This window comes from Amaranthus tricolor, chromosome 3, assembly GCF_026212465.1.
Source record: "Amaranthus tricolor cultivar Red isolate AtriRed21 chromosome 3, ASM2621246v1, whole genome shotgun sequence".
Classification (NCBI taxonomy): Eukaryota; Viridiplantae; Streptophyta; class Magnoliopsida; order Caryophyllales; family Amaranthaceae; genus Amaranthus; species Amaranthus tricolor.
Genome location: NC_080049.1, coordinates 1,263,385 through 1,397,621, shown reverse-complemented (window position 1 = coordinate 1,397,621; position 134,237 = coordinate 1,263,385). Strand labels below are relative to the sequence as shown.

At 32.7% G+C, this 134,237-nt stretch overlaps 15 protein-coding genes across 20 annotated transcripts; 7 read left to right on the top strand and 8 right to left on the bottom strand.

Moving 5' to 3' along the window:
* Positions 1-3,731: 3,731 nt before the first annotated feature.
* On the top strand, positions 3,732-7,590 carry LOC130808033 (heat shock cognate protein 80-like). Its single transcript, XM_057673470.1, has 3 exons — positions 3,732-4,032; positions 5,287-5,428; positions 5,519-7,590. Exons 1-3 carry the CDS (start codon positions 3,910-3,912, stop codon positions 7,345-7,347), a joined length of 2,094 nt encoding a protein of 697 aa, XP_057529453.1. The 5' UTR covers positions 3,732-3,909; the 3' UTR covers positions 7,348-7,590.
* A 2,986-nt stretch (positions 7,591-10,576) lies between these two features.
* LOC130808031 (heat shock cognate protein 80) lies at positions 10,577-13,978 on the top strand. The gene is made up of 3 exons (XM_057673468.1): positions 10,577-10,963; positions 11,793-11,934; positions 12,025-13,978. The coding sequence occupies exons 1-3, from the start codon at positions 10,841-10,843 to the stop codon at positions 13,851-13,853; spliced, it is 2,094 nt and encodes a 697-aa protein (XP_057529451.1). The 5' UTR covers positions 10,577-10,840; the 3' UTR covers positions 13,854-13,978.
* A 1,458-nt stretch (positions 13,979-15,436) lies between these two features.
* Positions 15,437-24,211, bottom strand: LOC130808032 (calcineurin B-like protein 2). The gene is made up of 10 exons (XM_057673469.1): positions 23,959-24,211; positions 21,697-21,769; positions 21,448-21,602; positions 21,111-21,193; positions 20,738-20,797; positions 20,473-20,581; positions 20,011-20,063; positions 16,930-17,010; positions 15,872-15,984; positions 15,437-15,740 (listed from the first exon to the last, which is right to left on the bottom strand). The coding sequence occupies exons 3-10, from the start codon at positions 21,569-21,571 to the stop codon at positions 15,683-15,685; spliced, it is 681 nt and encodes a 226-aa protein (XP_057529452.1). The 5' UTR covers positions 21,572-21,602; positions 21,697-21,769; positions 23,959-24,211; the 3' UTR covers positions 15,437-15,682.
* Positions 24,212-29,554: 5,343 nt separating this feature from the next.
* LOC130808030 (uncharacterized) lies at positions 29,555-37,104 on the top strand. Of its 3 annotated transcripts, XM_057673467.1 has the most exons (11): positions 29,933-29,965; positions 30,811-30,903; positions 31,029-31,168; positions 31,422-31,525; positions 32,312-33,105; positions 33,210-34,501; positions 35,360-35,439; positions 35,525-35,620; positions 35,704-35,777; positions 36,257-36,386; positions 36,776-37,104. In XM_057673467.1, the coding sequence occupies exons 3-11, from the start codon at positions 31,138-31,140 to the stop codon at positions 36,857-36,859; spliced, it is 2,685 nt and encodes an 894-aa protein (XP_057529450.1). In that variant the 5' UTR covers positions 29,933-29,965; positions 30,811-30,903; positions 31,029-31,137; the 3' UTR covers positions 36,860-37,104. The 3 variants fall into 3 exon arrangements, with proteins under 3 accessions (XP_057529448.1, XP_057529449.1, XP_057529450.1); XM_057673465.1 differs by lacking the exon at positions 31,029-31,168 and having other exon boundaries at positions 29,555-29,965; XM_057673466.1 differs by having other exon boundaries at positions 29,910-29,965; positions 30,811-31,168.
* A 1,964-nt stretch (positions 37,105-39,068) lies between these two features.
* Positions 39,069-39,425, bottom strand: LOC130807685 (uncharacterized). Its single transcript, XM_057672987.1, has one exon. It carries the CDS (start codon positions 39,423-39,425, stop codon positions 39,069-39,071), a length of 357 nt encoding a protein of 118 aa, XP_057528970.1.
* A 3,441-nt stretch (positions 39,426-42,866) lies between these two features.
* LOC130808029 (farnesyl pyrophosphate synthase 1-like) lies at positions 42,867-48,713 on the bottom strand. Its single transcript, XM_057673464.1, has 12 exons — positions 48,315-48,713; positions 46,974-46,998; positions 45,805-45,920; positions 45,619-45,705; positions 45,401-45,517; positions 45,209-45,297; positions 45,051-45,102; positions 44,360-44,455; positions 43,579-43,623; positions 43,395-43,484; positions 43,248-43,319; positions 42,867-43,150 (listed from the first exon to the last, which is right to left on the bottom strand). Exons 1-12 carry the CDS (start codon positions 48,423-48,425, stop codon positions 43,022-43,024), a joined length of 1,029 nt encoding a protein of 342 aa, XP_057529447.1. The 5' UTR covers positions 48,426-48,713; the 3' UTR covers positions 42,867-43,021.
* Positions 48,714-52,167: 3,454 nt separating this feature from the next.
* LOC130808028 (poly(A)-specific ribonuclease PARN) lies at positions 52,168-57,823 on the top strand. Of its 2 annotated transcripts, none has more exons than XM_057673462.1 (7): positions 52,168-52,585; positions 54,180-54,310; positions 54,477-54,793; positions 55,574-55,687; positions 55,828-55,954; positions 56,175-56,442; positions 56,875-57,823. In XM_057673462.1, the coding sequence occupies exons 1-7, from the start codon at positions 52,236-52,238 to the stop codon at positions 57,668-57,670; spliced, it is 2,103 nt and encodes a 700-aa protein (XP_057529445.1). In that variant the 5' UTR covers positions 52,168-52,235; the 3' UTR covers positions 57,671-57,823. The 2 variants fall into 2 exon arrangements, with proteins under 2 accessions (XP_057529445.1, XP_057529446.1); XM_057673463.1 differs by having other exon boundaries at positions 52,449-52,585; positions 54,180-54,315; positions 54,496-54,793.
* Positions 57,824-58,420: 597 nt separating this feature from the next.
* On the bottom strand, positions 58,421-59,873 carry LOC130808027 (early nodulin-like protein 21). The gene is made up of 2 exons (XM_057673461.1): positions 59,644-59,873; positions 58,421-58,821 (listed from the first exon to the last, which is right to left on the bottom strand). The coding sequence occupies exons 1-2, from the start codon at positions 59,834-59,836 to the stop codon at positions 58,421-58,423; spliced, it is 594 nt and encodes a 197-aa protein (XP_057529444.1). The 5' UTR covers positions 59,837-59,873.
* Positions 59,874-61,151: 1,278 nt separating this feature from the next.
* On the bottom strand, positions 61,152-71,974 carry LOC130808026 (uncharacterized). 2 transcript variants are annotated; one of them, XM_057673459.1, is made up of 9 exons: positions 71,611-71,974; positions 68,587-70,598; positions 65,893-67,579; positions 65,266-65,603; positions 65,073-65,189; positions 64,609-64,787; positions 62,792-62,883; positions 62,621-62,719; positions 61,152-61,780 (listed from the first exon to the last, which is right to left on the bottom strand). In XM_057673459.1, exons 1-8 carry the CDS (start codon positions 71,792-71,794, stop codon positions 62,688-62,690), a joined length of 4,641 nt encoding a protein of 1,546 aa, XP_057529442.1. In that variant the 5' UTR covers positions 71,795-71,974; the 3' UTR covers positions 61,152-61,780; positions 62,621-62,687. The 2 variants fall into 2 exon arrangements, with proteins under 2 accessions (XP_057529442.1, XP_057529443.1); XM_057673460.1 differs by having other exon boundaries at positions 61,152-61,777.
* Positions 71,975-74,212: 2,238 nt separating this feature from the next.
* On the bottom strand, positions 74,213-87,762 carry LOC130808025 (NAD-dependent protein deacetylase SRT1). The gene is made up of 14 exons (XM_057673458.1): positions 87,404-87,762; positions 85,384-85,413; positions 85,199-85,291; positions 84,040-84,159; positions 82,656-82,756; positions 82,383-82,491; positions 81,589-81,668; positions 80,919-80,997; positions 78,758-78,811; positions 78,576-78,672; positions 78,296-78,378; positions 77,526-77,593; positions 75,684-75,789; positions 74,213-74,885 (listed from the first exon to the last, which is right to left on the bottom strand). The coding sequence occupies exons 1-14, from the start codon at positions 87,500-87,502 to the stop codon at positions 74,514-74,516; spliced, it is 1,491 nt and encodes a 496-aa protein (XP_057529441.1). The 5' UTR covers positions 87,503-87,762; the 3' UTR covers positions 74,213-74,513.
* Positions 87,763-99,417: 11,655 nt separating this feature from the next.
* LOC130808023 (nudix hydrolase 10-like) lies at positions 99,418-106,119 on the top strand. Of its 2 annotated transcripts, none has more exons than XM_057673455.1 (9): positions 99,418-99,679; positions 102,232-102,362; positions 102,468-102,533; positions 102,707-102,844; positions 103,351-103,428; positions 103,515-103,565; positions 103,645-103,679; positions 104,730-104,838; positions 105,461-106,119. In XM_057673455.1, the coding sequence occupies exons 1-9, from the start codon at positions 99,460-99,462 to the stop codon at positions 105,674-105,676; spliced, it is 1,044 nt and encodes a 347-aa protein (XP_057529438.1). In that variant the 5' UTR covers positions 99,418-99,459; the 3' UTR covers positions 105,677-106,119. The 2 variants fall into 2 exon arrangements, with proteins under 2 accessions (XP_057529438.1, XP_057529439.1); XM_057673456.1 differs by having other exon boundaries at positions 103,655-103,679; positions 105,461-105,659.
* Positions 106,120-107,052: 933 nt separating this feature from the next.
* Positions 107,053-108,154, bottom strand: LOC130808024 (protein TIC 20-v, chloroplastic-like). The gene has a single exon (XM_057673457.1). The coding sequence runs from the start codon at positions 108,018-108,020 to the stop codon at positions 107,379-107,381; it is 642 nt and encodes a 213-aa protein (XP_057529440.1). The 5' UTR covers positions 108,021-108,154; the 3' UTR covers positions 107,053-107,378.
* A 10,704-nt stretch (positions 108,155-118,858) lies between these two features.
* LOC130808022 (transcription factor TCP4-like) lies at positions 118,859-121,656 on the top strand. The gene is made up of 2 exons (XM_057673454.1): positions 118,859-121,292; positions 121,379-121,656. The coding sequence occupies exon 1, from the start codon at positions 120,279-120,281 to the stop codon at positions 121,242-121,244; it is 966 nt and encodes a 321-aa protein (XP_057529437.1). The 5' UTR covers positions 118,859-120,278; the 3' UTR covers positions 121,245-121,292; positions 121,379-121,656.
* On the top strand, positions 119,422-120,277 carry LOC130807684 (transcription factor TCP18-like). Its single transcript, XM_057672986.1, has 3 exons — positions 119,422-119,564; positions 119,720-120,203; positions 120,269-120,277. The coding sequence occupies exons 1-3, from the start codon at positions 119,422-119,424 to the stop codon at positions 120,275-120,277; spliced, it is 636 nt and encodes a 211-aa protein (XP_057528969.1).
* A 10,831-nt stretch (positions 121,657-132,487) lies between the features above and the next one.
* On the bottom strand, positions 132,488-133,545 carry LOC130808021 (arabinogalactan protein 1-like). The gene has a single exon (XM_057673453.1). It carries the CDS (start codon positions 133,230-133,232, stop codon positions 132,639-132,641), a length of 594 nt encoding a protein of 197 aa, XP_057529436.1. The 5' UTR covers positions 133,233-133,545; the 3' UTR covers positions 132,488-132,638.
* Positions 133,546-134,237: the final 692 nt, after the last annotated feature.

The window sequence follows — 134,237 nt, the reverse complement described above, 5'->3', positions numbered from 1 at the left end:
AATACTGCAAAATTCTAATACGCCATCAATAAATTCCGACGATTCAATGCTTCCATACATCCAAAAACGATCTTTTGTCATCCTAATTAGTGTGATTAATTGATTCAAAACAAAATTAATACACAACTTTTAAACATATATACTTAATAAACTCTAACTAACCACAAAATTAAGTAATAATCATTCATTTAACCCTAATTAACCCAAATAATAAAACAATGTTTTTTAAACTTTCCAAATGATGTTTATTGTACTAACCATAATTAATATTCATATATATTAACAACATATAAAACAATAAAAATAAAATCACATTCTTAAACTTAGATATATCAACAACTTAACATTCATATCAAAAACTCATTCATTTAACCATAAACAAACCTAATTAAACCTAATGTACAAACTATAAAAAAAATTATGATAAATTTAAAACTTAAAAACCACAACTACATACACATTCATAAATAAAATGATATATATCATAAATTTAAAACTTAAAAACAACAACAACATACACATTCATATATAAAGTATGACAAATTTAAACCTACTTTAAAAAATCAAAATGGAAAAAATACCTTGAATTTTCGTGGGTTTTTCGTGGGTTTAAGAAGTGCAAACCACAATGTGCAACGTAACAGTATGTTTAAGAAGAAATTACAGTATGTATGTTTCGTGGGTTTAAGAAGAGCAGTTTCAAGAGAAGTAGATGATGAAGAAGAGCAAGAATGATGAAGAAGAACACGAACAAAGATGATGATGAAGTAGATCATGAACAATGATGAAGAGCAATAACCGCAGTATGTTAGTTTCTGTTTGAAAGAGAAGTGCAACAGTCGTATATTATGAAATGAAGAAATTCAGAATGTATTATATTATATTGTATATGTTTTAATTTCTTAACGTTATTGATTATTGGCGGTTTGAGAGGAGGCAAATGCTGTGGGCAAGGAAGACAACCGCAGCAATTGAGTGAAGAAGTGTATTATTTGCTGCGGGTGGAAGAAGAACTGGAGCAATTAGATGAACTATTTGTTGCGGGCATGGAAAGAACCGTAGCAATTGAAGCTGCACATGAGTATTTGCTGCGGTCATGGCCTAAAACCGCAACAATTAATTTTTTTTTTATCTTATTCTTTTTCCTATTTATTGCTGCGTATATACGAAAACCGCAGCAAATGATAAGCAGCAAATACGTTTTTTTCCACTAGTGAGAGGAGGTTAGTAATATATTGGATGAGTGGAGAGAAGCTTTAGAAGGTAAAAGGTTGCGCATTAGTAGTACGAAGACCGAGTATTTGCGCTGTGACTTTAGTGGGACATCACCGGTAGGTGAACCAGAGGTGTCCATTGATGAAGCAGTTGTTAAGAGTACGACCAAGTATAAGTATTTGGGATCGATCATTCAAAGGGATGGGGAGATTGACGAGGTGTAAATCATCATATACAAGCGGGTTGGCTCAAGTAGCGAGCAGCCACCGCGGTGCTATGTGATAGGAAATTCCCAAGGAAGTTAAAAGGAAAATTCTATCGGGCGGCAATCAGACCTGCTCTGCTATATGGGACTGAATGTTGGCCTGTAAAGAAGATTTTTGAACATCAGATGGAAGTTACAGAAATGCGTATGTTGAGATGGATGTGTGGGCACACATTGATGGATCGAATTAGAAACCAAGAATTTAGGGACAAACTAGGGGTAGCCCCTATTTCTGGAAAAATGCGCGAAAATAGATTGAGGTGGTTTGGACATGTGCAGAGAAAGACTTTTGACGCCCCTGTGAGGAGGGCAGAAAGCATTATCGTAGAGGGTAAGAGGAGTTGAGGAAGAGACAGGAAAACTTGGGATGAGCAAATAAAAGTTAACTTGCATGAGTTAAACCTCTCTGAGTGCCTGACTAGGGATAGGGGTAGTTTGAGGCGTCATATCCATGTTTTAGATTACTGATGTCCTCTTTGATTACCTTTTGGTGTTCTTGCCCTCTTACTTCTCTCGTTTCCTTATTACTAGTTTTTATTTTATTTATAGGCAACTAAATTATCTTTTCCGTGTAGCTACGTCTCCTTATCTTTCTCCAACCGGAGGACTCTTTTGGCCGCGCTCTCCCTTTATGAATATGAGTTGCCACCGTCCTTCCCTCCCCAGACCCTGTCCATAGTTTTTCTATGAGCGGGATACACTGGGTAGGATGATGATGATGATGATGATGATGATGATGATGGTATTAAAAAAATAAAGCCAGATATATTATGCAGTAAAAACACTCAATTTTACAGTTATATATTTAAATTAAATTTGTAATTTAAAAATTGTCAACAATATATGATGCAATATATATATATATATATATATATATATATATATATATATATATATATATATATATATATATATATATATATATATATATATATATATATATATATATATATATATATATATCCTAATTTACTCAATTTAACTATAACTAAATGCTAGTCAAAAATAATTTAATGATAGAGATATTGGTCAAGATCAAATGCAATGTCATATTTCTTTAGCCAATAAATGTGTTGCATTTGACAAATTCTCTTTAGTTGTGACATTAGAAAATTTTCAAGCTTTTTAGTACTCCTTCCTATTTTACACATTAGTCCCATTTAATTTTTGTCGCTATTCATTTATCATTTTTAATTTGTATTTTATTCTTAATCTGTAAGTTAAACCATAATCATGTGGAATTTTGTTTGATTCGTCACAATGCATGGATTAATAATATCAACTTTCTATAATTTTTGATTACAATTAATTAGAGATATTAAGAGTTAAAATGTTGCATTAGCAAGCGTAAAAAACTAAATAGGACTAATAAGTTGAATAAGAGATAGTATAATGTATGATAGGTGAATTTATTTTAGTTTAATAAAATAACATCAAGTTTATCTTATTTAGTTTAATAAATATAGCAATTAGTTAATTTGATTATTACATGTGGCAAATTATTGTGAGAATGCCACATAGAATTTTGCAGTTCTTTTAATTAATAATATGATATGTGGATTTATTTTAATTTAATAAAATAAATTCAACTTTTCTTATTTAGTTTAACAAATACAACAATTAATTAATTTGATTATTCCATGTGACAAATTATTGTGAGGATGTCACATAGAATTTCGCAGTTCTTTTAATTAATGATATGATATGTGGATTTATTTTAATTAGATAAAATAAATTCAACTTTACCTTATTTAGTTAATAAATATAGCAATTAATTAGTTTGATTATTCCATATGGCAAATCATTTTGAGGATATCACATGAAATTTTCTAATTATTTTAATTAATAGTATGATATTTTTTCGACATTTACCATTTAAAATGCTCTAAGTGGAAAATTTTGGGATTTCCTCACAAGGGCCCCAACGTCTAAAATAAACTTTAAATAAAAAACAAGAGTGTAAAAAGAAGATGTAGAGTAAAAAAAGGTAGGAGTCAGAAAGTAGTGAGAAAATTCTTTTATTTTCTTATTGATGGGATAAGTGAGATTAACACAAAATTAAATATAGTAAAAAGGAAAAGTATAGAGAAATTGGCCAAGAAATTTTTTTAGTGATCATATAAAACAATGACCCGCGTTGGTCTACACATTATCCAATCCTCACATCCCACGTCACTGTATTACATCATTCAAACAGTTTTTCCTTTATTTTTTGAATACGATAAATAATGGCCCTCTAAATTCAAAAATAACTTTAGAAGGATCTAGAAACCCTAAGTCTCTAACAACAAACTACCCCTATATAATTCACTCTTCTCCATTTCCAGTTGCGCCTCATATTTTCTCTTAACCCTTACCCCTCTCTTCTCTCTACCTTTAGAAATCAATCGTTTTCGCTGAAATCTTTTTAGAGGAAGGAATCGCTAACAATGGCGGAATGTGAAACGTTTGCTTTCCAAGCTGAGATCAATCAACTTCTCAGTCTTATCATCAACACTTTTTACAGTAACAAAGAGATCTTTCTTCGTGAAATCATCAGTAACTCTTCTGATGTGAGTTATTTTGTTCAATCCTTTATTCTTTATCTACTGTGGTTGTTTGAGGTTTTTAATGCATGATCTAATGGTAGTTTTGTTATATGATTTGTAATTCTTTGGTTTCATGATTAGTTGTATAAATGATGATTATGTGCCGTTTGTTTAATTGATTCCTATTTTTTTGTAATGTGTAGATTATGTTCATTTGATATTAAAGTTCTCGTTTCATCTACTGTTGTTTGTTTGCGGTTTTCGTTGTGTAATTTATTGTTCATTTTGTTATTGATGATTTGCGATTCATGACATCGGTGTTTATGAATTTGTGTTTAAATGCTGATTTTATGCTGTTTCTCAAATTGATTCGGATTTTTTAGATTCTAATCGTTTAGAGTCTAAGTTAATTACGATGTTCGCCCTTTGATGTTATTGTAAAAGTTTATTTTTTCGTTATTATTGGTCTATTTGAAGTGTGAAATTGACTTGCGATTAATAGTGTTTGATTATTCATTTTAGTTAATTTTTTTTTGTGATTTGCTAAAGCGGATAAAATTCAGGATCTTGTTCTTAATTTTTTAACAAATTCTTGATTACTGATGTATTATGTGTTTGATTATAGTATTTGTTTGCCATACATAGCTAATTTCGACATTCTATACCATACCAATATTTTTAATTTCAATTGATATGTTTTTGTTAGGATGTAATCAATTTATTCGTTTTAAATCCAAGTTTAGTAACTGTTTAAGCTAAAACTTCTAGGCCCATGGATATTTTGGCAAAAAGAATTTAATTAATCAATTATATAGTCTACTTTTTCAAAAGTATGTTAATTCAATAAAATTGTTTTAGAATTCGTAATACAGAAATGTAGTCATTGTGCTAGCTTCAACTTCCGTTGTACAATGATGTTAATTGAATAAACTGGTGTTATAGTGCGTCATTGAGGAATGTTGAATGGTTGCAGTTTAATCAATTTTTGAAGCATAGTTGTAGTTAGCTTTCAGTTTATAAATAGTTGATTTTAGTTTAACCATAGTTGTAGTTTGAAGGGTAGCTGTAATTTTCTTTCAGATTGTTAGTAATCTCGAAGTTGTCTGTTGTAATCTTGATGAATGATAATTCATCAGTCAATTCACTGCCATTATTGGCTATTGTATTATGAGCACGGTCTGGCTATACCTATGTGAACTTTTTTATTTAGTTTTCTAATAAGAATCGTGGGTACTATGTTCGTTTGGGGTATTCATTTCTGATCTTTGTACGCATCAGGCTTTGGATAAAATTCGCTTTGAGAGTTTGACAGACAAGAGTAAGCTCGATGGTCAACCAGAACTCTTTATCCATATTGTTCCTGACAAGACCAACAACACCCTGACTATTATTGACAGTGGTATTGGAATGACTAAGGCTGGTGAGTTGTTTGTGTTTAAATTTTCTATTGCATAATTATCTGGCTGATTTCTTGTGATAGTGTTCTTAACATGTGACATTTGTTTTGCAGATTTGGTGAACAACCTGGGTACTATTGCGAGGTCTGGAACTAAAGAATTCATGGAAGCTTTGGCTGCTGGAGCTGATGTGAGCATGATTGGTCAGTTTGGTGTTGGTTTCTACTCTGCCTACCTTGTTGCAGAGAAAGTTATTGTGACAACAAAGCACAACGATGATGAGCAGTATGTTTGGGAATCTCAAGCTGGTGGTTCCTTCACCGTGACCAGGGATACCACTGGTGAGCCTCTTGGAAGGGGAACTAAGATCACCCTCCATCTTAAGGAGGATCAACTTGAGTATCTTGAGGAACGTCGCCTCAAAGATCTTATCAAGAAGCACTCCGAGTTCATCAGTTACCCTATTTCTCTCTGGGTTGAGAAGACAATTGAGAAGGAGATCTCAGATGATGAAGATGAAGAGGAGAAGAAAGAGGAGGAGGGTAAAGTAGAGGATGTCGATGAGGAAAAGGAGAAGGAAGAGAAGAAGAAAAAGAAGATCAAGGAGGTTTCTAATGAGTGGTCGTTGGTGAACAAGCAAAAGCCAATCTGGATGAGAAAGCCGGAGGAAATCACTAAAGAAGAGTATGCTGCTTTCTACAAGAGTCTCACTAATGATTGGGAAGAGCACTTGGCTGTGAAGCACTTCTCTGTTGAGGGTCAATTGGAATTCAAGGCTGTCCTCTTTGTTCCCAAGAGAGCACCCTTTGATCTCTTTGACACAAAGAAGAAGCCAAACAACATCAAGCTTTATGTCCGTCGTGTCTTCATTATGGACAATTGTGAGGAATTGATCCCCGAGTACCTGAGCTTTGTTAAGGGTATTGTTGATTCTGAGGATCTTCCTCTTAACATTTCCAGAGAGATGTTGCAGCAAAACAAGATCTTGAAGGTCATCAGGAAGAACCTTGTTAAGAAGTGTATTGATCTGTTCTTTGAGATTGCTGAGAACAAGGAGGACTACAACAAGTTCTATGAAGCTTTCTCTAAGAACTTGAAGTTGGGTATCCATGAGGACTCCCAGAACAGGAACAAAATCGCAGAGTTGTTGAGGTACCACTCTACCAAGAGTGGCGATGAGTTGACGAGCCTTAAGGATTACGTGACCAGAATGAAGGATGGTCAGAATGACATCTTCTACATTACAGGTGAGAGCAAGAAGGCTGTCGAGAACTCTCCATTCCTTGAGAAGCTGAAGAAGAAGGGATATGAAGTCCTTTACATGGTTGATGCCATTGATGAGTATGCAATTGGTCAGCTCAAGGAGTTTGAGGGCAAGAAGCTTGTTTCAGCAACCAAGGAGGGTCTTAAGCTAGATGAGAGTGAGGATGAGAAGAAAAAGAGTGAGGAGATGAAGGAGAAGTTTGATGGTTTGTGCAAGGTTATCAAGGATGTTCTCGGTGACAAGGTTGAGAAGGTTGTTGTCTCTGACCGTGTTGTCGACTCTCCCTGCTGTTTGGTCACAGGTGAGTATGGGTGGACTGCCAACATGGAGAGAATCATGAAGGCACAAGCATTGAGGGACTCCAGCATGGCTGGTTACATGTCCTCCAAGAAGACCATGGAGATCAACCCCGAAAACCCAATCATGGAAGAGCTAAGGAAGAGAGCTGATGCTGACAAGAACGACAAGTCTGTTAAGGACTTAGTTCTCCTCTTGTTCGAGACTGCATTGTTGACTTCTGGGTTCAGCCTCGATGACCCCAACACCTTTGGCAACCGTATCCACAGAATGCTCAAGCTTGGTCTAAGCATCGATGAAGATGCCGGAGAGGCTGATGTTGACATGCCCGCACTTGAGGAAGCTGACACCGAGGGTTCCAAGATGGAGGAAGTCGACTAAGCTTGCTGTTTCTATCCATAGTCTGAATTTACGTAACTAGTAGTCGTCATTCTAGTTCTACAATTTGTCTCCCTTTATACTCTGCTAATCTTTCTTTGTCTCGTTTCAAAGTTATTTGTGATTTTCAACAATGGAATATTTTTGTGGAGTGCCCTGCTTTCTAGGGCCAATTTCTTAGGTTTTGTACCTAAAGACAAGTTAGTGCAGTTTAATGGAATCTATAGTTGCTTAATTTTGTGCTTATATTATGTGTTTGGGGATCTTTGTTGGCTCTGTCAATATAAAGTTTTTGCTATTTTACAGCCTGGAAGTATCATGATTTTTCTCTGAGAAATATTAACTTTACTTGTTTTAATTGAATCGGTCCATTATATATTTTTTAGAATATTATAGGTAGGCACTAAAAATGATGTACATAGACATTTACTATATTAAATGTAGGCATTAAGAATATGATAAAAAACATTAAGAATAAGTATATATTAATTTTTAATGGATTGAGTTTGAGATATATCTCTCAGAGAGACAGTCTCTTAAGCTAGACCTTGAATTGAATTTTATGTTAAGTCTCGTTTATTGTCGTATTCCATCCTGATGAATGAATCTAGTTTTAGGAATGGAGTACCTATTCCAAACTAGGTTTCTCCATTAAACTATGATATCCTAATTCAAAACACTCAAGTAAACCTCCTTGATAGAGTATTGATCCTGATCAATATACTGCCATTATAAGTCTGTAACTGAATAGATTTTCTTGATTGCCCAGCTTGCTGTTGGTGGAGCATTGAAGATCCCCCAGTTACCTCCTTTTTGTATAAATCTCATGCACCTAACGAACCCAAAGAGAATCTTTCATGAAAGATATATGCCATGCAATTTTGCCAATTGCTACTTGATTCCACACCGGCAAGTTACAAAGGCCAAAGCCACCAAATATCTTAAGTTTACAAACATCCATCCATTTGACCTTTTCCGGTTTCTGAGGTTTAGGTTTACCAAACCACAAGAAAGATCTACATATAAGATTGATTATACGAATGACTTTTTTAAGAATGATGAAAATTTGGCACCAATAGGATAAGATACCAATTAACACCGAATTTATGAGTTGAATGGATAGATTATTTGATTGCCAACTTTTAATTCTGTTAGCATTCCATCCGCCAATTGTTCACAATCAGCTACTGCTAGCCATTTGGAGGTAAGGGTAACTCCAAGATACTTGAAAGGGAGAGAACTAGAAGTGAACTGGGTTATGCTTCTAATAATCTCCTTTATCTCAAGTTGAACTCCTGTTGTGTAGACAAATGACTTGTTAAATTTAGCTTTCAAGCCTGATGTCTTTGAAAATGTCTGGATACAACTGCATACAACCCTAATTGAAGTAATAACACATTTGCAAAATATCATTAAATCATCTGCAAAACACAAATGAGATAGCTTGATTCATTTGCATCTAAGGTGATAACCATATGAGCTTTCAATGCTCTTCAAAATGCAAAATAAGTATTCCATTCCTATGAGTTTATGACAAAAATCAGGGGAGATAAAAGGGTCACCTTGTCTCAATCCACATTTTGAATTAAAGGTTTTAGAGGGTGTGTCATTTATCATCAATGCATAGCTTATAGAGGAAATGCAAGTCATGATAATCTTAATAAATTTTTGGGGGAAATTCATAGCAATTAACATTTCTTTAAGGAAACTCCAATCTATAGTATCATAAGATTTGCCAAGATCAACTTTCATGAGGCAACTAGGTGCACAATTTTGCCTAGCATATTATTTAATCAGGTCTAGGCAAAGAAGTATATTGTGCATGATATTCCTCCTAGCAACAAAAGCTTCTTGAGCTTGATCAATCAAGTATCCAATTGTACAAGCTTTAATCTTAAACAGATGAATTTGAAAATGCATTTATATAGAACATGACAACAAGAGATTAGGCGATAATCACCTAGGTGAGATGGACATTCACATTGGAATGAGAGTGATGGTAGTCGTGTTCCAACTCTGAAGCATTTTCCCATTCTCAAAGAACTGAAAAATAGCATGAACAATGTCTTCACCCACAATTGGCCATGTTGTTTTATAAAATTTGTTGTTGTATCCATCTAAAATAGTATTCTTAATCTCATCAGTTATAAAGGATAAATTCAGCAAGCTTCTATGATGATCAGTGAGGATTGGGCCATGTTGACCAATATTTAGGTTACTTTTGCTTCTATTGAGTATTTTCATAGTAGAACCTATAGTACTCCCCCTCAATATGAGAAGGGTTAGTAATTTCAGCCCCATTCATGTGAAAATCAACCACTTTTTTTTTATCTCATTCATACGTTCTACCTTCTTTAATTTTATCCACACAATTCATTCTCTTTTTATTCATTATTAAATATCTATATTCTTAAAAGCAACTCAGAGTGTATGACAAACGATTGATAGTTGATAGTTGGTAGCTGATTATAATAGCTAATTTGACCAACTGATTTTATTTATTAGTTTGACCAATTGATTTTGAATTTGCTAATATGAGGAGTTTATTCAAAAACAATTTATACATAACATAAAGTTGTTTCAACAAGCTAATTTGACAAATATTAGCATTGGATGGTTTGCTCTCTATTTGTATCGAAATAAATTAAAATTACCCAATAAGCTATTTTGCCATACAATTCCGCTATCTTTACTAGTATTGTAGTGGATAAAAGATATGTACCAACTGCTCCTTCCGTTTCTAAAAGAAGTTATCATTTGTCATTTTAGCGTTTCATACTTTCATTTGTTGTTTTCATAAAAAATCTTTCTATTTATATGGAGTATAAAATTTGGACAAAAATAATCTTATTTAATATTTTAATAATATTTATGGTCCCCATATATACTCCACTAGCTTTATTTAAACATTTTTATATTCTTTATGGTTCCCAATAACATAAAAAAAATATTATTAGTGGTCTCCATATATTTTTAACTAACTTTCTTTTAATGTTCTTTTGGTCCTATTTTTCTCCATTAAATTAATTATTTAATAAAATAACATACCCATCACTTAAAAAAATTTATTTTTTTTAATTCCCGTAAATATTTATTGCAGAAAGCTCATTAGAGAAACGAGTGAATACCAATTAGGAATATAATATTTCGAAAAACATATTGTTAAACGACATTGTCCGTTGATCTACGAGGCTTATTGTACTTATCACGCTGTTCATACACATGTTCCCGTCAATGCATTACATCCTTGAAACTTTTCTTTTGATTTTTTCTTTTAAGTATGACAAATAATGGCCTTTATGTTCAAAAATCAATTTAGAAGGATCTAGAAACCCTAAGCTCTAACTAACTACCCCTATATAATTCACTCTTCTCCATTTCAATTTCCGCCTCATATATTCCCAAAACCCTAATTCCGTCTTCTCTCTTTCTCTCTCTATCTCTCTACAAATCAATCGTTTTCGCTAAAATCATTGAGAGGAAGGAATCGCTAACAATGGCGGAGTGTGAAACGTTTGCTTTCCAAGCTGAGATCAATCAACTTCTCAGTCTTATCATCAACACTTTTTACAGTAACAAAGAGATCTTTCTTCGTGAACTTATCAGTAACTCTTCTGATGTGAGTTTCCTCTCTTCGATCCTTTATTCTTTTATCTACTACTGGTTATTTGAGCTTTTTTAATCCTGATTAATTGTTAATTTTGTTGATTATGATTTGCAATTCTTAGGTCTACATGAATTAGTGATATTCCAATTTTTAAAAAAATTTCTTTGTAAATTTGTTCATTTGGAGTTAACTTCTTGTTTCATCTACTGTTGTTTGCTTACGATTTCTATTCGTGATACATTGTAAATTTATTGATTATGAGTTGCGGTTTATGAAGTATCTTCGGTATTTTGGACGGGTGCTATAAATGCTGATTTTGTGACGTTGAAGTGATTTGGATTTTTTATAGTATTTAATTGATCGGAGTTTAAGCTGTCGTTTAGATTTTCATTTTCGCTCTTTGTTGATCTTTTGTATTTTTGGAAAATGGAAGCGATTAGCGTTTATCATTCGTAAAATAGAGTTCGATTGTTCATTTCCATCCGTGACTTGTGACTTACTGTTGTAAACTGTTTGCAATTCCTGATCTCATGTTAAGACATTGTAATTTAACGTTAGATCGATGTAATATGTGTTGATCATGATATTTGTTCGTAATTCTATGCTAGCGGCGACATACTATTTCATGCAATTTTATTTGATTGAGCATATTGGCACGATAGTCGATCAATTGTTATACAATGTAATTATTTATTCCCTTGAATCATTGTTTGAGCTATAATCTCCACTTTACAATGATACTGTATCCAATAGAGTTGTTTTAAACTGTGTGATGTAGGAATTTTATTTGAACACAGTTACACAGAATAATCATTGATTTTGTTATCCTTTTTTGCTTCAGGCTCTGGATAAAATTCGCTTTGAGAGTTTGACAGACAAGAGTAAGCTTGATGGTCAACCAGAACTCTTTATCCATATTGTTCCTGACAAGACCAACAACACCCTGACTATAATTGACAGTGGTATTGGAATGACTAAGGCTGGTGAGTTGTTTGTGTTCAAATTTTCTATTGCATAGTTATCTGGCTGATTTCTTGTGATAGTGTTCTTAACATGTGACATTTGTTTTGCAGATTTGGTGAACAACCTGGGTACTATTGCGAGGTCTGGAACTAAAGAATTCATGGAAGCTTTGGCTGCTGGAGCTGATGTGAGCATGATTGGTCAGTTTGGTGTTGGTTTCTACTCTGCCTACCTTGTTGCAGAGAAAGTTATTGTGACAACAAAGCACAACGATGATGAGCAGTATGTTTGGGAATCTCAAGCTGGTGGTTCCTTCACCGTGACCAGGGATACCACTGGTGAGCCTCTTGGAAGGGGAACTAAGATCACCCTCCATCTTAAGGAGGATCAACTTGAGTATCTTGAGGAACGTCGCCTCAAAGATCTTATCAAGAAGCACTCCGAGTTCATCAGTTACCCTATTTCTCTCTGGGTTGAGAAGACAATTGAGAAGGAGATCTCAGATGATGAAGATGAAGAGGAGAAGAAAGAGGAGGAGGGTAAAGTAGAGGATGTCGATGAGGAAAAGGAGAAGGAAGAGAAGAAGAAAAAGAAGATCAAGGAGGTTTCTAACGAGTGGTCTTTGGTGAACAAGCAAAAGCCAATCTGGATGAGAAAGCCGGAGGAAATCACTAAAGAGGAGTATGCTGCTTTCTACAAGAGTCTCACTAATGATTGGGAAGAGCACTTGGCTGTGAAGCACTTCTCTGTTGAGGGTCAATTGGAGTTCAAGGCTGTCCTCTTTGTGCCCAAGAGAGCACCCTTTGATCTCTTTGACACAAAGAAGAAGCCAAACAACATCAAGCTTTATGTCCGTCGTGTCTTCATTATGGACAATTGTGAGGAATTGATCCCCGAGTACCTGAGCTTTGTTAAGGGTATTGTTGATTCTGAGGATCTTCCTCTTAACATTTCCAGAGAGATGTTGCAGCAAAACAAGATCTTGAAGGTCATCAGGAAGAACCTTGTTAAGAAGTGTATTGATCTGTTCTTTGAGATTGCTGAGAACAAGGAGGACTACAACAAGTTCTATGAAGCTTTCTCTAAGAACTTGAAGTTGGGTATCCATGAGGACTCCCAGAACAGGAACAAAATCGCGGAGTTGTTGAGGTACCACTCTACCAAGAGTGGCGATGAGTTGACGAGCCTTAAGGATTACGTGACCAGAATGAAGGATGGTCAGAATGACATCTTCTACATTACAGGTGAGAGCAAGAAGGCTGTCGAGAACTCTCCATTCCTTGAGAAGCTGAAGAAGAAGGGATATGAAGTCCTTTACATGGTTGATGCCATTGATGAGTATGCAATTGGTCAGCTCAAGGAGTTTGAGGGCAAGAAGCTTGTTTCAGCAACCAAGGAGGGTCTTAAGCTAGATGAGAGTGAGGATGAGAAGAAAAAGAGTGAGGAGATGAAGGAGAAGTTTGATGGTTTGTGCAAGGTTATCAAGGATGTTCTCGGTGACAAGGTTGAGAAGGTTGTTGTCTCTGACCGTGTTGTCGACTCTCCCTGCTGTTTGGTCACAGGTGAGTATGGGTGGACTGCCAACATGGAGAGAATCATGAAGGCACAAGCATTGAGGGACTCTAGCATGGCTGGTTACATGTCCTCCAAGAAGACCATGGAGATCAACCCTGAAAACCCAATCATGGAAGAGCTAAGGAAGAGAGCTGATGCTGACAAGAACGACAAGTCTGTTAAGGACTTGGTTCTCCTCTTGTTCGAGACTGCTTTGTTGACTTCTGGGTTCAGCCTCGATGACCCCAACACCTTTGGCAACCGTATTCACAGAATGCTCAAGCTTGGTTTAAGCATTGACGAAGATGCCGGAGAAGCTGATGTTGACATGCCCGCACTTGAGGAAGCCGACACTGAGGGTTCCAAGATGGAGGAAGTTGATTAAGCTTGCTTTTTCTATCCTTTATCATCGTAATTTTAGTGTTGCAGTTTGTTTCTCTAAATACTGGTTTATTTTTTTTGCCTTGGTTTTAAAGTGACTCGTATTGGAACAACGGAATATTTTGAGGAGTGCCTTGTTTTTCTGGGTCAATTTTCTTAGGTTCTTACCTAAAAGATGAGGTAGCGCAGTTTAATGAAATCTTTATAGCTACTTTTTTTTGTGTTTAAAATCTGTGTTTGCCCTGCTTTTCTTTCTCTGTGATTCCGAAACCTGAAGTTTTTGCTAGCCTTGTCTGTTTGCTGGAAAGATGCACTACAGCCTGGAGTATCATTCTTTTTGCTACGTGTAAGCTCCAAGTATATGGAATATTAGCTTTACTTGATTGAGTCGTAGAACGTTGAACTAGTTTTTAATACAGGTAGTAAAATTCTAATTATTGACTTGTCAATTTGGACAAGTTTTTAATTATATCAATAAGTGGCAATCTTACCTTTGGTTAATAATGAAGTTAATGTGAAAGGATGGTTAGACAATTTAAAAGTAAAAATTAAGTTTGGATGACTCGAGTTATTTTGTGACATATTTGTGCAATTGTATGTATTTTTACCTCATTTATTTTGATTTGTGTTTTCTTAATGAAGATAAAGATTGCGCACTTTTGAGTAGGAGCGATCACATGAACTTTTCAGAAGCTGTGTTAAAAAAATTAGTGTTGTTTTTCTTAAATTTAAATTTCACTATATTATAAATTAAACAATTGCAAGGTTATAAATTAAACTTCACTGGTTTTTAAGTTACTTAAATTATACCTTTTTATGTGGATAATCAGTGAAAAGTTATAAGGTTTTAAGATTAAACGTGAAAGAAAATGAGAGAAGATATATTGATGAGAATTAAAGAAAATGGTGAGAACACACCTTCATATGAAAATGTCACAAAGTTAAAAAGGTTGAATAATTTAAAATTTTTCAAAATGTCCATCCTTTTAACTTTGGGACATTTTTATATGAAGGAGTGTACTCATCACTTTTTTTAATTCTCATCTACATATCTTCTCTCATTTTCTTTCATGTTTAATCTTACTCATCTAATTTAATTGTCCTTACTAATTTCATAATACATGTGTCAATTACTGATTTGCAATCTCTTAAAGATGAAAATAGTTCTTGACTTGCATTAATCGTGAATTATACAACTTTTTGTTAATTTTCCTATAATATACTAATTATTGATTAACCATAAATAATATAAACTTTGAGGGGTTTTTCTTAGAATAACATCAACTTTAATATATTAACTTATTTACCAATTTTTTTGTCTTATAAATCACCTATAGCTTGATTTTTAACAATGTTAAAAATTTTCTACGAAAACCCCCATTTTAGTTGGTATTATTCATGATTAATCAAAAGTTGGTATTTTATAGGAAAATAAACAAAAGACTATATTATTCCTGGTAATTTTTCCTTAAATTATCCACTCTACATTAATAAGTACCTCACCACTCATCACATTCAATCAATTATTAAAAACTAGGAAAAAATGATCAAATCTTACCTTGAAGGCTAAAAAGTAGACTTGCAATGTATATCAGAAAATGATCTCACAAAACGATTTGAAAGATGAAGATTGTCTCCTCATAATATGTCACTTAGGAAAGAAAAGCATGCAAATGCAAGCAATTACATTATTAGAAAGCTTTTTTCAAACCTCTATACAAAAGGATTCCTTCAAAGGAAAACAACCATTCTGAACAATTCTTGTTTGATAAAACCAAAACCAATCAATAAATTAACAGATAAATCGATCTAAGATCAAAACTTGAATGGAACTTAGGTATCATCAACTTGAGAATGGAACACAAAGCTCGGAAATGTGATTGTAATTTCCCTGTCAAAACACAAATGTAAACACGCTTAGAAAACTCAACATCACAATACATCGAAACGCGTCTTCGAGTTTTCACGTTTTTGTTATGGAACTTGTATGATAATTGCGAAATCTAAATTGCACGAACTTACTGCAAATATTGTAGGGTCATGTTTTTCAGCAGCGATGGATGTCGGTAGACAAGGTTTCTCCATTCTTCCTTGTCAATCTTACCGTCTTGTTTAGTATCGGTTTCAGCAAAGGTCTGCACAGAGGATTGTGAAAAAAAATGAACTAGAGCTCGATAAAAGGTGAAGGATTGTCCACAAGAACTTTACTAAGTAATCTAACAAAGTAGCAACCTCAGGCAGATGTTGAGCAACTTCCGTGACACGATCAACTTAATATGAAATTAGATGATTAAAATTAAGGAAATATTGATATTAATAATCCAACCTTTCACCCATCTGTTGTGAATAATCTTACCGTTATCATAATCTCACAATCTAACCTTCGTCATACATTTGCCCACAACATACCATATCACTAATAAAATATAATAACAAGGTATGCTGCCAGCAAACTAGGATAAATGTTGGATTATTTACAGAGAACTAAGGGAAAATGTTGAATTATTAGATAACAATCTAAAGGTGAGATTATTGACAGTGGACAAGCAAAAAGTTGGATTTTTAATGTCAATTTTTCCTACAATAAATTAGATAACAAATGTGTTTTGGTGAATTGGTAGGAATAAAAATGATCTCCAAAAAACCGAGTTCTCCCATTTTCTTCCATTATGTTGTAGGGGCAAAAAAAAAAAACATAGGTTAATCCTTGAATGAGTTGAAAGAATTTTCTTCCGTTGAAAAAGGTGCTTTAGGTTTCCTCCCTATTCTTCACGTTCCAGAGTTCCCACCTTCTCCCCTCCCTTCCTACCCTTCCGTAACCCTGATTCTTTTTCTGTTAGCTATTCCATCAAGGATAACAAACATCGAGAAGTATGAAACCTTAAAAAATGTAAAAACAAATTTTAGATAAAATTGTTGTCGATTGAACCAAACTACAGAACTCACACTCAAAGGAAAACGAACCAATGTTTGTAAGATATCGGTAAAAACAATTATTGAAGAGGATTAAAAGTAAGCGACTATAGTGCTTCGACAAAATTAACTCATTAAAGTAATCAAGGGAGGAGTGAGTGTAGAACCTTAGTAATAATTTCTTCTATGACATGGTCCGCAAGATTCATGCCAGTTTCAGCTAATGTGGCCACGACCATTTGTTTCACCTACAAAATATGCAAGTAAAATTAAAAAAAAAAAAAAAACTATTAACTAAAGGTAAATTCGAAGATTGACAGCAGCTCATGGGTAAAAGGTCGAGTCTTTCCTCACCACCCAACCATACAATATAACTATACAAGACATGGAGATGGTTTATGATCGATTATTCTATTTTTCCATCATGATGTACATTTGAGCAATGCATATTCTAATACTTAGTTGAGTAGTCCATTTATTAAACGTAACAAATGTCTTTTTGACCCCAAAGATAGTTTACGGCATTGCATCACATTGGTCACGTTTTTAAGGTTTTCAAAACAAACGAACCAAAATTTCCAGCATTGTAAAGGTGTTAAAAAAACCACATTTTGGGCTGTATCAAGAGATATCTTATGATTCAACCGAGATTTAGGCGTAACAATAACCGCATCGCCGTTCCGTTGCAGCAATCACGACCATTACCACATTTTTACACTATGCCAAAGATACAATCCTCGATTGTATTTACGGTGGATTTGAAGCAAGAGAATTTGGTATTTCTCCTATCCTAAATCTCTTTACCAAACACTAATTGGAGGATTTCATGGGTAAAACCGTTTAAGTGGTTCTAGTCGTCTAAATTTGGCTCAATCCTCTTATAGCCAAACAAGGCTGAAATACACTCTTGACAACAGTAGTTTAAAAATTATTTCAGTGGATACAATCTTCTTATTTCCAAAATTAAGTCTATTCAGTGTTTATTCACTATTTTGGTGTATGGACATACCCAGCATTGTGTAAAGTTCTCCTCCTCGACATTTTAAAATGACTTATTCTTAATTTTCCAAGGCTTGGTTGGCAACAAGACACGAGCCTTGTTATTTGCATCTATCCTTTGACCCAAGCTTGTATATTTTTATCCTCAAACCTAGAGATTAACTACCAAAATCGACTAAAATAGTACAACTGTCTACTTGCTTTTTGCAAGCACATGATGTCGGGAGCCTTCATCACATGTGAAGTCGGAATTATACGGACCTGCTTTCACCTCTGGAGGGTAGAGAGAAACAAGTTATCATGTGACATGAAGAACAAGGTGTAATCTATCTATACGTTGTTTTAAGCTACAGGAGTCGGGGGGCCTGCTTTATCTTTATTCTGTTAATTACATCATACTCATTTTACTCTATCCAAAAACAACAAATTATGAGCTCTCTGAAAAAGGCGTCCAAGTCTAGAGGCGGATCTATGATTTTCTAATAGGGTATGCACCATACAATTCAATACTAATCTAATAATTGAGTGTGTCCTAAAAGGTAGAAGCCACCTCGTCAATACTCTTCCCAAGCATCATCTTCGTTTTCACTGAATATTAGTTTCTATTAAAAAAAAAGAAAAGAAATTGATCGTACACCCACACTTGGGCAAGTGTTGTCCTTACTATAGAAATATTATTGGCAACCACGTAATCTTGAATATGTAATTGTGTTATTCCAAAAAAGAAAAAAGGAGAGTGCGAAAAATAACATGCTAAAGAAGATGGAGATCCAAACCCAATGTGGGAAGTCAACAGAATGAAAATAACATCAAAGCCAAGTCAAAGAAAAAAAAACTAGAGGCGAGTATTTTACGATGACAATGAAGGAATCATAAAAGGATAAAAGAGGGACATATATGGTATTATTCGAAACTGGTCGGGGGGGAAGGGGGAAGAAGAAATGAAAACAAAAATAACAGTCAAAATGCATGGAACATAATACATTCAAAATGCAAGAAACATAAAAAGTCAAAATGTATGAAACAGGAAAAAAAAGTGGATGTTGCAGTAAGTGGAACACACTTTCTAACCCATAATTAAATTAATGTGGCATTTTAATTCACCCGAATTTAAGAGGTCATGGTTATTCGACTAGTAATAAATAATTTTGTGTGGCTTTAGGGTATTGCTAGATGTGCACTAGAACTGAAGACCGGTCTAGGCAAGTATACAAGCTTCAAACAACTCAAACTAAAGTATGGTTTCACATCCCTGACACAACTAAACAATGAATGTGAAAGACCTTCAGACAAGAAAAGGAGAGATTCTACATCCTAACTTGAATATTCGACATTTCTATTTAAATCAAAGATTTTTTAAACTAAAAACCCTTATAATTTGGATAAACTGCCACACTCATCACCTTCATTAAATATTCAACGGCATTTGCTGCTAAATGCAAATTTAACTTCTAATAGACAACATTAACACAATAAAGTCACAAACACACATATACTCCTCCATCCCGAGAGTGGGTGACATGTGCGGAGAAATGTAACTTACAGAGGGAGTACATAGGAAGATAATTACGTGAAAACAATTTCAGTGTGGAAACCAAGGTATACATAGGAACAATAAAGAGGTACTCGAGTCTTTATTGATGACAATAATATAGACAAAACAGTAACTTTCGCTACCTTCAATGCCCATAGGCACCTGTTTATAGGAGTACTATATACATAGATTCCTGACCATCCAAAACTAGCAATCATTCAACGCAAGTTCCTCCTTTCCGCTTCCTTTACCCATCCCCATAAAATAGTAACCAAAAGCTACATTACAACCCTTAGTAGATTTATTAGGTTAAAAATTTAGCTGGTCACAACCTAGAAAGAGCGAAATTACAGGAGAGAGGAAGTAAATGATGATTTTGAAAAGCGTTATATGCATATTAGAAAGAAAGGAGGTAGAGTGACTCACTACCAGATACTATTTATTTGCACAAAACACATCAATTTAGATATAAATATTCACCGTTATAGAAAAAGAGTAATGCAATGCCAAAAAGGAATGTTCATTAAGTACGATTATTGTGAAGAATTTTAAATGGCAGGCGTGCAACTGAACACTAAATAGAATTGTCACAAGTAAGAGAATACCATAAATGCTTTCCTGCAGAACTAAAATTTCACATTTTAAAATTATTGGAGAACGTCATGCTTAATAGTTTCAAACAAATAATGACATGACAAATGAAATAATGACTGACCTGCTCCCTCTCAATATAACCTTGCTGCTTGAGATCATACAGCTTAAAGGAAACTGAAAAAACGAAACAATTAACTTTCAGTTGTTACATTCACGCTCAAAAAACCCGTTGTCATTTAAAAATGCACATTCCGAGAGACTAGCCTTAGTTTCCATAGTACTTGTCATGAATGATCTTTTGCCTTTTGCAATAAGTGAGTTAAGGCAATATAACAGAAAGTAGAGCATTTACATAACTACGTAGAGTAGCATGAATTATTAACATTTAATACCAAATCGTCCAATGGCAAGACAAGACTTATGCTATTTGAGTTGGTCTTTTGTTTTTTAGAAAGACAGATTTTACTGAGTTTTGATCTTTAATGCTCTTTCCCTGGTTTACAATCTCAATCTTCTCAAATTTGAATAGCACAAAATAAAAGAAAAAACATTATAGTGACATTATAAACAGCCAGGGATATACAATCAATTTTTTGCTCAGTCGGAGCTTGTGGATGGAAGACGGATAGTCCACGAGCGAACTCTTCAAAACCTAAAACTCCATTATGCTTTGTATCAAACAAGTCAAACACCTACAAAAATCAAAAAATAGTTACAACGTTGAAGCGTAAACAAATAAACACATTTAGATAGAAAAGAGTATCCAACAGTCATTGCACAATAAACGCTTAGATTTATGCAACTAACAATATAAAAGTAGGTTTCATTATTATACCAAGAGAACTTACCCTATCAGCAAACAAGCTTTCTCTTCTGTTAGTCCTAAACAAGGCCAACTGAAATTCTTCCTGCAAAAAAAAAAATGTCATCTAAATGTTTATTATTTATCACATCAAGTTCAAGGTTCATTAACTGAAATTCACAGTGAATTACGGAGATAAAGTGCGTTTAAGTTACAAGTGATAATTTGCACACATTTTTTATTGTATCAGAACTCGGGACTTTCTAAATACGAGAAACCATATCCTAAAGTTTGCATAGGCATGAATTCAAGAACATTTACACAAAAACACAAAAAAAAAAAAAAAAAAAAGAAAAAGAAAACATAAAGAATTAAAATGGGATTGTTAAGAAAAGCCTCTATTAAAATTTTTCGGATACCTTTTGGATGAGACCGTCATCAATCACAGCGCTGCTGATTTTTTTAAATAGCTCATAAAGAGCTTCTATTTCACTCACACTAACTGCATAGAAAAAAAATATAAAAAATGTTATTATATTACAGATCATAAAATACACATCACGATAGTTTAGTATACCGTACAAAAGTAAAAAAAATATAAAGATTGTTTTGTACTTACTTTTCTTAAATTCCCATAACTGTTCATTTTTCTAATACTTAAATAGAAAAAGTATAATTGCAAAGGTTATAATATGCTTATAAATTTCAAAATTAATAGTGATTTAAAAAAGACTTTCAATGATATATGTAACTTACAGACAGTCTCCCTCGCTAAGCGTTCAGGATCTTCAAGACCTCGTGGTGGTTTTGTAATTTCAAGGTCACAACATCGCATAAGAGAAAGAAATAAATGCTGGATACCATCTACACACTGCACCATGATATTCGCTGCACGTTAATAGACTCCATACCTGTTGAATTTCAAGCGAAGATCATTAAATTCAAGATGTTTGATTGAATTGCTATCAAAATTCTATAAGAAATATGCTAAACTAAAACAATCACCTGTTGACCATTTCTTAATATTGTTGGGAATTCAGTTGTTTAAAAAATTATACTTCAAAGCTCTCCAACTGATCTGCTCCAAAAGTCAAAACAATTTGTTTACACATTAATCAACCATGACACTCACTAAAGAGGATGCTCAAAGAAATTACTAATAATATTTATATTTTTATGATTTCATTGCGAACGCAAGCTTTTAAGTTGCCCTTTTAACCGGACTATCTGTTTTTTAAAAACCATTTTATTGATTCCTTCTCTTCTCAGGATGATTTCTATGGCACTCGCTTTTATGCTCAATAAAAGCAGAAATCTTTTGTTAACTCCATATCCCAACAGGTTTTTATGCAGGCGGTCTTGGTCTCTTCTATTACAGTGTTTTATCTTTCTAGTCTGAATCTATTCAGTCTAAATTTTTTTATAAAAAAATCTGTATCCCAACAACACTTAATGACCACATTAATATCCCTTCTTGGGTACAGAATATGTCACAAAAATGTACATCTCGGAGATTAAATAGTAAAAATAACATTTCATTTAGTGATATAATCCGCCAATCCATTACCTAATCAACACCATCCTTCTCTCTCTTCTATCTCCGGCATACTCTTCTTACCTAACGGAAACTAGATTATTTTCTCCTTTTCTCTACTCAGCCTCATTTATGACTATTTCCTCTTCTCCCTCAAGGTCAATGCAGGTGACTAATTCATAGTATACACCAACTCCAAAAGCAACAAATGAAAATTTCATTGCCATATACGACAAACAAAGGAAAATATTCAATTATAGGATTTCAATTCTATTAATTCACATTTAAAAAAACATATCAAATCTTTGGACATAAATGCAATCTACGACAATCCCGGAACCTCTTTTTGATGTACTGACATAATCTTTTCTGTGATCTAACTAATTTCACTCCAAAACAAAAAAACAATTACCATAACGGAGCATAGGTGGACACCCAATGCCCTACACTTTACTTCGTGCAAAAAACATCAAACATTTAAGGCGCAATTCACAAACCCTCAAACCAAAACTCTTAACAAAGAATGATCTCCTACAACTCTTCCTCCACTCCCCAAATTTCAGATGATTCCTCACAATCATGATTTTATGTTCAATTGCAAACATTTCTCTCTCGCTGCATTGTATCATCATCAATGCCCTACCTCCAACAAAATCACTATCCAAGGCCCTACACATATAATTCACGCAAAAAGCTTCAAACTTTAGAGGCTCCATTCACCAAGCCTCAATCCATACCGCATAATCTTCAACTCAAATCCTCACAGTCACGATTTAATGTACTATTGCAAACCCATCTTCCTCATTGCATTTATCATCATCATTGCCCCACCTCCAACCAAATCACAATCCGAGGCCCTACACAAATAATGCACGCAAAAAGCTTCAAACTTTAAAGGCTCCATTCACAAACCCTTGATCCATACCTCCTAGTAAAGCATAATCTTCTTCAACTCAAATCCTCAATCATGATTTTATGTACGATTGCAAACCCATCTCCCTCATTAGATTGAATCATCATCAATGCCCCACTTCCAACCAAACCACAATCCAAGGCCCTAGTGTTTTTTATAATTTAGGCAAAACGTTTCAACTTTAAAGGCGCCATTCACAAACCCTCAAACCAAAATTCCTAGTAAAGCATATTCTTCAACGATTCCTTACCAACATAACTTTATGCACATTTGTAAACCCGATTCCCTCATTGCATTGTATCATCATCAATGTCTCACCTCTAACTAAATCACAATCTAAACAATTACATGGACTGAATAAACCCTAATCCCCCTCCCTTTTTCATCCAAAAATAAAATTAAAAAAAAAATCCAACAAAATTTTGCAACATATCTTTTATTCAAAAACAAAATACAAAAACCTGAATGTCTTACAAATCACAGCAACAAAAATTAATTCTCTATTACTGACACCCAAGAAAAAACACCCACTTTCATAAACATACAATTGATCAAAAACAAAAGCAGAATCAAAAAAAAAAAACCTTAAAAACCATTCAATAACAACATCAAGATCTGAATTTTGTTGTTTTATAAGAGAAATTTACCAACTTATTAGAGGAATTTAAAATTGAAAGAATCCATCAAATTAACAATTCTCAAAAAAACAAAACCCAACAATTCTGATCTTACAAAACAATCCCAAAACTTAAAACAAATTCTCCAATAAAATCTCATTCGAAAACCCAAAAAACACATCAATTGAGAGATGAAAATTCACCTTCCGATGAAGCAGAAAACTGTTTACAGCGGATAGGACAAAGAGATGGAGAAGGACAACAACAGACAGCTAAGTAGAGAATTTTTCGGTTTTTTAATGTAAATAATAAATAAAATAAAAGGGTAATGTTCAAGCTTGACCTTGTAAACTACTCCTATATATTTATATTGATTTTTGATTTAGGGGAATGGTTGTTGTGGGAACTGGGAAGGGGATTCTTGGCTAACGCTATTTATCCTTCTTTTTACGAGGAAAGGCCGGCAATGGTATGTTTGTATGAGTGATATTCGGTTCGGATTATTCACTTTTCGATATTACTTCAGATAAAATTCGAAATTTTTTCGATTTATCTTCACTCGGAGTTGGTTAAGCATATTTCAACTTTACTTTGACTCGAATTTTAAAGGAGTTTGGATTATTATCAAATTTTATTCTTATCGATATCATATTAATAATTAGAGTCATATTTTAAATACAACTTAACAAAGAAAATATGTTCTTTCAATTCAACTAAAAATGAAAAATAGTCCTATGATTAAAATTAAATGAAAGAGTTCTTCAAAACAACTTAGCAAAGAAAAAACTCTAAAACTCTATTAACAAACATAAAAATTACATAAATGATCAAGTATTCAATTTTTCATTTTCAACATCATAGAATTCATTCATAGTTCCCAACTCAAAAATTTATATATTTTATTATATATTTTATTCATAATTTATCAGTTAAAACATAGTCAAGTAGTATTTATTATTTTATTTTACTTGTCTCAATGTATTAAACAATATTAATATCAACTTTTAGATTTAACTAAAAAATTAAGGAAAATTATCAATCTTACCCCTGAGTCTAACCCTAATTTTTTTTTTATTATCAATGGTATCCTTGTATTATTGAGTGTCTTACAATCATAACATTTTTTTACTTTTTCCGTCCAAAACCGTCAACTTTTTTTCTTTTATTTTTCAATTTAAAACTTAAAAAAGTTAAAAGTTTTGGACGATTTTGGACAAAAAAGTTAAAAAAAGGTTATAATTCTAAAATGCTCAATAATATGAGGGTACTATTGATAATAAAAAAAACTTAGAGATATCATTGATAAAGCACCAAAACTCAGGAGTATTGTTGATAAACTTTTACTTGAATTTAACATTTTATCTATGACTTAAACGTCAACTTCACAAACTTGATTTGATAAAACATATTTTCATTTTATTTTAATATGAAGTTCAAATTTGTCCAAATTTTAAAAATGGCTTACATTCAAAATTGAAGTCGGATGTCGGATTGAGTCAGAATTGAATCGAGTCGGAATCGAAGTACGTTTGAAGTCAGAGTTAGAGTCGGAGTATCAGAATTTTTATGAGGTCCAACTCCAATATGTCTATGAATCGGACTCGAACAATATAATAGGATTTCGAGTTGAATATTTTTTTTCTCAGAGTGAATTTGGGTTGAATTATCATCCCTCTAGGTTAGTGTTGGAATGGAATATGGAAAACAAGAAATTGACAAGTTTTTGAAAATATATCTTTTATCCTATTTTATAAAGGAAAAATTATTTAGAATAATCCGACTTTTTGACAATATACCGTGAATAACTCCTAGGTATTGATTATTTTCAAATAATCCAACCTTTGTTTGAGTATTGATGCTAGCACCCTCAACAAATTTGAAATCGGCTACGGTAAGTCATTTATAGCTGTTGCATCATCCTTCTTCCTTTTTATACTTATGTCTTCTTCCTCATAACAACATTTCCTCATTTTTTTACCTACAAAATAGGAGAAAGAAAATTTTATTCCTACTTTTAATACTTTAAATCTTTACTTTATTTTGGAGAAAATGAACTCTTATTGTTCTTTAACATACAGTAGATTGTCAAATTCGAACCATTTTGTGAAATGTGAGCATGGATTTTATTGCGAAATTGCAAGTGGTGAAGAGGGGTACGCGGTTTGGGGAAAAGTTCTATTCATGTCCCAAATAGTCTGTAAGTAGTTGCTTATGGATCCATATAATTTTTTCTGTTCATTTTTAAAAATTTCTCACATATTAATCACTTTATTTATGAATTTGTGAGATGTCAATTATAGGATTCCACTTGAAACATTTTTAAGTGGGAAAAGTGATGTAATTGCCATTGAAAATAATTTTAGGGTCCGTTTGGTTCAGTGAGCAGGATTGGAATGGTATGGAACCCCATACCAGGATGGTATGGATTCAGAACCCCATACCAGACTAAAACTGTTTGGTTCAATCCTGTAATAGATATTCAATCCATTCACACTGTTTGGTTCAATTATGGAATGGATTAAAGTAGTACATACTATCTTTATTTTCATCTCTAATACAAAATCTAACTTATTCATATTCAATTCACCATTCTAACACTTATCCATACCAATATCAAGATTTAAATTATATTAAACTAAAATTTATGTATTTATCTAAAACTTAATTATTAAAGCATTAATTTAACAAGGAGGAGCTCATACAAATGGGGAAAAGATAGAAGAGGCGCGCGTAGAGAGGCCCCTGCGGCTGCTGGGCACTGCTGCTGCCTGCGGTGGAGGGGTAGCGGTATGCTGAGTTGGCTGGTGGCGTTCAGCTGGTGGTCGGCAGCCGCGGTTGACTATGGTGGCTGGTTCTTTGTGTGGGTGGAAGGAAAGATGAAGAGAGCAAGAGGGGGTTTAACCGTTTAATGAAGAAGGAAAAACAAACAAAGGGAAAGCGAAGAACAGCGGGAGCAGGAGGCCACCGGTGAGAACAGAGAACCGAAGAACCGAAGGTTGAAGGAGAAGTGAATTTCAGAGGAGGCGGAGGAAGATTGAAGAACAGGGAAGTGAATTTCAGGGATTTTGAATTAGGGTTTGTATATGGGGGGAATGGAGTTTGAAACTTTGGGGGGTAGGAGGGTATGGGATTTTAGGGAATGGAATGGTATGAGAATCCATTTGGGTATGAGATCCCAATGTAAAATTACAAAACCAAACATTGGAATGGGTTGTCATACCATTCCATACCAATAAAAATCACCAACCAAACACACCCTAAACGGTTATATTGGTTAGAAGCTAAAAATAGAATGCAAATATGCAATGTTGATACAGTAACAAATTTAGGGTAATTAGGAGTGATTTGGGAGAGAATCATGCTTAAACTAAATATAAGAAAATAAAATGTTTAGGAATGACCTTTGTAGCCGGTTACCAACTTGTTAGGGGTGATAGCAGCAATACTTAAACAAAGAACGGATTATTTAAAAATAATCAATACTAAGTGATATTCATAGCAGATTTCAAAAGGTCCAATTATTCCGAAAATTTTTTTCTTTTATAAATTATACATTTATTGCATAGGTTTACAACGTTAGGTATAAAATAAATAAATTTGTTTAAATCTAATTTATAAATTCTTTAAACATGGTAAAAGTGATAAATCTTTAGAGAATATTCCAATTACATCATTCCTTAGAAAATTATTTTTTATGATTTGTTTTTCTAGTGACTTTATTTTTATTCCTATTTGATGTTTTCAAAGAAATTGAATAATTTGTGGCCCTTTCAAATACCTAATAACTAATCAAATCCATCTCATTTTCCTTCCACCACATCAACCGAGCCTATTTCCACCAGAATAATTTGTAATGGAACAAATTGGGGCTGTGTAAATCTGAACATCTTATTCTAAACTTGCAATACGATTAAATAAATTAAAATTTTAATATTACCATCTTAGATTTAAATATTCCATATTTAATATATGAAAATTTTAGATTTGATATCTAAATATCTAATATCCGGGTAAGAGTTTAATCAAATATTTGAAATATGATATCTGATATCCTAATCAAGCCGAAATAAGTTTTATTTTAAATATTAAATTTAATGGATATAAAAATGATGTTTGACTTTATCTAAAAATTAGAGTTAATCAGCTATCCAAAATAAGGATGAATAATCGATGTCCAAATTAATATTAGATATTTGTATGTATGACATTTGAATTTTTGGACCAAACGTTAGATCCGAAGTAGATTTTCAAATCGTATATCATCAAATTTAAATCACATACGAATGGAGTCTTCCCGTTAAACAAAGTATCCTTTAGTATACTCCTTCATCCCACTTAATTTGTCATTTCTGTCATTTTAGTTTTTTTTTTTTTTAATTTATCCTATTTATATTTTTAAATATGGTCTAACCATCCACAACTTTTATTCATTACTCAATTCCTAATGACTCATTTGATTGACGTTGAAATTTGATTCCTACAAGATGATATTTTTCCAAGAAAGTCATTTTCTTCGTACAACATCCTAGGAAGTTCACTTTTGTGTTTGGTTAGTTCTAGAGGTGTATAACGGGGTGGGTCGTCAAGGATTGGGTCACATTTTAACGAGTTATTAGAGGGTCGGGTCAATAGCCGGTCGGGCTATTAACAGGCCTTGGTGTAAACAAAGGGTTGGACAGGCTTGGGTCGGATAATTATAGGATTTGGTTGCGAAAAATATTTAACCATTTTTTAAATATTTTTATATGATATTATTATACATATAAGTGAGTTGACTCAACGGCCATAAAGAAGAATAAGAAAACTATATAAACTTTTAAAAAACGGGTCAAAGTGAGTCGAGTTTAAACGGACTTTGACCCGCTATGCCTCATTTAAATTTTACATGATCCCCCACGCCCTGATCCATTACAATGAACACAAGAATTTTCGGATTCCAAGGGGTCTATGGTGTAATATGGTTATTAATAAACTAATTTGCTCTTCGCAAAACTTAGACGAGATGGTCTCATTATGAGATTGTTAATTTGGGTCGACTCAATTCGTGCATGTAACAACATCACACGTTTTCTCTAGTTTTTTTCATTTTCTGGAAATTTATCAATTTTGACTTTAAAGGTATTAATTTTCAGCGTAGATTAAAACTTAAACAGATTAATTAAAATAAAAAATTTCAATTTGGACCTATAAGTGATCAATTTTGACGTTGAATTGATCAATTTCTACCTAAATACAGTTCGATTTTCACAATTTCAGAATTAAGTTTAATAAAATGGTATTATTCTTTCGTTTTGTGAATAAATTTCAAACAACAAATCAATGGTCATTAAAACTATCAATAATAGTGTTAAAACATTGCACAATACAAGTACTCTTATTCAATGCATATACGATGGTTTTAATGGAACATAAGAGTACTTGTACTTTTTAATCATCAATCAATAATAGTAATATTGCTCTTTGTTCAACAATTTTTGTTCATAATGGAGTTAGAAATAAAGTTGTAGGTGTAAAGTTTCATAGAATTATGTTTGGCAATTAATTCAATGAATGCTCTTGAAAATGACCAAAAGTTTAAGGCTTCTTTGTTATAAAAAATTTCAATTTTGATATAGAATAATCAATTTAGACCTTAAAGTGATTAATTTTGATTAGTTATAACTTATAAAAAAAAATTCAATTTTAACCTAAATACATCAATTATAACCTTAAATAGATCAAGTACTAAGCGGCAAACATATATTAAAAAAAAATTATAATTGAGCTATATGGATATTCCATCTCATATTGAGACGGTCTCCTCGAGTACAACAGCTGTTTGCTCTTTACCTATAAATTTACAATTACAAGGAAAATAGAGTCCAATTAAACAACCTCTTGATATTTGTATTAAAGAAAATCTAGGGTTAATTCGGTTCCTGAATTTCTAGGGTTAAATTCGCTCGAGTCAGATAATTGCATCAGTAGCACGAGAGAAATCCCAAATTTTATATCGACAATAAAAATCTAGGGTTAGTTCGTTTCCTGAATTTCTTTGATAATGCTCTGAGAAATTTCTCGAAATCGTTGGGAAATTTTGATTTCTTTTGCGGCAACTTAAGAAGATATCTCTCACTTTGATTGAAATGGGAAAGAGAAAAGAAAGAAGATTAGCTGCGAAGATGGGTGCTGGTCGTAGAGTAAAGCTCGATCTTTTCGCTGAACCCTCTGGTATTTTATTTCTATCTCCTAGGTTTTCAACCCTAAGTTTGATTGTCCTTTTTGTTGTATCGAAAATGTTGTAAAGATTGAAAACTTCTCTTCATTTTGCTTCTCTTTTTTTTTTTTTTTGCTGGGAATTATTGTAAAAATTGAATTTTTACTCTTGCTTTTGTTTTATTCTAGAAATTTTAGGCTTTGTTGATTGATGATTGATATGCAATTGAAGTTTGCATATTTAAAGAGATAGATGAGTTAACGGTTTGTAAATCTTTAATTATGATTTGTCTAGGAAGGGAAGTTTCTAAGTTTAGAATTTAGGCGTAGCAACTTTTGTTTTAAATAAACTTTTTAGGGTTTAATTTAGGTTTTGTGTGTTTGCATAGGACTAGGAGGAAATGGTTCAACAACAAATGATGTAAAAATCGTTAAGGAGACGCAAGAAAGCCAAGTTGTGAACTAACATTTAACATTTATATACTCACAATTCTTGTTATGAGCTTAAAAATCAATACATCTTAATTAATTGTTAACTTTTTGTTCGCATATTAGGTTATTGATTTAGAACTAAAATAAATGATCAATTTTGGCGTAATGTTGCTTGTAGCTAAATTGAAGAAGGTTGATATCTTATTTTTGTGAGTGATTTCTTGTGGTTCAGTGGTTTGTTTTATTTTCATTGTATTGTTAGATCGCCAAATAGAAGACTTTGGATTTTTCAAGCGATAGGGCTGTAGGGGTAGCTTATTTTTGTAAGATACATACACACACACACACATATATATATATATATTTATATTTCTCATAGTCATTGGTAAGATAGATTTTTAATTTGTTCATGGTGTTTAATTGCATAGGAGACGTGGGTGGGTCCCCTGCGAAAGATGACGATTGGAAGGATGAGGACAACAAACTCGATCAGGAGTTGCCAAATTCACCCTCTTCTTCAGGTGGGTTCTGCTGGTTTTCTTCAAAGGATTTTGTAGAGAAGACATGAGTATACGGCATAGTCTTCCTGGAATATGGGTTTTTGATATGTGAAATATTGCTTTTTCTTCCAAGTAATTGTTTTCAGAATGTAGAGTGGCTGTGGTGTTGGGAACATTCACGGTGAGATCAGCCCTGCCACAGTGATATAGAGAATATCTTCCTTGTTTTGCCGTTTCTGGCAGGATCAAAGCGTTATGGTGAATAGCAAGGGCAATATTTTCTTCGGTTCGTATACCTCTCACTTCATTAGCATCACAGCTTGCTGACATTTTCTGATTTGTACCAGGTTGGTGGTGAACAGATTATAAGTGCTCTTATGCCAGTCTGTTTGTTCAGTTGTTTGGACTTCATTCAATCACTTTGGCACTTGAACCTTTTCTTTATCCCTGCTGTTTCCTTATGCTTATATGCATTGTTTGTTGCTTTTAGAGTTATAAAAGCATTTTACAAGTTCTTATTTACTGAAGTCGTGTTTCAGGTCAACCACGAGAGAATCCTCTATCACTGCTTGGTCAATATAGCGATGATGAGGTTGATGATGCATCAAAAGAAGAAGCTACTAACTCCAATGATAACAAACAGGTGACTATTAAGCAAAGGGGCTAGCGTGTTGTGCTTTAACCTTAAGCTTGATCTATAAGATTTTCATTCTTTTTGTTGTTTTCGGGGACGGAGTAAAGATAATGGGCACCTTTTTTTGTAATTTATTTCGAAATAAGACCCTTATGCCGTTTATGAATGATTAAAGAAAATTACATCAACCGTCAATATAATTAACACCAACTTGTATTTTTACATCCTAAAATGAAATATTTTATGCTTGAATAATCGCTCATAAACAACAATAACAAGACAGGATTCATCTATAATCAAATGAATCTATTAAAAGCGAATATTAAGTATGAGCAACAAAACTTGATTTTACATTAAAATGCATCTTAAAAATAATTTGGGGCCCATAATTTTTGAGGGCCCTAAGCGGTCGGGCACCCCAAATTTCTCTAGAAAGCTAGAACTGCCCATGATTGTCATATAACTTTTGGAAAAAAATTTACTTTATATGTTATGATAGATTTGAAGTTATTCGAATTAACCTAACATAACTTGTTATTGCTAGGATAACAGGTTCTGAATGGCATTCTTCTCTTGGATCAGTTATATTAAGATCTGTACTTGGCTGAATTTTTATAATGCTTTTCTTATTCCCAGTTTTACATTTTGGGTGATCGGTATAAATTTCGAGCTAGTATTTAACAGTAAAATGAAGCATTTAAAAGTAGTGTCTGGTAGTTTTTTTTATGGCTTCTAATGATTCTTTTCCTTGGACATGTTGACATTGCCTGTGGATTTATGTCCTATTGTTGACAGGCTAAAAGCTCTGATGGAGAGCCATTTGAAGAGGGGGAAATTATTGACGATGAAGACCATTCTTCTCAAAAGGCTCACACTCCGGATGTAGAAAGAGATACTGCCTCAGGAAATGCTTCACTGATAGCAGATGCTGATGCTGGGGCTAGTGGTATTGTTAGTTTAGACGAGACAGATCATGATGTTAATATGGAGAACAAAGATCATGTCCCTGTGACTTCTAACTCTAAACCTACGGAAGAAATGAGTTCTACATGGAAAATGGTGCTGCATGAAGAGAGTAATCAATACTATTACTGGAACACTGTTACTGGAGAAACTTCATGGGACCTACCTGATAGTTTGACTCAGGAAACTGCAATGACCAATAAACTAGAAACTTCAGGGACAGAAATCAAAGAAACTGCAGCTGGAGATGTGAATGTTCCAGCTACTTTTGGTGTAAATTTGGATGGTTTTCCAGCTAGTCATGATGTAGGGTACACCAGTGAAACTTCAAGTATGAAGGCCATATATGAACTAGGAGCCCATGTAAATCAATCTCAGGAGCAAAATGGACATGTAGGAAGTCAGTCTCTGGGGGGCTTTTCTGTGGTAGGTGCGGTTCCTTATGAGGCTTCTTCTCTTGGAAACTATTCCTTTTCTCTAAGTGCTGGCAGTGAGAACCTAACTTCAATTGGTTATGAGGGTCATGATCAGAGTGCATCAGCAAGAGAACAGGGGACAGCTGAGCTTCCTTCACAACTTGTGAAAAATTGCGAAGCATTGCTGGAAAGACTGAAATTGTTGCAAGGGTAGGGTATATATGTGATTTGTTTTCACCGTATGTTTATATTGTATTCTGTATCTGATGGTTTTTTTCATAAATTAATTGATTTTTAGCCTTGTTATTTTTCAGGTCTGCTGTTGATTCAAATGAAAGTGGTTGGTTATCTAGATTTATGTTGGAGATTGAGATTCGGCTTTCTGATATTAGGTGTCTTATACCCTATGGGTTGTCTCTAGTTCCATTTTGGATGCACTCAGAAAGGCAGCTCAATCAGCTTGAAAATGCTATTAATGCGGAAATTGGGAAACAAAAAAGTGAAGTTAGTGGATTGCATTCATCTTCTGAAGGGAAGGAGGCAAATATGGATGTTGGGGGGGAAGCTAAGGTGCACGCAGATACAAGAAAATTGTCTTCTGATTATTCTGTTGCTACTAAGCTTGATGTGGATCCACCCAAAATGATTCAGGAAGCTGAAGATGATGAGGTTTCTGATGGTGGCATCTCAAATGCTCTGCAAAGTTCTCTACCAAACCCTTCTTTACAATTGCATTTTGCAAATAAAGATGGCCAAGAATTTGCAAAAGGTGCAGTTTATGGAAAAGGTTGTCCAAATCCTGAATCAGAGTCTAGTGAGGATGTAGATATGGAAATTGATATGGAAGTTGAAGAACAAAGTCCTTCGATGAAAACTAATGTTGATAGTGGAGGTCAATTGGTAGTCCCGCCTGGGAAATTAGTTCAGCCTAGTGCTCTAATACCTGCAGCTCTTCCTGTGTCAGATAGTGAACTTGTCATTCCACCTCTTCCCCAGGAGGAGTGGATTCCCCCACCTCCACCTGATGAGGGGATTCCTGACATTCCTCCTCCTCCACCTGATGAGCCTCTCGAGTCTTTATGTCCACCGCCACCTCCATCTGAACCAGTCCCATCCATTTATAGTGAACCCCAAAATATTGCTTATACCTCTGTGGACTATTACGGAAACATAATTTCTAGTTCACTGGGAACCAATTATCAGCATCCTGATGCAGTTCAGCTTATTGGTATCACTCCCTCAGCTTACTATGCTGCCATCTCAAGTGCTCAGCCGACTTCTGTGCTTAATCCTTCTGATTCTACTGCGTATTATTGCATTCAGACTGGTGCATTACCAGTTGTCCCTGTATCCACTTCTATGGAGTCCTCCAACTTCCTTGCTGTCTCTAGCCATCCAAGTTATGATCCTCTTGCCCCTGTTGCTAGGACTGATATTGCCCCCACTCAAGTTTCTTCAACTTTGGAAGCATCTGCTTCAGCAATTGCATCTACAAAAGAAGTTGCATCTGCTTCTTACAGCGCTGCACCAACTTCTGTTATGGTCACTAGTACATCAGTGGCTGTTTCTGAAGCATCTACCACGGTTTCAAAGGTGCAGTCTAAAGGTATTCATTTTTGCAATGACTATTTGAAGGTTTTGGTAGCAGATAGCTACAGATTGCAATTGTTCTTTTTGGTAGCACACTAGCATTTAAACGGAATTAAGCAAGATTTTAGTTAAAGTTATTACAGGACTTGCAATTCCAACTCTGATTCTGTTTTCAGCTACTTAATTGAATCAAAGTAACTTTGTTGATTAAGAAACAAAGGAAGGGTAAAAGGACTGTTAATAGAATGTTTTAATCTGTGGAATTGTAAATAAAGAGAGCATTTGATCTTTTGGAACATACTTATCAGTATCTAACGTTCTTCATGACTTGCTTAGTTTGAGGCTACGGATTTATTAAGGTATGTAGGTTCTAAATGACAATTTCAACTGTAGCATGTTAATCTTGTATTCTTGTGGCCTGTGGGTGCTAGGATAGGTGATACAATGAATCCTTATTTATTATAATGTACTGGGGAAACCTAATTTAGAAAAGCTCTACTTGACATAGTGGAACAGAGGTGTGGATTCTTTGCTACTGTTTGGTACAGTTAATATTTAATTGAGTTAGCATCTCAAGTCAGGGGGTCTGGCTTTCTATTTCTGTCCTTTGGAGATGTAAGACATGGGCCAAATTGCTTTTTTTTTTTTTTTTTTTTTTTTTTTTTTTTTTTTAATTCCCTTTTGTTGCTTCATGTTCTCTTGTGTTTTGTTGCATGCGGGGTCCTTGGAGTATTTCATCATTGGTTTCTGTTTGATAGAAGTGGGCAAGCTTGCTTCTTTCTCTGGAGCTTCCTAGGCTTGTGCCACTGTGAACTTTTGTGATTCATTCTTCATAGTTTAATTTAGCACTCGTTCCTTTTCCCCATTTTTGCAGCTTCACGAACGAAAAAGCCAAAGGTTGCAGTGGCTTCCTCGTTGAGGTCTAACAAGAAAGTGTCTAGCTTGGTGGACAAGGTGAATTGCTGATACAATTCTTTGTTTACATCATCATATTTATGTGTTTAGGAACTGTGAATCATGCCTACATTTTGTTGATCAGTGGAAGGCTGCAAAGGAGGAGTTGGAGGAAGAAGAAGAAGAGGAGCGTGTTACTCCATTGGAAATTTTAGAAAAGAAAAAACAACGAGAAATAGAGGTAAGTATTTTGACCGCTCGCTGATTTTTGTGGCATGATTCGAGAGTTGAGACACAAGCTCAGCTGTAGGTTCTTTTTGGCAGGAATGGCGTGCACAGCAGATTGCAAGTGGGGAGGCTAAAGAAAACGCTAATTTCCAACCACTTGGAGGTGACTGGTAAGGAATCGTATACTTCAAACAATACTTACATTGTTTGACTTTGTTTCTGAACTTCAATTAGTGACATCTTTATTGATATTATTTAAAAATTATCAAAGTCAATATTGGAAAATATCAATCTAGAGGAATGTAATTAAATCTCAATGAATATAAGTTTTTAATATCTATATTAGCAACAATTTGTGTTCAAACTTCGACTAAAGGTAAATTACTGCAAGTATTACGAAGTGAAGTATATTCTAGGAAAGTACTTTTTCGTTGTACATAAGCTACAATTTTTGGTATGTTTTGTTTAGTTTTTAGGAATATTATAGTTTTCCCTTGAAATTGTGAAACTGTTGCATTGACTAATGGTAATCATATATATATATAATTTTATACATTTATTACCTAAATGAGATAAAGGAAAAAGTTGCATGCAGCATGTGCCTATCATGGGAATTTTGATTTGCAATAACGACTTATTTTCTACACAGGCGTGAACGTGTGAAGCGCAAAAGAGCTCAGAAGGAAGTTGCTGCAGGAACTACCTCAAAAGTTGCTGATAATAAAATGAAGCAACCTGATTTAAGTGAGCTATCGAGAGATCTTCCTCGTGGGTGGCAGGTATGTGTTTGATCCAATCTTTGTGGTGGTGTGCAACTCTCAATAATGGGCTCAAATTTACTGTCTTTGCTTCAATCAACTTGGTAGCTGTTGAGAACAATGTTGAGAAAATCTTAGAACGCTGCTTTTGATTTTGGAACGTTACATATTACGACGTTTGAAAACAACTATCTGTACCACTATACGCTACCCAAACAACTACTTTGTCAAACACTTATATTTTCTAAATTAGTTTTTAGCCTCATTTAACTACTAACAATAAATTGCTACGCCGAACATGTTTAAGTCATAAATAGCCAGAAACATATTCGATTTTTGATGTACATACATGAACTGTGTTTTTCTTTATGTTTTCTCCATATATTAATTCCATCGGCAAACTTTCTCAGGCTTACTGGGATGACTCGTCAAAGCAAGTTTACTATGCTAATTCATTCACCGCGGAGACTACATGGACTAGACCAACAAAATAGACTTTCAAGTGCACACCATCTCTACTCTTAGACGTAGTTGCGGCTCCATGTTAGTTTCGAGGTGATGCTCACTGTATATTTAGAGTTTATGCACATTTTTATTCTAGATTATAGTTGAACTTCATAGAACACGTTTAAAGGCGATTTTTCTAAGGCCTACTTTGTAAAAATCATCTTTTGATCAATTTTGTTTCCTTTCAAAATGATTTTATATAGTGGTTGCTAAGAATAGTATTCTTTGCTAATGTCTTGTGAAACAATAGCTCTTGTCTGTACATATTTTCTTCAAACATTTCTACAAGAGGAAAAGGGAGGAACTTAGAGAAACTTTACCTGAACCAACATATCCTTAAGTGGAACAATTCATGTTTTTGATTCATAGAAACATTATTCGTTAGTAAGTTTGCTTTTTGAATTCGCCATTTGTTCAAAATGGTTTCAAAATAGCCTAAAATCAATCATAATTCACTTTTTTAGATTTGAGATTCGCAAGGCAATTTGCGAATCGTGTGACACTAATTTGATAAAAATAGAATTTTGCGAGTCTAAAACATATCTTGTTCAAGCAAAGTTGTGCTCGTAATTAGTTTCACGCTATTTAACAAAAAATTGATGTTATTTTTTGGGCTTAGAAAGAGTATGAATGGAGGAATATACCGCCCTTTATGCATTGGTGAGACTAGACTATGATACATATTGGTTTCAAATTAGTCTTCACAAAATAAGCATTTCATAACAACCATAATTGGTGTTGATTAAGATGTTCCAACAATAATATATTAGTTTGTTTCGCTTAATTTGCAATATTGTTAACTTTTATGTGATAGTAGATTAGGGAAAAATTTCGTTTCTCTACTGATCCTGGGTAAATTATCCACCTAAGGTAGAATTGAGGATACAAAAATTATATGCATTTATTATTCACCAACTGCCTATCAAAAGCACGTTTAATTTGTTTCACATGGATAAATTACCTGATGAATAGATGTTGTTAAACTTTAGCTTTTATGCAACAACGTATAAAAGAAAAAAAAAAAAAGAATAATGAGGAAGAACATAAAATTGCGGGCATGGGCAAAAAATAATATCTATTGACAATCATCAAATCATTGTTGTATGAGTTTAAAATTTATATGAGTAATATAATGAAGATAATTTGCAAGAAAATGTATTTTTTCTCCATCCTTTAAATTTCAATCATATCTCATATTATAAATAATGACTGATTGTGCTAATTAATTAGAGCTAGCAAATTTTTAATTTTGAGGTTTTTTTTATAAAATAATTTAGCATCATTTTTTTTAACTTTCAAACAAATCTAACATGTGAAAAGTTTAAAATTTACATAATGTGATGAAGATAGTTTGCAAAAAAATTAATTTTGTCTCCATCTCTCAAGCTTCATGCATGTCTCATATCTCATAGAAGTATCACAAAATGATCAATATTTTAACTAGTGATTTATTGTGCTAATAAATTAATGCTATAGAATTTTAATTTTGAAGTTTTATTTTTCATAAATAGTTTTGTATATCATTTTTTATCATTCAAAAAACATTGAATGTGTGAAAAGTTCAAAATTTACATAAATTAATGAAGATGATTAGCAAAATAATGTAAAAGTTTCTCCACCCATTCACTCATTATCACAACATGATCAATAACTCAATACTTACTTCTGTTCACTATTATTATCTCATTTGATTTCTTGATGTTAATCATCGTTTACTCTTAATTTGTATCTATTCTTAAATCTATAAGTTAAAAAATAGTCAACTGAAATTTTGTTTAATTCATCTCAATATAATATTTATTAACATTAACATTTTAAAATTTTTCGTTAAACACAATTTGAGATATTTATCTTTAAATACGTTTATTGACAAACGTGCAAAAATCAAATATGACAATAATAGCAAATAGGAGGAAGTATTTTAATTAGTGACTAATTGTGCTAATTAATGAGTGCTAGAAAATTTTAGTTTTGAGGTTTTTTATAGAATAGTTTAGTATATATATTTTTTTTAACATTCAAACAAAATCTAACATGTAAAAATTCAAAATTTACATATATTAATGAAGATAATTTGCGTAAAATTAATTTTTTTCTCCACCCCTCAAATTTGACTCACCTAAAACTTCAAGTCCAAGTAATTACCCTCACAATTGATTAGAGTACATATTAACATCAAATTAAGCCTTTTAAAAGTCAATGCAATTGCAATGAAGAGGTAGATGGGCTTGACTTATGGGCCAACTCGGATAGATCCGACCCAACCGAATGCCCACGCCTGAATCCGGATTTGTTTCCATGTCTATGAAGCCTACACCGAAAAGATCCAACATGTGTAGTTGGGGAACAAAGACAGTTGATCCGACTGCTTGATGACTTTTTTAATGGGCTCATTAGTGATCCAGTTTGGCCCATATTTGCTCGGGCCTCTCCCTCTTTTTGGGCCTCTTCTTTTTTAAGGTTTTGAGTTGAGGCTATGGCCTTTGGAAGCTCCTTTCTTTCATCCATAGATAGCTTAATGCTTTTGGCTCTTAACAATTCAACAAAATACATTTTACATGTTAGATAATACAACACGAGACGGTCTCACCGAATAACGCATTAGATAAACGAGTTAAATAGAATATTTGATACATATTATGAGAATATATGCTCCTTGTTTTAGATAGTACCACCAAGAGACAGTCTCACACAAGAGTAGCTCGTTAGATAAATGCCATGTCCAAATTCTCAAAAACAAATTATTGTATAAGATGGTCTCACCGAGAGACGCTCTTTATACATGAGTTGAATAGCAAGGACAAGCTGTAAATTTTTTAGGACCGAAAAAATATTTTCATATTCAAGTTTAATACTCCCTCCGTTCCTTTTTGTTTGTCCACTTTACTTTTTGCACGCACTTTCTAGTAAATTTTAAGCCTTAATATTTATAAGTACGCATCATAAAAAACTATAAAAATTATATATTAAAAAACTTTACATCAAGACAAATCTAACAGGATTTCATAGAAATATATTTTATCTTCAATACATACTTCAAAAATCTAATTTAAATTTCCCTCTCTTAAAGTAGACAAATTTAAAGTGGACAAACAAAAAAGAACGGACGGAGTATTAACTTAAATTAAATTTAGATATAATTTACATTTTTTATATGTAATATGAGTTATAGAGGTTTTTTATTAAATTAAATACTTAAAACAAAAATAATACAAAATAAAAAGCGTATTATACTTCTATTATTTACTACGCCTTAAATTTTTAATAGTTTTTTTATATATTGCTCTGGAGTCCTAAAATGAACAAAACGATGGATGGTTCTAACTTTATAAAAATAAGTGAAATTAAAATTCTACAAAATTGTTTTAAAATTCAATAGACCATCTTGATTCTTACAAACAGATACACAAGGTTGTGTGATCATTTAACCTTTAGACTTCAATTTACATGTCATTATTAACATTTAGAAAATTAATAATTTTCTATTAAAAACCTAACATATAGAAAATTAACTCCAACTTTCTTGTTTTTTAGTTGCTCTAAAATAAATTTTACACTATTCATCATCTAATATTTATTTTACATATTACGGTTAATATATAAGAAAAAATATCTTTTTTTATTCGTCTAATCTCACATTTTGTAACATTAATGTCCAATCCAATGAAAATTATATTTGTCTAAGGTTTCGTTCCATAAAGAAAGACTATATTTCATTCCATAAAAAACCTAAGTGAACTTTTTTCCAAACATTAAAATTGCTTTACTTAAAAGCTACGTATTTTTGTGAGACACCGTCTCTTAATAAGACAATTTAAAAATAAAGAATACATATGCTAATAATTATATTAATTGAGCTATTTAACTCATATATGAAAAAACATCTTACAATGAAACACAAGAACTTGTGATTCAATTAAAATTGTAAAACTACAAGGGGAGAGGTATTTTGTGCATGAATTGCATTTATTGGTGTTAAATAACTTATATAATACATAAGAAAAAACTTAAACAACTTAGTGGGTGAGTATACAAATTTTCTATCACTAGTCATAGGTTCAACTCTTGGGCAACAAAATCTTGATTAATCCTACCTCTTCTTCAATCAGTTGTTCCATTTTCACTATAATAAATATAATAAATTTAACTTTTTGCGACATTAGAGTTAATGGCATTAAAAAAATACCACTGTAATAATTATTGGTTTTTATTCTATGTTCCACTATAAAGTGATTTAGTGACACTTTATTTGGTTGTTAGTGACATGTAATTGTTATTATAGTCTATAGTGACATTTGTGAAAAATGTCACTAAATCATATGTCGTAAAAAGCTTTAGTATGATATTTTATTGTGCTGCTAAAAGGTATAATAAATGTCACTAAATGCTCCATATATACTATTAGAAATATGAAATAGCGACATTTAAATTAAATATCGCTAAATATATCCCACTAAAAGCAAATTATATTATAGTGTTTTTGTTTTCGCATTATTTAAATACATTATTTTGACTGTTTGCATGGTTTTAAATTCTACTAAATTATATTTTTAATACATAAAGATTAAGAAGTAGACAACCTAGATCGATGAATTATGCATATGATATAAGTGTAACAACTAACTTGAAGAAGAGGTAATAAAAATAAATTATAGTGAAATTGTAATTTCCTCTTGCAATATTTCATTGAAATATTCTAAAATATAGCTAAACTCAATTTAATTAAGAAAAAAAAACTTGAATATTAATAATAGTTTTCATGATGATATTCTTAATTATCTTGGAAGCAAAATAATTGCATAACATTAATTAAATGAGAATTAATTTAAAAATATAGCAAATTCAAAGAAATAAGATAATTAAATCATCAAATACATATAATCAACAAGTAATTATATCAAAAAAGCGAATTAATTAATAAATAAAATATTCTAGATTTTTTTTAATAAAAAATTGGACTACCAACCTGGAAATTTGTATTCTAAATTGATAATGTGAGGAAAATATTGGTGTAGGATGAGAGGGTGAATAAAGGCAAGTTCTTGTGCCTTCTCTTATAATAAAGGATCGATCAGAGATGGTACAGAACCCTAAAAGAGAAAGGCCAAGAGAATAATTATAACAAATAAATAATAAATCAAAAAATGAACCTTATTTTTAAAAAAATTCCTTTACAGCTTATTACTAATATTAACATCATTAATTTGTGGTTTAGGTGTTATTAAACATATGATTAAATTTCCTCCCTTTCTTGAATTTCTAAATTTAGACGTGTGCTCAATTGATGCAGATAGAGATGCTTAATTTGAAATTAAAATTTAAATTTAAGAAAATAAATTATATAAAATTAAATAAAATTGACATAAGCAGTAAGCAAGTATATTAAAAATTTTAAAATTAGTTTATTAAATTCAATAAATTTAAAATCCAAAAAAATCATCATATCTTAACGTTGATCGAACATACGAATAAAACATTAGAAAATGAAAATAGATAAATGGTATTAGACATTTTCTAATCATGTATAGTTTGTTCATATGATTCCTCATTGGTAAAAAAGTTGTTGAATATGAGTGAAACCAATATGAATATATTGGAAATAGACTAATTAAGTTTGTTTTAAAAGACTAAAGATTGAAAAATAAATTAAATTGATCCAAAATTTTCATTAGTAATTGTGCTAGATGAGTTGCACCTTGACATGCAACAAATATACTACGCTAAAAGTTTCAATTCAGTTCAATTTAATTCTACGCGCTATTGCACGTCAATGGCGAAGCCACATGGGGGACCAGCAAGAACCGACCCACACGATTCACCTTCATGGCTTATGTTTTCAATTCATCCCCGACAGATATTTTAATTATATAATGCTATTACTTTCACGAAAGTAGTAAAAAGTTGATGATTAACGGTAAAGAAAACTTTACTATCCCGACTTCTTCTACTTTTATTTTCTGGTTTCGTCCATGCAAGACCTTAAGACACATCAAGAGAGACAAAAACAAAGATATAGAGACAATCTCCTCCAAGCATGGAAAGGATCAATGATACAAATATTTGTTCTTAGAATCAAAACTATCAAAGCCATCTTACAAATCAATCAAAGAGCAAGCAAATATAAAACTAAACGTGAAAACATCAAGGCTTCACTTCAGCCTCTTGTATATTTTAGCCAAGAACGATTTCAAAACAGCTTGCACTGCCGTGCTCGGATGCGCTTCAATAGATTTGATCAGTTTTTCGTAGCTCTGACTCTCGTATTTCTCAAATACACCCTACAAACGATTATTAAAAAGCATCAGAAAATGCAAGGTTGTTCGTAAAAAACATATCGATGAGATTCATCCCGGATAGTTTAGAATAAGAACTAACCTTAAGATCGAGTACGTTATAGAGTTCTTTTACTTTTGCAACACAGTCGGGATCTTCTTTGCCGTAATTGTCCTGAAATATATATAAGCATTAGAAAAGAAACGATTGCATTGGTTCAATGCGTAGGAGAATGACATGTTTACTTACATATAAAACTTTCTTTTGTTTGTCATTACAAAGTTCTAGAGCTTTCACAACCAACCAAGAGCACTTAAAATCTTCAATATCAGTTCCGATCTGAAGACATAATAGGCAGGAAGGTAAGAATTTTGGATGAGCAGATATTTAGTTTGGAAGGTTGTAGATCGTAGATGTTAGATTTTGATCTCACCTTGCCAATGAATTTCGGGTCTCCAAAACAATCGAGATAATCATCCTACAAAACCAAATATTTCAAAAGGAAATTTAGTAAAATAATCGATCCTAAAAACTCACAACACTCTTAATCTATGTTACTAGGACTCGAGGACTCTTGTCCAATATAGGTAATGTGACTACTTGTATGAGTCAGCTTCTCGAAGGCTTTTCATGATTTTCGCCAATACATGATGTTGGAAATATAACCCACATGCGATCCCACATCGAAGAATTAGACAGAGGTTGACTATCATATATACTCCTCCTAAGAACAATTGGTTTTAGAATGGAACCCCATCAAGTATATGTCCAGTCAACTCTCTTCTTTGTTGAAAATACTTCACATTTGAGGAAGGTCTCACATCGCTAAAATATTGGCTTGTAGACTGTATATAAAGCTTGGTGAGTAATACTCCTAATACCATATGGTTTTGGGAAAGAGCGAACCTCATCAAGTGCTATGCAAGTCAACACTCAATATCCATTGGTTTGTGGGCCTAAGTCCACGGGTGCCCCGTGGGTGTATCCACACGAGTAGGCCCATATGGTGATTATGTGAAGAATAATTGTCATGGCCTAACACTCTTGTGTGGGTCTTGTGTACAAGCCCAAATTTATCACATGAAGTGTCAAAAGTTGAATAATCATTTTCAATGATCCAACGAGGTACTTGAGGTGATGTGAAGAGTCTGAGTATCTAGCTCTACGTATGCTATTGCCGATAAATTAGCACAAGCATACACATTTGAACTGACCTGCACTTGGAAATATATTCCCATATCAATCAAAATATTTTTGACATCAATATGATCTTCAAGCTTCTCACCAGACATGAGTAAAGCACAAGCAACCTGCATGAGATGAGAACATAATGCCATAAGATATACTCGCCAACCTTTTCTGGTTTCTATCATGTAGTATCGACAATTAATTACTCATACTCCAAAGCCATTAAGAAAAACTATGATGACGGTCAAATCTCGTCCACCTTTTGTAAATGTATGATCTACCAATCTTTCAGTATTATGTACAGGATAGATTTCCTCACATAGTTTTACAACTTCATACATTTAACAAAAAACGTCTGCTTTTCAAAAATAAAAAATTCACAAAGAGAGTTGCTGTCGACAGAATTTTCCGATGAATTGACAACATTATATCACCCCAATGCCAATAAAGTGGCTCCCACCTAGGCGTGGTAAGGGAGTCAAACATGTGCATCCTTACGCTTGTAATAACAAAGAGGTTGTTTACTGGCTGACCATTTTCTATTGTTTCGCAATTTACATATACAAGAAGCGCAAATGATTCAAGGGGTCCTTCTAATTTACAAATCTTAGGCTCTAAAGAAAATTTAATGAAGTAAACTATTTTATACTTGAGAAACAACAGCCAAGATCCAATAGTGCAGAAAAGAAAATGAGTAGGATCAAGAATCGAACTTACAGATAGATAAAATGAGTAATAAGCAGTTTTGTACTGAACAATGCGACGGTGGCTGCATTGCAAAAGAAACTCTGAATCAACTTACTTAATTAGCGAAATTTCGTTATTACAAAACTTGAATATATTTTTTAGAGAGAAATTTGTCTCGTTTTACTTACAGGTCAACCGAATATTTTGAAAGATCCTTCTCTCCTTCAATAGTGGTGATCAGATCAATCATCTGTCCACTAGCAGTTTGAAATTCTACCTGTTACAACTTACAAGTTGACAAAAATCTAAGCCAATCGGAAGTGATATAAAATTTGATGGTAATTAACACTTTATGATAACATGGTATGAATCATCATTACCTCATTAAACAAATCCATCAAGTCCACATAGTACTTCTTGTCCCTGAAATGTTTCTTGAGAATCCTTGGGATTTGGTTTCGAAGTATTACACCATCATTAACAGCAATCATGCCAACCTGACACACGACGTTTCAATTGTTAATTGATTTCGTGTGCTTACGATAAAAGTTCAATGAGGTATCTTTTTATTGAAACTCCACTGAATAACGATGCTAACCTTCGGAACTCTGAACCAGCAAGGCTGACCGCGCCTTGTATGAGAGTTGTCCATAATGTCATCAAGGACAAGAAAATATGCTTGAAGCTGTTAAGATAGAAGCATAAAAGAGTCATTTGTGGGTCATCCTAAAACACAACGAAGAGATAAATTATTCAACATAAATAGAAAAGTTATTTATCATACCCATTCAATGCACCACCCTAGTGCAGAAGCAAGAAAAATTTCATCCTCAGTAAGCTCTTCTCCGTCTTTCAACAGCTTGTAGCTGTCAATAACAGAAAGCCCCCGATTCAGCTTCCCTATCAGCCACAAAATTCACCATTAGATTGTTTGTTTAAATAAGAATGCAACATCTACGATTTATAAAACTCATAACCCACTAACTCCATAGAACTTCCTTTGTCTTAAATGAATGAGTATCACAGAAAGCATATCCCTAAAACTAGTTGTTTTGTTTAAAAGTTTATCCTTTCCTTAAAGATTATACAAAAACAAATAGTACAGAAAATAAAAAAATATATATTCTCTTTACAATTCCTTGACGTTTTATTTCCCTTAGATGGCACCTTGAACATCAACTGATAAAGCTGCAACCCTTTCTCCCTCATCTATCTACGCACTTCAACTTAATATCTCTCTCTCTCTCTCAAAGTACGGAATATTACATGAATCAAGACTACCATGTGTCCATGTCATCATGTGAAAATTATAAGACAATATGGAACTTATATTATTTGGACAATATCCCGAGTGTCATGATGTAACTTATCTAATCAGGGAACCTAATCTCCCTTCCTTAAATTTACAAAAATAAGAGGACGAAGATGGCAGCCAGTAAACTCAGTGAATTCCTCAACATTTTATTTAACTAATATGAACTCATGATCTGAGGGTTACACCAAATCCATTATCGGCCTTGGTCTTTGGATATAAAAGTTCTTTATGAAAATTGCTAAAACATGTCAAATACACTATGCTGATCTATGAATTCGACCAACATAGCAAAACGATTGTCAATAATTCAATACCACATTTATCTATGCACTTCAAGTTAATCTCTCAAAAGATTATTACATAGTTCAGGATAACCATGCTATTGTGTTGAGAATACATCTATAAGACACTCAAACTATCGTTACATGGAGGAATATATAGTTCGAAGTGTCAATTTGGAAGCCGGTTTACTCATGAACTATAAAGTAATAATGGGTCATTACAAATGTTCTTCCCTCAAATGCAAGACATACAAGACAGAATCAGCAATAACTAAATGATAAAAATCCTTGTATTTTCATATATGGCCCACCATTGATGAAGCAATAAGCAAGTTTGCAAGGATAAAGTTCACTCACCTCCTGGAACATTGTAATCCAGCATCTGAAAGAAACAATAAAACAAGAGCATTTAAGAATCATAAATAGGAGAACATTAAAAAAAACTTTAAACAATAGACCATTAATATTTTTGTACTTTTCTAAATTTCTTCCACATTAGGTGCCACAAATTTAGTACCCACCAATTTTTTTATGAAAAATATACTATCATTCTTGATGACAAGTTTAAGGTTGCTTATATTCGACTTCAAACTCCATCTATATGGAATTCAATTAATGGCATTGAAGGAATGGAAAAAAGTATTCAATTGTAAATCTACAATCTAATTGACAACTTGCCATTAAATTAATGAAGAAGTACACTATAAACATTGGTATTCCAAGATAAATTAATAAAGCTTGCATCTTAACTTTCATAACTCAGATCTAACAATATAACAATTGAATTTGAAGAATTAAGCCCAACTTTCCTTCTTCCAAAAGCAAGATATTGGTGTAATACAATAGATATATTGCTGTTTTTAAGCAGCCATGAACATATTTTGCAATATTAACTTACACCAGGTGTATTCTAAAGGGTAGGCTATGATCTGCGTCATTTGATTAAAACCCTAATGTATAACACATAATATTAACATCCGAATTGGTTCAACATGCATGCATAGATGACTCTTCAACCCACCCTATACTAGTGTCTCAGATTCGCCCTTATTCAATGTCATTTTCACTAAGGGGAGATTTGAGAGATCGGATATAAACAAGTAAACAACCATCTATAAGATTACAAAGAGGTTGTTTACATCATTTCAATAAAAAATGAAGTTGTTTACAACACAAAGCGTGCGCGCATTTCTCATCGCCCTCTCCTTAGAGGGAAAAACAAGGGTATGATCTGTCCGCTACCCTCCTCCCAAAACCCGACTTGTACGAGATACTAGGTTGATGACTCTGATTTGACATCACTCAAAACTTGACATCAATAGTGATAATAAAGCCATTTAATTCAGTTTTATAGCAATTATTACTAGACTTTTTTTGAAATAATTTTTACTACACTTTGTATTATCTAGATATATATTTTCCAGAAAGCTGAAGCTGAGAGTTAATAAATTGAATTGGGTTTATTCATTATTATTTATTAATAGTTTCTTAACTCCTAATAAAAAAAAGTAAATCTTCCACTGATTTGTTTCCTTAAAAACAATTCACATCATATACATTGCATCACACAAACAAATATGAGCAAAAAAAAAGAAAAAATACCATTAATTACAAAAAAAAATAAAAAAATTAAAACCCAATAACAAAAAAGCACAAAAAAGAGAAATTTCAATGGAAAATGAGGGAAATAAAGAATACCCGATCAACCCATTGACGAGAAGTATCGGTCCAATCAAAAGCAGGGTCACTAAGAAGCTCAGATTTAAGAACTTGATAAACTTGCAGAAACTTTGACCTAAGATCCAACATTGTTGTTGCTAAAATTCTTTGAAAATTGACAGTGCAAGATTGGAAGTTTGAAGTAGAAATCAATCAGAGAGTATAGAGAGAGAAAGAAGAGGGAGAAACGAGATGGGATTTGGTGTTGATTGTTGGGTATTTCTATACACTACTCCCCCTAAATCCAAGGTATAAAGAAAGAGGGAAAAAGAGTGAGAATTAGGAAAATTGTTCATGGTTTATGTAAATGGTACGTGCTCCACGGGTTCCTCGCTATCCACCAAACATTTTGTCGTTCAAACGTAGTAGGAGTGATGCTTAACGTTTACAAAATGTTTATCATATGATAATTTATTTATCAGGCCCTCTCTTAAAAGACTGTTTATAGTATAGACGCTTTTTAAGAGCCCAGCTCATATCTTCCTTTTACTTTTTTTTTTTAAAATTGCTGCTTTCTTTGAAAAAAACTGTTGCTTTCTTCCCACGCACGTGTATTATACTTTGGAATATGAAAAGTCTAAACATTAATTGCCTCTTCCCCACGCTAACTTATCCCTTGAAAATGAAGAAATCAATTTTTCATATTACAACGGAAGATTTTGTGCTTGAATTCAATTGTGGGCTTTTTTTAAATAAAGTTTCATCAACAGTGGAAAACAATGATGTTGAAGAGGACAATAATATATACTATTTGGGGAAGGTAATAAAAACCATTATGGTTCTCCTGATTTTTTTTAAAAAAATTAAGGTTCATCAATGGTGAAAAACAGTGATGTTGAAGAAGACAACTATTACTAATTTTTGGAGAATTGTAATAAAAGCATTTGGTTATATATTCATATATTTGGGGATATAACCAAAATATAATTAGTATTATAACTATGAACATTTGACATAGGTTGATGTAGTTGGGAGTAAACATTATGTAGTAAAAATATATTTGGGGTTATAACATAATATATTTGTCGTTATAACATAATATACTTGGGGTTATAACATAGTATATTCGGGGTTATAATAACTTATATTTAGGATTATAACATATAATAATTGGTATTCTAACTGTGAACATTTGACATAGGTGGATGTAGTTGAGAGTATAACATTGTGTAGTCTGGGTTATATCATTTTTAGTTGGTTTTATAACATAATATAGTTGGGAGTACAATATTGTTTAATGGGTGTTATAACATAGTTTAATTCGGATTACAACATAATTTATTAGGGGTGATAACATAGTTTAATTGTGATTATAACATTGTTTAGTTGGAGGTATAACATTATTTAGTTGAGATTATAACATTACTTTATAAATCCAAAATATTATAAACTACGCACAATTATAAACACAAATATAATCTATTAATAAACCCATACATACACTATTATAAATCCAGGTACACACTATTATCCTTCCAATATAATCCAAAATATGAATACATAACTATACGACAAATACCACTATTATAAACCCAAATACACAATATTATAAATTCAAATACATAATATTATAATTTGAGCTACTATAAGCCCTTTGTTTGGGTACTTAATCAGCCACCTTTGATTGTTGAGGGTTGTCATTTTGATCCTTAGAAAGAATCTTTATGATCTTCTTTGTGAATACAGAAGTCAGGACAACACCGTCACTTATCTTTCCCAAAGTTTAAACCCTAAAATTCAAGAACAAGTAAAATCAAAAAACAAACAAATTTAAATTTTTAAAATATTAAACTACAAACTTTAATTAGGTTAAAACACCAACTTACTTTCTTTCTTCAACATCACTATTTCCACCATTGATGAAGCTTAATTTTTTTAAAAAAATAAGAGTATTGTAATTATAACTAATATATAACACAATTAACCCAAAAAAATAAAAATAAAAATGAAAACTTTGAAAACGAAAATGGTGATCAAGATGAAACATAAATGCATACCTTTGATGGTCTTGCAAATGTTGAAGAAGATAAATAGAAAATAAACGACAATGAAATTGAGAGAGAAAGATGAAGATTGAAAACCACAAATGGAGTTTGAGAGAGGATCATGAGTGGTTTATGTCATGAAAGAGTGAAATGAAAAATTGAAAATGAAAGTTAAAAAGTTAAGAGGAGCGTGTGTGTCCTGCACCAAATTCATTCATTTATTTATTTATTTTAATTTATAAATTGGGCCAGCCCAAAACTTGAGACGTCTATTGTGTAGACGGTCTCAAGTAAGAATTTGTGTTTAGTCATTATTCATTATTGTAAGGAGTAGGTAGAAACTTGGATATTATCGATTTAGGAGTTTAAAACACACTCGATATTTATTTGACATTGTAATTGAATTCTATTTTGATTTTATGTAGAAATCAATATGAACACAAGACTCTCAAACTAGGAAAAAAGGTTTAATAACAAGCAATTTCCCAACAAAATAGAGAAAAGGGAACTGGGAGGGGTAGTCAACCACTCACTTGAGATTCATATTGATCAATCGAAAAAGTTAACCATGGTGTTTTGTTATTCAAGCAATGTAAATCTTGACTTCACCTAAAAATCAAAATTTTGAACATAAAGATTAAGATTAAGATTAGAATAAAAAAATTTAAAAATTTTCCACGAGGCACGTGCCCCGGTGGCCCATACTAGATTCGCCCGTGTCGATATTACACCGATCCTTTCAAAACAAAAGCTGAAAAATGATCAATCCTTCTGAAATCATATTTAAGTACACAAGTGAAACTATACTAACCTGACAATCATACATTACATAGAAATAATCAACCAAAACACATGACCCAAGTGATTGCCCTTGTCTAGACTTATTGTTTTACTTTACGAAAAAATGACTTGAAACTGACCTAAAACCAGACTGAAAATAAATGAGACATAACTTTAAAACAGACTGAATTCGATTAGAATATTATTGGGTCATAATTTGAAAATTTTAAACAGTAACCTAATCTGACCTAGAAAATAGAAAAATTAGGTCAAATTCTAGCGTAACTTAAACCCGATCATTTTATTCGTTTTCTCAATTTATCTCACTTTTACGTTTCATGTTATCATCTTGGTGGTGACCTAACATTTTTTCTTGAAAACATTGTTCATTTTAGTGTAAGTTTTTAACAAAAATGTTTTTAAAAACTCTTGGCCTAGTAACTCAAACCTCAATCAACCGAGAACCCTCAAGTCAAAGATTAGCTCAATCCAAAACTAATGAACTCAAAAATAAACTCAAAATAATCCGATCTGATAATGCCACGGTATCCTAACTAGGTGTGTTTGGCAAGAAGGAATTGAAGTTGGGGATTAGGATTTTGAGGTAAGATTATAAAGTTCCTTGTTTATATGAGGAAAATAAAAATTGGTAAAGGTTGAGACTTGAACATGAGTTGAGACTTGGGAATGGGAAAGTCCCACAAAAAAGTCTTGGAGAAGGATATTATTTTGAGTTGAGACTTATGTAAGTTATGAAAAGACATTTTTGCCATTAATAAAAGTACATAAAAATAAAAAATTATAAGGACAATTTTATAAATATAATTATTTTTTATTTAATTACTTATCTATTTTTTATTATTTGTCAAACAAAGACATGAGACATTTATTGTCAAAATTTCATTCCAAGTCTCATCTCAAACCCTTATTCTATGTTTTAACTAATCTCTTAATTTTCTTTCCCACATGCCAAATACCCCTCAAAGTTAAAAGCCTCAAAACCCTTGGACCTGACCCGTCTTTGTATTAAACAGGGCCAAATTTAAAGCTCCGGGCCAGACAAACTTACGACATTTCTAGTTAAATTATTTCGTCCTTCAACAAATCAAACATAGAGAGAGCCTGACGAATAACGATGAAGAATCTTACCAGACTTACACCATTTTCTCTTTCCTCATATCTTCTTCGAACCCTAACTACTTCTAGTTCTTCAATAACAAATTTCTCTTTGAAGAATGTTACTAAATCAAATTTTGATGAAACCCTACTTAATCTCACTACACATGTCAAAGATGCTGATTTCGTCGCCATTGATCTTGAAATGACCGGAGTTACAAGCTCCCCTTGGCGTGAAGCTTTTGAGTTCGATCGTTCCGACATTCAATACCTTAAAGTTAAAGATTCAGCTGAGAAATTCGCCGTTCTTCAATTTGGTGTTTGTCCATTTCGTTTTGATTCATTAAGGAATTCATTCGTTGCTCATCCGTTAGTCTCTCTTTATCTGTCTTTTGCAGCTTCAGTTTATTATGATTGTGATATATTTTGTGATATTAGTATAAAAAAGAACAATGAAAAATGAAACTGACAAACTGTCATTCTTTTTTGACAGTATTTTTAAACAATTAAGCAAACTTATTGAAAGTTCCCAAATGCAATAAAATTTTGGATTTTGAAAATCATTCTATTTTTGAATTGTTAAAAGTTTGATGAAATATTGTGAATTTTTGATTTTGTTAGATTTTATGGTAGGTTAGTATTAGAAAAAAACAATGAAATTTAAAATTGTGTGTATTGTGTGTATTTAATGTGCTGTAATGAAGGATGAAATTTGAGATAATGAAGTAGAATCTTCAGCTTTTGCCAATAACAATATTGATATTGGTTAAAGGCTATGTCAACATAATTGATTTTGTGAAATGCTGTGTGGTTGAGATTAATGTATACTCCCTAGTCCATTTTTTTTTTAAAATAGTCTTATTTGAAGTATAAGCTTTAGGGGCATTCGGGATAAATCGTGACCTTTTTCTGATTTGGTTATGGACCAACATTTTAGGTGTTTGCAACTTGTAAGAGTCGGGTATGCAAGTAGGTTATTTGTTTAAACCTATCAATATTGAATTGTGTTACTTATATAACAATGAAGAATGATAGCCAAGTTTGTTTAGCACATGTGTGAGTGAGTGTTTCGCACACCCTATACTAGTGTCAGCCTATCAGGGTTCACCATTGTGTATATGAGGATGAAAAACGATAAGTTTGAGGGGGTCCAACATGCTATTAGGTGACGTGTCCTATAATGTCCCTAGTATGAGTGTGTTTAGTTATGGGGATGGGATGGGTGTAAGTGAACTACTAGTGAAGTACTTGTGCTAACTGCTAGATATACAAGGGAAAAAAAAAGCGAGTTCATTTGAACGCCCCTTACCTTGGTTAGGTGGAAGCTTTTTGGTAGCCCCGGAGGTTGGAGCAATGTAACATACTATTATGGGATTTCTTAAGAGGACCCTACCGTGCTTAGAAGAGAAAAGCATCTTATAGGATAATTATGTTAAATCCTTAATTATGAGGGATTGGGGAAACTTAACAATTTCATATGGATTTAGGGGTTATGTTTTATCGTTTCTTTAAATTGAACTTTATTTGCACTACCTATGCTTCAGAGTCCGTAAATGTGTTAGTATTGTAATAAATGTAGCTAGGTAGTTTTGCCTTTCGAGAATGGCTGATGAATCTCATATCTCTAGTCTATTTCTGATCTTGGGATCGTTATGATCACATTGGACCTCTAGTTCATGTTTTCTAATGCTCAATTTTACACTTTTGATCTTTGTAAATTTTAAGACAATTTTCATGCTTTCGTTCATGTTTATGTCTGCAATTAGGTGTTAAATGTAGTGCATGTGATGTTATTTGCTATTTATAAGATTGAAGTGAATTGGTAGAAATAGCAAGTGAATACGCAAATATGAAATGTTAAAATGATACAAGTACTAATTGGTTAAACTAAATGTTAAATATCAAGTAATTGAAAAGCACCAAAAGAATTACTCCTAATAATGCTATATTGGTTCATTGTCAGGCATAATTTTTATATATTTCCACGTCAAGAGCTTTCTGCTGATGGCCCAGCATATGAGTTTCTTTGCCAGACAAGTTCTATTGATTTCTTGGCAAAATATCAGTTTGACTTTAATGTTTGCATACGTGAAGGTAAGGTATGATTTCAATGTTGGGTGTATGCAGGTGTGTTTTATTATTAATAATTGTTTTCATAAAAATAAGATTTTATGGTCGTTATTAGAACTCCGTGTTTTTGATGTTGACAATAGCTGTCGATTTTTTTTTTGTGGAAAATTTATGCTTTGCATAATCCCAGGAGTGTCTTATTTATCCAGAAGTCAGGAAGACGAGGCATTGAGTCGATTGAATTCAATATATAACGGGAAATGGCAAAGTACTGGTGAAATTAAAGATGTACCTTTGGGCAATGTAGCTGATATTCTTTTCTCAGAACGAATGAAAAATCACCTCAGTGAGTGGCATGATATGCTGCTGTTGAACAGAAAGGCTGTGCTTCCAACTCTTCCAAGTGCTATTGAATCTAAACAACAATTTGAAACCATATTTTTAAGGATGCGTCCGGCTCTAAGATTGAATGGCTTCACTTCTCATCAACTGAAGTTGATTGAACTGGTAATCTTTTATATAATATCGTTTTCCTAGGCATATTTTCATGTTGGTTCTGCTTTTGGGTTGGATGTTGTAATGTTAGAATGATTAATGTTGATGAAGTTGAACAAATTTCAACTTTTGACTTCTGATATGTCAATGCGGACTGCGACAAGTGCAAAAGCTAAGCCGCATTGTACCGTATCGATCCCGTTGTAAAGATTTTCAAATTATCCAAAATAGTGTTACCAGCATCTTAAAGGTTTAAAAACCGCGTTTTAGGAATATTTCATGGTTTATATTTGATGGTACGACAACCACATCGCCTCTCGTACTGCATCGCCGTGCTGCAATCGCGACTGTTATGGACTGCAGTAGCAACTTTTGACCTATGATATGTCAATGGACTAGCTTAGATCAAAATTTGTGGATCGTGGAGATATGTTAAGCATGGCGTGATTTGAAATATCATTCATAGCACTGCCCTTTGTGGCGTTTGGACACACACATTTAAAGCAATTTAAATGACGACATTTTATTGGGTAATTATTTGATGCATAACTATACCTTGGCTGCCTGATCCATGGAGTCTTGTTTAATCTTTCTGCAAGCAGGGGAGGGGGAAGTTGGAAGATAGAATCCAAATTTTCATGAAGAAAATTATGATTTCTCCCGGAGCATTTTGTTGAATTCTGATGTGTCTTAGGTTTATGCCCTAAGTGTGATCATGTAATGAGCCTGTATCATCTCATATTTTTTTGTATATATCTGGAATTGTTTACTGATGCAACGCTGTAACTGCAGGTCACAAGAAAGCATTTTAAGGATCTCGTTTTCATCTGTGCTTATGATGAAAGTTCCATTTTCCAGAAGCTTGTTGTATATGTAGAGTCTGAAAATGACAAGATCAGGCTTATGGTGAGATAAATGCGCCTTGTACAAATTAGCTGAATGATTATCTCGAGGGTTGAGCTAGTTTTCAGAGTTTGGCACATCAATTTTCTATGTAAAACACTTTCAGATGATCACACTTGTATTATTCCAACTATGTTCTGCAGGAGGAAGTGAAGAATGAGTCTCAGCAGCAAGCGAGGAAAAACTTAAAAGCCGCCGCAGGGTTCCGGCATGTCATTGACCTCCTCTCTGCCGAACAAAAGCTAATTGTGGGTCACAATTGCTTTTTAGGTATGTCTGTCTTGCTTATCACTTTAGAGGAGAAATCATTGCTTGGTCGAGGGACCAATACCATCACGTCTATCATTTATTAAACACCCCTTCATAGCTTGACAACACTCTTTATTGTGATATTGATAGTATTGATCAAATGCAATGCTGCATCCACACCAAATGCTTTCTTAGTATCTTATCTTGTCATCTAAGAGCTTATGCAGTATAATTGTGGCAGATGTGGCGCACATGTACCATAAATTCATCGGTTCTCTTCCGCCTTCTGTTGAAGAATACGTGTCAAGCATTCACAAGTCTTTTCCTCACATAGTTGACACAAAAGTAATGTTGAATGTGGACCCAAGCCTTCAACTCCTTGTGAATAACGCTAGCACATCATTGGCCTCTGCATTTTCTCTGCTGTGTCCTGAAATAGCTTTTGTAGATTTGCCTCATGTGGGCATACATCCATGTGTGAAGGTGGAGGTCCAGGTGGATGACATGAGGTTTGCCATTTGATTGCCTTGTATTTATCTGATTTGTTAGTTTATTGCTTCTTTATCTTGATCTTGAGAGGATCTTGACATTACTGCACATTGGACTGCTATCTGTACTTTCTGTCCCACATAATTTACTTCCACTTGATTGATGTATAGATTTAGAATTGCTAAAGTAAAAGGAAGTGTTAAGAGCAAAGGGAAAAGATTGAATGAACAGTTTGAGTGAGGGAAACAAGGTTTGAAGTTTTTTCTGTCACGCACCAACATGGAGAGTTTGGAGTTAATCTTTGGTATAAAGGGGTTTCTCACATTGAACATTACTCCCTACATTGTTTGAGTCAGTGTTTAATGCAATATTACCTTGTTTTCCCCACAGAGATTTCCCAAATTATTGTTTTTAGGCGTACATACCAATTTTAATCTGAATTCATCTGGTAGGTCCTCAAATTGGAACTCTGGAGCCAGACATGAAGCTGGCTATGATGCGTTCATGACTGGTTGCGTCTTTGCACAAGCGTGCAGCCATCTGGCCGTTGATTTTTCTTCTGAGAAGGTTACGGACTGTGAGAACCTTCAAAAGTACGTCAATCTGCTTTATCTTAGTTGGAATAGCGGAGATGTGATCAATCTAAGCACTGGCAGCATCAATGAAACTCTTGTCTCTTTTGCTAAGAAGAGGCTTCGTAAAATTTTGCATCATAACACAATTTTGATTTGGGGATTCCCTTCAAAACTCAAGGTAGGAGATATTAAACTATGCATCTGTAAAGTGCTCGGCATGCACTCAGTTGCTTGCATCTATAAGTTGGATGAAACTGCAGTATTTGTTCAGTTTAGTACCGCAGACTTGGCCGCTAGTTTCCTTGCCTTGAAGAAAAGATTAGAAACGTGTGATGAATCCATCTCGGTTCTACATCCTTTATCGAAATTGTTGGAAGGAGGAAACACGTGCGCTGCTGGTTATGAAATTTACAAGGATATCTGCAGCTCCTCAATTTCTAAGGTCCTGTTTGCTGAGCAAGTGGAGGCAATCGGAATCGATTGGAAGACCAAACTAATGGATGAATCTGAAGTAGTCGAACAGAGCCTTGATCCAGAACAGTTGATCGTGAAATCTGCAAGGTCAAGCCTATCCGCAATGGATCTTTTGAAATCGAGGAAAATCAAGAATGATGTCCAACATAGTACACCTAATCAAAGTTTATTCGAGAAATTTATTAACTCGATCGTCTGAATCCAAGAGTCGAAGAGATGAAAATAATGAAATTTTGTAATTTATATGTGATTCATTAATTGAAAACATTAGATATTATAATTAGTCTCAAACTCATACTCAAAATATCCCTGTATCATTTTGTAGCACTAGCAATCACAGAAGAAATTTTTTCAAGCGATGGTTCCCGGTGATTGTGTCTATTCTCGAAGTAGCTAAAAGTTTATAATTCTTTTGTTTTAGTATAGTAAAATCACTCCTAAATCATGTAAACCTTTTATTTTCGATAATGTTTGTCATCAAAAACTTAATAGCTTTCGGATGATGTTGTATTGTTATGGTTCGAGTTGATGTATTCTTTCGGATGATGTTATATTGTTGATGGTTCGGGTTGATGTATTCTTTCGTTTATAATTTTCGACTTTCACTTATCAATCTTCTGAAGATATCAGATGGATTGGATGAACTTAGCAACTTATACATGTAAATTTTACATTTTCAGATGGAATTTATTGCTAATTCATTTTGATTACATTAAAATTCGGTCTTTAAATTGAAAAATAAAGGAAACAAATGCGTAAAACACCCTAATAACAGAGAATTGTAACAAAGAAAATTAGCATAAATTTCATAATTAAAATCCAATTATTGATAATCCAAACAACAGACTACATATCTTGGTCAAATAAAATTAATCCTAATGGCCTAAAACAATTAGAACAAACAATATAATAGTAAATTAAAATATAACTGTTATGAACTAAGTATACTCTACTCCATGAACAGATAAAGAACCATCACAACCCCCATGAACAGAGTGATGAAGCAAGATGTAACAGACAGCATATCAGTAGAGTTGATAGCGGGTGGGGCCCACGAGTCGGTGTTCAACCCCTTTCCTCCATCTGGGGCACCAATTGGTCCTTCAACTGAGGGTGCTGGGGCACTGACAGTAGGGTGATGCTCAGCAGATTGCACCATAACCCGAATGATCATCTTTTGACCCGATTCACAATGACCCGGGTTCCCACTTATGAAGTAAACAAAACCCGAATGATCAAACTCGTAGATTGTATTTCCATCATCAAATTTCAATAGTGGATTCTTCACATTACAGTTCATATAATCATCTTTTCCAACCAATAAAACTGAGTCCTTTTTGTACTTGAAATCTATCACCAAAACGAACATAAACAAAAACGTCAAAGCCTTAACTCAAAAGATCGAGTTAGCTGTATGAACTAATAGATCAGTTCTATCACAACCCAAAAAGTTCTTGAAAAAAACATTAAAAGATGCATAAAATTTCCAAGTTAGCAATATAAACTAATAGGCCAATTCTATCAAAATCCGAAATTTTTTTGAAAAAAAGATTAAAAAGTGCATAAATTTTCCAAGTTAGCAATATGAACTAATAGGCGAGTTCTATCAAAACCTGAAAAATTCTTGAAAAAAAGATTAAAAAATGCATAAAATTTCCAAGTTAGCAATATGAACTAATAGGCCAGTTCTATCAAAACCCGAAAAATTCTTGAAACAAAATTTTAAAATGCATAAAATTTCCAAGTTAGCAATATGAACTAATAGGCCAGTTCTATCAAAACCCGAAAAATTCTTAAAATAAAATTTTAAAATGCATAAAATTTCCAAGTTAGCAATATAAACTAATCGGCGAGTTCTATCAAAACCCGAAAAATTCTTGAAAAAGAGATTACAAAATACATAAAATTTCCAAATTAGCAATATGAACTAATAGGCCAGTTCTATCAAAACCCAAAAAAATCTTGAAAAAAAATTAAAAAATGCATAAAATTTTCAAGTTATCAATATGAACTAATAGGCCAGTTCTATCAAAACCCGAAAAATTCTTGAAAAAGAAAATTAAAAATGCATAAAATTTCCACATTAGCGATATGAACTAATAGATTAGTTTTATGAAAACCCGAAAAATTATTTAAAAAAATGAAAAAATGCATAAAATTTCTTAAACTTACTAATGGTATCACCAATGTGAAACCTGTTTTGTTCAGCCCATTCATTGTATGTTTCGGGTTCGCTTCCGTCAGGCTTAATCCAGCCTCTTTTCCCACCAACTTCATATTGAAAACATGAAGCAAGAACAAAAGCAAAAGAGAAGAGTAAAAGGATGCAAATTTGGGAAGTTTTGATTGCTGAAAATGAAGCCATTTTTGTGTTAAAAAGCAGGAAATTAAGCAATGGGAGCAAAGGGAAAATGGTAAGTGTAAGTTGTGTTATGGAGTACTTGGTGTGTATTTATATAGGAGGGGAATGACGGTTAAAGGTAGTTATTTTTGTAGTGGTATAATTTGGTCAACAAGTGGAGGGAAAGTGGGGAAAGATGGAGGGGAAGTTTTAAGGTTAATCCCACGTTTGAACTTTGAACGTGAATTTCGTCCAAAAAAAAAAAAAATTAGTTTTGAAGTTTTTTTAAAATAATAATTATTTTTCACTGTATTTTTTTTGGGGGGGATAACTATATTTGTCATTTTTGGAATTATAAATTTATTATCTTATTACGTTGAAGTAGGGTATCCTAATTCCTAACATGATTTTTTTTAGATAAAAATCATAATTAATGAATAAAATTACATACGCATGTTGCATTATGGACGGATATTGCTTATAATAAAATTATGTTTAGAAACAAGTATTTTATGTTGAATTGTACATTTTAATTCTAACGTCAATTTAAGAATGACAAAGTTTGAAAAATCATTCTCAAATTTCTAATTTTAATTAGCTCATTTAAGTTTGATATTTTATTTTTTTTAGGCAACCACTTAAATCAATTTTAAATTTTCAAATAAAACTATCATATCCAAATTTAACATAACCAAATTGTAAAAGATTTGGCAATTCCAAAAATGGCATGATGGCACATGAGGTCCCAAGACATGACTAACCACTGATATTAACAATATATATTGATTAATTACTTTCTATGTCTCTTTAAGTTCGTACATGACAATTTTTTGAGTCTTTAAAGTGACGTAGGGAGTAAAATCCAATCTCAAAGAGCCTATTATTTTCATTATAAAATTATACAATACTCCCTTCGTTCCTTTTTGTTCTTCTCGTTTACTTTTTGCACAGTTTTTAAAATAAATTTTAAACCGCAATATTTATAAATACGCATAATAAAAAATTATAAAAAATACATAAAAAAAATATATATCAAGATGAATCTAACGAAATCTTACATGGATATATTTTATCTTCTAAATATGTCTCAAAAAAATCAATCAAATATATTTCTCTTTAGTGTAAAATATTGCAAATGAAAAGAACATTAAAAAGCAGAGAGAATAATATTTATGATTAATAATAATCAGATAATGTTCTAACAATAAAATTATTAATCATTTTAAAAAATTAACAAAGTGAGAAAATTTCTATCACTCTTACAAAATTTATTTTAAATTTGTTTGAGGAAACAAAACAAAATCTTTTTAGCATTAAATGGCTAACCAAAATTCGGCAGAGAAAAAACCTAAAGACCAACATAAAGTTCTTTTAGCATGAAATGGCTAAAACTATAACAAATTTCAAAACTAAATCAGCATTTACAAGTTACCAATCGCAATCCACAATATTGCAATGCAATCTGGAGAATACAATATACTACGGTATTGAGTACAAATTTACAAAAAAAAATCCAAAAAAAAAAAAAAAAAAACTAATCAGAGATACATTTTAGTTCTAAGAGAAACAACTCAATGAATTCAAAATGAACTATTCGATCAACTCCATCGAGGCGATCTTCAATTCAACATAATTTTCTCTGATCTAATATAACTAGGAGCCGCTAACTTGACCTCAGTTGCTAGAGTTAATGGCTTCCTTTCGCTGTCCAAAACGTGATGAAATGTTTCTTCAGCTGTTCAGACGGAAACTCCTGAAAGACTTCGGCTGCAATAGGATCCTAAACGTAGGCTAAGCATACTTAATTACTAAGGGTTAATACAAATATAACCAGTCAAGAATCAAACATATGTTATATATACATCTATAGACCGAGTCTCTAAACAAATTTGTGCGCGAGAAGTTGTCATCTGGCTGTCAAAGTTGAAAAGTGGCGTTCATCAGGAAAGCTGCTCTTTCAAAGACCTACTGAACCAACACAATATATTGTAAATGTGCATTAGAGGAACCATAAATTTATGTTTGGTTCAAACATATGCCATTCAAACTGGAAGTATTTTGTATTGCAGAAAATGGAAAACAAACTAGTAATAAGGTGAGGGACTGAGGGAGTACAAGGGAGAAGAGAAGGAAGAATAGAAAGAAAAAATATGGCATTTTCCTACAAACAGAATTTGTTTAAGCCTTCAGCAAACCTGGTTTTAACCTAAGAAAATGTAATTTCTCTAGGAGAAAAAACCAACCATAAAAGTTATGTTCCGACTTCTATAACATAAATCCGGATTGATTCACAAGAAAGAAGCAGTAAGTGAATGGTAATGACAGCAAAAGTAAATCTGAACAGCTCATCAGATTTGACAAATCTCATAAATGATCAATTCACAAAAATTTCCCACAATTCTTTAATTTCAGTTTATATTGAACTTTAGTAAAATGACTCATTAATAATGTGCATTTCTTAGTGAGTGAAGTTGTAGACGTTGATTTTCAACCAAAACAACCTATTTGTTATCACAATGGTGAGCTAGCATACATCCAATCCCCCAAATCTGTCTAGGTGGGACCCACTTTACGACTTTGGGGATTGGGGTAGTTTCAACGGAAGTAATACCAGATTAATAAGATAAATAAGTACTACAATAGGCCCCCTGTACAATATTTAAATTCACCAATCAAGTACAAGAACGATCACAATCAATTCGGTTTCTTCTAATATATCCAAGCTTAAAATATTGATAAAGTTAAGCAGTCAATATATTTTAAAATAGGATCAATTTATCAAGAGGACAAAACTAGAGGAACATTCACCTGCATTTCCAGCCAAATGCACACCGTTTGCCAACAACTGATGGCTTTCTGGTATACAAAAGTGCTATCATTTTTGCTGTAATCTTCTGGGCAAAAGAGCTATAAGAGAAAATTAGATGCTCTTAGTATGTATAATAGCTTGATTTATTGAAGTGAGAAAATAAATCTTACCATCCTCTAAGCTGCAAAAACTTCCAGCAGGAAACACCACATCTGGATCCATGCCTTGCAAAGATGATAGAGCTAACATCACTGCGCTTTTACTGCAGAAAACAAGCAGTAGCCCAGAATTCAATCACTAATAAGTCTTTACAAGATCATACAGTAATAACAGTGTGCAAAGAGTACTACTGCCATCACAATAAACCAAAACAAACAGCAAAGAGAATAAGAAAAATTCAAGCCCCAGCGACCGGTAAACTGCTCAGATCCAACTTGGCCGAAAATTCAGCCTCGCTGAGTTTGAGCTATATATATATATATATATATATATATATATATATATAAGATGTAGTATTAAATAAGAAGGAATTTTTGTTAAGTTACTATAAATACAAAAAAGGATACTATGTTATAAATTAATAACACTCTTCAGATTTATGACATAGCATCTCATCTGTGTAAGATAGTGACTTTTATAATTAAGTGTTTTTGGCTTGATTCTGACCTTAGATTTTTTTATCTTATTCAAATCAAGAGTGTAGAATATTTCTTATCCTTCTCATTTTAAACACCCTTCTTATTGGATCCCTCTCTATCTATCTATCTATCTATCTATATATATATAGATAGATAAGATAGATATAAAAGTATCAAAAACATAACATTTGTAGATGATCTAGGAAAGTTCAGCTATAATTATAAGAAAGATCTTGGACCTCAAATTTCAAATTTTACCTTTACGGTGTGTTTGGATAACATTTTATGAAGGGAAGGAAGGGGAGTGAAGAGCGGAGGGGAGGGAGCGGGAAGGGAGGGAAATTATTAAGTTTCCCTCCAGATCTTTACAATGTTATATGGATTTGGTTAGTAGCATGCAAGGGACTTCATCCTTCCAACTCCCTCCCATTCCATTTTGGTCTCCAAATGAGAAAAATGTCATCCCTCCGCTTCTCGAGTGGCGAAACATAAAGTACGAGTGGGGGAGCCCCACCGGACCTTTTTGCCAATATTATGTATAGATTATGATACCTCAATAAATTCAATAATTATGGTTAGCTTAGTGATAAAACTAGTATTATGATAACAAAGAGGTCACAAAATCAAACCTTAGGTCCTTAATCCCAAGTTTTTATCTAAAATTCATATTGTAAATTTCCGCCCCCTCAATTTTTGGCTCAAATTTCGCCACTGCTTTTCACTCAATTTTCTTCCATCCAAACAACCATTTGTATTTCCCCTTCTTCTCTACCCCAATAAAACAATCATGAAAATGTCTGTAGTTACCATGTTTACTGCTTTTTCAAAAAGAAAAAATGGAAAATTTTCTTCTTTCATGATTCATTGTGTTGTGACCTTATCAACTACTTCTAATTTGTATACTCCTTTCCTTTTTGACTTTCACTGACGGTGTAAGTTTTCCATTTCCAAAAAAAATCTATAGATTAAACGCAAAAATGTTCTCCTACCTCCAAAATTCTCAAAAATGAGATTCTTTAAATCAATGACCTTAATAAACTCCTTTCACTTGCCTCTAAACAGCTAAACTTTAAAATCAGGACTTTGCAAGTGGTGTCCATAATTTTCTTCCCATTAGCCACAGTTTATGATTGAAATATTTCAATATAGACAGATCTTTTGACAAGTTGTTTTGAAAATTGAAAAGAGTCTATTTTTGATCAAAATGTACATGTGGCCCAGAATCAAGGTTTGAACTTTAAACTTGAACTAGGTTAAAGAAAATACAAGACCTTGAACCTCTAATTATGAAAAGCTAACAAAATTACTATGTGGAGCAACGAATTTTGAGACTAGATAGAGCTACAAACCTTGCCCAGCTTGGGACAAACTTCGTATTTGGTATCTCATCCTCTTCTTGTTCTGCTTCATCGTCTGAGCACTGATAAGGTGATATATCATAAGTCTCTTGGACACTTGTTTCATTGATTGGCTTGTCAATTTTATCACAATTGGGTGTTGAGCTCTCGGCCAAATCAATGCTGCCTACCTGTAAAGATCATCACAACTTTTTAAGAAGAAACATTCCAGTACACAACAAGGTATTATCTATGTAGCTAGTTTTTTGGTTCAAGTAGTTACTCTGAAGTCCATTTAAAGATAAACTTTTTAGCGTTTGGTGAGTATGAAATGAGAAAAGAGTTTGCTGTTGTCTTGTTTATCATTCATTTATATACAATATAGATATGCCAATCTTTTGCTACTTCACTTCTTTGTAATAAAAATAAAACCAAAACAGAAAAATACTGCAACAGCCAACATAGCATCCCTTTACCTTTCCATCATTCCCGTCATCAACTGGATTATTCACTTGCGGCTCTCTACCATCTCCTTCATCCACTTTCTTCACTATTTTCTCATCAGACTGCTTTCCTTGACATGCCTGTGTATCCTATAAGAGATCACAAAATATGAACCTGCAGAAACAGCCAGAAGAGTACTTGAATAATAGATTAAAAAGGACATACCACTGCAACAGATCGTGTTTCCTCTCTCCAAAGTTGAAGTTTCTCCTCTGCTTGCTTGTGCTGCAACCGTGCACCTTCAATACGCCTTTTTTTCTTTTCCTTCCTTTCATCTTCTTCTCTCTGTCTTTTCTTAGCTGCATTTTCAGCCTCTCTTTTCTTGCGTTCTTCCTCTTTCAATTTTTTCTTGAGTTCCATTTCTTTTATATTTTCTTGCTCAATTCGTGCTCTTTCGAGCTTCATTGCTTCTTTCTTCTGCTTGCGTTCCATTTCTCTTTTTTCTGCTGCTTGTTTAGCTGCCTCTGCAACTTGGAGGGCCTTGACTTTTACATCTCTCTTTTCTGCACATCAAATAGGTTTATATAGAAAAGAACTAATGAAAAATTACAGAAAACAGAACTTTTATTATTTATTTTGAAAAACTTTGCAAAGATACTGCAACCAATTAGTCTCCAGCTAGGTTGAATAAAATATTCATAAGTGTACAAAAAGTTCACTAAACATTTGACTTCATGAACATTGCTGCTACTACTCCGTTCCAGGATGAAAGAAATTGAACAAGATGTCCATTATATTTGAGATCTTTAATTGTAATTAACACGTTCAAAAAACAATGTATAGAAGTATTACCTGAGATGACGGAAGCTGCTTGTTTTTGTTGAACCAGTGGAACAAATGATTTTATATTGGACACAATGTTATTGTGCTTCTGTTTTTTCTGTGACAAACTTTGCCCTCTACTTCTTAAGCTTGATTTTCCTGATAATTTTGGTTTTCGGAACTGGCTACTGGGTGCATTGGAATGCTTTTTGCTGCTGTTAGTGCCCACTGAAAAACCATTGTTTACCTTCCCCGACCGTGTCATCCTGCTTCTGTGCTCACCCAAGCCACTCTTTTTACCATCATTCTGCATTTCACTAATATCATAGAGTGGTTCCTTAGTGCTTCTGTTTCTTGTACTTGAATAAACTCTCTTAATATCTTGGCTCACAGATTCCATACTACCTCTCCCAATTGCACAATCTAGAACATTATTCTGCACAGAAATCTCAATAAGTGGTCCCCTCTGGGCACTTGACGTTGTTAGCCTGCTTCTGTGCTGATCCAAGCCGTTTTGCTTGCTGGTATTCTGCTTCTCACTGATATCAATAAGAGTATCCTTCTTGCTGCAGCTTCTTGAAATTGAATCGGTTTTCTTGACATTCGTGCTCATAGATTCTAAAATCTCTTTCTCATAAGCACAATCTGGAGCTAAAGAGCTTTTATTTTGCACAGAAACATCATGAACTGGTTCCCTATTAGAGTTATGTATTGATGTTGAAGCAGTTGTTTTAACACTGGCATCATCAGCATCTTCTTCACTGCTTTCAGGGTCCTCCAAAATTGGAAAGCAAGTAAGCTCTGGATTACTGTTACCAAGCTTACCAGAACCACCAGATTTTGATGTGATACCTTCCAAACCCTTCCCGAATGGTGATAAGAAGGGTTTCTTCATATGAAATGAAAATAAATCAGAATGAGACTTCTTAAGAAAAGCACCTGGACTGGAAAGCATATTTCTTTCTCGATCATAGTTCTCCAAAAGCTCATTTGGTACTGAGGAGTATAAACCTGGTGCTAAGTACAAATTGCATGCGGGAAGAAAAGGAGATACAGGGGTGCTTAAGGTTGTAGTGTAACAAAATTTCTCAGGCAAGCTAGTCCTGTCCATTATGTTACTCTTAAAAGGAGTACCTTCATGGGCAAACTCAACACTGGCATTTTCTGAATTATCAGCCTTTTCGTTAATTAAAAAACCTTCAAACTCTGGCATAATTTGATTGGCTTCAGCTACATTCATATACTCCATGAGTGGTGAACCAATGGAAAATTTAACTTCATCCACTTTCTGGGAAGACTTTCGTTGATCAACAGACAATTTAGTATCTGGCAACTTTACCACAATGCTTCCATCCATCAGAGCTTGGTCATCCACCAAGCTATCACACAATTTAGTATCCACCAAGCTATCACACAATTTAGTATCCACCAAGCTATCACACAATTTAGTATCCACCAACTTTATCACACTACCACCATCAACCAGAGCTTTATCATTCACCGAACTATGAGACTCCCTTCCATTGCAACTTGTTGCATTTGTTTTCACATTTCCATCCTCTGGCAAAGAATCTAATGGCTCGGCAATTGCACTTTGGTTCAAATTTGGACTATCAGCGTTAGATGAATTTTGAGGTTCACAAGCAACGGCCTTAACGATACTCCCCAAGCCAATTTCATCATTTCCATAAACAATTCTCCCTAAGCTAATTTCATCCTGTCCGCAAAAACATGAAGAGGTTATTACGCAGGAAAGGTAAAAAAACATTTTACAAAATGACGTCTAGTATGCTAGACACAAGAGGACCACTTAACAGAGACATTAGTCATAATTACCATATACTCTTCTAAAGTACTCTTTCTGGGCTCCGACTCAATTTAGTTGTCCCATTTCATTTTGCACATGTGCCTATGCACCAATTTAAATATATATATATATATATATATATATATATATATATATATATATATATATATATATATATATATATATATATATATAATCTAAAAATGCATAACTAGAAATTATAAAAAGTTCATATTAATAAAATTTACATTAAGACAAATCAAACAAGATCTCACTTAACTATGTTTTAGATTATAAATTAAGAATATAAGTTCAATTAAGAGTGATTAATGAATAAAATATCAACTAAGGGTGATTAATAAATAGTGTCAAAAACAAATGGGACAACTAAATTAGGTTGGAGGGAGTATAGTAGTAAGGCCCTAGCCCTTTTCTTAACTAATCTTAGATCACATCATATTATTTATGGCTCAAAAATTGACACATTATTTGCTATTAGATAAATATACCAGCGCATTTGATCTTGGAGGCCTCCACCTACTCTTTGATTCAATTCACAAACTATTTTATCATATTTTGTTTTTTGATTAAAGAAACTCTAATTCCTTATATTTTGAAATCAACAAACTTTAGATCTTGGTAAAACTAAAATATTGGGAAGATTGATTTAACAAAAAATTAACTTGTTTGTTCATACACATTCGGATCACTGTCCAAAGGTAACAATAACAGCCATTTGATCTGCAAATGTGCAGTCTTAACAAATATTTGGAAAGGAGGAAGTAAGTAATATGACCTTCAACAATAAAAAAGAAAGTGAATAAATGTCAGAACAAGCTGCGTGACAAACATGTGATCAAGCAAAGATATAGTATTATATTCTTTTACAAAACTAGATAACACCAGTAAAAAAATACCTCTGGACACTGCACCTGAAGACTCAACACATGTTCTTTGCTAGAAGATACATTGACAATCCGATCAGTTTCCTTGCCACAAGTTGATAAAGCTGCATTTGAAATATTAGAAATAGACGAATTCTGGGACATAGAAGGAATTCCTTCCTTTTCACATCCAGCAGTTCTATTTGGAATGTTTTCATAATCAACATGGAAGGGATTCAGCTTCATGATTGGGCCGGCAGACATGTTGGCATTCTTATGTTCAATTTTCCTTCGCTTATGACAGGGCCAAGATCCATTCATGGCATGGCTAAAATAAAAGTCAGAAAGCATGTTTGGTTCAACTCCAAGTTCGTGTAGCTTAGAACCACCAGCTTCCTTCCCATGGCTAGAGAAGGTGGAGGCTTGCAAGGCTGCATATTTTGATGGGCTACTCACTTCCATTTTCTCCACTGACTGAACAGATTGAACAGTATCTCCTGTCCCAACAGAAGGAAAATCCGTCACTGGTACCTGTGAAGAAGCTGAAATTTTGGCAGAACTCAACTGACCAATTTCAGTAGCCCCAAAATCCAAAGAAGTGTGTGGCAAGAGCAAAGTCTTTTCAGATCTTTTACACGAAACATGAGCACCTTCACTATCAGGAACCTCCAGAGCTTCACGTGCTGATGATAGAGGATCATCTTTAGGATTTCTTTCCGTAGAGAATGCACAAGGAAGGGAATTAGCATTTTTAATATTATTAGCTTCAATTCTCTTTTCTGGTGTATCTAGAAAAATAGTCCCTGACAAGCAGTTGGCAATATTTCCAAAATCGACTTCATCATCAAAATCAAGTTGTATGGGTTTATAAGACACATCATTCCCTGACCTTCTTCCTTGATTCTTTGTTTCTGCTTCTTCTGCTACCCCAATATTGGATTTTGTGATAATGCCACTGTAACTCTTGCTGTTGGCGATGGAATGAACATCATTATCAGATTGATTACTGTAAGTTGTACATCTTGTATTTTGAAGATTGCCACTTTCTCCCTGCCGTGTATTCCCACTTCTTAGTATCCCGTGTTCTTCAAGGCTTTCCATTTCACTAATTTTAGGTTTTACTTCCTTTACCTTACTGCCTGTAGATTTCACTAACATGTCAACAGAAGCATATGTACTAATCTCCTTGTCTGAACAATTCCCAACTACTGCTGCTTCATTGGAGCAAATTTCAGTTTGCAATCCAGAAGGCTGCAGCAATTTTCGAGATTCACTTGAGAATTCAAAATGATCAATATCATTGTGTTGTTGGCTATAAATTCTATATCCGCTAACTCTTCCACCATCAATGCTGCTGTTTTTTTCCTTCTCACTATCTCCTGATTGAAATGCCTTTTTCTTACTACCTGTAGATTGCGGCAAAGAGTCACCACAAGCATCAGCACTCCTTTCCTTCTCCAAGTTATTTCCAATTGCTATGTCTTTATCGGTGTACATTTCAACAGCTAAAGCAAAAGGCTCAACCAATTCACAAGATTCTCTCAAACCATCAAGGTGTTCAACAGATCTACATGTTTTTCTCCCAGAAGAACAACCAACATCACCCACCCCTAAACGGCTTTTTCCACTTGTTTTTGCGCTATTGCGGAGCTCCAATGCCTTTTGACGAGGTTTGGATCTTTGTATACTTACTAGTGACAGCTCAATGTTATTACAAACACCTGAGAGCCTTGTACCAGTCCGCTCTTCAGGTGACATAGGAACATAACTAGATGTATCCACAAAGCCATCAACATGAGAGGGAGGGGCAATGCCAATGGTGTCTTCGGCGCCATCCACATGACACAACAGCCTAGCAACATGCCCATCTTCATCGTTACCATTGGTAGACGTACAATTTACTGCACAAAGTTCATCAGGTATGCTACTGTTGGCTGCTGTTATAATTGGTTTATCATATAAAAAGCAAGGACCACTAGGATAAGAGACTAATGGTCCAGGTCTTGGAAGCCACAACCCCGAAATAAGCTCTGCCTTGTTAACCTCTGAATAGAAATTAATCAGCGTAAGATAAGCAACTAATAGTTGTCCTAAATTGAAAGCAATTTAGATCCAATACTACATGCACTGCAATAGCAAAACAAGTCAATTATTTGTAATCATTGTCATTCTCAAATCTTATCTACTAGTAGTATTGAATATGAAACCTCCGCAACAAGTCCTGAAGTAGTTATATATAAACGTTTCAACATCCAAAAAAAGTTTCAAACTTACATTACAGATTAAACTGGAGGTAAGGGAACAACAAATTACACGCTCATCTCAAACAATTTGCTTTAGATTCATGTTAAACATATAAGCAACATTAATGCAAAAACCTTGGTAGAAGAACGATTTGCACCATTCTTAATAAGCAATATAGCCTTTAAAATTCATATGCCTCCTCTGTCAATTTCCCAGCTGCAACATTTATACCAAAACTGCATGAATGCTATAAAATGAATGATGCATCTAAAACAACGGAGGAAATTATAGAGTAGACCATTTCACTGGCAGACCAATATTTCCAATTTATTATAATTCTTCAACCTCACCAAAACGTCTAACCACTAATCCTTCAGAATTCTACTTAGGTCTCACAATTAAATTTACCCAAGATCTTGTCAGTTCTCGAGCATGGTCAATTCGAAAAAATCACTAAAAAGTATACTTCCCCTATTTATTAAATTATTTCAATCGCCATGAAATGGAGCATACATATTTGCGTAAACTCAATTCTTAAAACAGACTAAGTACAGAATCCAAAAACCTGACCAATAGTACAAATTTCCCTATCAAAAGACAATAACTGACGATTCTGAAGAAGAAATAGCCAAAATGAGGTTAAAAATTGAACGAGCCAAAACCTAATTTCTAACAACTATAACATCAAAAGGCAATGTAATTACATAATGAAAAATTCTTCAACAGTTTTTACCCTAACAAACGCCTAAATTTGAAAAAATTTAGTCTAAAGATGATGAAAATCGAATAAAAATGACTTAAATAGAAAAATACCAGTGAGATTTGAAGTAGAAGCTTGAAAATCAGAGTTAAGAAGCCAAGGAGGAGGAGAAATTCCTTGAATTATGAGCTTTGATAGAAGATTTTGATCGTAGATTTGTTTCTGGTGCTTCAAATTTTCGATTATTCGCTTCTTTCGCTCGAAAATCTCCACGAAAAGCTTCTCGATCGCTGCCATACTCGGAAAGAATTCTCAGTGATATTCTTCTTCCATGGAAATCAAAAATGAGTTTTGATGTAGATTTTTGAATATTTTAGGGTTCGCTCCCAAGTTGAATGGTTATGGAGGAGAGAGATAAAAACTAGTGAGAGAAAGAAAGCGCCCGTTTGGAATTCAAATTTTTTGAGGAGTAAGAAAGGTAGATATCAAAACGAAGAGTTTCGTCTTTAGTCGTTAAATTTTATTGTCAAATTTGAGATAGATTTGAAGTGTACGAATCTTCAAAATCAGAAATCCGGTCTGGTTCGGTTTTTCAAAAATCTGGATATCCAATGCTTATTAAAATCATTTAAAATTAATTAAATAAATTTTTTAAGTTTCAACTCAAATTCAAAACACATTGATTTAAAATAGGTTAGAATGAAATTTTTTTAGTCGGTTTAATTTAACGCCTAAAAATAATATGATATTCAACTTGAATTTTTAGCATATTATTATATTCATAAATTCTTAAATATAATGGTTTTACGATGAGACTAATTTTATTGGGTTGATCTAATGTACATTTACTATCGAAAAGTGATAGCTTTTAACCTTAGAGTGATCACTTAAAGTTCTAAGCAATCACTTTTTATAGCTTAGAGTGATCACTTATAACATTAACGTGATTACATGCAAGCTTAAATGATTAATTAGAGAAATGAGTTAATTATATGAGTCGTCTCATGGTGAGACGGTCTCATACAGACTTGGTGTAATATATTTATTTATTCAAAAAGATTTGAAAGACAAACAAAATGCCCAATGATTGGAGAAGAAGCACTCTAGTGCTTCATTACAAGAACAAAGGGGATGTTTAATACACCACCATTTTAGAAATCCAGTTTGGATTTATGTCAGAGGTATCTGGAGAAGTACTTTGGTGGGCAATGACAAAGAAGAGCATCCCAAAGAAATACATTAACATAGTGCAAGATATGTATCAAGAAGTAAAGACAAATATATAGACATGTGGAGGGGAAAAAAGGATTTTCCAATCATAATTGGCTTCCATCAAGGCTCAGTCCTAAGCCTCTTTCTTTTCGCAACTGTCCTAGGTGAGATAACTCATAACTCGATTGATACAAGAAGGCATGCCTTGATGCATGTTATTTTCTGATGACATTATTTGGGTAGATAAAACCAAGGAGGGCGTAAATGTTAAGTTAGAACAACAGAGACAAGAGTTAGAGTCACGAATTTTCAATCAAAATTAGAGCAAGACGGAGTACATGGAATGTAATTTTAGAACAAATACGTTAACGAGAGGCTTTTTAAATCTAGAAGAGAAAGAAACAGTTTCAAGTGGATGCTTCAAATACATTGGGTCTATATTTCAGAGTAGTGGGGACATCTAACAAGATGTGACCCATAGAATTAAGTGCGTGTTGCAAAAATGGAGTGTTGCTATACCAAAATATTATATGATTGAAGTTTGCGTTTAAAGTTAAAGGACAAGTTTTATCAAACAACCATTAGAATCGACGATACTATATGGATTATAATGTTGGGATTTTAGAAAAGATCATGCTAGAAAGATGAAAATAGCAGAAACACAAAAGCTTTGATGTATAAGTGGGCATACATTGAGATGTAAAACGAATATATATACATATATATATATATATATATATATATATATATATATATATATATATATATATATATATATATAATATTACAAAAAAGAAGTTTTAAATTCTTCTTATACATATTTAAAAATTACTTATTAGTCATTAATTATAAATCAAAATTCTAATCTCATTCTTTTGGGTCTTAATAACTACACCTGGTCTTGGACGACCTCATAATGAGACCGTCAATTTGGGTCGGCCCAATTCGCACGTGTAACAATATGGGCATTTTTTTTACATATTCTGGGCATTTTTTAATTTTGATCTTAAAGGTATCAATTTTGACCTTAAAGGTATCAGTTTTCAAAATTAATACTTTTAAGATCAAAATTAAAAAATGCCTAGGATATGTAAAAAATGTCCATATTGTTACACGCGCAAATTGGATTGACCCAAATTGACGGTCTCGTCCAAGTTTTTGTGAATAACTAAGTTTGTTCTTACTCAAGACAAAAATAGCTTTTATTTTCTTTTGAATTTACTTGAGACTATAATAGTTGAATGCTACAACTATTTACAATCGGAGGAACTAGGAAGTACTTGAAATGTCAAGTAGCTTTCGTCTCGACCGGGTTTGGGTTAAAAGCACGCAAGCTAACACGTTTTTGATTGATTCTTAATTGCAAACTTCATCTACAACTTCACATATATAAATATGATAACATCCTTCCGCTATAATAAATAGAAATGATCTAACGAGTTAGTTTTCTATAATCATTATAGTTCAAAACCAAAGAACTGTATGATCGAATATAATGATATAATCGCACGAAAGATGATGGGAGTAATATTTTAGCTGTTGAAAGAATGCATTTACAACAGAATCAGAGGCCCTTTCATTCTCTGAATCATGTGAGACTGAGAGTTACATCTAACAAAATTCAATCAGTCCCATGTGTATTAACACTACTGTAGAGTATCCACCATAATAACATATCGCCATTCCGATCATCATCAACATCATCATCATCGTCATCAAAAAACCGATCTGCGCTTTTCTACGAACCGATTGAAAAAAGTTGAAAACAGGTTTTTATGTACAGAATTTCAACAGCATTGTTAATTTACACCCTACTTGTTGGTTGATGAAGTCTCAGATGCTTGTTAGCAGTTTCCGGGCTGCGTTTAAACCTCTTTTTCCTTTTAAGAAATCTGAGCGGCTTATCGTCTGTTTCCGAGCTGTTATTACTCGTTATAGTTTTGATCTTTACTTTCACATCTCCATTATGCGAGACTGCGACTTTTTGATCCGGTAATGATTTATTGTAAGTCGTTATGTTGGTGACGATAGCATAGACGGTAATGTCGTATTTTGGGGATAAATTTGCCCTTCTTTCTATAACTTCATACCGACCACAATGAGAATCTTGTAATCCTGCTTCTCTTAAACTGTGAAATATCGCTTCTTTGTCATATTGGGGACATTGCCTTGAAATCTGCATAAATCACATTTCCCGTAACGAAAGAATTACAAAAATAAAATAAACTTTAATGGCATCACATTAATCGCTCGAGAAACAACTCGATTTCCAAACTTCTACTCCCTTCGCCTGCTTGAGTTTGTGCCATAGTAGAGAGTAGTGCGTAGTGGGTATTGGGTACTGGGTAGTGGGTAGGGAGCCGGTAGTGAGTACATAAAGAGAGTGGTGGTCCCACCTTTCCGTTTTAGACAATGGGGAAAATTCGTAAGTCCAACCCAGGACGGTATTTGGCTATTTGGGGCAAACTCAAGAGGATGGAGGCGGTATAATTCTACTTGAGCTATACGCGGTTCCAAAATGCCAAAATTAAATATCCATTTTGAAAGGAGGTTCACTCCGTCCTTCCTCTCAATCTACCTCGCTTTCTATTTGGGATGTCACACTTATTTTGCATCATTTCCTAATTTAGAAACGGACTAAAAATGGACCCACCACTTTCTTTTAGTCAAATATTCAGATTTATACATTCAACTATCATTTAATTTCATCCACACAATTCAATCTCTCTCTTCACTTATTAACAAATATTCATCTTTCCCTTAAAAACACCATATTTTCTCTTTGATGCTAATTCAAAGAGACAAAGTGGTAAACGTAACTTGAAACCGAATTAAGAAAAACTTTCAGACCAAACACGCAGCTATACAAAGCTGAACGAAGGGTATGTCATATGTGTTGAATAAATACTAAATCTAAAATGACTTCAAGGCTTGAAGCAAAGATGAAAAACCTTGAATAAATACGAAGACTTACTTTGAAATTAACCGGGATTTTTATCTGTGCATAGCGACATCTACAGGCATCAATGAAGTTAATCTTCAATACCATTTCAAATGGCTCCACAATCCGCACTGATCTCCTGTTCAGCAAAGGCAAAAAATAAAACAAAAGGGAAAGAGTTGGTAGTAGTAATTATTAGACAATATTTCTCAATACATGCATATAGACCTCTAAGTGAAAGATTTCGGACATCAACTGACCGAGTTTTCCCCGAAAAAAAAGCCAGGGACAAATTAACTTCTTATGACTGCAGCATAGTGCAAAAACAAGGGTGCATCGCATGGGCTGCATTGTAAAAGTTTTCAAAAGACCGAACCGATATATTCAGTGTTATAAAGGTGAAAATCCGCATATTGGACCCTTCTGAAAGATATTTCATGCTTCAGCCGATATTTGACGTTAAGATAACTGCATCGCCGTGTTCGTTACCATGATTGCGCCCGTTACCGCTTTTTTGCACTAAGGACTAATAGTCTCTTATAATCGATAAACAAACCAGCTATTATACAATAAGGAGTCCAACCACTAACTAGACTTACTTGATGCTGTGACAAAAATTTTGAAAAAAATAAGGATGAAAATGAGCAAACTACAGTAGTAGATATCAGGCTTTCAAACTGATCATATCCATATAATATAGTTCATGTTGAAGTTGATCCCAACTGATAAATTTATAGTTGGACTTGTACATGACAAGACCCGTACAACAGGAGAGCTGATTGCACACAGGCTCGATGAGATTTCATCCTAATACTAAATGGTCTTAGGAGGAGTAGCCAATGAAGCTTACACGTGGGTTATTTTTAGTCAACCTCTCTCTAATCTTCGGTGTGGGAATCACATGTGGGTTATTTTTCCAACACCAACAACACATGATGGTGATTAAGAAACAACCCCGTCAATCCCCTATAGACACAATCTGATTATTTCCTTAAAAAAAAATTTCTCTCTGCCTTTTAATTATTAGCTAGATCCCACCGGCAGCCGCCAACATTTTGTCAATTATTTATCACTTCCTAAATCTCCATGCAAAATAACGATGTCAATTTTATGAGGAATGGAGGAGCAGTTTAACATACTTCTAGCTAATTCGCGCAATAAAATTCATTATTCGCTCAAAGTGACCCAAAATAGCACAAATCCATGATAATTCATTTTTCACATCAATAAGATCATAAGAAGCAAATGCCTCATTAAAGAGAACTCGTAAAGGTTGCCTTACAAGTACTCATGGTATTTCGATGGAGCATGAACTTTACCCATGCTCAACACACACATAAGTATATATGCTAGAAGGATTTAATGATACAGAATGCTTTGATGCCCTATGAACTTCCTTTATATACCCCTTTGAGTAAGAAAAGAAGCTACTCAAAACTGAACCGAAAGTTACAGCAACCACTAAGAAGGATACCCATTTGGCCATAACTTGCACCAAAATGGATTATCGGATGTTATCTTCCAAATCAAGACTACATAATTTAACTTATTGCAACATAGAAACATTTCAAGTTCGGTAAATTTTATACAACATTCCATTACCCCAGCCATTAAGTGGCTCCCACCAAGGCGCAGTTTTGGGTGATTATACACAACCTAACCCTTGTTAGTGAAACCAAAAGGTTTGTTTCCAATTGACCCTTAGTAACAAACATTATCAGCAGCTTCACATAATTCAAAAGTGCAGATGATGTAAAGACTCATTTAAATGTAGGACCAGCACATGATAATTTTTTAAGTCGTGAAAATTCTCAAAGTGTGAAGAACTGTGTGAAGCCTCAAGACAAATTAACAATACATGTAAACAAACACTACCTTTTCAGCCCATATGGCTGCTTGTCCAACACAGCACCTTTCAGATCTTGCCTATCTGTAAAAGATACCTAAGATACAAACACTGAAGCTGTTAGTCCAGAACTAAAACAAGAGAATCCGATATTCAAGAAAAACATCGTATTATTCAATCACATAATTGTAAATTGTATACATTGGTCAGAATTAACGTTCATGGAAATGAGGCCATTCGCTAAATAATGGCTGCTTTGTAACGGATTTTGAGCTTACCATTATGCGAAACCCCATTATGTAACCTGTGATTTAAAATCATGGTGTAACAACCGCTGCTAATCTAAAATATTAGCATTATAATTGTTTTTTTTTTTTTTTAATATTTTTTAGGTTCTAAAATGTGTAGCATAAGCTTTAATTTAAATTTGTGTTGTAGAAAACTTAAAAAACGATGATAAAATGGATATTTTTCAACTTAATTCACAATGTTATGTCCGCGAGACGCGTCATAATATCGCGAGATGCTAACCCCGGCATATTTCCTTTGCTACCGCAATCGAGACGACATTCACGTTTTTTTTCTATACTTCGAAGTCTTAGGCAACGATTTGGGAAGAAGCAAAGCAATGAAGTGATCCTATTTCATAGAAGATGACACCAACTGGCAACTAGCCTTCATAGAAAGAAAAGAGGGGAGGAGGGGATGGAGGAGACATCTCAATCATCTAGAACACTTCCAAAAGTTGACTAAAAATAAGAATTCAACATGATTAAAGGAATTTAGCGACGTTAGTCACCTCAATACTTTTAATAAATGGCAACGGAGCTCTGTGTCCATGTACGCTTTCAACCTTGAGGTTCCAGTTCACGTATCTCTTATCTACCGGAAAGATAACCAATAAGAACATAGAATTTGGAGTCAGCAATAAATAGCACAAACATGTGAACGACAAATGTTATACAGAACTCAACCAATGCATTTGATCAGAACTGTAAGATATCCGCATTTGTTCCATATTCGTAACGAAGAATCAATTTCATTTCAAATATAAAAAAAATAAAAAACTTAAATGATACCTGAACTCAAAGCTTGAGTGAGAGCAACCTGAAAAAGGTCAATCCTAACAAATGGAGGAATTTGTAGATTAAGACTGTCCATAACACCAGCAATAACCTGCATTAAATTATTACGTATCAGAATTCAGCAGAAACAGAAGCTACACTAAATGAAGCCCAAACTAACATGAACAAAACCATACCTTATCAACAAGCCCATGAATCACAAGACTTGCTTTCTTATCCTTAGGAGTTTTCTACGAAAAAGAGAAGTTAGATTGTAGAGAGCATTTAGTTGCGAAGAGTTTTTACGATGAAAGATTTGGATAGTGATCGAGCCTTGGTGTTCAAAATACAACAATGTCCATGATTGGTATACCTAAAGATGTTCGTTCGGGACATCGAGTTGTATTTGGGTTAGATGTTTCGGGTTTGTTTGAAATCGGATTTGCATCCATATTGTTTTTTTCATAAATGTAAATCATTTTTGAAGTCGGGTCAAATCGGGTTTGGTTATACGGTCGGGTAAATTCGGGACATCGGGTTTGCGTCCATATCGTACTTTTTTGATGCAACTTTCTTTAATATTATCATGCAAGGATTACCATAAGAAATGCATTGGCTTAAAAATCAATTACAACAGAAAAACCATCATATTCATGAAAACAGAATAAAAAATATCCTAAAGGTGTTTGTTGTTCAAAGGCCATATTTAATAAAACAATAATGATATAACAACATTAGTGGAGGCTAAATCTGTAGTGGCCACATATGCCCAAGCCAAAAAAGAAAAAATCCCGGTTGTCGATGAGCAACAGATTTCTGCATCATATTTTCATATTAGAGTTCAACTCATAGATACACACAACTCTATTTGAGTGAGACAAAATTCTACAGGTGACTTATTATGCCTCGTGTACGAATATTTTTTTATCCTTGTAAATATCATCTTAAAGCTATTGTACATTGTTCACAAATCACAATATTCAATTGTTAATGTCAGCGACTAAAAACATTTATGGCCAAAATTCCTTTTCAGACCGGACAAGAACGTTTGTTGTGAGTAGTAAGAGATTAAAATATGTTACTGAATCTTTACTTTTTTTTTGTGTTCTAATTTGAAGTTTGTATCTTCCCTTTTTGTAAAGAAAAAAAAAGGAAAAGAAACTAGCAATGTTTTTTCATATGTGCTTACTTTTAAAGTTTATGTGAACACCTTTTTGTAAGACTTACGTGATCACTTCTAAGGCCTATGTGATCACTTTTAAGGCCTATATGATCACTTTGAAAGACTTATGTGCTCATTTTTATTTTACTATGTGATCACTTTTAAAGCTTATGTGAACACTTTAAAGCATATGTTATCACTTTAAGGCTTATGTGATCACTTTTAAAGCTTATGGAGATAGTGTTTTGCGATGGCGGACTATAAAATTAAAAATAATCACATATGCCTTAAAAGTGATCACATAGACCTTAAAAGTGATCACATATGTCTTAAAAGTGATCACATAGGCTTTAAAAGTAATCACTTATAATAGTCAAAGTGATCATACATGCTTTAAAAGTTATCACATAAGCCTTAAAAGTTAAAAGTAATCGCATAAGCTTCAAAAGTGATCACAGAATAAATTAAAAATTGATCACATAGGTCTTAAAAGTGATCATATAGGAATTAAAAGTAATCACATATGCCTTGAAAATGATCACATAGGCTTTAAAAGTAATCATAGTAAAAAGTGATCACATATGCTTGAAAAGTGATCACATAATCCTTAAAAGTGATCACATATGCGTGATCACATAAGCCTTAAAAATAATCACATATGTGTGTGGGTTGGTCCTAATTTTAGGACCGCCGCATATGAGATTGTCTCATTCTTTTTGTTATAAACTTACTCATGGTAAGAAATTTTCAAATCTGAACATGAATATTATATTGAGCCAAGTATTGATTACTAAATGCAAACTATTGTCGATTGTTTGCATGAATTTTAATTTAGATTATAAACCGTGCATTTGCATCTGTCATCAACTACTTTGGTTACTACACTCAAATTCTTGGAGAACCCATAAGTATTTCACATAAAAAAAAATAAAATAAAAACCAAGAATCACCTTGCATGCTTTTCCACCCTTTATTGGGCAGCGCAGGAAATTCACTACTTGGGATTTTCAAAGCACAAAGCTCAATTTCAGCAAAACTAACCACTTTATTTCACTTGTAATATGAAAAGCATTAGCAAAAGTTAATTTTTTTCTTTTGAAGAGATAGAAATTATCTAGTCATAAGTTCACTTCTTTTCAAATATCTTGTTCCCGAGGTAAGCCACATTATAACTACAGAAAGAAGAAATCACATACCTGAAGATTCACAATTACAATTTTTCCCCCTCCACGAAGACATCTAAGAGGCAGGTTGCAAGCAGGAGTAATCTGCAAACTGCATCAAAGATTGACAATGTTGGTCCAACCAAATATACTAATAAAACAATTATGCATAGTCAGAGAATAGACTAAACCTTAATCATCAATAAAGCTGTTAAGACTATCGTTTTTAGCTACATAGTTTCAACAATCACCTTTAAGAAATTCAATAAAATTATTTTGGAGTAAAATCCATTAAAGACCGAATCCACACAGCATAAGTTTGCAATATCTCGATGCTACAGGCTACAAAAGTTGATTTTGCTTTGGCATCTCTCTTAATAGAAAAAAACTATAGAGCTTAAGAAATGAGTCAATTCATGAAAAACCAATTTCGATTCATTAGCCTAAACTCGTGCACTGATCCCAGAGGCGAGCAACAGGGAGACAGCAGAAAGAAAAAAGAAAGGGAATTAAAAGTACATCAGAAGTCTTTTCTCGGACAAGAGTATGGAGAAGCCTACTTATCAAATCAGAAACTCATGTTGAGATATGACAATACTGGGTGACCAATTAATATAACTTGCATTCACAAGTGCACACATTAAAACATCGATAAATCTAGCTGCAAAGATGATATGAAAGTGACAAGAGAATATATGCTTACCTTGTCCCTAAACACAACACAAGATCAGCCATTTTGCAATGCTTTTCAGCTGCATCCATTTCCTTTCGTGGTAATGCATCCTGGAAGATATTGTGATAAGCAATGTTACATGAAGCGAAATTCAATTCAATACGAGAACGAAATGGGAAACAAGAAACATTAAAATAAATGTTTCGAAAACTTACGGAACAAAATTTGATCAAACAGAAGCTAAGATAGGATCATGATTAGTGTTACTGACTTACAGGGATCAAGGAATGGTCTGGGTCGTAGAATGGTTTAGAAATGATATTCACCAATTCTCAAACTTTGAGGTTAGATCAAAAAGATTTTGGGTCGAGTTTTCTAAGGTCGCAGAGCAATCCATTACGGATTGAGGTACGATTTGCGATCGATCACAAAGGAATATCTAGTAAAACCAGTGTCACATGATTCGCTAATCTCCTCGCGAATCGCAAATCAAAAAAAGCAAATTATGATCCATTTTGGGGTATTGTTGGGCAAGTTTGAGCGAATCGCGAATTTAAAAAGCGAATTAGCTAGTGAATTATGTTACACTGAGTAAAACAAGTGAAAATTATTAAAAGGAAAGATGAAAAAGGAAACGAAAGGAAACAGAAAAAGAAAAAAGAATAAGGAAAAAATAAGAAAATGGACAAAAAGAACAGAAATAAATAAAAACCAAAAGAAAAAAAGAACAGAAATTATTTTTAGAACATTTTAATGTTAATAGTAGCAGTAATGGTATAATGGACAAGTCAAAACCAATTAAGTATCAAGAGAAGACAAGTTACCTCCCAATCCAGAACAGTGTCTCTTAATCTTGCCCCACAAGCTGCATCGGAACAACGTCGGGATGTTTCCTTCAGCCCAATCGTTTCTACCTCAAAATCTCGTACATATCTTCCAGTTCACAATATTTGAAATGAACAGAAAACAGACTTGTATAAATATTAGAGTCACCATATAAAAACACAGAACAGCAGATATCAAGAATAAATTCTGAACTCAAGCAGAAAAGGAAAATACAAAAGGAGAACCTAAATAATGTGAAAGCAAGGACTTACTCAACTCCACAAGATGGGCAAATTTCCATGAAAGAGTCCCCATGTAACTCTGCAAGTTTTTCCCGCGGGAGCCCAGACCGAAGATGGAGACCATCAACATTCTAGCAGGTCAAAAATGAAAACCAATTAGTGTAAAGAAAAATACAAGAAACTATTCTTGGTAACAACTAACAGCTCCAATTCTGCAATATTGTTCAAACATTTTACAAAGATAATGATAATGAGAAATAAAGCAGAAGAATAAGAGAACTACAGACTAGGGTTCACTACATCTTTATTGACCTTTTAGCTTTAGGCTGAATTATAGTGATTTATCCCACAGTTCTTACCCAGTTGGAAAAGAGTTATCTTTATTGTTTAATACTGTCGGTCTGAGCAGGCAGTGTCAGCCTTTTGGTAAATAGCGTAAAAGAAAATGAATGTTGATTGTAAGACTCAGAAGTTTGTGAAGGGATCTATTTACATGGACGACAAAAAAAGTGTGAGTGAGAGACCATAGCTTGAATGAGGTTAAATACCCATTTAAGAAACAAAGTTTATTGATGGACAGAATGAGTACACTTTTTGCACCTCAAAGACCAAAATCTTCAAACATGTTCCTAAAATCTTCATGGGATATCCTTTCATTTAGTCAGGGTGTCATCGGAGGCATGATCTTTTATATTTGCTCCCCCCAATCAATAATTGGTTCAAAGAATAAAACAACATACATGTCAGTGAAAGTTGAGTCAGTTATGATATTTATAAGCGTATAAAGCTTATCCATCTAGATAAACACCTTTGAATAAGTATCGTCATCTTGGTTTGACTCCTCTTGGTTTAACTTAACGTAGGTAACCTATCTTAGCTTATGTTTCTTATGACTAGCTTATTTTTCCCATTATGCTCAATCGTATACAGTGCTTCAGTTATGCTTGCAAGCTGCCAAACCGGAACATATGGAGCCATACTTGCGGGCGTTCCTAATGGAATAACCACACCTGATCCGACGAGACTGGATAAAAACAAACTTCCAGCCAACTTTGGACTTTCTTCTTTTGCGAAACCAATATCACTTTCTTTCAGTAATTTATCTTTGTTATAGTCTTGATTTCATACTCAAGCAGCAGAGTGGTTGTGCACGGATAGAGAAAGTCTAGCTCTATTGGAGGTCTAGAGTTTGGAACTCCCAAACAGCATAACTTTAAACAAAAAATTCTTTTTCAATGGGGTTGCACATGCAAACCCATGTTCTATTACAGGTCCACCTATGTATACGCCAATGACTAACAGGCACAACAAGGTGCTCTCCAATCTAGAATAGGCCTCAAGCCTACAACAGTCTCACAACTTCCACAGATGTAAGTCTTCAATACATTGTAAGAGTTCCAAAGAGGAAACAAACCTGACTAATAACAAACTTGAGGATATTAGCTTTCTCTAGCTCAACCAAAGCCATATGGGTAGTACTAGGCATTGCTCGATTGAAAGGTAAAGCTGCTTTCGGCAAGGCCTTGCCTTCACGCTGCCACAAAAAGCCCCCCATAACAAACATCAAAATGGATCAAAATGCAATAATAATGCATGCAGCTCCAGCTGAAAACACCACTTAGGACAATACGTGCTTAAAAGAAATAGGATAAGCAATATAGTAAAAAATTATAAGAAACATGAACCACAGAAACAGCCATATACAGAAGAAAGTAGGGAGGGGAAGTAGATGGAAAGATTTGAAGAGCATTTATGAACTAAAAGTTTAATAAGGTTATCATCGCAAATAAATGGCCATTAATAATGATTTATTTTCCAACTAGTTTTCTGAAAGATAGTCTCAGTGGCAAGTGGCAACTCAAATAGATGAATAAATTTTAGTTGATCCAGCCACAAAGAACAGAATTTTATTACATATAGTTTAGTAAAACCTGAATGTGATCGAGTTTCATAGGACATTTGTTTTAACAATTCACCATGGCAAGTCTATATAACTATTATTAAAATTAAACAAGCTTACATCATCCACCTCAAAAAATGCATAGGTGTCACTTTATCATGAAATTTTTTCCCTCATTATTGACTTTCATAGTACAAAATTAATATATTAATTTATTAAAAATCTAGAAATAGTAGTACATTTAATACATTTTTGAAAACTACAATTTCGTTGTACCTAAGAATTAAAAAAGTACATGATAGACTAACAATTTATTCTAAGAAAATTATTATTTTTTATATAAATGTCAGAAAAAAATAACTAAAGTCGTGCATGGCACGGAAATTACCTAGTTATGATATAAATCGCACTCATATCATGTTTAAAATTTTAAGGTTTTCTTTAAGAAGAGAAGTAACATTTGAACTCCATTGTATGTGGACCAAGAAATTCAATAAGAACATCAACATAAAAAAATTTTGAAGCATCTATTGCAAATTATCAACAGAAAGAGGTGAGACAGATCTATTCAAAAATTTACAAGAGAATTTACAAAAGCAACCATGAGATGAAACTTGTATACAGTGAAAAAAAACTTATAAAAAATCAAGCCGTTGAAAAATAAAAACATTACCTGCAGTGTCCAGATGCCTTTGGGGCCTCGAAAATCAGGGATACCACAAGAAGTAGATATACCAGCACCTGTAAATACCACCATATGCTTACTCTGCAAGAGCGCCAATTTGGCTTAGAAAATTATCATTATAAAAAAAAAATCATGGATCAATCATTCAGCTTCAAGTCAATTGAAGCGCGGACCTTTTGAATAATATTTGCAAGTTGTTCCACCTGTCAGACCCCATGAGAAAAACAATGAAATCAGTGTCACAAGAGATGCACATACTTTCCGCTGATCAATTCGAAAGCATTAGAAACGACCTTTCGTGTCAAACTATGATAAATCACAAACATTGGGGAATGTAAATGAGTATGAAGCTTGAATATAATAAACGCATACACTCTTATTCATATCTAGGTAACATAGCATAACACACGGGAATCTTAAACTATTAACACAGTTCTTTATAAATTCAGGACTGAAGTCAAGTCATTTTAAGGAATCAGAACCGGTCACAAATGTTTATAATGTAAGAAGTTGAATCTTTGTCGAATAAGGACAACCGTTTCTACTTTCTCTATTATTGCAATGGATATACCAACTTAAAGTATCCAACTACCCAAGACAAATACACGTTTTGATCTAATACATATTATGTCAAGCTTTCACAGTTCCACCCTTTTAGGATCACCTGGTAACAAGTAACAAGCACTAAGTTGCTTCGGTATCAAGTAGGATAAATTCAAATAGATATCACAGTAATGGACAGTAAAAACAAATCAATTGTGAACAACGCTTTCCAATGAAGTTAAATAAAAAAAGCTCATCATATCAAAGTTCAATCAGGTTAGCATTATCTTACAAATCCTGAAATAAACAAGTTGTATGCTAACTGAAATATTTCATAATACCAAAATGTCCATAAAAAAATGAAAGATAACCATCTACATTCATAAACATTCACAAAACCCGGGGTTGTTTGGCTAATGGGTTGGTCGTTGGCTGTTTTATGGTTTACTTGTTTGACTAGCTGAGAGTGTTGACGATTTTTGTTGCTTTTAATATGCTTGGCAAATGGGATGGTTCTTGGTTGTTTTATAGTTTACTTGTTTGACTAGCTGAGAGTGTTGATTGTTTATGTTGCTTTTAATATGCTAGATAAGCCAGTTGTTAGAGAGATGTTTGGTAAAATAAGACATATGTTATTGTTTATTAGAGGCAAAGTGGGTCAAAACCAAAAGCCATTCAAAAAAAGTAGCAAAATTATTGGCTCAAAAGCCATCTTATTTGCCCAAACACTTTTTATTCGGCTACTGACCAACAACAAGCCAAAAAGCCAAAACCCAAAACCAAACAAAAAGTAAATCCAAAAGTCATTTATTAAACAACCCCGACCATATGATAGCAAAATTCTTCCTAAATCTAAAGATTATCACCCCACTAATTCAAAGAGTTCAACTAAGTCAAGGGGGTGTTTGGTTCTTAGCTTTTTGCTTAAGCTTTTTAGTTAGCTTTTGGCTTTTGGCTTGTTGGTTGGTCAAATAGCCAAAAAAAATGTTTGGCAAATGCCTATTAAAATAGCTGAAAAGTTTTAAGCCAAAATGAAAAAGTTGTGCAAGCTAGTTGTTTGGTTGGCTTTTGGCTTGTTGGCCCACTTTTTCTCTAATAAGCAGCCAACAGCCAACACTCATATTTACCAAACATATCCACAAACAGCTAGCTTTTTCAGCTACTTAAAACCCAACAAAAACAACCGACATTTTCACTTGTCAGCTGGTCAAACAAGTCAACTAAAAAAGCCAACAGCCAACGGCCAATTGCCAAGCACCCCCAAGATAAACGAATTTCATATAAACCATCAATCACAAATATCAACTTAGATTAAAACCCAAATGAGCAAATCATAAAACTTTATAGACCCACATAACTTCAGCACAAACTCAATGCATAAACCGAATTGTATGACATGGGCATTGGATAAACATTATCAATCACAATATCAAGTTAGAGTAAAATCCAAATGAGCAATTTACAAAACTTCATTAACCCACAAAAATTCTGCACAAACTCAATCCAAAAAGCTAATTGCATTACATGGGCATTGAATATTAGAACAAGTACAAACATACTAGTCAATACCCAAAAAGAAAATGCACAATTTAAACAAATAAAAGGGAAAAGATCAAGACATAGAACCCTAATAAATTCAAAAGTCCTCACCTTTTCTTGCAATTTATGTGATGATTCAAAATATTCAGCCATTCCAACATTACCCACATCTTCAATGTAAGAAAGCTTCTCTGCATAGCCTAAAGACATGTTCTTTTTTGCTTCTGTAAAACCCTTTTTTCTTCTAACACTAAATCTCAAATCCCTCTTTGTAGTTCTGCCTGCTTAAAAGGGTTCAAGATAAACTGTTGGATCAAACAATTGGAATTTAAAAAGGAAGTTTTTATACAGAGTTTTTTGGGTTTGTTCAGAAATTATGTACAAGGAAAAGCCAAGAGCCAAAATGAGTAAAAATTCCCCTGCCGTACTGCAGAAAACATTAATTTTTTATACATAAGTTTCAAATTTACTAGGAAGTCTCCTTTATTATTCCTTTTGCTTTTATCTCTTTCCCGTGTGTTTTTCCAACGGAAATACACAAGTCTTTGTTTTTATTTCGATTAATATAATAGTACGGGTAATTGTTAGTTGTCGTGGTAAATATTGGTAATTGTAGCCGTATAATTTGAGATTTATAGTTATTAGATATTTATTTCTGTCAATTTAACTGTGTAAATAAATAATCTTTTCGATTTAATTTACTAGTCCCATTTCCTTATTAATAAAGTCACTTAAATTGATTCATTTCCTTTTTTGGCGTGGATTTTTTTACCTAATTACCCTCATTTTTCATGTAATATTACTAAAATACCCCCACTTAACTTACTTTATCTATACTAATTAACCCCCAACATAATTAAGCTACTAACTATTCCCTCCATTTTTCCATAAAACCACCCCCTCCCTCACTCTCTGATTAACCCTAACCCTAAAATTGTGTCTTCATCCTTATCTTCATCTTCCTGTGTTGGTTGTTCATGTTTGAAGATGAACATCATCATCTTCATCCTTCGTCTTCTTCATCCTCATCCTTAGTTTCTCTCTCTCTCTCTCTCTCTCTCTCATCTTCAACTTCACTTTTAATTTTTTTCTCTCTCTCCTCACTGATTTAACCTAACCCTAATAAACCCTAAAACTAGATCTGGGTTTGATTCTCTATTTCCTCTGTGTTCTTTCTTCATAGATCTACTTTTTTAAGAGTATGGATTCACCAAATTCGTGTCTTTCATGGGTTACTTCCTCTGAGGAAAATGATTTAGTGTGTCCTTCAAATCCTTGGTTTGACTACTACCAATACGTCTCTTCTTCTCCTACCATTTCTGTGAAAACAGATCCTAATTGGGGAAGAGAGTTGAATTCAGAGGATGAAGAAATAGAGGGTTTATTTGACTTACAACTAGATCTACAAGATCTTTATATTGAGAATCTTTTCCCCTCTTCAGACGAGGAGTCACTTGATGATGCTGATCTGAAGCCTAATTTGGATAATGTTCATAGTCCCCTCTCTTGTTTGTGGATATGCACAACCTTTCTGACTTATGATGATTTCGGTATTTTTTGTTCGTTCTTTGTTTGATATGCATTTTTTGTGGTCTGTGATGAATTTGAGACCCTGTGTTCTTGTGTTTGCCCTATGAATTTTTTTAGGGTATACGTCTGATTTCTAGCTGCAAAAAACCCTAAAAACTTGATTTGCCACCAATCTTGGATTTTGAGGTAATAAGACACCAAACATGATGTTTAGGAAGCTATTCTCTAACCAGATTCAGGAGGCATTATTTAGGGTTAGGGTTCTCTGTGATAAGAACATTTGTTCTCTGAGAGAGACAACAAGTTGATAAACTTTGAGGCCATACAAAATCTATTCTTATTTTTGATTTCATTAAAATGTTTAGTCTTAAACAAATTCATGACATGTCATACATGATGTTTACATTCTAAACATTTTTTTGACCTAATGTTTTCCAAAAGTGAGTATTCACAATTAATCCAAAAGAATACTCATGTATTTTCATATTTGCTTATATGCCCTTGTAATTTCCCAAAAATTCTATTGATTGTTCATTTGTTGTTGTTGATCTATGTTCTATGTGTTCACGTGATTTCTATTGATTTTGCATCCTCATTTGTTGCTTGACTTTGATTCTGTTCTTGTGATGCATTTGCGGGTGCTAGTTCATCATATGTTGTTGTTGTTGTCCCCCTTCCTGATTCATCATTGGTCTGTGATGTCCCTTCTCCATTTTGGTAGAAACTCTATTGATCATTTATGTCTAAGTGGAAAAAGACGATGTCAAACATGTTTTTGTCTACTTTTGTGTCTAAATAACATAAGGAGTCGTAAATGATCTCCCTTCTTAAACTGTTATTTGAGCTCCTCTGAGCTGGAACTTGAGTTGTAAAAGAAAAAATTCCTATCTTTCCATCAAATATTAGTTCACCATTATTTGAAAACAAAGGTTTAGCCACTGCACACATAAACATAATTTTTGGCACATAACTTTTGGATGTGGTTCCTCCCCCAAGTGTGAGATAAAATAGTTTTTCATCTATGTGTACAATGTTTGACATGTCATTGAATCTAAAGTTCAATCCCCTCATCATCTAGAATGCAACTAGAAAGACAAAAGATTGACCTGTCAAGCTTGTTTTTGTCATTTAGGAGTGGTTTAACTGCATTGGTGTGGCTTTCTTATGATCTTCTTTTTCTTCCACCTCCACACTATGCTTTGACTTACACCCATTGCTTTTGCACAACAGCTTAACTTGTTTTTTTGGCCTTTTCTAAGCTCTTGAACTTTGTGTCATCAACGATGATTTGTCCCCTTGATTTCTTCCCCAGCCTTTTGCTATTTACATTTATTGGGAATGAGTTTTGTTGTTGTTGCTGTCTGACTTGGCTCCATATTCTTGAGATGGTTTTTTTGCTAATCTTGTACTTTGTTGACATCTCCCCCATGGTTTCATGTGTTGGCTTGCCTTTATTGTTGACAAATAAAAGCAACTCATGCATAATTTGTTTCCTACTGTAGTTGTTTAATTCCCTCGAGTTTTTCATGTTAATTGAAGTTGAAGCAATAAATGAAGTGAAAACTGTGGTTTTATTAATTGTGGTCGTCCCTTTTATAAGGCTGCTGCTTTTCCTTTGGTTTTTCCATTGTTTCTGGCACCAAAGTGATTTGAATTCAATTTTTGTTGGCTGATTTTTGGGTGTTCCTGGCGCCAACTTCCTCTGAATTTATAGTACTTGGCGTCTCTCTGTTTTGGATGTGTGTTTGATTTCTAATTTGGAGATCAGTGTCTGTCTTGGGTTTCTGTTTTGTGAAATTAACTCTTCATTTGGAAAACATTTTCGGATTTACATGGCTTTACTTAAAAATTGACATGTTGTTGTCTTTGTAGCTAATTAATCTTTGTTTTTTATATCTGAAGTCAATGAGAGATTTAATATCTGCATGCGTATGTGGCGAGAAGGTTGTTCGTTATTGGTTGTCGTACAAAAGACGTTGAAGAAATCAAGGAAGAAACGATTTTTTTTTATTTAAAGTTTTCAATCTGTAATTTAAATTATGTAATTTTAGCTTAAGTACTTTAGAAATTTGTTAATCATAAAATTATGGATTGTAATTATGTAAATAAAAGAATTCTAATGTGCAATTGTATTTTCCCTCCAAATTTGAATTCTACCTACTTTATTAATAAAAAAGGAGGAAATCATTAATAATTAATTTATACTCTTAAAATACCCCAACTGTCTATTTTTAGGTGGTCCCCCCACTACCCTTAATTTGCGTGTCCAATCCAAATAGGACAAGTAAATTGAATTGGAGGGAGTAGTTTATTAAGAAGAATATAGAAAAATAAAATTCAAACCGCTACTTTTGATTTTGAAACGCTACAAATTATAACGTTTTGAAAAAAGATATATGTATCATTAAACAATACTACGTTTTGAAAAAAGATATATATATCATTAAACAATACTAAAAATGTTACTTTACCGAATAATGAGACTTTTTTTTCGTAAAGTGGTGTTTTAGCATCACTAACACTTAAATTGTTACGTAACTCGTAACTACTTACGTTGAACATGTTACATGCCCTTGTTAGTTGTTATCATTTATAACTTCATTTGTTTCAAGAGATTGTTTTATTTTCATTGGGTATTTTATCAAGTATTGTTGGAAGTGAATGATATAAAGGAAGGAATTGTGGATCTATGTCTAAATACGAAAATGTAGTTGCACCGATTAAAGTTAACTTTTATAGCTTGTTTTGGATGAGACCGTCTCAATATGAGACGGATAGTCCAATCAATCTAATTATGATTTTTCACAATATGTGCTCAGTACTTGATCTATTTAATGTGACAATTGATACATTTAAAGTTAAAAAATTGAATTTTTTTATAAGTTATAACCTATCATAATTAAACACTTTAAGGTTTGAATTGATCATTCTTAAATCAAAATTGAAATTTTTTATAACAAAAAAGTCTAGAACTCTTGGTCATTTCCAAGAGGATTCATTGCATCAATTGTCAAACATGATTCGAATCGAAACTTCCTCCACCTTTACATCCAGGGTAAGCAAACATCATCATCATCCTACCCAATATATCCCGCTCTTAGAAAACTAAGGCCAAGGTCTGGGGAGGGAAAGACGGCGGCAACTCATACCCATAAAGGAGAGCGCGACCAAAGGAGTCCCCCGGCTCAAGGAAGATAACGGGACGTGATTACATGTGAAAGATAAATAGAGACCTATAAAAGGAAAACAAAGAATTAATCGAAAAAAAACGATACAAGCAAGAGGTTAAGGATATTAAAAGGTAGACTGAGAGGACATCAGTAATCTAAGACATGGATATAGTGTCTCCAACTGCTCCTATCCAAGGTAAGCAAATATTATACCTACAACTTTATTTCCATGTCCATTATGAACAGAAACTATTGATGAAAGAGTAATATCACTATTATTGATCGATGATCAAAGAGTACAAGTATTTTATGTTCCATAAAAACCATCATGTATGCATTGAATAAGAATACTTGTATTGTGCAATGTTTTAATACTATTATTAATAGTTTGATTGACGATTCATTTGTTATTTGAAATTCATTCATATAATGATAGAATAATACCATTTTATTAAATTTCATTCCTCAAATTGTGAAAAAGAATTATATTTAGTTAGAAATTAATCAATTTAATATCAAATTTGATCATTTATAGGTCCAAATTGAAATTTTTTATTGTAATTGATCTATTTAAGTTTTACTTTACGTGATACCTTTAAGGTTATAATTAATAAATACAAAAAAAAAAACGTGTGATGCTGTTACAGACAAATTGGGTTGCGGGTCGAAGTTTTTGTGTAACTTTTAAGTGGATATGCACTTAATGAGTAGCTTTAACTAATAAGGAGGTGCTACGTACGTGAGAATAAGAAGCCAACACCTTAAAAAGTCCGAATTATGTGTCACGTAATTCTCCTAAATTCTTAGGGTTTCTAACTTTTCTTATAAATGCGTTTCTTTGAGCTGCGAGAAAAGTGATTACACATTCATTATCTCTCATGTGTATGAAAAAAAACCACAATCCTTAAACATTGCCAAAATAATAATAATAATAATAATATTTAAAAAAATAAAAAAAAAAATTTAAGGGGTGAGTCGCACAAAACCCGCGACTCGACCGTGGCTTAATCGCACGTTTTGTGCGACTGAGCAGCGACCGAGTTGCGGGTTTTGTGCCACTCACCCCTTTAAATTTTTTTTAAAAATTTTTTTAAAAATATTATTATTATTATTATTATTGTTATTATTTTTTAAAAATATTATTTTTATTTTATTATTATTATTATTATTATTATTATTATTGTTATTATTATTATTATTATTTTTATCATTATTATTATTATTATTATTATTATTACTATTATTACTTTTATTTTAAGTTTTTTAAATATTGTTATTATTATTATTATTATCATTATTATTGTTATTTTAAGTCCAAGGGTATTTTCGTCATTTCATTAATATAGAGGTGACGATAAAATGAAAAGGGTGGCGATATTTAGCAATACCAAAAAAACAAAAGAGCATTAATTTTGTTCTCTCCTATAAAAAACTTAGAAGCATAGAAATCCTCCAAGATTGACTTAAAGGATCTAATATCCATAAAAGAGATCATGTCATTGTTTTCATGTTTTAGTTGTTTCATATATTTAGTGTGCAACTTCTTATATTAAAACAATCGAATTGGTAGTCAGAACGGGATTTTTGGGATAACACCAAAGCTATATTTGTTTTATCTTGTTTTCCAACATACAATTTGAAACTTAAGTCATTCAACGAGACTTGAAAATCATAGTGAGAAGATATTTTGGTTTATTCTCCAGATTATTTTTTTTTGACCACGTCATCAACCACAAATAGTAGCAAAATCATTAACGCAAACTAAAATGCTAAATGTACTTTCTATACTCATCGTTTGTCTTGTTAGACAATTATATGACAAGGTTTGGAACTTAATGAGTTATTTTGATTTAATGAGTTTTTTTTACCACCTTATCAATACAAAAAGTAGTAAAAATATTTTTTTAATAATACTTGATTTAATGAGTCATACGACATTTACATCAGAGATAAAAATTAACAAATACATAACAACTTTAATTAAATATAATTCAAAATTAACAAAATTAGGATCGTTGTATGAGATTTGACAATTCTGAATATCCTCTTCCATATCGCTGTTTGATATAGCCTCTACGAGGAGTCTTTCGATTTGTTGTAGTTTTGAGATAAAATTGAATTTAATGTAGTTGTTGTTGATTGCAATTTGGTATCTACACCATTATTACATTAATCTCTACTAACAATTTTCCTGTAAGGAGAGGACAAGTATTTATTTTAATCATTCAAAGAGTTTAAAACTGAGAAATTAAAGGCTTATCATCGACCATTTAATGGATGATACGCTAAAACTAACTATGGAGACTAAGATTTCTTTAGAGAGAAAAGGGAGAAAAGAAAGGAGACTAAAGTTCTTGTCGTTGATTAGTATAGAGTAGTAAAACATTAACACAAACTAAAATGGTAAATTTACTAAACTCATACTGACATATAGAAATTATATTTACAGTGATTAAAATTTATAAAACACAAAAATTCAAACAATATCTCTTATTCTCCCTTATGATACCAAAGTTTGAATAAAGAAATTATATTTTGCAATATTAACGAGTCTAAATATTAATAAGGTGTTTATTCAAGACATCAGGTCGATTTTGAGTTATAAGGTGTTCATTCAAAATCGGTATTATTTTCACATTTATTTATATATAATTGTGAATTCATTTTTAATTTATACAAAATCAAATTTGATTATAAGATCAAATAAATTCTGACCATTTGATCTCTTTCAAACCCCTATAAGAAAGTTTAATTCCAAATTATATGGAGAAAATACTGTCATTGATAAAAGTACTTGTAAAGCAATGACATAATGACTAGTGTTATTTTCTCATTGGTCACTACCCTAGTGTGTGTAGGCTTTGTTGACCTCTAATTCAACTTAATTAAAATTTACTAGTATAAAACCTCGTACAATACACCAAATTATTAATATTAGAAATATTGTAATTTTTAAAAAGTATTATTGTTATACAATAAAATTTTCACGTAAGAAATGTTATAAATGATAAAATTATTATTAATATTATCATTGTTATTATTATTTAAAATATAATTATATTATATTAATTTGATGATAAAATATTTTACTCCTTTCTTTCATAAGTATACTAACTTCCTTTGAATTATTCTATGTAATATCTTGTATAGTTTAATTAATATAACAATTAAGCATTTTGATTATCGATATGGCAAATCCAAATCTTTATAAAGAAATTTTTTTTGATAATTATATGATATTAAGTTCAGAAAATACAGCAATTAAACAATTTGATTATTCCATATAGCAAATCTTTGTAAGGATGTGACATGAAAATTTTCAATCCTCTTAGTGAATTGGATAATTTGATGTAGAAATCATTGCAAAGAAACCTTTTTTGATAATTCTATGATATTAAGTTCTTAAAATATAATATAGCAATTTAATAATTTGATTATTCCATGTGGCAAATCGTTATAAATATGACACATGAAATTATATAATCCTTCTACTTAATTATATGAATTTCATGTTTAGATATTAAGCTTAAATTAGACAAGATTTAGAAAGTGTAATTTGAAGTTGATAAAGACCAAGGTGCAAAGTGTGTTAAATGATTCGAATTTCTTATGCCATATTATTGTTTCAAAAAATAATTTAATATGCAAGTTTATGATATGAGTTTTTATTGACTCGTTTTATATTTAGCTTTTTTTATTTAAGAATTAGTGTCATGATATAATACATGTAAAATCTTAATCGTTCATAGTTGTGGATAAGGGATATATAATTATATATATAAACATAATTTTTTTTTATGTTTAATTGATATCTTTAGTATTAATTCATTGTGAAATAAAAAGCTATCACACGTACCTATTATTACTTCATATTTGAAAATATTTTTTTCTAAAGCAATATTTTAAGTTATGTACTTAAAACTTTTTTTATAATAAAAATAATACTCCCTCTCGTTCTTTTTTGTTCTTTCCATTTACTTTTTGCACAATTTTTAAAGTAATTTTTAAACTTTAATATCTCTAAATACGCATTATTAAAAGTTACAAAAAATATGTGATAAAAAAGTATATATTAAGACGAATCTGACGAAATTTCACATGGATATATTTTATCATCTATATATGTCGTTACCATGTTTCATGAATCATAAGTCATGATCACTTAACTATTTTTGACAATTATTATTCACAAATTATTGATTTTGCCAAATTCTTTATTAAAATCGTCTCAACCTGAGACGGTTTAATATAGACTGACTTAATATTTATTTTAAAAAACTAAATAAAAAAATATTTTTAACTTACTTAATCAGTTGTTTTTTAAAGCATCAATTGAGCTGTTTGTATGGACCCGTCTCACGGTGAAACGATCTCATAAAGACTTGTTGGATTTTGTGTTCATGCATGCAAGCTGCAAAGCAATATAACTTGATCAGGTGAATTACCATTCTTTGTCCCTTGAATTTTTACTTACTATATATTTATAAATATAAATATTTTAATTAAATTGTAACATGTTTTAATTTTTTTTAAAAAAAATATCATATTTTTTCGTATAACTATCAACGTAACATTTCTGTATGGATTTCCAACCTAAAAGTAAACAATCAACATTTGAAAAACATTCTTCTCGAAGTGTTAAAAGAGGATGGGAAATTTCTAAGGCCCTCGCTAGAAGTTTAACAACATCTTCAATGAATGTTTGGAAAATAATTTGTTTAGCTTGTGGGAATCTTAGACTTTGTGGAACCCCACTACTTTCAAATTATATTCTTCGTTTTCTTAAAAGAAACAACTTTTTTAAAATTATTTATTTATTTCTGATTTAGGGTAGATTAAAGAATCTTTACAAATAGTTTGATAGAAGGAAAAATATATTATTTCTTTTTGGTAGGTGGTGAAAATCGAAATCTTGTCACAAAAGACACTTGATCAACCCAAATTCTCAAAAATGAACAATTTATTGAATCAATTTATTGCACGTAAACGTAACTCAAACTGAAAGATTATATCTTTTGAGTAAAGAAGCATAAAAAATCAAGTCTAAAGTGTTCTACATAGAGCTTGTTTTTATATAAAACTTTTAGTAGCGAAATTAGCCAAGTTGGGATAGATTTAGAACATTATGAGTATGTCATGAATATTCCTAAACACTACAATGTTGAATTTTTGAAATACTTAAGAAAAAAAAAATTAATTCAATAAACTAAGTTCTAAACTTATTCCAAAAGTAAGCGTAAAAATTTCAAATCTGAAGTTTGGGTATGTTCGCAGTTACTAACTGCGAACAGGTCAAAAAAGACAAAAATAGTTGTTCCCACTTAGTAACTGGGAACAACTATTTTGTCTTGTTGCTGTTCGTAGTTACTCAAAATAGGTAAAATAACTGTTCGCAGTTAGTAAGTGCGAACAGCTATTTTGTCTTTTTTGACCTGTTCGCAGTTAGTAACTGCGAATAGCCCCAAACTTCAGGTTTGAGAATTTCATGCTTACTTTTGGAATAAGTTTAAAACTTAGTTTATTTAATTAATTTTTTTTTTTGCTTAAATATTTCAAATTTTCACAATGTTGTAGGATACTCGATAAAGGGTTCCAAGTGCTTAATGAAACAAGTAACAGTTGTTTTTGTAGGGTTGTGTATTTTCATATGCAAGGGTAATTTCGTACAATTGATAAGTACAAAAAAATTAGATAATTACATATAATAATTTCTCTATAAATAGAGACATGTAATGGGCATTGTGTACACCTCTTAATTACGTCATACGCATGTAACAAATGAGAAACTTTCAATGTCTTAGATAGAATTTTTGATATCATCATCCTTTCAAACAAAAAAAAAAAAAAAAAACATTTGTATTACATTCTAGTATAAGGATGGTGCCAAATTCAACAATGCCTATAATTAAAGTGTTTCTATTGAAATTATAGCATTATTTTATAAATATAAGGCGTTTTCCTGTCAAATATTTTTTAATATTGTATGTTTATAATAAATAGTTAATTAAGGGGTAGATTAAATTCATTTATAATAAAATGGTTAAAAAATTCAAACTTTTACCACCTCAAATTTTAACTATATTTAAAATCAAAACTTTTAGTCCTTCAAAATATTATCATCAAACTTTCACCACATAAAGTTTTATTGTCCATCTTATCATTGCATATTTTCTAATGTCCACGTGCGTTGAAGGGAAAACGAGTGGCGGCATATTTCAATAAGTCAAGGGCCAAGGTAATAGCTCTAGTGCATTGTTCAATACTTCAATTATACTCCCTCCTATTTACCTTAGAAGTCCCATTTGACTTTTCACGGATTTTAAAGAGAGTCAAAAGTGGGACCCTAAGGGTAGGAAAGAGAAAGGTATTATGGGTTTTTTAATGTAAGAGAGGAAAATTAGTATGGGTAATGGAGGGTATAATTGAAAATAGGATAAACGGTATAAAAGTCAAAAACCCATACCAAAAATAGAAATGGAACAATTAAGATGACTTGAACATAAAAGAAAATGAGATATATAAACTGAATAGGAGGAAGTATGTGTTATTTGTAAACTATTTAGATGCTTGGAAGTAAAGTCCATGGACTTCATTATACTAGTAATAATGGATGGAAAGAAAATAGGGTCTATTGAGAAAGTTTATTTTCTCAAACAATCAAAAAGTATTTAGTGAAAAACTTTTAAATCAATTGAAAAATTTATTTTTAATTCACCATAAAAAAACTGTTAATAATAGCTTTTTCATTAGTTTTTAGTTTTTTTATCTATTTTTCTCCGATAAATAGCCAACAATTAACAACTAAATTTATCAAACATATGCATTACAATTGACTTAAACATCTTGCTTAACAACTTACAAATCAACCATTAGTTTGGGCAATGAATTAACTCTACATTTCGTTAAAGTAATGAAGACTGTAGAGGATTTTGTCTTTGAGAGTTGTTCTTGCATGATCTATGTGCACACTGAAATAATATGCACCAATTTTAGACTTGAGCTTGAGCAACGAAACGTGGGTTAGTAGATTGGAAAGTGAGTAGCATTTGTCAGATACAATTGAGTAGCTTTGCACAATAATATTATGCACTAAGTCTATTAAACTTGTTCCCATTTAGAGCCCTAATACTATGTTTGGATAGCAAATTAAGAGAGAAAAAAGTAAATGGTAGGGAAGACATGGAACAGAAATGAAGGGGAGGGGAAGATGCTTTCTTGTTCGTTTAGGAAGGAGGGAAAGAGAGGAAAAATATTCCTTGTTTGTTTAAAAATATAAAGGAGAAAAAAGAAAAAAAAATTATTTTTCTTCTAAATCTTTCCGAAGAAATTTTAATGTTAACAAAATTATGAGATTTTTTTTCATTCAAACAAGGCCTAATAGTTACTCTGATAACTCAGATCTACCTTGCGCGGAATAGACCCCTACTTGTGATACAAACGCGGAGACACAATATTGGTGAGAGTTTGATGAGCAGTATATGGTGTCTTACTGTCTTCCCAACATTACCCGCCAAGCTGCATCTCCATCAGCATCAACCTCCGTATGAAACGGCGACCTTCCCACTTTGGACTACTAACCACAATTCAAAACAATTACCCCTTCCCCCCTCTTTTCCTATTTATAGCCATTCATTCATTTTATTCTTTTTCATTCACAACTTCACGTCTGAATTCTTCTTGTTTACAGGTTCTTATTTTGTTACTCTTCTTGCTTTTTTATGCTCTTATTCTGTTATCATTTTAATGTTGGAATATTACACTTTGTCATGATATTACAAGTTAACTATTGATAGTCTCTTGAATTTTCAATTTGATTTCAAAATTGATTGAAGATTTAAAGTGGGTTTCATTTATTATATGGGAATTTTTGGGTTTTCAGAAAAATGAACATACACCAGATCATTTGATGATATTATGATGAAAGTTGTTGACTTTATTTGATATTATCTTCAAATTGTCATCCCAAATGAATGATTTAGGTTTGGACTTCTAAATTATGCTCATTTTGTTATCTCACCTTGTTGAATATTTCCAAATTTGTTATCTTAATGGAGGTATATTTTTCATCCATTTTGGGGGTGTCATAGTACTCAAAGTCAATTAGTCATAGTCATCAACCCATTATTACCCACAGGTCGGTGTTATAGTCATTTTGGGGGTTTGTTTGCTATAATAATGGTGAAGTTATTAACTTTACTTCATTTGAGCTCCAAAGTCAAACTACCATGGGATTTATTTTTTGGTGAGGAGAGGGATGAAGTAAGAAAATTTGAATTTCTAGTACCTTTCATTCCTAGATGCCAAGTCATGATTTTAAGCGAGGGCCTTAAAATTTTCGTATTAACATCATGGAAAGACTTTATGGTGGGGGTGTCGAAAATTGTTAGGAGATTAGGGTACTTGACCAATTTGTTATGTTGAGAGTGAGACATATGAGTATTGTGACTCAAACGTAGGATTAAAGGCCAAATATCCCATGTATACTGCATATTCAATAATTTTGAGGGTGAGAGTGGTCGACCTTTGCTCACTAGTAGCACTGCAGGTCGTGCCAAGAGATATGATAAAGTTTTACGATCGAATGGAGTAAGAAATATTGAGTAAATGAGGATGTTTAAACTCTAGGAAGAGGAGTAGTGATAGTATAACCATAAAAAATCATCTCATTTCTTGGGCTTATTCAGATATTCTAGATGGTCTATTCAATAAAGTTGGTCTTTGTAATAAAGTATTAGTCTAAGGGAGACTGATTGAGTGACCCTTGTACAAGTGTAGACTAGAGCCATTGCACGACCTTGATGGATAATTACCCTAAGGAAATTATTGGATAATTTCCCACTATTTTATTATTTTTTGGCTTCTTTTCTTCATGATGTTCATGGGTGATCAAATATTTCACTGTTAGACAAATAGTGTCTATATTTTCTATAGGCTTTGTGATGTCAGTGGAGTTGTGGCCTTGTGGGCCTGTGGCTAATTGGAAAATTCTGCTTTGTCAAGCTTTGGAAAATATGGAATTGTTTAAGTGTTGTTACTTTGAAAGGAAACACGATCCCTTTTCTGGAAGCTGTCTATTACATATTGACCAATGATAATATAAACTGTCTAAGAATATTTGGCAGAAGAGCACTTGAAATTGATCAAGCACTTCTTGTTTGGACTTAGGACGCTTGAAGTCATAGAAGCATATAACAGTAATTTTTTCGATTCGGAATAATTCTGTATTTGCTGTTACTGCCTTTTAACTGTTAGTATTCTCTACTCATTGAAGTCTCTTTTTAGCTTTCCGTAACATGTAATTTTGTCAAAGTTACGAAAAAACTTAGCAAATAGATGTAAAGACTCATGGTTCTAAGCATGTTCAACATGTTCGACCGCACAGGGCCCCAAAAATTAGGGGCCTTAATATTGAATTACTTAGTATATGTTAGGTGTTTAAGGATACAAAATTGTTAGAATAATATCATAATTTTTAAAATTGCACAGGTCTTCGTAGAGTATGTCAATTTTTGCTCCGCCCCTGTGTAAAGTTAATAAACGAGATAGAAGATTTCAATGTTTGATGATTATGATTTATAGCTTGACTAAGACTACTTTAAAATTTGTTTGATAAGATTATATTCTAGAGTTCTCCTTCAATGTCGTCTTTTGGCTGGCGACTGGAGGAGGAAGCGTCATTTAGAAGGCTTGCTTAATTCTAAATGAAGTATTTCTTTGTTTGATGAGTAAATTGTACTTACTACTACACCTAGAGTTAAGAGAAGAAATCCTAGTCAGAATGGGAATTTCGAGTTATTGACTTAATGTGCAAAGGAAACTTTGATAAGATTGAGAGTGAGGCATAAGAATATAGAGAACAAAATTTTATAAAAGATTAGGAAACGGTATGAAATGCGCTAAGCCGAGAGATATTCAAAAAATTATTTTTGTTAAGAGGAAAAAGGTAAGGGAAGAAAGCTTGAAAAGTAAATGAACGTACCCAAGAGCATGCTGTTGAAGGACTATCAGGTTTCTATCAAGGACCCAAATGGGGTTTTGAATTTATTCTAGAAACTTAAATGTAGAGAATAGAAAAAAAAAAAAAAAAAACTTTATAGACAGATTGTAAGAATGATTATATCAACATACATCATTCCTTTAATTTCTTCACCTTCAGGTTGTGCTACAGTATAACTATAGCTATTGGACCCATGTCAAATTCTTTGGATTCATCACCACTGACAGTTCGAGTGGATGCAGAAGACAGGATGCGACTGCTTCCTGCAACCAATGATGATCATGGAGGTGTCATTGTGGATATGGAGGAGCCGATGGACTCCAAGGTCTTCCTTGGTGCCCTTAGAGCCTCAATGTCCCAATGGAAGCATGAGGTATCTTTCATCAATTTTATATTGACAAATGAGAACTGTATTGTCACCATATTGCCTTGTTTTTTGTTTCCATTGTTGTTGAATATCCATGCTGCTCTTTGGCAGGGGAAAAGGGGTGTGTGGATAAAATTACCCATTGGATTTGCAAACCTTGTTGAAACCGTCGTCAAGGTATGCTACTTATAGGGGGTCTTTAATAAAACTTTATTGACATCAATTAGTTTTGCAAAGATTGAATGTCAGCGTAATCTTATAGACTGGAGTTTATCGGTTATGCTACAATCTTTCGCTTTTGTTTGTGGAATTGTTGCTTTCGTTCTGTAATTATCTCGTGTTGATTATAGGAAGGCTTTTGGTATCATCATGCAGAACCAAATTATTTAATGCTGGTTTACTGGATTCCTGAAACTATATGTACAATCCCCATCAATGCTACACATCGCATAGGAGTTGGTGCTATTGTCTTAACTGATGAAAAAGAGGTGCGCGACGATTTGTGTTGTTTTGATATTTATACCTGTGAAAATTGAAATTATAACACACTTTTGTTAGCGTAAATCAGTGCCTATATGATACAAAAAATGCTTTGAATAGATCATTAATGTGTCATTCCTGTAGCACGTTTGACAGTCGTGAACTATGGTACTTGGACTCGGGTACTGATGTCGGATACCGGTACGTGTCCAAGTGTCAGATTCGTTTAAATATTCAATTTAACGCCTAAAATGAAGTGTCTAAGTGTCATACCAATGTCCGAGCATCAAGGATCGGACACAGGTACATGAAAAAAAATGAAGAGTCCGAGTAACATAGGTCTAGAGACTGAGAATATGTTTTATACCCACCTGCAAAATTGTCTCGCCATCTTCTAGATGTCTTATTTCATATGATTAATTTAAACAAGCCTATGCTAATATTTTGCTTCTCCCAAACTTCAAACTTCCTACTGAAATTATTTTGACTTAGCATGATCATATTTTGTGTTTAGATTCTTGTAGTGCAGGAAAATAGTGGTAGATTCCGAGGAACTGGTATATGGAAGATCCCTACAGGAGTTGTGGACGAGGTATTTTGCTTAGAGATTTTACTCTAATTCTTGTAGACGATTCCCTTGTGTATGTTGCATAATTTTAAGGTTTCTTGGATGTGTAGGGAGAGGATATATCTGTAGCAGCTGTTAGAGAAGTAAAAGAAGAGACAGGAGTAAGTAGCGTTTTACTATTTTCTATTTCATGCGAGAATGAAGAGGACACCGATATAGCTAATACTATTCTGTGTTTAGATTGATGCAGAATTTATCGAGGTCGTTGCATTCAGGTATGTTTATAAAGTTCTCTTTGGAATTCTTTTACGTTGTAAGTGTTCCTTCTTCCACGCGTTCAAATTTTGTGATACTAATGGAAGTGGCTTGAGGGTACTCGCTAAACTACATTGGGTTCCTTTGGATCTCTGCTTCTATGTAATTTATGATGCTACTTAGCTGTTGAGGGACAGAAAAGGCAAGTATTTGTGTAACAGTGAACTGCCTGAGACATTCACCAATCTGAACCACTACATTTGTGGGGGTTGTTCTAAGGGTATCAATTGTTTAGTTGTCATTTGTCTTTTACGGGCCGTGAGGTTATTTGTGCTAAATCGACGTAATGAATGTGTTATAGTTTAACTTTTTATAAAATATTTTGTGTCATATCCACGCAACGAAGTTCTCATCTTTTTGTTTTTGATTACAGGGTAGACTAAGGGAAGGGGAGGGTTTAGTGAAAATTAAACCTAGGACCTGATTGAAACAAGAGTCGATTCTTGATGGAGCTCTAATCCTTAAACAAATAGTACTTTTCTTCTTAATATCCATTACCACATATTAAAACCTTTTTAGTAATAATGGATAATGGATGAGAATGAATTTTGTGAACAAAAAAGGTGATAAGAGTATTACATCAAAGTTTCATTAGCTTTCCCTCCTACCATGTAAAACCAATAACCAAACAGAGTGTTGAAAGTAAGTGTGCAGTAGCTGTTCAAAACAGACCCAACCTGACATTTACCCAACCTTGTATAACTGTGCAAGAATTTCACCCGACTTTAAAAGTAGATTTACAATGATGCAAAACCAATGTGATTACAAGACCAGATTTTGACCCAACCCGAAACATCAGTGTCCCAAAACTGACCCAATGACCTGAATTAATTTGGACCGTCTGGTGTTTCTGTTGTGCCTTGTTTGCAATGAATTAGTTGAGATGTGGGCTATTAGCTTGCGGCTCCATCGTTTATTATTGTCTATTCTCAAGCATGGGAGTTACTCAGTGGTGAAGCTGTGAAGGTCGAGTAAAACTTGGTTCGTTATTGGATTTCTTCATTTTGTAGGCAAACTCACAAGGCATTCTTCGAAAAATCAGATTTGTTCTTTTTGTGCTTCTTGCAACCTTCATCTTTCAAAATTCAGAAGCAAGATTTGGAGATTGAGGCTGCCCAGGTACTTAATCTCAACCACAAACATATTTGCATTGTTAGGTGTTCTTACTGCTGCACTGCCCCTTAAATTTTTCTTCTTTTCGACGAGATCTAACTGGAGTCATGTCTGCATTGGATTGATCCTCTGCTTCTTTCTTCTAGACTACTTGCAAAAAAGTAGTGTCCGCTGCAAAACTACGAATGCTATGTGCACTTATATTATAAATATAGATGTCTGTTCTAGTTCAACTGCATCCATTGCTCATGGGGAAGGAGCATAGTCACTAGGAGTACCACAGACATGGTCCTTTTCGGTCTTGGTGAGCTACCCCGGGTTGATGATAGGCTATCATATCAACAATGTGTATCTTCTTTTCAAGGGAACCCATTTGTTAAGAACTCCGCAGTTAAACGTGCTTGGTGGGAAGTAAATCTTAAGATGAATAACCTTCTGGAAAATTTTCTCATATGCGCACGAGCAAGGCCAAAGTGCGCTGAAAAGACTTATGTTGGTTTGTGGGGCCAGTCTACAGCCTTTATGGTAGTCACTGTGACTGATGGGGCCGAGGTGTTACACTTGGGTATTGGATATAGTTGTTTATACATATGGAAGATTTTACACATATCTTGCTTTTTATCTGCAGTGGATGCCGATTAGAGACTTTGCTGCTCAACCTATATCTCAGAGGTCCGAGCTCTTCAAGCGCATAATCGATCTATGTCAAGCCAAGTTAGACAAGAATTATACTGGATTTTCCCCGGTATCACTATCATCCTCGTTTGATAGTAAACCACCTTACTTATACATGAACACCAGAGATCTGCATCATACGAATCAAACCATCACTAACCGACTGTGAAACAGTTGAATGTTAGATCGCCTTTTCTTGGTACTCGATCAAACTTTACTATATATGACTTGATCATTGCCGTTTTCTATCCCCTTGCTCGATTCATTTACACTTGCTTTATGTTTGGCCTAGAGTTCTGATGCTTCTTTTATCCCGACAATTTGCTGATTTCGTGATAAATTTGTATCTTAGTATTAATATAGCATCGAAACTGCAGTCTGTCGATATATCGATTTTAGCATAGCTAGGAAGATGAGCTGCAGGATTTGGATTAATAGAACTGTAGGGAACTAAATGCTTGCTATTAGCTAGCTGAGAAAATAGTATGATGAATGTAATTCTTTGAGAACAATTGACGAATGTTATATATTGTAATTGATCATCAAAAGCTTCTTTGCAAATTCTATTTCTTGCATTTTTGTAAAATATTTCTAGTAAAATAAGTATTATGTTTTTTATAGGAAATTTGACTTATGTTAGGCAAATATTTTCTCCTTTTAAGTACTCCTAAAATATATAAAAGCTTAATGTTTTGAGTACTTACTTTCAATATCTTAGATTCTACTTACATCATTCTTAATGCCTACTTACAAGATTTTAAAAATATATAATAGGTCGACCCAATTAGAAATAGTCTCTCAAAGAGACTGCCTCTCACAAGAATTTATGCTCTTATGTTGGCAATGGGCAATGGCAAGTGATTTCTCCCTCTGAGTACTCCAAAAATACTTATAGGTAGAGACGTTTATTTGGATTATCGGATTGAGTTCGAATCAGGTGTTTCAGGTCAGTTTAAAAAGGGTCTTGTGTCCTATAATTAGAGGTGTTCCTTGTAGAAACACGTTACAGCTTAATGCTCAAAGATTACAGATTTAAGACTCCTTTCTGATGTCCATCTTATCCCAAATGACTGGAAGAGGGAGTGGTAAAGTGGTAATGGTCAGAGCTGAAAACCGGTGAACTGAACTAAACTGAACGGAACTTAGCTGAGGCGAATCAAATGAAGCTAATCTAAATCGAACTAAACTGAACTCAAGCATAGTGAAAATGTGAAAGTAAATGTAACGTGTTAAGCTTAAGTGCAAGGACAGAGCTGAAACGAGTCAAACCGCTGTCACATAATTAACTAATAATTCACTAATATCCTTGTGAATCGCGAATCAAAATAAGCAAATTATGGTCGATTTTAGGTTATTTTAAGGTCATTTTGAGCAAAACACGAACTAAAAAGTGAAATAATTGGCGAATTATGTTTCACCGAGTCAAACCGAATCCAACTCAACTGGAATTAAGCTCTAGAATAGGCCCTTTGCATAATTCACTAATCAGTTTATGCCATTTTGGGCTAATTGCAATCCATTCAGCCATTTTGGACAAATTACAAATTCATTCAGCAATTGGGTAACAATGTATTCAACTGTCATTCATTTATACACCAAAAGCACATCAATCTAAAGCAAATAATTAGCTTCTATTAATATATATCTTTATCGGAAAAACACAACAAAATGTTAGTGCACAAAACAATATTTCAGCTCAATAATCCAAAGTATATAATTTGATACAATTTTTGATTTGTCACAAGCACATAAACACATCATAGAATAACCCAAAATTAGCTATAATCGGGAAAAACTATAATTGGGCCGATTGGGCTATTAGTCTCGTATTGAGACAGTCGCTTGCAAGATTAGCTGAGCCTGAAACTAATTTAAAGAACTTGCCTTTCAGCAGCATCAGCAACAATAGGCAATCTAGGAATTTGACCAAGAGCACAAATAGAAGACCCATAAATCAAACAAACCAACAAGAATAAGAACACAGTACTATCCAAACTCATCATCAAATCCAACCCAATACCATCTTTTGGGTTAAATGTCCTTTCCAAAAGATCAGGAAAAATTAGTAGAACATCAAGAACAATTGCTTGCATAGTATTAAATCTCACAAATCTACTAAAATTTGAATTTCTAACAACAACAAAATAAAGGGTGAAAAATACTAAAACCCCATTAAGAGGAAAGCTTTTGTAGACTTTTATAGCAGGAATTAAAGGTTGTAAAAGGACTTGAAGAGGTGTAAATTGAGTAACAACATATTTTCCATATTGAATTCCATCAAAAAAAGGGTAAAAGTAACAAATTGCAGAGATTAATTTATCTGGGGCATCAGGAAGATCATTGTTTTTATTGGATTGACAAAGAATTAACCTTTTTTTAGGGTTTTGGGATGTGGGTGTTTTAGTTAAGGTGATAAAGGAATGACCTTTAAGAGGAAGAAGAGAAGATGAGTAATGGGTTTTGGGCATGTAATTGAATGATGAAGGTAAAGTTAAGAGATAAGTTGTGGCCATGGTAGAAAATTAATGGGTTTTGTTAAGAAATGCAAAGAGATAGGTAGTTTTGCCAATGACCACACTGAGAAGTAAGAATGGAGGATTGAAGGAGAGATGAGACACATCTATGACCTCCAAAACTGTGGGTAAACAAAAGGCCATGTCAACCTTTTGAATTTTTTTGGTTGTACTCCCTCCTTTCCGTTTTAATCGCTACATTTGCATGGGCATGAGAATTAAGAAAAATGATTTTCCTATACTGTAGCTGATTGTTTACTTTATAGAGTATAATATTTTATTATTGTTAATTGAAAAAGAAAAAGGAAAAATAGGTTGTTAAGTTACTTTATAGAGTATAGTATATTATTTTACTCCCTCCTATCGACCTTAAGAGTCTCATTTGACTTTTCACGGATTTTAAGGAGAGTCAAAAGTGGACAGTAGGAAAGAGAGTGGCATTATGGGTTTTTAATGTAAGGGAAGAAAATTAGTATGGATAATGAAGAGTATAATTGAAAATAGGATAAAGTTACTAAGGGCATAAAAGTCAAAAACCCATACCAAAATAGAAATGGAACAATTAAGGTGACTTGACCATAAAAGAAAATGGGACACATAAGCTGAATAGAAGGGAGTATTATAGAGCATAGAGTAGGATAAAAATAGGAGTAGGTAGAACTTTAAATGATTGTTTTATTACTAAAACCGGAAATGTAGCAAGTAATATGAAATTGCTAAAAAAATATAACGAGTATTATAGAACGGAGGAAGTATATATGAAAAGGATGTTTGTCAATTGATTGTTGACGATTTTTTTAATTGATTTGTTTAAATGACTGAAAATATTAGTTGTTTTTTAAGACAATTTTAAATTCATTTTATGTGCCCAACTACATAGACACCTGAAAAAATAAAGCCTTATATATTAATGCATGCTCTAAGTAACAATATATAAACAGTTGACCAACCACACGCGGTGCCCAGATTCAATACTTTTGAAACAAATAAATTTAAAAGTGGGCAATTGCATTCAATTGCCATTTTTGATTTCTTTAATTCTCTTTCTTAAACTTTATTTTGCATCTTTTCCCAAAATAATCTTTTTATCTTCTCTTTCTCAAGTTTTCCTTCTTAAATTATTTCTTCTCAATCCTTTGATATCCCAAAAGTTTTTGTAAGTTAAAACTTTAACAATTTATTTTGTTTTAAGAATTTTTGTAAGTCGAAACTGTTTTTTCTAATTATTTGTGAAGGGTTCTATTTTGATCAAAATTATAAACATAAATACGGCTTCCGTAATCTTTGCTCAGGCCCTATTGTTTTTTTTGGCTTTTAGTTAAAAAAGCAGCTGTTTGTGGAGATGTTTGGTAAATTTGAGTATTGGTTGTTGGTTGTTAGTTAGAGAAAAAGCGGACTAACAAGCCAAAAGTAAACTAAAAAAGCTAGCTAAAACAGCTTTTTTTATTTTGACTTTAATACAAATTTTCAGCTGCTTTAAAAGTCATTTACCAAATAGGAGTACTTTTTTTCTATTTAACCAACTAATAAGTCAAAAGCCAAAAGTCAATTAAAAAGTTAAGCCAAAAGTCATGAACTAAACACCCTGAAATCCTAAATTAATCACAAAGTAAATCCAATTTAGATCACTTTGTATTTATTTTTGTTGAATATTCATATTAATATTTATAATTCTATCCTTTTATTATATTGTATGATGGTATAATATGATAACTTGTTTCATTTTCGTTCTAGACCCCTAATAATCATATTTTTAAATCATTATCATATTATGTTGGTTTAGGAGGAGAGGAATTATATTTGATTACAATAAGTCAACAACATTGATGGAATATGAATGTAATTTGTTATACAAATCATGATTGTATGTATGAACAAGAGCCAACTTGCGTCATGTTGTGGTGTCTTTCTAAAGGAATAATCTATAGCTAAAAGATTTACAGGTTGTTACTTAAGATGGTCTCAGACGATTTAAAATTGGGCTAAATATTAGTTCATCTAAATTAATAAATATATTCACTTTGGTACTTAAATACTCATTTTTAGTTGTTTAATATTTAACACAGTCATTTTAAATATTATAATTTATTAAAAAATAATCTTAAAAATCTAGCAAATGGTAGAAGAACCTATATGGATCCACTATAAATATTGTCTCCCAAAATTTCCATCGTAAACAATTTCAATATGAAAACTTTCACTTTAAGGCCTGTTCATTATCATTTTATTTATTTATTTATTTTTTATTTTCGATTTTCTCTGAAAACTATAACCAAAAATCAAAACCAGGAAAAATGGTCAATAATTTGACAATTTTCTATTGGTTATGCAAGAATTGGTCAGCTAAATTAGTGAAAATTTGAAATACTTAAGAGAAAAATAAAAAAAATAACTATAATCTAGGAATTAAACTTATTCAAAAAGTAAGTGTGAAATTCTCAAACCTGAGGTTTGGGGTTATTCGCAGTTACTAACTGCTAACATGTCAAAAAAGACAAAATAGATGTTCGCAGTTAGTAACTGCGAACAGCTATTTTGACCTGTTTTTGTGCAGCATTCTGTTTGCAGTTAGTAACTGCAAACAGGTCAAATAGTTGTTCACAGTTAGTAACTGCGAACAACTACTTTGCCTTTTTTGACCTGTTCGTAGTTAGTAACCGCGAACAGCCCCAAACCTCAAATTTGGAAATTTCACGCTTACTTTTGGAATAAGTTTGATTTTTTAGATTATTTTGTTAATTTTTTTATTTTTTCAGTTATTGATTTCAAAAAATCTAAATTAGCTACCAAGATGTCCAGAGCCAAGGTGATCTATGAGCTTTATGGGGCTTCTTTTGGGCTTATTGTGGGATCAACACATTTGGGCCTCTTTGGGGAACGATTAGACTTTAGAGAGTTGTAATTTGCGATGGGAACAATTAAAGGTAGGGATACTCTTGTCAATGATTGTTACTCAGTGTGAAATAATCTCAGATAAAAAGTTTATATTCTTATAGTATGTGATAAACAGCCTATTTAATTCATATATAAAATATGTTTCACGATGAGATTGTCTCAAACAACAATTTCTGTTAAAGGTATTTTGCTATAAACATAATCTCTCATAGTTGAGTGATATAATTTTGACTTTGATTATTGATGTAGGCCACAGGGCCCACATCCCACTTGTAATTTACAACAACGTCTATTATACGACTAGATTATAATAAATATATAAATGGCCTACAAGGCATTTCCCTTCATATAAAAAATCAACACTTTTAGCTAAACATGGTCACCAGTCGAGTCTGTATACACACAATCCACTTATAATTGGACATAACGTGATTTACAGATCACTCAGCTTGCCAATAACTATAATAAACTATTAACATGTCATAATCATCATTTTGTGAGATTGACACGACACAACACATAATATTTTTTTAATAATAATCAATAACAATAAGTAACTTGAACTAAAGTTAAACGAACTGAATATTTTTTATCAAAAAGTTAACAATAAATATAAGAGTAAAGGAAATAAATTGAACCAATTAGAAAAGAATAAATTGAACTAAAACAAATTGAAATAAAATTATTGAAATTATTTTGAAAATTACAAATTCTTATAAGGTATACCAAAGATTCATAATATTTCGATTTTGGACTATATGAAAATGATTTATTGAATCATGTGCACTGTGCACCTCTTATTTATATAAAGTTGCGAATGATATTTGCAATTAAAGATTAATCGAAAATAACTTTTTTGTTATTAATAATAAGAGTAAAATTGCGTATACTGACCCATAGATTAACGTCATTTTATAACATTACAAAAATGATTTATTTTAATGAATTGTACCAAAATTGAAGGCAATTGGACAAAAACTTCTCAATTACTTGTAAAAATAGACATTTAGAGCTTTCTTTTATTTTCAATATTAATGTTTGTACTTTTGTAGTGTCACAATCATTTTCCTTGTACAAGATGCTTGCTGTAAAAAGTACTTCTAAAAGATTACTGCAAAATACTTTAACAATGGTCAAACATATCTTTTAATAAAGATGTGAAATATAGGTTGAAATTGAAATGTAAATTTCATTTTTGTTTAAAAAAGGTAATATTTGAAACTAACTAAACTAATTCTTCATTGTATCTCCAAACAAAAATGTATTAGTAATTGCTTATTGTACTTCGAAATAAACTAATAACATAAATTCTCAAATATCACGGTTTCACGGTAAAATAATCTTTATTGGGCTGACTTGATGTACACTTATCATTTTAATGTGATCACTTATAACCTTCAAGTGACTATTAGTAGTTTTAAAGTAATCAATTTTAGTAGATTTATAGTAATAACTTATAACTTTAAAGTAATTACTTATAATCTTAAAATAATTATTAGTATGTGTTTTAACCTCAATCATATTCTTACCCCACCCAAGAAAAGTATAAGTGTGAAAGAAAGAAAAGAAAAGTAATCAATAGATTAAAGAGAAAGAGAAAGGTGGAAAGGGTAAATGAAAAGGATGTTGAGGTTTGTGGGTGAGTCTTAATCTCTTAGATACCTTTGATTTTTCATTTTTGTGGGTTGTATAACTTGTATTAGTATCATGTTCTCCTTGAAGCCTATAACTTCCATTTTCAATTCAATTTGAGCTCTAACAAGTTGAATTCATCCTATTTTGTTTTTTCATACAAAACATCTATTTTATTTAGTTTTGAAGTAACTTGCCAACATCGATATGAGGCTAAGAATTTTGATGAACGATACTAATAATAATGAACTGAATAATGTTTGATAATGTAAAACTTGCAAAGAGACACAAAGATTTAAAGAGGATCGCCCAATGATGGCTATGTCCTCCGTTGTGTGTAGTTTCTGTTTATATTATATCAAAGGAGTATAAAACACTCTTACAAATGAAGTACTACAATTGAGTAAGAGATAAAATCAAAAGGCTATGTATTTGGCTTAGGGGTTGTGTTTGATGTGTTTTTGAGTAAGTATGAGAGCTCTATTTATATTACTAAGTACATTCAATGACAATTGCTCACTTAATACATGCTTAATGTTGAATAATGAATGATATGTAACAACTTCAAGAACTTGAAAGGTCGAAAAATCGCATCCTAGGCATATCAGAAAAACCACTCGACCAGAACAGAAAGCTCGCTCGGTCGAGCGAGCTACACACATCTTTTGGATACATTCTGTTTGTCCGCTCGACCAACCCAAGAGCTTGCTCGGTCGAGCGACCTTCAGACTTTTTCTGTCAGTTTCTGCTTGAGCAAAGTATTTTTCAAGACCCTTTGCACTTCTTCATTAATCACCATTAACACCAATTATTCCCATGAATACTTCACCTTAATAAATCACACTTTAAACACTACAATCATTAAGTTATCAACTTAAACACCCACATTAACATACTCATTGGATTCCATCCCAAGAGTCACACATAAATGCACTCATCAAATATGCATTTAAGTCACACAATTCATGACACTCTTCATAACAAGTTTAATTTAAGTAATTTTATACAATTTATTTCAATTTAAATTATTAATAAAATTATTTTATTTCAGTTATATTTTATATAGTTACTTTATATTTAATATTTACTTATTAATAAACTTGATTTACAAAAGCGAAGAGTTACTCTTACCAACATGGAAAAATTTGCTAAAACAACGTATATATCAGAAAAAAGAAAATAATAAGTGGATAAAATAAGTGAAATGGATAGAGACGAGAAGAAAATTTGATAATAAATGTTTTGTAAAATTAGCGAGACGTCTAAAACTACCAAGTGTTTCATTAGATTTCATTTTATTAATCCAATGTCATTAAATAACTTATATTTAATTATAATTTTGAGGATAATTACATTACATCTATACAATTTTACGCTTGTCAATGATATTATTGTTCTCAATTGACTTGTTGGTAATAAATATGATCAACTTCATTTCTTATAAGATTAGTAAATGTCACAAATTGAAAATCAATGTGCTCTTGCATCCCATAAAATTTGCTAAATTTTTTTTATTTAGATATTTGACTTATTTTTCACCCTATTCATAAATTTTTAAATATTTTTTTCTTGTTACACCTAGCAACAAACAAACAAAATTAATTAAATAAATTTATATACTTATTGCAAATATAATGGAAAATTGTTAAAATTAATGTTGCAATTTACAGAGGTTTGAGTCTTGTATAAATTGTAATATGTACTACCTCTATTCCATATTATTTGTATACTTTTGAACTACACAAGTATTAAAGAAATAATTGATTAGTAATAAAATATCAACATTGAACATAAATAATAACAACAGTGTAAAAGTCAATGAGATATAGAGTAAAAATAAAATAGGAATGAATATGATAAGTTATAAATTAGTTAATGACATATACTTCATATAGTAATATATTTCATCGATTTCATAATATTTGCTAAACTTTCCTTTTTAAGTCTGTTTCACAATACTTACTCAATACTATATAAATATATATTATGTCATAAAACAACTTATAAATTATCCTATTTACCTCTATTTTATTCCTACATCATATTTCATTTACTCATACATTTTTGTCATTTAATTTAAGAACAACAAAATTATTTTACTATTAATTAATTATTCCTTTAATACTTATGTCAAGTCGAAATGGTGCGAGCATTATGGAACAAACGTAATAGCAACTACTGTGAAATAGACAAAAACGAAAAGCAAGTTATTAGTCGGTTGAAGCAATTTAAATCAGTCCGAAGATCAGACATGTCTCAACAGCATGGAAACCTCCGAATGTAATAAGTCACATTAGATCATGAATGACTTAATTATCTAATGCTTCTTGGAAAACATTCATTACTTGGTGAAGGCAAAACTAGAGTAATTCTTGTATATGTAAAGTATAAGTCATAAGTAATTTTGGTAGAAAATTATCTTGGAAGTCTTTTTTAAGGTTAATCTGGAGAAAAATAATAAGATTAGGGGAAATTTTTGGGAACAACTATCTGGAAAGATTGAAGAAGACATGAATATGCATTAAGAATGTTAGTGCATGAGAAAGTCACGTACGATTATGAGGACAATTATCCACTGTTGAAAATTATTATAAGATAATGGGACACGTGTTAATAAAAGAAGCAAAGAGCGCCATTTAAACTAGAGGAAAAACCACCAAAGTAAAGGAAAAATCAACACGTCAAAGACAGCAACAATGGCATGCAAGAGAATTTCGGAAATTGATGAAATAACAAAAGGAACATTCTACATGCACAATGATGGACTATAAATACAAATTCATGGGGCACATAAATGAGGTAACTAAAATTCTACTGTTAAGAGAGATACAAAGAACTCTAAGTAATTTATTGCTAAAGAGTTATTTTAACTGAATTTCAAGGACCCACGTTGATTTTCAGAAAAACATTAAAAACATAATCATAAATACAAGAGAGTTATTACAAGTGTTCTAATTAATCTTCAATAGAACATTTGTCAGATACTAGGAATATTTTCTAGAAATCATCTTCTTCATAAAGACCTCACATCAAAATAAGTCATAAGTAGTAATCCACCTTGTAGCCACTATGCTCCTGAAAGGACCTATTAGACAACTTGAATTAGACAGATACTAACTTGGGCGTTGAAGTGGGTCCCCCGAAAAACATTTCGGGCCCTGCTAACCCCTTGTTGCATTTTACAGGAACATGAATCTTCTTCGGTGATCTTACTGCATAGCTTGGCTAGATAGCAAAGACAAGCTTATACATCACCAGCATTAACTTCTGATTATTCCTAAAACAGAGGATTAAATTCGTAATTAATTGTTCCACAAAAGCAAACATGAACAATTCTAAAGTTGTTTAGGTGCAAACAGTGTAAAAGTCAATGAGATATTGAGTAAAAATAAAATAGGAATGAATATGATAATTTGTAAATTACTTAATGACATATACTTTACATAGTAATATATTTCATCCATTCCATAATATTTGCTACAAAATTTTCTTTTTAAGTCTGTTTCACAATACTTGCTCAATACTATATAAGCATATATTATGTCATAAAACAACTCTTAAATTATCCTATTTACCCCTTTTTTATTCCTACATCATATTTCGTTTACCTCTTACACTTTTGTCATTTAATTTAAGAACAACAATGCTATTTTGTTATCAATCAATTATTTCTTTAATACTTATGCCAAGTTGAAATGGTGATAGTATTATGGAACAAAGGTAGTAGCACCTATTGTGAAATAGACAAAAAAAATCAGCTAGTCTCTTGAGAGACCGTCTCTTTGAGAGACGTATCTCAAGCCCAACCCATTACAGATTAATGCCTATTTACATTATCCTTAATCTTGGGACTAAGTTATACCCCCATCTCTCAAGATAAATATTACCAAAGCCAAGCAACTTGAAAATTCCACAAACCATGACACAATGGTCATATGGAAATATCGTCCTGAGATATAACACCCTGAAAACCTCATACTAGATGGTAAAAAAAAAAAAGAGAAACAAAAATACATGTAGAACCCACCCTGAAGAAGCAAACCTGAGACATATATGAGCAAGCATAGTCCATGTCCTTTAGCATATCTGCTAAAACACATGGACTAAGGGGCATGTATAGGGATAGTGCTATCACACACCTCATAAAGAACGAGTAAAGAAATGGAAATTTTCTTTCAAAATCCTGCAGAAATAGACACCCCAACTCTGAAGAGCACCCAAAAGAAGAACATAAACCAGAATCAGACCAGTTGACTCATTCAACCATGACTCAATAGACATGAGGGACAAAGTGTATGTGCTGGAACTTGACCCTTAGCCCCCAAGACTCTAAAAGAGGAGAAACCCTAATCACCACCATGAACGGAAGGCAGAACGAAACAACCAGGGTCCCTTCAGAGGTCCCAACTCCCTGAGAAAGACAACTTAACTCCCTGGAGGACCATGCTTAGACGACAGGACTCACAAAAGCAACAGGGTCATACCAAAAGGACCCTAACAGAGAGGGAAGAACCTTAATACCTGCAGGATAATTGTAACGGAAACGATGACGTATCAAGAGACAACTGCAGTCATACGTAAAAAGCTGCCAATGCTTGTATAAGGCAAGACACTACACCTACCTCGTACCCTACTTATGTAGGTACACTAAAAGACAAGGAGGGGGGATCGTGGTGTAAGAATCAACAAATCACCAAACCCCACGTAGACTTGAGGAATATCCCATTTTCCTTTTTACTTGTCCCAAGAAAGATTCTCTCAAGGTAAAAGCCTAAAATGCCATTAGGATTTTAGGAGACCTCTCCTCATACCCACTATAAATATACGATGCCATGCATCACCAAAGGCAGGACAACTTTTTACACTGAATACCAAGCATTCTTCTCTCAGAAAAAGATAACTCTAAATCTCTAAAAGCTATATCAGTAATTCTTTCATAATCCCTACTAAATTTATCATCGGAGGAGGACCTCTGAAGGACCCCTCTCCAGCCCTCGTTTGCTACCTCGTGCAGGATACAGAGTGAAACAGCCGGAAAAGCAACTCAGATCTCCCCAGTTGTTCATACAATTGGGAACCCTAAAAGGCATTCTCTTCAACTTTGTTGAGAGTGTTAATTGTTCTCTTCATAGCCAGAACTCTTATCTACTATATCCTTAATGTCTATTTTCAATATCATAAATGTCTACTTACATTATTCTTAATGCCTACTTACTATATTTTAAAAAAGAGAAATTCCACATGGTAGCATCGAGTTTTCATGAAACACTAGTGGTAGCACTTTTGTAAGATTTTTCCACGTGGTAGCATCCAGTTTATGCACTATCTAACTGTCGTAGCATTTTCCGTTAAATTCTTGTTAATTTCCGTTTAATTTATCATTTTGTAAGATTTTTCCACATGGTAGCATGCAGTTTTTGCTCTCAAATATTTGATTCACCATTTTAACGTTTAATTCACCGATTAATTTATCAACGCCCTTAAATATTATAACGATTAAGTAGATATGTATTAGTGCTTGGAATGCACCTTTTGAACTTCCTTTTGAATTATTTATTAATGTTTGTAATGCACCTTTTGAACTTTATAATGCCAATAATTTGAATGAAAATAAAATTATTACAACATTTAAGAGCGTTGATAAATTATCGGTGAATTAAACGTTAAAATGGTGAATTAAACATTTGAGAGCAAAAATTAAATGCTACCATTTAGAAAAATCTTACAAAATAATGAATTAAACAGAAATTAACAAGAATTTAACGGAAAATGCTACGGCAGTTAGATGGTGCATAAACTGGATGCTACCATGTGGAAAAATAATACAAAAGTGCTATCATTGGCGTTTCATGAAAACTAGATGCTACTATGTAGAATTTCCTTTAAAACATATATAATGGGCCAGGTGCCGACCCAAGAATTTGTGAAAAAAAAAATAGCAAGTATTATGGAACAAAAGAAGTATCACTTTCCTCAAATAAGGTATTAAGTTCGATTCTTGTTACCCATCCACCTCACCTAGAGGTGTTCATTTAGAGGTGTTCATTTGGGTCATCCGATCTATTTCATGTTAGATGTTTCAGGTCAATTCAAAATTGAATCTTATATCCATATTGATTTTTACATAATTATTAATAAATTTTTTTATCTCGGATCAAATCGAATACAATTAAATAATCAAATAAATATCAAATCATTGAATTTTTTTTAATACTTATAAATCCTACTCTTATCCTCTACTTAAAATAAAAAAAACAAATATTGTAATTTGCAACATTGCAACTTGCAAGTGATGAAATGAAGGATTTTAAATTCAATTTCTTGAAAATAAAAATTTTGAAAAATAAAAAGAAAAAATTCTGACAGCATACTGTCTGAGACCTTTACTAGCAGTGGCATCAAAGGCCCCCCTTTGTTGTGTGTTATGCATAGATAACAGGCTACACACCAAATTACTGCCCTTTTTCTCTTTCCTATAATTTTACTGTTCCATTACATTACTATGTCATTACACTCAGTACATCTCCCCATGATCTTCTTTCTTTGCTCTTCTTCCAAAACACTATACCAATATTGCAACCCAAATTGGTAACACCTTTCATTCTAACCAAGATTTACTCTTTTTTTATTTCCTCATCTCAAGAGAATTTCTACCCATTTCCCTTTTCTTTTTCTTTTTTTTTTCAACCATTAAGCTTTGATAGTACAAATTCAGTACTATTTCTGAAGTTGTCATCAGAAAGTTTGTATTTTTCTTCTTAATTGTTGTCAAGAAATGGGTTAGAGAGCACAAAAATGAGTAATTTTTTGTGGGTATTGTGTGAATTTGTTGGGAATTATAAGTAAGTGGTGAAAGATTTAAGCTTTAATGGAAATGGTAGAGTTGAATGGCAGGGGGTTTCAAGTTTTTGAAGTGTTGCAAACTGAGAAGCAACAAGAAGAACAGAATCAGCAGCAGGATAGGAAGATTATTGAAGAACAAAGAGAAATTCAGCATCAAGGAAAAGAATTTTACTTGTTTTTTCATCATTTTTAGTGTTAGTAATAACAAAAATAAGAATTACCCAAAATCCAAAACTGGAAGAACCAAAAGATTACAAGGGTTTGAGTCTGGATCCTCAAAGGATTCAATTCCACCAAAATCACCTCTTTTTTCATAATCAAAACCCCAGAAATGTAGATGAAGAAGAGAATGAAAGGCAACCATTTCCACCATTACAATTGCAAGAACAATCACCATTCAATCATCATCAGTTTTACCTTCATCAATCTCAATCTGGGCAGCAATATAGAGACCTTTATAATCAACTAGAATCTCAAAATTTAGTACCCATTTCAGAATCTGAACAACCCATTAAGAAAAGGGCTTACTTTCCTTCATCTTCTTCTTCCATTCCTGCAGGCACAGAACAGGTTCAACAGCAACAGAAGAAACAATCAGGTTCTTCTAGAACATCCTTAAGAAAAGCTGGAATTGGTGAAATAGTTGAAGTTCAAGGGGGTCATATTGTTAGAGCCACAGGTAGAAAGGACAGGCATAGTAAGGTCTGTACTGCTAAAGGACCAAGAGATAGGAGGGTTCGGCTTTCGGCTCATACAGCTATACAATTCTATGATGTACAAGATCGTCTTGGGTATGATCGTCCTAGTAAAGCTGTAGATTGGTTGATTAAGAAGGCTAAGAATGCCATTGATGAGCTTGAACAATTGCCTGCTTGGAGTCCTTCTAGTATGAATATGTCGACCTCGAACAGGAGGCGAAAGAAGAACGATGTGAAAGACGATATGCAGGAGGAAAAGGGAGGTGGGAGTGGTGGTAGTGGTGGAAGTGGTGAAAGGTTATATGGTGGTGAGGATCAACAACAGTTGTATAATAGTTCTAATGTTAATAATAATTCAGGGTCTAGTTTATTACCACCTTCATTGGATTCTGATGTTATTGCTGATACTATGAAGTCCTTTTTTCCTATGGGTGGTGGAGGTAATGTAGGACCCACTAGTAATAGTTCAGCTTCTGAATTTCAAGACTATTTTCATGCTGGATTGTTGCAAAGAAGTGGTGGTAATGGTAGGCAGAATCAAGATTTGAAGCTGTCATTACAGTCATTCCAGGATCCAATCCTGATGCACTCACATTCACATCATGGTGGTAGTGCTGCACATAATGAGCAGCAACACGCATTGTTTCCAGGAGCCGTCCCAATTGGGTTTGAGAACCCACATACGGACTGGGGTGATAGCCAGCATCATCCCAGTCCGGAATTGGGACGGCTCCATAGGCTTGTAGTTGGCTGGAACACCGAACAAACTGGTACCGAACACCACAGTGTTGGTACCGGGAGTGGCAGCAGCAATGGTGGTGGCAGTGGATATGTTTTCAATCAGCCTTCGCCGTTGCTGCAACCACTGTTCGGTGGTGGCCAACACAGCCAGTTTTTATCACAGAGGGGACCCCTTCAGTCCAGTAACACACCCTCTATCCGAGCATGGATTAGTGACCCTTCCTTTTCGATTTCTAGCTCGAGTGAACATCATAATCATCAAGCTATTCAAGTCCATCCACATGCCTTATCAGGCCTTGGTTTCGTTTCGGGTGGATTCTCAGGGTTCCATATACCTGCTAGGATACAGGGCGAGGAGGAGCAGAACGGCGATCTTAATAGGCCATCTTCTGCTTCCTCCGGTTCTCGCCATTGATACGAGTGACTCTGAAGACTCACCCTCTATTGGGATTAGTCTCTAAAGGTGATACTTTATGGCTCAGTACTGTTTGTGTTGCTGCAATTGTCTTCCAGGCTATCAGTTCTAACTTCTATGGTTTGGTGTGACAGGAAATCTTTAATGAAACAATGGAGTTTTCAGTTCCTATGAATCAATGGCATAAAATATGCAGGAAGAAAAAATCTGACAGGATATAATTTCAGGTTATATTTCCTGCAAAATTTAATTATCTTATCAGTTGGTTACTTATTTCTGTAGTAGATTTTCTTTATTCATATGTTTGAGCTATCATGTATGTTTTGATGAGCTTGTTATGGTCATCATTGTTGTATTTGCTACTAGTTTATTATCCTTATCCATCTATAATATCATGATGCTTTTCCATTTAGTTCATGTCTACAATATTAGTATAGCTTACTTAATTTCATCACTATTTTTGCCTTTTGGGATATTTGTGTTATGAGCAATGTGCAATAATGTGTTTCTGAATAGGCTATTCTCTGTTTTTTTTTATCTTGTTTGGTACACAATCTGAGATGTTGCTTTCTCAAATTCCATTGAGAAAGGCATATACAATGGTATGGGCCTTTGGAGGTGTCACATGTTAAGCCAACTATTAAGGAAATGTTTTGTAATTGTTAGCTGTTTATTAGAAAATAAGTAGGCTAAAAAAGCCAAAATCTAACGAAAAGCTACATAGAGTAGTTTTTTCTGTTTTTGCTTAAAAGTCATTTCAACAACAATGATGCCAGAGCTTTAGAAGCCATTTACCAAAATTGTCGCCAAAAACCAATAGCCAAGAGTCAACTAAAAGGCCAAATATGAAGGAAATGTTTGGTAAAATTAGATGTTAGTTGTTTATTAGAAAAAAAGTAGGTTAGAAAAGCCAATACCCAATGAAAAGCTGTATAGAGTAGCTTTTTTGTTTTGGCTTAAAAGTCATTTTGACAACAACAATTCCAGAGCCTTGAAAGTCGTTTACCAAAAGGAATTTTTGACGACAAAAACCAATAGCCAAGAGTCAACCAAAAAGCCAGCAAAAAAGTTAAAATGCCATACACACCCATGTATATACTCTCTAATTTCAATGTGTCAATCATTCATGAAATTGAAAGAGATTACTTCAAACCAGCTTCCTCATAAGAAACATAGAAAGATTTGAAATAGTTGCTGATCTTTGTACATCTGTCTTTGCTTGTGTTTTTCTCAAGTATAGTATGCCATACAAGTTATAAGTCCCTTTCAGTTTTGTGATTCTACCACTTCTTTTCACTACTAGGGAGATTTTGGCAATTTGCTGTATGTAGGTAGAGATTTCTGAATTTGTAGTTACATTTACCAGCTATGCCTTATCACCTCTTTAGTACTTAATAGCTCATAAATGTGATAGTGTCATCCATGTGTTTCATCTTTTTATCAAAACAAAGACAAGTAGAGTAATACCCACAAATTAGTACAAGCTCCATTAAGTTTACTCAAATGGTTCTTAAGACATCATCTTTGACCCTAGATTGCTTTTTGCTTATTCAATGACAAATCATGGTTATTTGATCAATGCTTCCTCAAGTATGAAAGTTTTTTATTTTTCGGCCCATCATTTTTACCTGGGTTTGGAATTTTGAACGGTAATGAAAACAAGGAAAGCAACCTAGATTGACTCTAGGACGATTGGGTATGAGATACACTATGTATAAAGGATATATTTTGAAAACAAAATTAAATTAAAATGATTTTTTTGCTATACAAAATCGTTTTTGAGTGAAGTTTTCTTTTTTCTTTTTTTTTTTTTTAAAGATTTTAGGTTTCATCTCATTTTTTCCTCCTTTTTTTTGTTTAATTTGTAAATGAAGGCCAAGATACTTTTATAAAAGTTCTTCTACTCAAGGACGTCACCTTGAGTGATTTGGGTTGCGTTTCGTGGTGATTGGGGACGAACGTTCCCATATCGCGAAGCGGGGCTACGTTCCACTTTCCATGTAACTATGCGGCCCATTTTATGAGGTATCTCTTGAACCAGCCTAAAACACGGGTTTTTTTTCACCTTTATGCATATAGTATCGCTTCACAAGATTTAAAAGTGTGTATAACTCGACCAATATAATAAGATGCGGCTTTGTTTTTGCAATATGTCACATACTCCTTCACTTAATGGGCTATTGTTTATCCATATTAAGATCAGGTGGGTTGTAGGAAGAATCTAGGGTGAATAAATGTATTAAGATGAACACACCAAAGTTCAATAATTAGTCTAGAGAACAAACAAGATGGGACACCAATCTTGCATGGAGCTTGGGTCAGCTTCTCATGGTCCCCAACCCTGTGATGTCAATGTCTGGTGAAATGTTTTTGTATGTCTAGCTGGAACTTTTATGTAGCCTTTTTCTTTCTTTATTTTATTTGTTTATTATATTTTCCTTTTCTTCATTTATTTGCAATAATAAATTATTTGGCTTGAGCTTTCTATTGGGATGGGGACACATACTTGATGGTTGTTGGTACTTATTTATGGGTGGTTGATAGCTACTACTCAGGAGGCAGAACAGACTATAAATTTTCTGAGCAATTATTCATCTTATAATTGTTATTGAAATTATCATATTCTTTTAGTTTTTAAAAATTGGAATATTGTTATTAGAAAAAATATTTTTTTTGTTTTCTTGTTCAAATTATTGATAATGACTACGATGTGATATATAAGTAAACCTGCAAGGAAAATAGAAAGTTGGAATTCGAGTAAGGTTAAAAAGGACCTGAAAGACATGAGTGGAAAATGATATGAAGGATTTAGATTTAATGATCGAGATCATTGTCACATGATTCACTAATCTCCTTGCGAATCGTGAATTCAAAAAGCAGATTAGCTGGCGAATTATGTTACACTGGTCGAGATTATAGAAAATCGAAATGAATGGAGAAAGAGAATTCATGTAAAGGATTATTGAAAATGATATATTAGTCCATGTAGCTTGATCCATATCTTTTGGGATTATCTCTCTTTGTCATTTTTGTTTTTACTCAAATTTTATCAAGATGCCTAAAATTATTTGAGGTATTGAGGAAGACATGTGAGAAGTACTACCAAAATTTTAGAGATACAAAAGTAATGGAGCTTCATATGTTTTCATTATCAAGGGCCAACATTACACATGTATAAATCCCAGGGATATTATAGAAGAAAGTAATGACTTGATATCCTTGTAGCTTGTGTTAAAGGGATATTGATAGCTCCCTCTGCAAACTAATATTACTTTTTGTGGGGTTTATTTTGATTGAAGTTAGATATGGGCATCTATTGTACAAATATGAACTTACAGCATTTGCTGTCATACCTACTTGTTTTTTTCTTCCCTCTCTGGAATAGATCTCCCTTTTTTTGTTCCAATGAAGTTCATTTCTAACTAGTCTTGATTTCTTTGTTTTTATTTGTTTTTACGAGGGTAATGTTGTGTATATCTGACCCCTAAAACTGCTTAGATTGACGTTTTAGTTAGAGACATTTAATGACATTGAGGTAATGAAAGATTTTTCACTATGCATTTGAGCGATACACAAACAATTGATTTTTGGAAGCCCGGTAAGATTTATAGCATTAAGGTAAGAATTACTAGTATGCGCATTGGCGCTTGTATCAAGCATGATTTTTCATAGATCCGACCTATAGGTTAAGTTTCATTTTTTTATTTGAAATCGATAAACTTTGTTAGCTTGACTCTTCATGTTACCTCAAGTACCCGTGTCAGATTCTTTATACACGACAATAAAGACACTTTATATTGGATCAAAAACATTATATCTTCTCATGATTAAGTCGAGTTGGACACTTGGATAAGTACTTGTATCGAATACGAGTTCACTAGTTCGTGTTATAGAGCCGATAAATATTTTCCTACATCGGCCGCTTCAATATTACCTAACACTTCCTTGTTCATTCATATTGCTAGCTTGGAACCACACTAAGAAACATGAATAAGGGCTTTTTTATGATTGATTAATGAGTAATGGGTCTTTTGGGGTTCAAAATCTGTCTGCTTGTGTGTTAAGGGCAGGCTGTATTTGGCGGCCAGCAATTATGGTAGATGCATTATAAGAGGTCCTCAATAGTTTACTATTTTTAGCCTATCTGCCGCAATTAATTTGTTTTGGTGAAGTTTATGACCAATAGAGAGGTTGGTTTCTGATGTGTGTGACATTTACTATTTTGGAAAGATATTGGGAACATCTAGCATTCATGGTTCTATTTGGGTTTTCATTGCTTGGGGTTTAATTGTTTCTGCCTTTTCCTCCTATCCTCTCCTTTGAGGGGCCACGAATATGATTTGTCCGCTACCTCTTCTTCTCGGACCATATCTTTGTGCAAGATGTTGGGCTAATGACTATGATCATGACCATGTTATATCTGGGTTGTGTTATCTTGACTTGATTGTATACGAGTAATCCTGTGGGTTGGGACTGAACCAAACCTAAGAAGCTCATGGGAAACCCTGGCCGAAGCTGAACATGAACCTGCCGAACAAATCACCGAGTGGGTATTATGGTAGCACGCTTTGTTACCCGCACCCGTGTTGGATCCTCGACATTCAGACACTTTATTTTGAACCAAACATTTTTTTTTATATAATTTAGTCAAGTTGAACAGTTAAACTCATAAACCTGTTTGGTTCATCCATGCCATTGCCTGGTCATAGTATGTAGATCAGTGAACCATATCAAGTGCACGCAGACCTGCCAGCTATTTGAGTCGACTCATGAACTCCGTACGAAGATCTTGGGATTGTTTTCATTACTTAAAATGTAATGAAGGGTCCATTACTCAATCTAATGGTTAGAATTGCTTGATAAAGGAAAATAGAGGAAATTTTGAGATTTTATTTTTTATTCTAAAATAGGTGTCAAAAACTTAGAATGGGTAATTGAGAAAAGTAATGGAGAGGATCCTAATACCCACACTGAGCTCGTCTAGTAGTACAACTCTCAGTTTGGGATATGTTATGAGCACTATGAGCGATCACTCAAGGTTTTAATTTTGACGAAACTTGTAAAGTTTTTTATATATTGAAAAAGATATTTTTGTTTTTGTGAATGTCATTAATACTTTTTCTAGTTTTTAATAGTTACTATATTTTATTTTTTACACTATCCAAAACAAGATTTTGATCTTTAATATCTTTAATTTCATATGATAAAAAAATTTTAAAAAGTTAATATTGTGAAGATATGCATTAAAACGAATCAGACAAGATCTTACTTGACTTATTTTATATTATACATGGAGAAATATATACTAAATAAGACCAATTGATGAAAGTAGTTACTATAAAAATTGTATTAACTATTAAAATGCAGAGGAAATACAAGATAAATTTGTTTTCTTAAGTTGATTCATTTGCATTGTTTGATGATTATATATTTGTATATATGTCTAGAGTTGTTTTTTGTTGTATTTTTCTCGATTATTTGGTTTATTTAGTAAATAAATGTCATCAATTATCGCTAAAATAATGGACTTGATTGTCATTTATTTCTTACAAAAAATATTATAAATTTATTTGAAATTGTTACTGATAATAATATAAAAAAAAATATGACTATTAATAGTGATTTTAAGTAGACATTTTGGGAGCATAGTAGTTAATTGATTGGATTATAGAAAATATTATTTCAATAGACAAACACCATTACAATAATTTAATATAAACATAAGGAATGAAGTAAGAAAGGTATGATAGACTGACAGAATATTATTAAATATTAGAATGAAGTAATATTTTACCATTGTTTGATTAGTCATATGAACTCATGATATAAACATAATGTTAATATATATTTCTACTCCTTTGTCCCACTTTAAATGTCCTATTTTTGTTTCTTTTAATAAACTTGTAGTATTATTATTATTATTTTTAGATTTGATAGTGCCACTTTTACTCTATATTCCTCTGTCTTTGTAATTTAACATCAAAGAGAAAATAAAGTATTTTTAAGAAAATGTAGAAATTTGCTAATAAATGAGAAGTTATATTAAATTGTATAAATGAAATTAAAGAAATTTAAATTGTATAGATAAGATAAAAAGTGGTGGGTCGAATTCGAAAAATAGAACTGATGTAAAATGTTGGGAACAACCTAATATGAAAAAAGATAAAAATGAGAGCGACAAATTGTGTATATTCTCCTTTATTTCTAAATATGTTTTACTTTAACCTACTTTGTTCAATTTTTTAGTATATGTGCAAAAAGAAAATGAGACTAAATGAGTGGAATATATATATATATATATATATATATATATATATATATATATATATATATATATATATATATATATACATATATATATATATACATACATATATATATACATACATATATATATATATATATATATACATATATATATATATATATATATATATATATATATATATACATATATATATATATATATATATATATATATATATATATATATATATATAAAAGCTAGCCACCAAATAGAAAGAATAATATCTTTGGGGGACCAAGGGGAGCCAATAATTTGAAAGCATAATATGTTGATTATTACAATTTACAAATTATTATAAGAATGTTTAATGATTAATGAAGACGTGGAGACATGGTTTTAGGAATTAGGATAGTTAATAATTTATTTAGTACAATAATAATGATGAACATGTGAATAAGTGGCTTACCAATGTGGTCCATTTTATCATGCGTAATTTAGTTCTTGGTATGAGTCATTAGATAGACTAATGTTCATCACTTCTAAGTTCTAACTTCTAAGCACGCAGAAGCGACATCGTTTCGTTTCGACTTCATTTGATTTTTATCTTGATTCTTGGGTTAGCGATGGTTCAAGTCCCAACTCTTAATTAGTCCTAAATTTTCAAATGAGAGCGGTGAAAACATTTTTATTAGGCTGTCTCAATTACTATTTTAAAGTGATTATTAATAATTTTAGAGTAATCATTTATAATTTTATAGAAAAATTACCTATGTAATTTACTATTTTCATGAATTTTTTACAATAATCCAATCTATTGATTAACCTTGAATATTTCCAACTTTAGGAGTATTTGCCTAGAGTAAACTCGGGTAACTGAATGACGTGCTATATAGTAAGTAATTTATTAAAACATTAATCTGAAAATTAATGTAAAATTAGAGAAAATTTTGAAAATTTACATTAAAGATTTTGAATAATAAAAAAGTCAGAAAATTTATTTAACACTTTTTCGACATTTTATTTTAATTTATCTTTTATTTTAAATTTTCTCACCGACAAAAACTTTAAATATGTGTTAAATAACAAAAATTTTGAACAAGTGTAAATTTGATAAATTGAGAAAAATTAGAGCTTTTTAGCTAGGATGGGCAGAATTGAATTTTTTCTTTTTGTAAATTAATTTTATGAGTTTAACTTCCATGTTCATATTTCGGTGTTACAATTTTCAGAAATTTGGTTTGTTATTAGTTGCGCTAAATTTCAGAAATTTTGTTTGTTATTAGTTGAGCTAATTTCATATTTTTGTTAAAAAAGGTATAAGATATTTTAAAAATTATAGGAGTATATAAAATAAGAAAATTAGGTCAAACTTTAAGAATTATTTTCACCGGGATGAACTTCAAACTTAGTTTTTGTCCAACAGATTTTTACCTGTTGGTGACCTGAAAATCAAGTCACTTGCTTGACGTGATTGCACACTTTGACGTGGTTGTACACATAGCACCCTTTTTTTTGATGTAGCTATATATGTGGCAACACACTTAACAGCGCATGTACCAAGTAAGTATGCTCAAGTCACCAACAAGTAGTTAGTTTGATGAAAACTAAGTTTAAAGTAAGCAACACAATACTTGAAGTTGGACTTGATAAACTATTTTTTATCCTAAAGTTCGGTCTGTCATAAGCTATTTTTCCTTGAAATAAAATAATAGTAAGTTTGACTCGGTGTATTAAATTCAATCGCACACACTATATAACCAACCTAATCGACTATTTTGACAGATCTACCCGTAACCTTTTCCCTACCACAAATCCAAAGTCATCTCCAAGCACACTTTTCTTATTCAACCTAGCCATAGGAGTCATGAAATAGTACTTGTGCACGAGAAGATCCACAACTATAAGAAACAAAATAAAAATCCAACAAACTTTTCAAAGTTTCCTTTTTAAGGTCCACAAAACTAGATAGCCAACTATACCTTGCTTAATTTGTAGAGAAAAGCCCATCTGGCATCCAAAGCCGAATATGATCATCCTCTAAGTTCATCTTCTTCCAATACCAAAACTAGGACCCGCCCAACATTCATTCTTTTGTCTTTTTTCAAAGTCACGAATTCTTGTATGAGACAGTTTCACTGTGAGACATGTCTCATAATTAGGTTAAATAGCTCAATAATAGAAATGTTTAATTTATAGGGTTCTTGTTTTAAGATCGTCTTACTGTGAGACGGTCTCATACAAGATGAACAGTTTCAAAATACTTTTCACTAAGTCTTATGAGACTGTCTTATCATAAAATGGATTTATACAATCATTCTATTTGCTAATAAAATTGATTCTTTTAAGATTTTAAGTGATCAGTCTAAGGTTAGAAGTGATCATTTTAATAATATAATTAGTCACTATAAAATTACAAGTGATCGCTAGGAGTATAAGCGATCACTTCAAAAATATAAGTCATAAATTTATGGTTATAATTTGTCACTTTAATAGTGTAAGTGATTACAAATGATTAAATTATGACTCTAACTGTACATTGAATCAATTCAACATAAATGGTTTCATATTCTCATCATGAAATCATCTTGTTTGAGAATATATGAAACTATTTGAATCGTCCAAGATATAAGCATAAATATAGGTTAAAATATTATTTGTTCCTTTTATATGTACCTATTTAATGCTATTATAAAATTTTGTATACCTATACGTTACAAAATTATTTTCTATGCTTTCATTGTTGTTTATTCATATTAATTTTACTATGTTGTATCTTTATATATAATTAAAGATATCAATGACAAAAATTGTAACTTTAACAAATGCACAAAACCTTAACACATAAAATATTCAAGATATAGAGAATAAATACAATGTGAGAAGTTTAGGTCATCTTCAAGCAAGTTTAATTGAATAATAGTAGTATATGATTTGAATCATATTTAATACGATTCAAATCAAATACGATTATGATTCAGTTAAACTTGTTTTCTTCTTATGAGTCACAAACATTTTATAAGATGACCTAAACTTCACACTGTACATGTTCTCTATATCCTAAATAATTTAATGTGTTTAGGCCTTGGAGTGAGGAAGGTCAACTTAAATTGTATAAGCCAAACAATCATAAAAAGTATGTTTGGTCTATTACTAACTAACAAAGGTATTATAATAGTGAGAATCATGGGTTGATTTAGTGGTTTAATGCTCTCCCCTACACCATTGTGATAAGAATATGATTCTCACCGCCTATCGAAAAGATTAGTTCCCCTTTCTATTGGTTGTTGGAGATTCTCTATCCTTAACCTTGATCAGAAAAAAAAAAAAAAGGGAATTACAATGGTGGAGACAAATTTCAAGTATGAACAAAAGGATGGAGATAAAGAGAGAACGCAAACATGGAAATATGTATTGAAGCACAAATAGGTAGCACATATTTGTAGGCAAAGACAACATGGGGCAACATCTTCAACGCAATATAAACTTCAAAGCATTAAATGACCTAAGTTTTTCATTCGAGTAACAAACTATCATCTAATGACCGAGCTTTTGTGTTTGGATGAACAAATCACCTCCTCTTCTAGTGGGTCCAAACATGTTGACCCCAAAGTGGTCAACTTAAGTTTGGACTTTGGACCCTTGAGGATATAATTCATGCTAAATAAATTCTTTAAAATTACTCCATTAATATATTAGAGCTAGAATTATTTTGTCAAAGCAACTACATTCAAAAAATTAATAAAATATGTCAATTGATATAATTTTTTGATTGATTTGCCTTATTGAAGTTGAAAAATGAAAAATTTTCAACTTTGGTGTTTTCTAAAACTTAATTTCCTAAACGGTGTTCATATACTAAGCTACATGTTTTTGGTTTGGTAATTTTAAACCTACAAGAGGATAACATTGTTTAGTCAAGCAAATATATGCGTTAAACAAATTCAAAAAAATCCCACAAGTCTTACAGAAAGAGCTGAATGGCCAAAAAATACTTTTACATACAACCAAAAATCTCAATCAAGTTCAAAAGTCAAAATCAATAAAGATGTTTGTCGAAACTACTATCCTTGGTTTGCAAATCGGTTGAGGCTACTATAAAACTTGTGTGACTTTACCAAGATTAAAGCCAAAAAGACCTGTCAAACCAAGCAAAAACCAAGCAACAAAAATTTAACAGTTTTACAAATATGCAATGTGCAAGGCTATCTCTAAATGAAGATAGCATTATCCTTGTAATCTTTTGTTAAAAAAAAAATGCAAACTTTGATTAAACAAAAATAAAAAAAAAAAAAAAAAGAAGTAGCAATTTGATGTGAATAAATAAGCTTTGATAAAGTGCAGTTGCAATTTGATATGAATAATACCATCTTCTTCGTTTACTGTCAATCACAATAAAATGTTAGTGCATTAACAATGTATAATAAAGTGTAGTCCATTTTCTGACAATTGATGAATTGGTTAACAAAGTCAATTGATATGACTAACAAGTAAACATCAACATAGCATAGTTATATTCTTATTGACAGATTGAGTAACCAAATAGCATATTTTAATATTCTTATTGAAATAACAAAGTAATATCAACCGTTTACCATAGAGCCGATTGACAGATTTGTGATTATACAAGTCACTCAATAACATTCTTATTCATAGAGATCCAAAAATATAAGACAATAAATACAAGATAAATAACAACATGAATAAAATTTATTAAGTTAATTGTTAGGATAAGATTTTCGAACCAAATATTTTTAGCTCAGTAAAACTACTTACCTAAAAGGAAACACTATTTTGAGAATTAAGTATTAGAGAACATCAAAATTAAATTTTTTTTATTTTCAACACCCTTTAGGCAAATTATTCTAATTTTTTGGCCTATTTTTATAATTACTGTAATAGACACAATTAAATGGGTGACATTCTTTTTTGTGCACAATAATTGAATAAATTAATTAATTATTTAATTATATGAACTTGCGTAAAAAATGATAAATTATTTAGAATTAAATTAAATAAATTAAAATTAATTTTGCTAAAAATAATTACAAACCATAATAAATTTCTCCAACATAATTAACTTAACATAATAAAATAAACTAACAAATTAAAATAATTACCAATAATCATCACCAATCAATCACATGCTCTTAAACACCCAAAGCAACCAAAACAGCCATCCCACTCAAAAGTACACCTCCAACCCCAAATATAACATCTGATCCTGACCGATCATCCGCAATCGGCATCGGCCCTTCGGACGCCTCCGGTGAAGAACCTGCCGGAGAATCGGCTATAGAAGGAATCAATCCAGTAGGCGCCTCGACCGGAGGAGCAGAACTCGATGGAATGCTCTCCACAGGTGATGCAGCAATCCCCGGAACCTCCGCCGGAGAACTCACTGGAGTAATCACCGGAGAAACAGGAGTGATCGCTGGTGGCGACGAAACAGGAGCGATCGCAGGTGGCGACGAAACAGGAGCGATTGTATCAGGAGAACTCACTGGAGGAGTCGCCGTCGGTGATGAATTCATCGGAGAATGCGCCGGAGAAATCGATGGAGAATGCGCTGGAGAACTCGATGGAGAATGCGCCGGAGAAATCGAGGGAGAATGAGATTTTTTAGGATGAGAAATCGGAGATGGTGCAGGAGAATGAGTAGGAGATAGACAATTTGTTGGTACAATTGAATGGAATAATAAAATCAAACCAACAAAAAATGGAATTACAATTAATCTATGCATTTTGTACTTTTGAAACTGATAAAATAACAATTGTCTTGAGAGAATGTTTGTCTTTTGAAGAATTATTGTGGGAAAATTGATGGATTTTAAGTTTTTTGGTGAATTTCTTTGGGATTGAAGATGATTAATGAGCGGTTTTATAGTCAAGCAAGAGAGATTTATGAAATAGTGACAAAAATTGGGATTCTGGCGACAAAAGAGAAAGATGACCGTTGAGACGGAATTTTTCGAGGTTACCGGCTATTAAAGGTTATGTAGCCGTTATTTTAAACAGGACAGTTGCCGTTTGCGCGGATTAAACTTTCCGAAAACTTTGTCCTTAATAATTAATATTGCGTTTTTGGAACATTGTTCTTCTCACAGTTCCATGAGAAAGTTATTTTCTATCAGCTGGTTTTCGACGACACAATTTCAATATGAGATAAATAACCTAATCAGTTTAATTATAATTTTTTTCAATATACGCTCAATACTTAATTTATATAAGATTATAATTGATACATTTAAGGTTAAAAATGAATTTTTTTATAAGTTATAGTTGATCATAATTTATCACTTTAAAGTTTGAGTTAATCATTCTTAAATTAAAATTGAAATTTTTTATAAGAAAGAAGCCTTGTACTCTTGGTTATTTCCAAGAGCATTTATTGAATCAATTGACAAACATAATTCGAAATCGAAACTTCATTTATCTTCACATCCAGCGTAAGCAAACATTATACTTACAATTTTATTTTCAAGTCCATTATGGACAGAAGCTGTTGAAGAAAGAGCAATATCATTATTATTGAATAAGATAAAACCATCATGTATGCATTGAATAAGAGTACTTGTATTGTGTAATATTTTAACACTATTATTGATAGTTTTATTGACTATTTATTTATTGTTTTAAATTCATCCATAGAATGGTAGAATAATACCATTTTATTAAACTTCGTTTTAAAATTGTAAAAACAAAACCATATTTAAGTAAAAATTGATCGGTTTAATGTCGAAATTGAT

Bases quoted from the DNA above. Each gene is read 5' to 3' on its own strand.
- LOC130807684 (XM_057672986.1), top strand. From the start codon at position 119,422: ATGGTAGAGTTGAATGGCAGGGGGTTTCAAGTTTTTGAAGTGTTGCAA. The intron at 119,565-119,719 runs GTTTTTTCATCA...TCAAAACCCCAG, and splicing joins CAAGGAAAAGAATTTTACTT to AAATGTAGATGAAGAAGAGA.
- LOC130808028 (XM_057673462.1), top strand. From the start codon at position 52,236: ATGAAGAATCTTACCAGACTTACACCATTTTCTCTTTCCTCATATCTT. The intron at 52,586-54,179 runs GTTAGTCTCTCT...GTTCATTGTCAG, and splicing joins AATTCATTCGTTGCTCATCC to GCATAATTTTTATATATTTC. The intron at 54,311-54,476 runs GTAAGGTATGAT...GCATAATCCCAG, and splicing joins TAATGTTTGCATACGTGAAG to GAGTGTCTTATTTATCCAGA.
- LOC130808027 (XM_057673461.1), bottom strand. From the start codon at position 59,836: ATGGCTTCATTTTCAGCAATCAAAACTTCCCAAATTTGCATCCTTTTA. The intron at 58,822-59,643 runs GTAAGTTTAAGA...TTTTGGTGATAG, and splicing joins TCACATTGGTGATACCATTA to ATTTCAAGTACAAAAAGGAC.
- LOC130808025 (XM_057673458.1), bottom strand. From the start codon at position 87,502: ATGTCTTTAGGCTATGCAGAGAAGCTTTCTTACATTGAAGATGTGGGT. The intron at 85,414-87,403 runs GTGAGGACTTTT...GGGGTCTGACAG, and splicing joins CACATAAATTGCAAGAAAAG to GTGGAACAACTTGCAAATAT. The intron at 82,757-84,039 runs GTTTGTTTCCTC...TTGACCTGCTAG, and splicing joins TCAAGTTTGTTATTAGTCAG to AATGTTGATGGTCTCCATCT.
- LOC130808031 (XM_057673468.1), top strand. From the start codon at position 10,841: ATGGCGGAGTGTGAAACGTTTGCTTTCCAAGCTGAGATCAATCAACTT. The intron at 10,964-11,792 runs GTGAGTTTCCTC...TTTTTGCTTCAG, and splicing joins TTATCAGTAACTCTTCTGAT to GCTCTGGATAAAATTCGCTT. The intron at 11,935-12,024 runs GTGAGTTGTTTG...TTTGTTTTGCAG, and splicing joins TATTGGAATGACTAAGGCTG to ATTTGGTGAACAACCTGGGT.
- LOC130808033 (XM_057673470.1), top strand. From the start codon at position 3,910: ATGGCGGAATGTGAAACGTTTGCTTTCCAAGCTGAGATCAATCAACTT. The intron at 4,033-5,286 runs GTGAGTTATTTT...TGTACGCATCAG, and splicing joins TCATCAGTAACTCTTCTGAT to GCTTTGGATAAAATTCGCTT. The intron at 5,429-5,518 runs GTGAGTTGTTTG...TTTGTTTTGCAG, and splicing joins TATTGGAATGACTAAGGCTG to ATTTGGTGAACAACCTGGGT.
- LOC130808023 (XM_057673455.1), top strand. From the start codon at position 99,460: ATGAGCAGTATATGGTGTCTTACTGTCTTCCCAACATTACCCGCCAAG. The intron at 99,680-102,231 runs GTTCTTATTTTG...GAGTGGATGCAG, and splicing joins TGAATTCTTCTTGTTTACAG to AAGACAGGATGCGACTGCTT. The intron at 102,534-102,706 runs GTATGCTACTTA...TGTTGATTATAG, and splicing joins TTGTTGAAACCGTCGTCAAG to GAAGGCTTTTGGTATCATCA.
- LOC130807685 (XM_057672987.1), bottom strand. From the start codon at position 39,425: ATGTATTTTGTTGAATTGTTAAGAGCCAAAAGCATTAAGCTATCTATG.
- LOC130808032 (XM_057673469.1), bottom strand. From the start codon at position 21,571: ATGGTGCAGTGTGTAGATGGTATCCAGCATTTATTTCTTTCTCTTATG. The intron at 20,582-20,737 runs GTAAGTTCTCTT...TGATTTTTGTAG, and splicing joins AAAGCTTGTTTGCTGATAGG to GTGTTTGACTTGTTTGATAC. The intron at 15,741-15,871 runs GTAAGTTCGTGC...GTGTTTTGACAG, and splicing joins ATGACCCTACAATATTTGCA to GGAAATTACAATCACATTTC.
- LOC130808029 (XM_057673464.1), bottom strand. From the start codon at position 48,425: ATGTTGGATCTTAGGTCAAAGTTTCTGCAAGTTTATCAAGTTCTTAAA. The intron at 44,456-45,050 runs GTAAGTTCGATT...CATCTCATGCAG, and splicing joins ATTACTCATTTTATCTATCT to GTTGCTTGTGCTTTACTCAT. The intron at 43,624-44,359 runs GTCAGTTCAAAT...TTGGTTTTGTAG, and splicing joins GAATATATTTCCAAGTGCAG to GATGATTATCTCGATTGTTT.
- LOC130808026 (XM_057673459.1), bottom strand. From the start codon at position 71,794: ATGGCAGCGATCGAGAAGCTTTTCGTGGAGATTTTCGAGCGAAAGAAG. The intron at 62,884-64,608 runs GTTTGTAGCTCT...TGTTTTCTGCAG, and splicing joins TTTGTCCCAAGCTGGGCAAG to TAAAAGCGCAGTGATGTTAG. The intron at 62,720-62,791 runs GTAAGATTTATT...TTTCTCTTATAG, and splicing joins TTTTTGCAGCTTAGAGGATG to CTCTTTTGCCCAGAAGATTA.
- LOC130808030 (XM_057673465.1), top strand. From the start codon at position 29,881: ATGGGAAAGAGAAAAGAAAGAAGATTAGCTGCGAAGATGGGTGCTGGT. The intron at 30,904-31,421 runs GTGGGTTCTGCT...GTCGTGTTTCAG, and splicing joins AAATTCACCCTCTTCTTCAG to GTCAACCACGAGAGAATCCT. The intron at 31,526-32,311 runs GTGACTATTAAG...TATTGTTGACAG, and splicing joins ACTCCAATGATAACAAACAG to GCTAAAAGCTCTGATGGAGA.
- LOC130808022 (XM_057673454.1), top strand. From the start codon at position 120,279: ATGAATATGTCGACCTCGAACAGGAGGCGAAAGAAGAACGATGTGAAA.
- LOC130808024 (XM_057673457.1), bottom strand. From the start codon at position 108,020: ATGGCCACAACTTATCTCTTAACTTTACCTTCATCATTCAATTACATG.
- LOC130808021 (XM_057673453.1), bottom strand. From the start codon at position 133,232: ATGCATAGATTAATTGTAATTCCATTTTTTGTTGGTTTGATTTTATTA.